Below are 131,858 nucleotides of genomic sequence, written 5' to 3'. Positions count from 1 at the left end.
TTGCAGTTGTCACACATGGAAATCAAATGTGATAAGCTGCAGGATTCAAACACAAGTGTAACTTATAAATACATGTTCATACTTTTATTCCACAATCAGAGAGAAAGAAACAGAGAGACAGAGTGCAGGACAGGCAGACAGGTGACAGTCTCAGGTGTATGCACTGCTACAAAACAGCACAAGAGAAGGAGGATTTAGTGTTTGTGTTATTACGAGTGCTAAACAAGAAGAGTTCCCAGATGGTCCAGTGGACACATGTGTGACGACTGTGATTAAAGCATCTTTCTTTCAGCTTAACGAGTGAACCGTCAGCTCGTTCAAACACACATTAAAGTCCGTTTGGCTCGACACCACCGAACAGAGGCAGCAATATAACATAGCTAACATTAACAGTGCAGTGAATCCTGCTTGTGCCGTCATATTCAGGACTGCAAACCGAGCAGCATCACTGACTTTCAGCTTGTTGTGTTTGTGGATATTTGACTGACTTTAATTATCCATAAAATCATCGCATTCTCTGTAAGATTAAGGTCAACTATATACATATTTAGAAGTAGAGGCTTTAAAACCAAGTTAACGCTGAAAGTACAAACATCACTAATGTCACATAACTTTCCCGACATGCGGCCAACAGTAATGTTTTAATGTTCTTCATTATTAAACATTCGCACATAAATAAGTGACATCATATTCAGTACTTACTTTTGACAGTTCACTCTTCGGCCGCTCCCTTCTGCCGTATTTTGCGGCAAAATTATCCACACCCACCGCCGCACTATGGATTGTGGGATATATGGGACCACGAAGCGTGCACCGGACTACGCTTGATATTTGGGGAAATCAACGGCACATTTGGAGTATGCATTTGAAGAACACTTCAAATTGGGACAGCCGTCGTCGCGTGGCGGTGACGTAATCGCACTCAAAATGCGTACTTCAAGCGTGCGGTCTCTTAATTGGGACCCAGCCACACATAGGCCGTTTATCAATGCCCAAATGCTGCAGATACGCACTCGCGTTCTCGGTGAGTACGTACTCGCAGAGAACGCACGGGAGTACGTACCGCCGAGAACGCGCAGCACGGACTCGCGATATGTACAATTGGAACACCTGCGTACGTGATGATGTCACAGGTCCGGAGGTTTTACTGCCATCCCCTCTTAATTTAACTGTGAGTAACATGTTATGAAGCTTAACTTTAATCACAGCCAAACCGGTTTACTCAGGAACAAATAAAACACTGAAATAAACCAAACATTAACATTTAGAAGTGATCTAAGTGACTTATATATCATTTTAACCTCAGTAGTGAAACCTCTAATAATAAAATAGTGTACATGTACATACGTGTACATACCTTAATAAAACAAGCAGGTGAGATGTTAGAACGCTTTTATTTCTATTCTAGTGGACACTCAATACTATAGACAGCTGCTGGGGTTTCTTTAACCTGAGTAGTGAGAAGTCCGCGAGCGGGGGAGGGGTGAAAACGATGTGCCGGGAGTCCGCTGTTGAGTTTTGGACGAAATGCATTCTGGGATATATAGCTGTCCCAAGTCCACACCGATGCATGCTCGATAAAACGGGCGGATCGAGAACACATCCGGGACTTTTTCGCGTTCTCGGCTTGATGCGTACTTCGAATTGGAACAGTACTTGGTCTCCGACTGATGACGTATCACGAGTACACGAGAACGCAAGTACGCACAAGTACGCATATTGATAAACGCCCATAATCTTGGTGCTATACTTTTTACATAGCTGCCTCGACTATATTTAAGATGTCACTTGTAGCTGCAGAATAGCATGCATGCTGCACAGGTCAAAGGTCACTCCTCTGGAGACACCCTGATTCATAAAAATTTAAAAAGTTTTAAAAATTATTTTTCTCTCTTGTTGAGTTTAACTTAAGGTGGTGATAGGTGTGTAGTGTTGACTCCAATGCTGAGCAAGTGTGCATTTGTCTTGTTAATCCCTGGGACGGGCACTTCAGGACAAGACTCGACAAGAGCAGCAGCGGCTCGAGGTGGAAATCTCACAGGCAGCCAGTGCCGCAACCACAGCAACAAGTCAAAGCGTGACCCTAATGCCTGTAGGTACTGCAGTGGCACAAGGTAAGAGCTAAGCAGATCCTCCTTTGCCCGTGCATTAATAGGCCATGACTACCTGTCTGCACATGAAGACCACCCAACATCCTTTTCCAAAGAATTACATCATATGGTGTAGGTGGCTGGCACAGCAACAGACAGTCAGGGCATTTGGTATAATGCCCTGACTGTCTTTCCAAGCTCCTTAGACTATAACCACACCAAAAAAAAGAAAAAGAAACCAGCACTTGCCTTAAAGACTTTTCCCTTTTTAGTGACTTAGTCATTCATCCTTTGAATCATTAAAGGCCAAATGTAATGAGTCAGGTTAGATGGAAAGATTGGTTTTATTATCCATTCTATCACACAGAGATGGCCAAGTAAAGAACAATAAAAGGTTTAACACAGACATACTTACATTAAGATTTGCAAATACAGAATAGTGCTAATGTAGTCAGTCACATCAAAGTAACTATTATAATAAATTAAATCTACTGAAAAAGTTAAATGATGAGGACTCCATCATGACTCTGACACTTAAACCCATGTGTTTACACAAAATAATTGTAAAGGGCTATTCCTAATAAAGCTATCTATCCACCCATTCATCCATCCATGTTTTTCTGTGGCGGTAACCACTGCACCACCATACCACCTGTCATCAAAATAACTTATATGTAAAAGGGCAACTTTCACAATACAACTTGTAAGTTTAAAAAGATTAGATTTACTGGTAAATCAACTGCATTTTACATGAACAGTGACCTGGGAGCATTACAAAATTCCTCTCTCTCACCGGTTCACAACACAACTTATGAATAAGCAAAGGCCTAACCATGGGAATCAGCAGGGTTTCTATGTCTTACTTAAAGATGAAGAAAAAATGTGGATGGTGTTCTGAAACACAGCTTGAATGCTGAAACATTTAGTTGAGACATCAATAGATCTCAGAAAATATTCAGAGACCAAAAAGAATTAAGAAACAAATACTGCTTTCTTTACTGGTTACTATGTAGCCAAGTAAATGTAAATGAAGTACACAGACCAGCCTTTTTGCTGAACTATAGTAGAGGTTGAGAACTCAAATAGTATAAAGTCCCCTTACAAAGTACCAGAGAAAGCCAATAAGTGGACTTTGTGCTCTCTCTCTCTCTCTCTTTTTGGAATAAGTCAAAATACATCTTCAATCCAAAAATTATTAAAAACCCTTAAAGTGCTCAGAACAACAGAAATTCACCAGGAAAGTGGATATCTTTGAAAATGCACCAATGCATTCAAACTCAGCTAATTTAAATGCTTCAGTAACTGTTTTGCACACTGCACAGATTTCCTCTACGTGACAGTACTGGTGTTAAGCTTCAAGATTTTAGCACTGATTTACTCAGAGAAGTTAACCTGACATTATCTAATCTTATATAACAATAATAACTAGACACATGACACACACTGCCTCGGGGTGCTGCTGACTGCCAGACTCCCTCCCCCTGTATCCGGGAGACCGAGACAAGTCTGGGCAAGTTTGCTGTCTGAGCCTCCCTGCTGCATTTCAGCATGGCTCAGCCTATTCTGAACAGGCCTGAAAAAACATCCAACTTGAGTCCTGCTGCCATTACGCCAAAACAAGCAGAACACACCTCAGTGCAGCTGGCCATTCACCTGGGGAGAAAATACAGAGGTGGGAAGGGAGGGGTGGATATGGATCAAAGTGAGAAAATTAAAGGATTCTTTGTGTGTAAGTATGGGTTAGGATACTGTAAGGTGGAGGGGAAAAGCCTAAAAAATAAACAAGACAGCCACTCAAAATAACTGAAGCTAAGAGTCAAAGCTCCACACTTAGAGATAAGTATTAGCTAGCAATATTGGTTGATACTAGCATGACAGGTACATGATACTTTTTTATGTTCTAAGCTCCACATGTAGCTCAACATAAAATTTTTCTGAGTTGCAGCTGTGTCACTAGCTGATTAGATATTTGCTAGAGGTAAATTAATTCTATCGCACTAGTATCGATGTCAGTATTGGATCGATAGTAGTGCAATAGGATCGATAAATTCTGTCCACTTTCAGCCCACTGAACTGTGTTAATTTTTTTAATGACAAAACATGCCTCAAACATGCATTATAAAAAATATCTGAACCTCTGAACATTGATATTCCAAGTATTTGCCTCATTACAGTTCAAATACTTTCTCTGTAAGTTGCAATCACTCACGGAGACACAATGACATTTTTTACAGGGTGTGAGCTACATGGCGTGGGAAATTTGACTTAAGTCAAACATATCTTTTACTTTAGGTGAGGTGTTGTGCTAAAAAAGTTTGTTCTTTCCAGTAGCTTATGTGAATAATGTATTTCCAGTACAGTTCCTGTAACTGAATTGGTATTAGCTTTGTTGTTCAAGTATGTGTACATATATGAGGAACTGAGTTCTATTTTTTCCTTTGCTTTGGATGTAATTTACAGAATAGAAAACCAAAAAATACAAAAAATGTGATCAAGACACGAGAGATATCTATACATAAATTTATGCATACAGCACACTTTGGTACAGCAGCAGATATGGTGGATGTTAAAGTAGAGACAAATTTTACTTATAGCTGGTTGAAGCTGTCTCCAAAAGAGAGTCATTTACCAAAGACTAGCATGTTAAAATGTACAACCTGTTAAAATAGCTGTCACTTTTACAGCCTGGAATAAAAATGCTATTACTTCCTTAATATCATCTGAATGGGCCCAAAGTATGTTTTTTTAATAATGTATAATGGAGGTTTAAATTTTTGCAGTTGTCAGGTTTAAAGTTGATATTTGTCCACTAGGCTTCATGTCTGCTAATTAAAGCACAGACTGCACAACCAGCAGCACAACCAGACCTCGCTAACCAATAGGTGATGTCACAGTGGCCATCTACAATCTACAGTCTATGGTCCTGCTACATTCTATGACCAGTACTAAGTATAATGACAGCAGGCGATGGTGCATGATTTCTACTTAGTGGCTGATGCTATTAAAAAAAATTGAAACTGTAAGATGTGTAAATAAAAAAACAAATACCTGACAATATTACAATGCTGGGTGTGTGTGTGTGTGTGTGTGTGTGTGTATACAGTATATAAAAATTTATATATATTTTTTTATGCACAACAGGATCACAGGTCCCAATGGCTACTAAAAGTGAGCAAAAACGTCTGTGTGGAACAATACGTTTGGCCAGAGCTCAGTTTACACTCCTCATTTGTCCCTGTAAACACATACACTGTTAGAAACTCACTCAAACATATTCCAAGGTACCGCCTCTGGAGTACTCACTGCTTGGAAAAAGAACACAAACACTCTCCCAAGACCTAATATGGACTATCACTCCTTCCGCCAACCCCACACATACAGTTAGACAACACAATGGTCCATCTTACTCCCACTCAGATATCCAGCTAACTCTGCTGAATGGAAACAATGCAAGGGAAGGAGATGACCCTTTGATCTTTATTCAGCTACCAATCAGCTCTCTCTGTAGCTCAGCTCCTGCCATCAGACGCTTCCTCCTTCAGGATGCAAAGTGGGGAAAAAGGGCTTTTCAAGATCTAACTAAGAGATGGTGGAAACATCGGCTCATATAGATCAATTGGATCAGTAGAGATAAAATGTTACAGAAAATGCCTGCCCCGTTACAGTTTTTTAAACAAGACACTGATTCCGCAATAGCTCCATGTGTGTGTACAAAAAGAGCAAATAATCTACAGTGAAAAAATTAATTATCAGGGCAGATTCAAACTTCAAATGGAAACATCTACATTGGTTTTCATGGTGACTTTAAGACATTATTTTTAATAGTACTGTACAGAATATTTTAGCTATAACAGCACAATTAGGCACTTTTTTAAATGGATATAATTATTATTACTGACAAGACATTCATATCACATTGAGGCACACTAAAAAAAACCTACAAATAGCTACAGGGAAACATTAAATCATAATGACATTCCAGCTGTGCAGATTAGGCGGATTCTTTTGGCTAAAACTGACGCATGGATATGCCAGGTATTCACCTCTTTACAGTTCAAAGACTTTCTTTGTAAGGTGACAGTAAACAGACTCTATTGCTGTCGCTCACATGATCTCACACTTAAGGAAGGTATTACAAGATATGAACTACATGACATGAGAAATTTGACTTGTATATTGTCATGTAGTGCTAAAAATGATGGGAATTGCATAAATTGAAACTATCCAGAACTAATTCAATGGGAAGAAATCTAAGTAATCTATAAGCTTTAGTATTTTCAAACTATTTTACTGGACTTACTTATGATGTTATAGAAAAAGTTAGAGATTCATTGTATGTTAGCAGTATTTAATAATCCTGCCTCTTGGACCACAAACAATTCAGTTACCCTCACTGGAGAGGGTAACTATCAATCCATGTGTTGTCTAGCTGAAGACTTCTACTTTGTCAAGTTGTACTCTCAGGCCTGAGCTCAGGGCTGAACACAGTTACTATCACAGATGTGATCCAAAGTTTTTGGTACCCCTCCCAAACACAAGGGAGCAAAGAAATCACAACACAGATTTTTGATTTGTGGTGTGACGCATAATTTTAAATATGCTGTAAAGTAACAAAATAAAGGGGCTCACAATGTAGATGTTCTTTGAAAGTTTCCTTTTTTCTGACTGAATACAAGGCTTTATATATTTAAAGACATCTTCACTGAAGACTTGTAGATAATCAACATACATTTAAAGGAAAATGTGTCTGATTTTTCTTATTCGTCTTTCAGAATCGAGGTCTTTGGAGCCTGCTTTGCTTAAGAAAGCAACAAATTGTGCAGCCAGACTTTTAATTGTTTTCTGCTTGCATTGCCTCCCTCCCAGTCATTTAATTTCTGTCCAGCATGTAAAAGATTTATCAGGCTGATAGCTCAGCCTAGTTACATAAAAGGGTGTTGCTTTGCAAATGTGATACCGTCCCAGTTAGAAATTTACTTACCTACATCAACATCGCCCTCTAGTGGGAGAATTGCAAAGAAAACTATTTTGCAGCAATCATATCACTGGATATGATTTTAAATATTAATGAGAGGCAGAAGCAGAGGCAGAGTTAAAACATTTTACTGTAGTGCTACAGTAATCAACAGGTATGAATGAAAACATCAGACAATCATCATGTTTTCATCACATTGCTCCATATGACAAAAAAATCTGGCGTGTAGAATCCCACAACATGGCAGCAGTGTAGAAAAGAGATAGTAATGAAAAGAAAAACAAATTAAGGTTTAAATAACAGCATTCAAAGAGTCGACTTCCTTCTTCTACTTGTCCATCATCTCCTGCTGTGCAGATCAGTACTGGTGATGAGGCTTAAATTCAAGGACTAATATACCAGTAAAAAATCAACATCGGAGACATGACTTTGTTTGTCTTGGCCATACAGGCGTCTTCGCTCGTGTGTGCTCACACACACATACATGCACTCACACAACATACATATACAAAATGACAAACCTACACAAGCCCCGGGAGATTGAATGTCACCCCTGGTCTCTGTACTTCAAGCTGATTTAGATTAGGAAAGTCAAAGTTAATCACACAATAAATACATTCTGAAATCTCTTTTTGAAATAGACGGCCTGACAAATATATCCCAGATAGCAAGGAGACATTGAACTGATGTTGATTTTTCATCTGATCCATCAGTATCGTCAGGCTGGAAATGTCTGTACATACAATAATTTTTAACCTTACAACTGTTTACAACTTGCATAGTTCCCATTTCTGTATAACTGTATATCTCATATTTCTGTAAAGTTATTTATTTCATATTCTGTATAGTTTTTCATATTTATATCCTGTTCATAGCCTGTACATAGCTTCTACTCACTACAGCCTGTACATACCTATAGTTATAGAATATTCACAACATACTTCATACCGTGTACATTATAACATACCACAATAGACCCATTTCTGTAATATACTTGCATATCTATATTATTGCTAATATATATTGTAATATATCTATATCACTAAAGCACTTCTGGATGGATGCAAACTGCATTTCGTTGCCCTGTACCTGTGCATGTGCAATGACAATAAAGTTGAATTCTATTCTATTCTATTCAATGCAAAATCAATGTTGAAACAACATTAAAATACTGATGAAACCTGACATTGAAATAACATTGATTCACTGTTGTTCTGTTATCGTTGATTGTTGATCTGAACACCAGAGACATGTTTGCAAGCTGGAGTTTTCCAGCTTTGTATCTCTGTTGTGGCCAGTGCTATCCTCTATGCTGTTGCATGCTGGGGCAGCACGTCACAGATGCCAACAGACTAAATTAACTGATCCACAAGGCCAGTAATGTTGTGGGGATGGAGCTGGACTCCGTTAGGGTGGTGTCTGGGAGGCAGATGTTGTCCAAGATAAAGACAATGTTGGATAACACCTCCCACCCACTCCATGACGTACTGGCTTGTCACAGAAGCACGTTCAGTGAGAGACTGAGATTACCAAAAAGCACCACTGAACGACACAGGAAACCATTCCTGCCCGTGGTCATCTCCCTGTACAACTCCTCTATCTAATACAGTGTAAACACTGCAGTAGTTACTAGGGATGGACTGATCCGATATTACGTATCGGTATCGGTCCAATAGCGACGTAACCCAGCTCATAACCTTAGCACGTCGGAGCAGTATGTGTCTCGTGATAGAGCAGCTGTGGCGTGCCAGACCTGTCTGCGGTCTGGTTGAGCATTTGGAGCCTTGCTACATGCTTCCAAACCAGCATTTCATCTCGGAGAAAGTTATCCCAGAGAAGTAAAGCAAGTGTGTAAGTTCATCTCTGAATGTTAGTAAAGCATTCCCACTTTAAGCTTAACAACCAATATATGGAGCGACTGCCTCTCATTCTCTCCCTCTCCTGTTGCTACTTCAATCATGAAACTGATCAATGATCAGCTGATCGGCTTTTCTGTCGCAAGTCTGTCCCTCTTGTTTGTTTATCACCCACTTTGCGCCAGAAAGAGGAAACCAGCGGCTAAACAACAGCAGCATGTTTAAGCTTGATAAGCTGTTGTTAGAATTTATTTAATATTACTTTGTACACCGGATCCTTTTCTACGTAGCTGACAGCTGGTAACTGTGCAGGGGCAGGTGTAGTATGGTTTTGCCAGGGGGGCAGGTAGGGCATTAACAGGGAAAAGGGGGCACAAAAACATACTTTTCTTTCTAATTGTCATGTCTAGCTTTTAATAAATAATTATCTGAATCTTACAACCAAAGTTTTCGTCTGATGTAAAATGTATAGAAATCCATTATTGTATATAGTAACTATTAAGTCAAATGTATAACCTAGAAAGCTACAGTACTTTTTCCTTTGCAATTCTGTTGAGGAAAGATGTTGAATCTATTTAACTATTGTAGAAAAATTATTGACTTCTGTGCCTTTTTTTTTTAACACGTGCTTTAAATTAAAGTCGATTATGTCAGTTAAGCATTATGAGGGTGGGGGTGGTTCCCTATTTTTTTTTTTTTTTTTTTTTGCTGGGAGTTGGCATTTATTATGCTGTTTATTAGTTAGTTTGTTTAATATTTCCACTAAGTACTCTTTAAAATACCAGAATAGGGAGGATGGAGTAGGTTTAAGGTTATTAGATTGATCAGTATTGCTGAACTATGAAATATTTTGGGTGCAGTGTACTTTTTGCATACAGGTTTAACAGAATAGCTTCAGTGGGTTTTAAAAAAAAAACTTGATTATGAACTTATACAAAATGCAGCAAGATATTAAAAAAAATATTTTATTGATTATGAAATACCCTATATCGGATTCATATTGGTATCGGCAGTTATCCAAATTTATGATATCGTATCGGACATAAAAAAGTGGTATCGTGCCATCTCTAGTAGTTACACAGTTTTTACATATGCTCTTTTCTACTCTGGAATATTCTTGTCAATTTTCTTGATATTTATTTATAATCCACGCTGTTAACCCTTGATATTTATAAATAAGTGATCCGTATATATTAGTGCTATTTCTTAAATGTGCAAAATCTGCAACATAATGTATTGTTTGGAGTTTAGTCTGTTACCATTACTATTTTTGCCATTTCTTCTTGGAGCAAATGTAACCCACATAATTTCCTTAGGGATTAATAAAGTATTCTGAATATGATTCTGATTGTTTCAGGATGACCTGCCATTATCCAATGACTCATCTGCTTACCTGTATCTTTTTCTCGTTTCTCCTCTTCTTCTTTTCTCTTTTTTCTAAACTGAGCACCTGATGGCTTTGATCTTTTCTTATCCATCTTCCATTGGTTTTGCACTCCAGTATGAACACACATCCCCCAACCCGAGGATCACCACAACATAACCTAAATAGACCTAGACCTTAGTTCACAGATTCACTTTGTCTAGGGTGAATTTCTGGGGTTTCACACAACCCAGGATTCAAATCATGATTAGATAATGGGCTTGGATTTAGAACATTATAAATGAAATGGGCTCTATTTGGAAGCAGCAGGCCCCCCTCTCCTTTCAGAATAGAATAGAATAGAATAGAAAACTTTATTTGTCAATTTCTTCAAATGTACTTGCCATACAAAGGAATTGAAATTACGTTTCACACTGTCCCATGCGTAGACATTGACAACAATAAAGGTTGTCAACGGGTTGTGTGAGACTTTAAATCCTGCCCTCTCCCCCTGTGCTTGCGGCACAGGGAGGAGACTAATTACTGATTACTTCCCCAAAAAAGTAATCCCGTTACTTTACTGATTACATATTTTTACTTTTTAAAAACATGATTTACAACCTGAATAGGTGATAAAGCGATAGATCTTTCAGCCCAATTCTACTTTTTCTGCATAATCCATCATACAAAATGTAATCAAATGGAAAAGTCTCTTTTTAAAACTTGTTTTATTAGTTTTAATCTTTTAACTTTATGCATCAAGCAAAAATTAAATTATATGCAACATTCTCTGACTGGAAGAAATTTGTTTAACATTTAAACCTATTTTCTGCACATTCCAGCACATAAAATAAAATATTTTTTTTGTGTTTACATTCACTCTTTCAAATAGATGCAAGTAAAACACAGCAGAAAATAAATAAAGTCAAAGACTAGCAGTCCTGTTGCTCTATTTTCACCTATAAAGCAGGACTGGGGTAGGCGGAGGTTTGCCCTGGTGCAGGTGAGCCGCAGCGGTCAGTTGAAGACTCCACGAGTTTCTGTGTGAATTTCCCATTACGTCGTAGCGCACTCGGTGCTTGCTTGGAAGTTTAGGGGGGTTTTTTCGCTGTAAAAAGAAGTTTTCTTCCCACGCACAATGGACACTAATGTTTTTGTCACTTTTTATGGAATCAAACTTAAAGTAAGGTCAGTACTTCCACGCTTTAAACGCTGCATGCTCATACTCTCTCTCGCACTCGATATATTATCCATTGTTGATCTGCACACAGCTGTTGTCACGAACGTCGCACTCGCTTACATCACTGTCATGAGACATTCTCACAAAAAACTCACGGTTAGTAACGCAGTAACGCAGCGTTCCTATGGGAAAGTAACGGTAATCTAATTACCGTTTTTGCAATAGTAATCCCTTACATTACTCGTTACTTGAAAAAAGTACTCGGATTACAGTAACGCATTACAAGTAACGCGTTACTGCCCATCTCTGCACATCACTACCCGTGAGATGGTAGACAGCGGTGGAGGAGAGTGCAAGTGCGGTGCAAAAAACGCGTAAATATGACTGACACCCATAAACGAAGCAGCATCTGGCTGCAGTTTAAAGATATTGGGAGTAGGAGAGCAGAGTGCCTTCACTGTAAAATAAAAATAACAGTAAGAGCAGGTTCCAACACAAACCTGCACAGACGCATCAGAACTGTCCATCCCACAGTGCAGTTGGAGGAGAGAGGGCAAGCTGGCTCAACCTCTACTGACCCTGGAGTGTCTGGTCCCAAACCAACAACAACTGCTGCAGCAGATACTAGTAGTGCAAGTATAACCCATCTTACTGCAACTCAAAGCAAAATAAGTCAGTTTATACCAAAGCAGATCACCCCAGCCAAATAGCACAGAACCAATGAGGAGTTGGCTAAAATGACTGCCACTGATTTCTAGCCCCTTTCCATTGTGGAGAACATAGTTTTTAAAAAGTTTCATGAACGCCTTAAATCCCACGTACACTCTACCTAGTAGAAAGACATTGTCCCTTACAACGATCCCGAAACTATATGACACAGAATGTGCAAACAGGGTGAAATAAACTCCATCAATTTGCCTCACAACTGACTGCTGGACATCTAGAACCACCTGCTCTTTCATGTCCGTCACTTGCCACTTTATTGAAAATTACAAGATAACCTCTTGCCTGCTGGACTTTATTGACTTCACTGACAGACACACAGCAGAAAACTTGGTAGCGGAGCCATTAAGAGTGGCAAATGAGTAGCAAGTACAGGACAAAGTGGTGTGCTGTTTGAGTGTTAATGTTCCTGCTTTCCAGAGGTCTCTCCAGTGAGTCACAACCCAACACCAGCTGACAGTAACTGTGCAGAAAGTAAAGGAATTGGTTGTGGCTCTTTGTTCAGCCATGGATCAAAACATTTTCCGTACGGAGTTCAACACTGTTCTCTCAGAAACTACAATACTGGATCCTAGGTTTAAAAAGCTTGCATTCGGTGACAACAGAGCTATTGATGAGGAAACTCAGAGAATAACTGCTGCAGCAGCAAAATGCACCCCCAGCAGCCACCCAGCTCTACTATTAGAGGGCCAAGTAGAATGCCACCTCTCCGGTGGGGAGGGAGCCTAAGATTGTTTAACTTAAGGTCTGTTCTATTGCAAATTTAGAAACAATGTTTTAAGTAAGCAAATAAGTTGGTGTTCTAAATAGTATGATTGTTTCCTTGTAGGAATCCAGGAGAGATGAGCCCTCTGTCACAGATGTTATGGTCAGTGTAGATGGTCCACCTGCAGGTTCAAGGTCATTGTATCTCCAACCCACATCCACTGCCACTGTACTTAAGGGAAGTTGCAACGATGTTAAAGACGTTCTTCTGCACTTACATTTGGATCACTTAAATCCATGACAGTCATTCAGGCAGTAATGGCACGACTGGAAACAAGCCATGCTTAAAATATTACAACATACCAATCTTCTGTGTTTGAATGCAAAGCAAATGTGTTGTTTGAGCTACAGACTGCACTTGTGGCTGAATAATAAATACATTTTATTTTGATTATATAAGTAATGTAACATGCAACACAAAGTCATGGGAAGCCTAAACTTCCCAACACTGAGCAAAAAGATCGAATCATCAGTGAGACATATACAGTATTAAGAAGCATTTATAAAACATCTTAGCAATACAAAAATATGCAACTATAGAAAAGTGTCCAAGACAGATAATCCATTATTGCAGCTCTATGTGCAGTTTCGTCCACTGTCAACATTCATAAATCCTAAAAAAAAATAATAATAATAATAATAAAAAAAAACTCAGTGTTTGAATCCAGGAAGCTAAATGACTGTTATCAAAAGCCTGAAAGGCATAAAAATTAATCTAGCAAAATGATATTCAGTTTTTGTGATTTCCCTCAAATTCCTCTGCAAAGCCATATTTGGAGTCTGCTCTCTGCTTCATGTAATAAGCCTCAAAGTCCTCAACACTCACAGCCACATTTCTGCTTGAACCAAATATTAGTGATAAGGTTTATTCAGAAAAACACTAACATGTCATGATGCTGTGTGGCAGGCAGAGAGAGGACCCAAATCCACGACTCCAGAGACTTAGGTGAGGACAACACGAGAGAAAAGAGAGCGACAGAAACTAATACACAAAAGGAACCTAACAACAGCAAACAAGAAACCATGGCCCAGAAACATAGATAAACTAAGAGTCACTAAAAGAACTAAACCAATCAAACCTTAAACCTAAATCCTCTTCTTAATGCAAAGGAAAGAAAAATGAATCCACTCACAACACTGGGTCACATACCCAGCACCGTGGCATCACATTACATTTGAAAGATATGCTCATGTTTTCTGATTTGAAGATTTCGTATTTACATCTTGTCTCTATTAAAAAAATAGAAAAAGAAGAAAAAGCAGCAATTAGAGAAACAATTTTTGTTTAAGTATATCATGCATACAGTACAACAAAATGACAAACACACAAATTTTACCTTAAAGATTGAATCTGGATGTCTGGTGATTCTTTTTTGGCTGGCCTACAGGAGTAGATAAAGTATGTAAACTGTAAATTCAGAATTTATTCATATACACGGAGATTTAACGATAATTTTTATATCACTGGTGATAGTGGCAAACCTTTCTCAGTAGATAATAAAGCCGATGAGGACACTGAAGAGAATGGGAAAAACTGGTACCGATACACCAACAGCAACACTAGTGATAGCTACAATGTTTGGAAAAATTGTAATGGGGAAATGAAGAAAGATGTCATTAGACATTTGTAAAATCAATTCATATGAAAACAAAAAAAACACACAATACTGTGGTCCATTAGAGTCGTTAAACATTGTGGAATCAATCTGCAGTGTGAAAATATTGTGTGACAGTGGAAGTATAGCACACTCCATGAGTTAGCTCAGTGACATTTACTTTAGTGTGAGTGACAGTCGTACTCGTTGTTGTTCACTGTCATAGCAGTGGCTGGAGAAAGTGACATGGCACAGATTTATCGATGCACAAGTACGATGAAAACTATTATTTTTGCTAACTGAGAGTGTTTTTCATGCCCTTTAAAAAAAACAAAAATACAATTTTATGTCTGATGAAACAAAGGGTGCACCAGTGATTATTACCAAATACACAAGTACACAAAGTATTATTTCAGCAAAGTCTTGTCACCTATAGAACAACATTTCACCCATTAGATGATTTCAGAAATATAGAGGATATCCTGATTTCACTGACAATAAGATTCCTGATTACGTCAGGCTCTGTGAGTAAAGTGTAAATACATGATAGTGAAAGAAAAGTCTGAAAAATGATCACTGGCTGTGTAAAATGTGTAACACTGAGGACAGCGTGGCTTTAGCTTAGGAGGTAGAACAGGTCGTACTGATTGGAAGGTTGGCGGTTTGATCCCTGGCTCCCCCCAGTCTTGGGCAAGATGTTAACCCTAAGCTGCTCTATCAGAGTGTGGAAGTTAGTTAATAAGCATTTAAAAATTATAGAAGGAGGCGGCACTCTGAAAAGCGCTATATAAGAATCAGTGCATTTACCATGATCAACTTGTTGATTAAAAAACAAATCACTTGAATATCAAAAGGTGTTTTAAATTTAAAGACTTTTACAAAAGGAGGAGACTGCCCAGACTTCAACAATACTTCTTTACAAAATGAAAGCCTTACTTGTGATGCGAACCGTCTCACTCTGAAATCCCAGTTCCCCCACAGTTGTCACAGAAATGTTGTAGGAAGTCCCAGAGGACAGGGGAGAGAAGTTCCATCTGGTATTTGTGGTAGTGATATTTTTGGATTGCTGGGATGATGTGTAAGTCAGCAGGTAGTAGAATTTTGCACCAGTCATCAGAGGCGCCTCTGTCCATTGAGTTTCAGTGGAACTTGTTGTTTTACTCAGGATCTTAATCGGCCCAGGAGGGTTAGGGACTGGAGGAAGGGGGATGCAACATGTTATCTTATGTAAGTGCTCACTGTTGTAATAATTTTGTTTCATAGTTTTTTAGTGTAGTGTCAAATTAAACTTTATCAGTAACAGCCCAATTCTCAAAACCTGCTGAAGTAAATAACAACATACATACATATTCACATAAATATGACTACACTCAAAACTGAAGAAATGTATTCTACTCACGAGTGGCGTTAGTAACGAGTTCAGACGATGCATTGAAGGGTCCACTTATTGTGGTTAACACGACGCTGTACGCCCGTCCAGCTGACAGGTTTGCAAACTGGTACGATGCAGTCAAAGAGTTCAGGGATTGAATAGTTGTATTAGGTGTTAGGTAAAGACTGTATCGCTCCACATTTCCTTTAGGTTTCGTCCATTTCACGGTGATGGAACTATTCGAATGACCTGAGATAGTGGGCTGTACTGTCTCGGGCTCTGTTGATGTGATGAGAGAACAAAGGATTAAAACATGTCAACAATGATAGTCTGACAAAGAAAACTTGAAATAGCAGCTGAGAGTCGTACTGGTGTACTGAGAGGTGCAGACTGTTTGTCCTTCAATGCCATTTGCTGCCATGACAGAAACACAGAAGGTACAGTTGGTCCCAGGGTTGAGGCCTGAGATCTGTATGGTTTTTTGTCTCAGAGTGTCATTTTTGTAGGCACAGCCTGATGTAGCAACTCGATATTTATAGTCATCCTTGTACTCAGCTGTCTTCATCCAATTCAGATTTATAGCAGTTGTGTTTATGGTTTCAGCCTTCAACTCAGTAATATTATATGGCCCTACAAACACAGGAGGAATTATCATTATTATTATAACAACAGCAGTATTATAGGAACATGAACAGCACTTTTCTTGTAACAGCTCTCTTTCACTGGAATAATGATAAACTACCCAAGCTCAGCTTTTGATGGTTGCTGACTTTGTTTTTACTGATTTAGTTTGAGTTTAGTATCGGGGATTTCCAGGAGAAGCAGAAATTCTGACAACATATACTGTACATACGTGTGAAGTAAGACACTGTCCCAGGATCTGCCTGAGTGCCATCTGCTGTCAGTGTAGTGACAGTGAAGTTGAAGTTGCTCCCAGAACGAAGATTTATGATTGTTGCGTTTGTTATTTTCACATTTAATTCGTTTACAATAACATTGGACTCGTTGGTGACCTGCACCCAATAAGAGTAGCTTAATTTGCTCTCCTGCTGTTTCCACACCAAGGTCACTGCATTTGTAGTTATTTCTGTCTGAGTCAGATTGGATACAGGAAATGGTCCTGAGAAAATGAGACAGACGAAAAACCTGTGATTGCTGCTACATGTTCCTCAAACTCAGAGGAAAAAGAAATACAATAAATAGTATTAACAATACTACTATTTTGGAAAAAGGACACCTGCATTACATCTATGTACTCAGCATGTCACTTGATGCTTCTGAATTAACTTAGTATTTGTAAAGAGTGTATAATATTTGTCTTTTCAAAATATTATCATGTTCGTAGACATGAACATGATAACAGTTGATTCCAAACATTTAAAAAATCTGTCTGAATGACCTTTTGTTGTCATTTCATCCAAGAAACAAAACAAAACAAAGAAAAACAAACAAAGGAAAGAAAAAATGTAAAGTATACCAGTCAAAATAAACTCTGTCAGAGTGAAAGAAAAATAAATAAATTCAATAAAAATAAAATAATAAAAAATCAGGAATCTCCACTGTAACAACTGCAATCTCATCAGCTGTATGTCTACTCACTGGTATAGTTTACTGTTGTCACTGATGTACTTTTATATCCCATTACACCCACAGTAACAACAGAGATATTGTAGGGGCTTCCAGACGGGAGGTTTCCCAGCAGGAACCAGTTGTCTTTTGTCACAAAGGTGTTGTTAGTGGTGGTGACACTAAAGTTGTATTGGTTGTGCCTCATGTTCTGTGGAAGGGCCCAGGTGAAGTTGATGGAATTAACCGTCTGAGATTTCACTGTGATGGAGCCAGGAGGGTTGGGAACTGAAGAAGGAGAAGGATTTGTTTATTTGATTGATTCAAACAATACATGCATTTTTAAAATAGGTGTTGATTAAAATGCTGAATATACAATTTGAGGTAGAAGTCAGATTGTCAATGAAACTCACAAGTTGCGTTGCAGACAAGTGAACTGTTACTCTCATAAGGTCCACTTTTGGTGATCAACTGCACACAGTAAATTACTCCTGGTGTCAAGCCCCCAAAGACTGTGTTTGTAGTTTGATTGTTTACCGTCCTGTTCACTAACTGTCCAGCACTATTTAGCACAACACTGTAACTGGAGACCTTCCCTGTCACCAGTGTCCAGCTCACTGAAAGGCTAGTTGTGGTTCCTACGGCTGTAATGTTTGAGACTGCTTCAGGTACTGGAAAAAAAAGAAGATTCAAATTAAATGAACATTAATATTGGACTAATAGGGGCTGAGTAGTAACACAAAGAAAATGTCAACCAAATTTACTTGTAATCTGACCCCAAAATTTTTTTAAAGATTTACTTTTAGAAGTTTGGCTTCAGTAAAACCCCCAAATCAGGTTATATTTTGGCTCAGGATTGAGACGTTTTAGAGAAAGGTTAGAAACTAAAAGCAAAAGTCTCAAGCTAACAGCTACTGACTGTTAAACAGGGAGGACAATTCTTTATGGAAATTGTAGGCTCCAGCTTTTCTGAAGCTAATATATCTGCCTACAGTGCCTGGAATTTGGCCATTTTTCTCTGTCTCTTTTCTCTTATCAATCCCCTAGTATGAAAAAAGCAATGGTATATATATAAAAAATACAATATCACATATTGCCAGGCTCTGACAGTCTGTTGGAGATCACTATAAATTGCAAGATGATTTAAGAATACTTAGGTTTGTATGTGGCCAAAGTCAAGTATATATATTAGTTCTTACTTGTGTAACTGAATGCCTTTTCCACCGTAGATTCACTTCCTTCTGCAGCTTTTGTTCTGACTGTGACACTGTAGTTAGTTCCTGGGTTTAGATTCGGTACAGTAGTGCTGTTATTGGTGATATTTGTTGAGTAAATAAGCCCTCCTGTGTCATTGTAAGTGTCAACTAAGTATCTGTAATACGATTTGACCCCCAGTGGGTTTAACCAGTTCACATTTAGTGAAGTAGTAGATTCAGGGCTGACTATTAGATTCCTCACAGGGTTTGGCACTAAAAAAGATGACAAATTAGGAAACAATGTTAAACAACGGAAGTTAAATAAGTTGCACTTGTTACATCAATATCCCTGATTTGATGGCAAACAAAGACCCCTGTTGCATGTCATACCAAACTCTTCACACCATGTTTCTGTCTGATATTATATGTTGATTAATACGAAGTGTTCTTGCTGGCCAATAAAATCATGCATTAAAAACAGACAGTTGATGGTTTTGGTGTTTTTTTTGTTTTACTTACAGGTAAAAGAAGAATTCTGAACAACCGTGCTGCTTAAATTTCCAGGTCCAATAGTTTTTACTGTTACAGTGTAGTTGGTTCCAGAGTCAAGGAGAGAAAGCAAAGTGTTATTTTGTGTGGAAGTTGTGTTTTGACTGGGACCACCCACAGCCTGATAGGCGATACTGTATATGATGTCTGGAGCTCTGCTCATCTCATCAGGTGTTGCCCACTGCAGCTGGAGTGAGGAGTTGCTCTGTCTACTGAAGATGATGGACCCAGGAGGTTTGGGAACTAAAGGGGACAAATAACACCATGTTGACATCTTAAAGTCATTTTGCTCTTTTAAAGAAGTACAAAACAGTTCAGTCCCATAAAAATATAATAAATTATAAATAATAAATTAATAAATCATTTCAATGTGATGTTTTTTTGTAGTTGTTGTTGTTTTTAACTGTTTAGGTGTTTCTGCATAACGCATTTGAAAAACAGCAAATTATGTTTGAATCATTCTAATGGTATCCAAAGTTGTTCGCAGGGTCTTAAAAAACATGGCGATAAAGAAAAGAGATTAGGTTGTTGGGCTTACCAGTGGCAAATGACACCTGGTCAGATGTACTCCAGAAGTTTCCAGCAAAAGCAGTCACTGTGATATTATAGAGTCTCCCGGGTTTTAAATAAGTAAAATTGGTTGTTGTGGCCACTGTTCGACTGGAGTTTGTAAACACTAAGTTTTCATTGGATATATTGACCTGATAATAACTAATGTTTCCTCGAGGCAAAATCCAGCTGATGCTTAAGGTGTTGGTTCCTTGTGTAACACTAATGTTCCCAGGCTTTTCAGGCCCTGTAGAATAAAGATGTAAATGGCATTTTAATAACACAACAAATGCATTATTAAAAACAAAAACATATTAAACATAATATTACAACTTTTAGTCTGCATATATAGTCACTATTTGATTTTCCCTCACTACTCGAAATTATGTACAGGGCATAATGTGTAGAGTCTGAGCTTTGATTTGAATAGGTTCACATTAACATTTAAAGAAATAGTTGATTGACTTTAGTTGTTTCATTATTTAGTTCAGTTTAAAAGTAACGACACAAACGTAAACAACGCAACTTAACTTTGCTGTTTAAGCTTCACCTTCGTTTAAGTCACACAAAATTAGATAAAGACAATCTGACTAAAAATCTGTACTTGTTGTCTAAGGAGCTTGGAAAGAAAAGCGTCTGGACTTCTTTAGGTTGCTTGAAGACATTTCACCTCTCATCCGAGAAGCTTCTTCAGTTCTAGGATCAAATATTAGAGAGTCCCAGATTTAAGCTCTGATTTAAGCCCACTGAGAGGGACAAAGGACCCCCTAATGATCCTCCACCTAATCACATGAGCCAAGGTGTGAAAATGGGTGTAGGTCACAATCAACCAAGGTTTTGGGTGGGCTCATTGTGAAACCTAGCCCCACCATATCATGTGATTTCATCAAGTCAGATGGCCGTTAAGGCGTCTGGGAAGGGATCTCAAAACTGGATTATATGGCAGATAGTTGGTGTCATAAACCACCGCCTCTGTTCAAAGATGGTCGCTCACAGTGGACATAAATGGCTTCTTTCACTCCTCTTTCAAAATGTGTCCTTTAGATGCAGATGGACCGCCGAGTGGACGTATACGTTGTGCCATACGTTACATATACGTTACGTATGGCACAACATAGAAGAGCCACCTCCACGGACAAGACTCGGCGGTCCATCTGCATCTAAAGGACAAAGGTCACTCTTTCGAGGATGCCAATGTGCACATTAAATCTGGGACTCTCCACCATTTGACCCTAGAACGGAAGAAGCTTCTCGGATAAGAGGTGAAACGTCTTCAAGCAACCTAAAGAAGTCCAGACGCTTTTCTTTCCAAGCTCCTTAGACTACGATGACCTGGATGACTGAGAACCTTCACAGACATATCTGTACTTGTATTATCTCTATTGAATACAATGACTGTTCATCTACAGGCTATGCTGAAAGAAATAACTAAAAACTGATTAATTTTCCAAATCCTAGTTGGAGCCAGTTGTTTCCTTTAAGGTCACGAGAAACACCATTATATGTGAACCATGCCTTGGTCGCAACGCTCAAAGGACCTTCTTGGATAAAAGCTTTACAGGGATGCAAAAAGCTGGAATGAGCTGGAAAATGTGATAAATTAAATTATTTAGTTTTCTGAAAACTGTATGTCTTCCTCTAGTTTTCTTGGCTCTGGCAATTATTTGTGTCTTTAGATATCATGACTAATTTTAATTTCGTTTAGGATGACTTCAGAAACAGCTTCTATAGCCCTTTAAGATGCTCTAGTATGATTTTCTGTACTTTTCAGTGGGAAGCTGACTACAATACAACTGTAAACACTGACACAAGGTGTAGGTCTCATCCTCTGTATAGTTCAGCCTTTTTTATTTTTTTATAAGCTATATTGCAACAAATGTCTATGTAAACGTTCTAATTAAATTCTGTATAGTTCTACAACTGTTTGCAACTGTTTATTAATACTCACAATTGTATATCTACAATCTGTATAGTTTCATTTTTCATATTTCTGTATAGTTTTTATATTTTTAACAATATTTATATCCTGTTCATAACCTGTACATACTAGTTAAAGCATATTCATAACATACCTTCATACTGTGTACATTGTAACATACCTATAATAGATCCATATTTTGTAATATATCTATATTTTTGCCAAAGCACATTCTGGATGGATGCAAACTGCATTTCGTTGCCTTGTACTTGTGGCATGTGCAATGACAATATAGTCAAATTCTATTCTATTCTATTCTATAAAACTATTAGCACAACACTATGTTTGAAAGAATAAACACTGCAAAGCTACACCAAAACCTCGGCTCATCTGTGTTGCTTTGTGGTGGATGTAGCCAAATTCATCCAACCTGAATCTTGGAAATATCTCACTAATACAATACACAACAAGAACCTACTGGTGAAGGTAGATATAGAGCTTTTATCTCCCTCATTTGACTGCTGTACAGCAGCAGCAGCCACTGAAATGTTGTACGGGGTGCCAGGGGTTAAGCCTGGAATAGTAAAGAAAGTTTCATTTGTGCGATTGGAGACCTGTTGTGTTCCATTCCACTGGATTATGTACCAGTCAACACCCCCATTTGGTTTAGTCCAATTTACAGACACAGATGTTGTTGTGAAACCAGTGAAAGTAAGGTTCTTGACCACAGCAGGTTCTGTAAATAGAATGAAAAAAGAGCACACATATAATTAGTCACTCTCTAAAATGACTTTTTTGATAATTTACATTTAACTTTGAAAATGGTGACTAAAGAAATCGTCCTTGAAGATTAACAAAGAAAAGAATTGTTAGGCCAACAAGGACAAGTCCTGACTGCGACACATAAGAATCAAGAGAACTGAATCAAGTGCAACGTGAGAGGACATGTGAGTAAAGGTAATAACAATCACAATCAGCCAGCTGATTTGACCACCTCTCCAAGTCTTTTCTAATATCATCCGTGATCGGAAAATAATTTGAAGTGTACAATGAAGCTGGGCATCTTGTTATGAAGACACTCAAATATTTGATTTTTTTAGTTTTCCAATTGATATTAAAGCCTTCTTTAATTTCTTTGCTCGGTGCATAATTGAAGTGAATCATTTGTGTTTTTGCGATGTTTAGTTTATATCCCGAGCATTCATGAAATTCTGCTATTACTTCCAGAAGCTTAGGAAGGGAGGTGTTCAAGTCCCTCAGATACAATATTACATCGTCCGCAAATAATCCTATTTTATGTTCCCTTTTTCCTATAAAGACCCCTTTTATATCCACCTCTTGTCGTATTGCTTGAGCCAGAGGTTCAATATATAATGCGAAAAGTATGGGACTTAACCCACATCCCTGCCTTGTTCCGCGATGCAGGCTGAATCTTGCTGATAGGGATCCATTTATTTTAAGTTTAGCTACAGGTTGGTGATACACTGCCCTTATCGATTTTATTGAGTCTTGAGTGAAACCAAATCTTTCTAAGGTCTGATACAAGAATCCCCACCCAACCCTGTCGAAAGCCTTTTCGGCGTCCAGACTAATAAGAGCTGCATCCCATTTATTACTATCAATTATGTGAAGTATGTGTAATGTCCTCCTGATATTGTCCTGTGTTTGCCTCCCTGGAATGAAACCACATTGGTCATCCTCAATTATATCGTTAATGAACAGCTCAATTCGTTTAGCTATAATTGAAGTATACAATTTGTAATCTACATTTAGGATAGATATCGGTCTATAATTTGCACAGTTATCTCTATCCTTCCCTACCTTGGGGATCAAAGACACGATAGCATCATTCCACGACGGGGGTATCTGGCCATTCTTTATTATCCAATTCAGAGTTCTTAGCAGGATAGGGTTAAGCTTCTCCCGAAATACCTTATACCATTCTGCGGGGAACCCATCACTGCCTGGGGTTTTGTTGGCTTTCAGTCTACTGATTGCCTTATTCAGTTCTTCTACTGTGATTTCCTTATTAAGTACTTCGTTTTGGTTTTTCCCGATGGTAGGTAGATCTAGTGAGTACAAAATTTTTTTAATTGATTGTACATGTACATTTCCTTCTTGCAGATAGAGATTTTGGTAGTAATTGTTGAAAATGTTTTCTATGTCTTCCGGTTTAGTTTCCAACTTTTGAGTTATAGGGTTTCTAATTTTGTGTATTGCTGTATCTATCTGCTGTTTTCGCAGTCTGCGAGCTAATAATTTGGCAGATTTAGGGCCTAGGTCATAATAATTTAGTTTCAAATATCTTGCCTTTCTCTCCGCTTCCTGATTCAATAAAGTTTCTATTTGTATTTTAACCTCTAAAATTTGTTTCTGTGTTATGGGGTCCTTTTTAGTCCTGAAGATTTGTTCCAGCTCTTTTAAATTTTTTGTCAGCTGATTATATTTTTCAATTCTTTTTTTTTAACAAAAGAAGCTTTTGCTATCAAGCTTCCCCGCAGAACAGCTTTCATTGAATCCCAAAGAATTAGAGGGTTCACTTCTCCGTTGTCATTCTCTTTAATGAATGTATCTATTTCTTGTTTAATATCATACGTAATAGATTCATTATTCAGGAGCCCTACATTAAGGCGCCAAACCGTGTTCCTTGGAAGTGAGTCCAACTGGATTGTCAAAAAAATCGCGTTATGATCTGAGACATCCGCTACCCCGATTCTACAGTCTAACACTCTGTGACATTCTTCCTTTTGCATTAGAAAATAATCAATCCGGGTGTGCACTGAGTGTGGAATTGAGTAATGTGTGTAGTCCCTTTGTGAAGGGTGCAGTAATCTCCAGACATCCACTAGTCCCATTTCCTCAAGTGTCAAGTTTAAGTGTCTGCTTGTATGTGTTTTGCATCTAGTTTGACTAGTTGTGTCCAAATTATAATTCAATATTACGTTGAAGTCCCCTGCACAAATACAAATTCCCTCTGCCTCCACTGAGATTAGGTCAAAAAGATCTTTAAAGAATGATTTGGGACTATTTGGTGGTGCATATATACAGACAAGAGTCAAGACACTATTTAAGGTTTTGCCCTTCACAATGATGTACCGTCCTTCTTTATCTTTTATTTCTTTAAAGAGTTCGAATGACAAATTGTTCGCCATAAGAATGGCCACCCCTCTTTTATGGCTGTTGATATGGGAGCTATAATATGTTTTTCTATATCCAAGTTTCTTTAACTTTTCGTTCTCTTGTGGTGACAAATGGGTTTCCTGCAGAAAGATTATATGCTTATTTTCTTTTTTAATTTTTGTTAATACTCTGGCTCTTTTAATTGGATTTCCCAGGCTGTTAACATTAAGCGACATCAATTCCAGACACTGGGACATAGTATACTGTTGTGAAAGTAAGGTGATCCTCCACCACTGACCTAGAAAACAAACAAAACCTAAACCAAAACACGGTAGGACAAATAGATGAACAATTAAAGAGAACTGTAGAATTCAAAACTCGAACAACATTGCAATATGACTCCCAATATGAGGTAAATGACACACCCCCACACAATGATGAGAGGGAGAGCCACACCGAAAGTGAGGGCCCTCTCTTAGAATCAGTGAGAACCCCGATCTCAGTCACACTCATCCTATCTTAAGTTGTTGGCTACCTCAAGGTAGAGTGATTATACACTAGTAGAACCATAAAGAACACATTCATTATTCAGGAAAGGCAGATACATATTTGAAATATTTACGTTATCTGCCCCCACACTGAAATAGTTTCTATAAAGTCAAACCCTTCTCTGAAGTCAAGTTGTTCTGCGCTGGAACTCTTGTAGTTTGTCGAGCACTCTCTGAACGGCTCCGCTGTTGCTTCTCCGGGTCACAGGTTGCCATGGTGACGCTTGCTCCAGTTGCTCTAGTAGAGATGTAGGGTCAAATCCTCCTCTTTCGCGTGGCTCCTCCACCGTAAATCCCCTCCACTGCATCTCTCATACCGCTTCCGCCGGACTGTGGTACACCTGAGGGCCCGTGTCCCAGTGGATCCGGAGTTTTGTGAACGGAGATTGGAATCGTATGCCCTTTTGTTTAAGTGCGCTTTTCACTTTTCTATATGCACGGCGCTGTTGTACTACCGTAGCAGTGTAATCATGGTCAAAACCGATGGGTTTGTCTTTGACGAGGATCTTCTTCTGCCATGCGTTTCTGAGGACGGTTTCCTTTGTTTTGAACTGAAGAAAACAGACGACAATGGAACGGGGAGCGGCATCAGCACCTGGCTAAGGACCGAGGGATCGGTGAGCCCGTTGTATTTGTGGGTCAGTGCCATCAGGTATTAGCCTCTCACATTTTCAACAAAGCTCATTACCGAGCTGCCCTCTTCTCCTTCGGGGACTCCATAGATTCGCAGGTTATTTCTTCTCGATCTAGACTGAAGGTCTTCTAGCCTTTCGGCTAGTTTCCTCTGCTCCATTAGCGATTGTCTCAGCGCGTCATAGGCCACCGCTGACCAGCTTTCAAGCCCCGCCACTCGTGTTTCGGTTTCCTAGAGTTTCTCACCGTATTCTTGGACCGCTAGCTTGTTAGCCGAGAGCTGTTGGTTTGTGTCTTCTTTGAATTTCTTTAGGTCGTCTTTCAACTCACGCCTGAAGTCTTCTTTGAATGCGTTGAAGTCGGCTTTCATCTCCGTCCGGAGGTCAAAGATTTGTTGGCTGATATTTTTAATGCCCTCTTGCAAAGATTCGAGATTGGCCCCCTCGCCATTTTCTTCATCTGAGTTAGCCATATCAGCGTGCGTGTCCTCTCGTTCTTCTTGAAAATACTGTTCAGTTGGTTCATGTATCTTCTTATTCTTTTTCTTTGTCTTTATTTCCCCCGGCATTGTTTTAAACATAGAAGCAGTCAGAAAACTTTAAATTAAGGGGGAATTCACTCGACCTCGAGGAGCTCAGGAATTACGCAGCCATTCTGCTCGCTGCCAACCGGAAGTCCATCTGTTACCTTTTTGGGCTATAGTTTGGCAAGAGAGCAGGTGAAGACAGGCGGTGCCTAGATCCAAACAGTCACTAGAATTAATTACTTTAATTCTCCAAATTAAAGCAATTATTCACTTCTGCTCCAATCCTGGTCCACAGCAATACTACTAAACCCTTTATTGTGGAAGTGGATGCATTGGACTCTGGTGTGCCCACGCCCATTATCAGCACTACGCGCCTCCATCTGCCCCTGCCCCTTTCTCTTATCCTTAGCCACCCCTGACAGACCTTTTGTTGTCATTTTATTGCTCTAGACAAATTACCTTAAGCTCCAGAGACTGCTAAACTTGTATTCAATCGTGTTTTTCAACTGGCATACAGGTAGAAAATGTTTCAGATCATGGCCCTCAGTTTATCTTGGAGGTTTGGAAATCTTTCAGTTTGCCACTCAGAGTTTGAGTCAGTCTCAGTTATGTTTCTCACCCCCAGACCCATAGCCAGATGGAACGTATTAATAAGGAACTAGAATCCACTTTCCACTGTATCGCCCTCACAACCCACAACCTGGTCATCACATCTCACATGGACATATTGTGTTCACAATTCACTCACTGTCTCCACTACTGGTCTCTTGCCTTTTGAAGCATCTCTAAGATAACAACCACCCCTGTTTCCGGAGATGGCATTAGAACTGGCAGTTCCTTTGGTTCAACACCGCTTGCAGCAATGCCAGCATGTGGTAGGACTTGACTTAAGCGGCCAAAGAAGTGCAGGAGACAGATGCTTTCTGTCATGGTCTGGGTGTGTGGCTGTAAAATTCCACTGAAGGTCTGGACCTCCCTGGTGTCCACCCATGGGCAGGGCCTACAGCCTCCCTCACCTGGAGCTGATTGAGGCAATTAGGTTGGAAATTTAAGCTGCTTGCTGACACTGCTTCCTCGCCAGTTTGTCAACAATCCTATGTTGGTAACCAGGCCTCATGCTTCATGTCTATGATTCTCAAGTGCTTTACTGACCTTGCATTCTTGTTGCTCTTGGGAATTTCATCACATTGAATAACTTATCCTGGAAATCTGGTTAACCCGCCTGATTTCAGAATCATCTCCTTGCCTCACCTGCCGGCCCTCACACTACCGCGGGACCGTCACCACTCAGGACAGCTGACACACACCACCAAACCCACCCGGACCGCACCACCTCTCCCTCAACGTTTCCATCTCCCACCTGCACAGTAAGACGAAGATTTCCATAGCTTTCACCATCTCCAGAACTCCTCATTGGCTACCGCTTTAACACTGCTTTCCTCTCTTCCAGTTTGTACCTAATCACCAGCCAGCTGCCGTTGCATTCTTGGACCTGTCCCCTTGCTTTATCCCTCTCTCCTAACCAAGACCCCCACGCCCCATGTGTCAAGCCTTAAGTCAAGTGCCATTGTAAACATCATCCTTGTGCAAGTTAATAAAACTTTCTTAAATCCTTTCCTCAGCCTCCGCTTTGGGTTCTCTACACGTAGGTTTGATTTTAGTACTAGGCCTCCGGCCGTTTTGTGACACCTTCCAGTGTAGCAAGTGATTTATTCGCCATTTCGTGACCAACCAATATTTACAAAAATAAATAAGAAAATCAACTCCATAATTAACTCAGTTGAAATAAACATAACTAAACTTAAATCAACAGAAATTAATGTCAAACTGCACACAGCTACACTGACCTGGTCCTTTCCTCCTGAACACCTGTGTTCATCTGCTTAAATAGTCCATTCACCCCTGGACTATTCCATTACGGTAGGTAAGGCAAACATTTCTATACTCCAACCTGTGCTGCTACTCTTCCTAGCAATAAAACTCTACAGTGTACTCAATACATATTACACCAATAAATCCATATCTGTATAAACACAGTCTAAAATTAACTTTATTAAATTACCAAGATTCTCCCCCTTATTCACCTGGTCTCTTCCTGTGACCTCAGATTAACCAGGAAGCTATAAATACAGGAAGTAAAACTATACTTCCTCCTTTTGTTCCTGGAACACAGGTAGGTAAGGTGAGTTTAAACAATACAAATTAACAGTTAAAATAAATAACATGTTAACTTAACAAACTTGTAGGAATTGATTTAAACCAAGATGTTATGTTACATAATCTGTAAAAGTGCAAAACATAAACAAAACCGGGATAGTAGATGTTTGCCTATTGCAGACTACATATGGTTAAATCAAAACAAGAATGTATCAGATGGGGCAAAAGCTATAACTCGCAGGACATTCCGCTCAAGTCACTCTCACACAAACTCGGCTCACGTTACATTGGGTGTTATGAAGGGGACTCTGACTGCCGTTGGGCTGATCACAAACTAAAGCTACTGGCCTACTTACGCATTCACCCAACATTCCATATTTCATAGATTAAACTGGTACACTCCAGTCCACTCTAGAAAAACTGCCCACTGACTGTGGCAAATAAGAAAGGATAGGACTGAATAAAGTGGGACACGAGGAAATCTCAGCAAATTCAAAAACAACCAGAATCACATCACTTGACTATTAAAGTCTTTTTCTTTAAAACTCTTTAAAAAAAAAAACTCTATTGTTGCTTCACTGATTACATGAAAAAGAAATTGATGGTTAAATTTTTAAAAATGAGAAAAGAAAATATATTAAGTAGGGTATTTTCTTCTTGCCAGCAAAAAAATATTCTTTGCTATGTCACTTTCTCTTCTGTTATCTCTAGCCACTCCTACGGCAGTGAAAGTGTAGCACACTGCAGGAGTCAGCTCAGTGATATCACTGCTCTCAATTTTGACAGCCCTATTAAAGATTAATATAAGTTTGTACATGCTCCAAATAGCTTTTCTTCAATTTATTTAATTCTCACTCACTTTTGCAACTTTACTTTTGTGTTACTCGCAGCAACCGCTCCACCTCATTGCTAGTCCATTTAAAAAACTCTGTACTTTTTCTCGACCTTTTGCTGTGACGTTTCAAAGAGCTAGAAAGTAAATAAACAGCTGACAGAAATGAGGCAGGCCAAATCTTCTTGTGCTTCACGCATGCGCAGTACTGGAACGTAAGTGTTTTCGGCCGTTTCAATGTGGACGCACAACTCTGTGAAAACAACTGAAAACGCTAGTCTGGACGTGAAGCGTATTCAGACGAAAATGGTGCTTTCAAATCTATTCGGGCTAGTGTGGACATAGTCTTAAAGACCTGTGTTACATACAACAGTAATGGAGACAGATTGATCACTTTTAAGTTCACAAAAAATAGACGATGTTGTGGTATTGGCAGCAGACAGACTCATGACTACTTCAGGTTCTGAGTGGAGTGGAGAGTACATGAGGATGAAAAAGAAAACAAAAGAACTGTTGAGCCAAGAAAAATAAGCTGTGACTGCAACAGGTACCCACATAGCAAAATTGGTATGGCCTGGATCTGGCCAACACAATGTGCTTACACATGGCCCACATACCGCAAAGAATGATGTCCCTTTGGTGGCCCAGATCTGGTTTGCCAGATGTGGCCCATACATGGGCCTTGTGCTGGCCCAGAACAGTTCAGCTCTGGCCCCAGATGTCAGCCTAATGCGTACCTTAATCAAGCCATGTAATAACTACATGTGCAAGAACATGCAAACTCTGTTTAGAGAGTGAATGGACTGATTTGTATATAGTGCTTGTCTAGTCGCCTGGATTACTCAAAGTACTCTATACAACATGCCACATTCTCCCAATCACACACTTTCTCTAAACTGAGTGTTTCCTAACTATATTCACACTCTTGACATGCAGACCATGGATCGAACCACTAACCTTCCGATCAGTAAGTGACCTGCCCTACCTCCTGAGCTATAGCCACCCACTGGCAATGATGAGTAAACCGTCACTAGGTTTTGGATAAAGTGTACACTCACTAACCTGTCAAATCTGCATTTGAAATGTTGGCTACCATAGCAGTATCGTATTGCAACATGGCATTTGGATCTTCTAACTAAAATAGGAAAATAGGAACATAAATAGTGCCATCTATGCCAGGCCTGGCCCATATCTGGTTGACATGACCCTGCCATGACACTGGTTAGTCAGAAGTGCCAGCTTGATGCCGGATCCAGGGAAGACCTGTTTTCTGTGAGCCTGGGCCACATAACCAAAACCACAATCGAGTCAGATATGGCATGTCATCACATAAACAGTGCCATCTATGCCATGCCTGGCTCATATCTGGATGACATACAACTTACCATGCCAGAAGTGAGCCAGCATTGCCGGCTTGATACCAGATCCGGGCCAGACCTCTCTGCTATGTGTAAGAATCAAAAGGACTGAATTAAGTAGAACCTGAGAGGATATGTGAGTAAATCAAAAAATGTTTTTTGACAAAAAAAACCCCACTTCACACATGGATAAAAAATGTTTTTAGATTTGAAGACTTCCTGTAAAAAGGATTTCCATAATTTTTGAAGTGAATGCTTCACTAGAAAAAAATTAACCCAGAAAAGTTGACAGACTAAGAAACAGAAAAATGAAACAGTGACACAGTACAGAGCATGAGCCCCCTGATCTGAAAATCTCATACTCTTCATCTTACTTGTGTATTGAGAAAGTGTTGCTACGTCACTTTCTGTTCTGTTGTCTCCAGCCACTGCTGTGACAGTGAAAGTGTAGCACACTCCAGGAGTCAGCTCAGTGACATTTACTTTAGCTTCAGTCACAGTCTTATTCATGTTTATTACTCCATCTGTCCACTCTACTCTATAGAATGACCTTTGACCCAATGGTTGAATCCAATTCAGAAATATAAAGGATGTCCTGATTTCACTGACAGTAAGATTCCTGATGACTTCAGGCTCTGTGAGTAAAGTGTAAATACATGAGGATAAATAAAAAAGTCTGAAAAATGATCACTGGCTGTGGCAAATAAGAAAAAGAAGTCTAAATAACTCTTTATTTAGGGTATGAAAGGACATGTCAGTAAAATGTGGAACACAAAATATCAGCCTGTTGAGTAAAAATAAATCTCTTCTATTTTCACAGGTGATCTTACTTTACAGAACTGAAAAAAGATAGAAAGACTGAAAGAAAAAAATCTTCATTTAATTATATTATTCATCTTACTTGTGCATTGAGACAATTTTGCTACGTCACTTTCTGTTCTGTCATCTCCAGCCACTGCTGTGACAGTGAAAGTGTAGCACACTCCAGGAGTCAGCTCAGTGACATTTACTTTAGTTTCAGTCACAGTCTTATTCATTTTTGTTGTTCCAACTGTCCACTCTACTCTATAGAATGACCTTTGACCCAATGGTTGAATCCAATTCAGAAATATAGAGGATGTTCTGATTTCACTGACAGTAAGATTCCTGATTACTTCAGGCTCTGTGAGTCGAGAGCAAATACATGAGGATGAGCATGAAAGGTATGAAAAGTGACCACTGACTGTGGAAACTAAGATATAAGAGGACTGAATGAAGTGTGACATCAGATGACACACCGCTAACATCAGTCTGATTCAAAAATCAAACATCGCCTGAATATCAAAAACATTTTCAGCTTCATAACTGTGAGGAAAATGCCACATTATTCTAAGTAATTGTTTCACCTCCAGCAATGAAAAAAAAAACGAAAGAAAGACGAAATAAATAGATTCAAAGATAAAGCTGTTAAAAAGGGGGCCAGAAAAACATTCTCGGTAAGCAAAAATAATAGTTTTCATCTTACTTGTGCATTGATAAATGTGTGCCATGTCACTTTCTGTTCTGTTGTCTCCAGCCACTGCTATGACAGTGAAAGTGTAGCATACTCCAGGAGTCAGCTCAGTGACATTTACTTTAGCTTCAGTCACAGTCTTATTCATGTTTATTACTCCATCTGTCCACTCTACTCTATAGAATGACCTTTGACCCAATGGTTGAATCCAATTCAGAAATATAGAGGATGTCCTGATTTCACTGACAGTAAGATTCCTGATGACTTCAGGCTCTGTGAGTAAAGTTTAAATACATGAGGATAAGTAAAAAAGTCTGAAAAATGATCACTGGCTGTGGCAAATAAGAAAAAGAAGTCTAAATAAAGAGGGGTATGAAAGGACATGTCAGTAAAATGTGGAAAATCAAAGATCAGCCTGTTGATTAAATATAAATCTCTTCTATATTGACAGGCGATCCAACTTTACAGAACTGAAAAAAGATAGAAAGACTGAAAGAAAAAATCTTCATTTAATTATATTATTCATCTTACTTGTGCATTGAGACAATGTTGCTACGTCACTTTCTGTTCTGTCATCTCCAGCCACTGCTGTGACAGTGAAAGTGTAGCACACTCCAGGAGTCAGCTCAGTGACATTTACTTTAGTTTCAGTCACAGTCTTATTCATTTTTGTTGTTCCAACTGTCCACTCTACTCTATAGAATGACCTTTGACCCAATGGTCGAATCCAATTGAGAAATATAGAGGATGTTCTGATTTCACTGACAGTAAGATTCCTGATTACTTCAGGCTCTGTGAGTCGAGAGCAAATACATGAGGATGAACATGAAAGTTATGAAAAGTGACCACTGACTGTGGAAACTAAGATATAAGAGGACTGAATGAAGTGTGACATCAGATGACACACCGCTAACATCAGTCTGATTCAAAAATCAAACATCGCCTGAATATCAAAAACATTTTCAGCTTCATAACTGTGAGGAAAATGCCACATTATTCTAAGTAATTGTTTCACCTCCAGCAATGAAAAAAAAAACGAAAGAAAGACGAAATAAATAGATTCAAAGATAAAGCTGTTAAAAGGGGGGCCAGAAAAACATTCTCGGTAAGCAAAAATAATAGTTTTCATCTTACTTGTGCATTGATAAATCTGTGCCATGTCACTTTCTGTTCTGTTGTCTCCAGCCACTGCTATGACAGTGAAAGTGTAGCATACTCCAGGAGTCAGCTCAGTGACATTTACTTTAGCTTCAGTCACAGTCTTATTCATGTTTATTACTCCATCTGTCCACTCTACTCTATAGAATGACCTTTGACCCAATGGTTGAATCCAATTCAGAAATATAAAGGATGTCCTGATTTCACTGACAGTAAGATTCCTGATGACTTCAGGCTCTGTGAGTAAAGTTTAAATACATGAGGATAAGTAAAAAAGTCTGAAAAATGATCACTGGCTGTGGCAAATAAGAAAAAGAAGTCTAAATAAAGAGGGGTATGAAAGGACATGTCAGTAAAATGTGGAAAATCAAAGATCAGCCTGTTGATTAAATATAAATCTCTTCTATATTGACAGGCGATCCAACTTTACAGAACTGAAAAAAGATAGAAAGACTGAAAGAAAAATCTTCATTTAATTATATTATTCATCTTACTTGTGCATTGAGACAATGTTGCTACGTCACTTTCTGTTCTGTCATCTCCAGCCACTGCTGTGACAGTGAAAGTGTAGCACACTCCAGGAGTCAGCTCAGTGACATTTACTTTAGTTTCAGTCACAGTCTTATTCATTTTTGTTGTTCCAACTGTCCACTCTACTCTATAGAATGACCTTTGACCCAATGGTTGAATCCAATTCAGAAATATAGAGGATGTCCTGATTTCACTGACAGTAAGATTCCTGATTACTTCAGGCTCTGTGAGTAAAGATGAACATGAAAATACATGACCGATAAATAAAGATAAAAAGTCTGAAAAATGATCACTGGCTGAATGGCAAATCAGCTTCATAACTGTGAGGAAAATGCCACAAGTCTAAATAACTCAATTTAAATTTAGGGTATGAAAGGACATGTCAGTAAAATGTGGAACATTGAAAATATCAGCCTGTTGAGTAAAAATAAATCTCTTCTATTTTCACAGGTGATCTTACTTTACAGAACTCTATAAAAAGATACCCAAAGACTGAATGTCCTGAAAAATCTTCATTTAATTATATTATTCATCTTACTTATGCATTGAGACAATGTTGCATTTAATTATATTATTCATCTTACTTGTGCATTGAGACACACTACTCACTTTCTGTTCTGTCATCTCCAGCCACTGCTGTGACAGTGAAAGTGTAGCACACTCCAGGAGTCAGCTCAGTGACATTTACTTTAGTTTCAGTCACAGTCTTATTCATTTTTGTTGTTCCAACTGTCCACTCTACTCTATAGAATGACCTTTGACCCAATGGTTGAATCCAATTCAGAAATATAGAGGATGTCCTGATTTCACTGACAGTAAGATTCCTGATTACTTCAGGCTCTGTGAGTCGAGAGCAAATACATGAGGATGAGCATGAAAGGTATGAAAAGTGACCACTGACTGTGGAAACTAAGATATAAGAGGACTGAATGAAGTGTGACATCAGATGACACACCGCTAACATCAGTCTGATTCAAAAATCAAACATCGCCTGAATATCAAAAACATTTTCAGCTTCATAACTGTGAGGAAAATGCCACATTATTCTAAGTAATTGTTTCACCTCCAGCAATGAAAAAAAAACGAAAGAAAGATGAAATAAATAGATTCAAAGATAAAGCTGTTAAAAGGGGCCAGAAAAACATTTCTCATAAGCAAAAATAATAGTTTTCATCTTACTTGTGCATTGATAAATCTGTGCCATGTCACTTTCTGTTCTGTTGTCTCCAGCCACTGCTATGACAGTGAAAGTGTAGCACACTCCAGGAGTCAGCTCAGTGACATTTACTTTAGTTTCAGTCACAGTCTTATTCATGTTTATTACTCCATCTGTCCACTCTACTCTATAGAATGACCTTTGACCCAATGGTTGAATCCAATTCAGAAATATAGAGGATGTCCTGATTTCACTGACAGTAAGATTCCTGATGACTTCAGGCTCTGTGAGTAAAGTTTAAATACATGAGGATAAGTAAAAAGTCTGAAAAATGATCACTGGCTGTGGCAAATAAGAAAAAGAAGTCTAAATAAAGAGGGGTATGAAAGGACATGTCAGTAAAATGTGGAAAATCAAAGATCAGCCTGTTGATTAAATATAAATCTCTTCGGTGATCGATCCAACTTTACAGAACTGAAAAAAAGATAGAAAGACTGAAAGAAAAAATCTTCATTTAATTATATTATTCATCTTACTTGTGCATTGAGACAATGTTGCCACGTCACTTTCTGTTCTGTCATCTCCAGCCACTGCTGTGACAGTGAAAGTGTAGCACACTCCAGGAGTCAGCTCAGTGACATTTACTTTAGTTTCAGTCACAGTCTTATTCATTTTGTTGTTCCAACTGTCCACTCTACTCTATAGAATGACCTTTGACCCAATGGTTGAATCCAATTCAGAAATATAGAGGATGTCCTGATTTCACTGACAGTAAGATTCCTGATTACTTCAGGCTCTGTGAGTCGAAAGCAAATACATGAGGATGAGCATGAAAGGTATGAAAAGTGACCACTGACTGTGGAAACTAAGATATAAGTCAGGACTGAATGAAGTGTGACATCAGATGACACACCGCTAACATCAGTCTGATTCAAAAATCAAACATCGCCTGAATATCAACATTTTCTTAGCTTCATAACTGTGAGGACAGTGAAAATGCACCACATTATTCTTATTCAGTTGTTCCATTGTTCTATAGAATCACCTTGAATCCAGCAATCAAAAAAAATTCCTGATGACTTCAAAGAAGAAAGATTTAAAATAAATAGATTCAAAGATAAAGCTAAATCTCTTCTAAAAGGGGCCAGAAAAACATTTCTGAAATAAAAGATTCAAAGAAAGCAAAAATAATAGTTTTCATCTTACTTGTGCATTGATGTGCAATCTGTGCCATGTCACTTTCTGTTCTGTTGTCTCCAGCCACTGCTATGACAGTGAAAGTGTAGCACACTCCAGGAGTCAGCTCAGTGACATTTACTTTAGTTTCAGTCACAGTCTTATTCATGTTTATTACTCCATCTGTCCACTCTACTCTATAGAATGACCTTTGACCCAATGGTTGAATCCAATTCAGAAATATAGAGGATGTCCTGATTTCACTGACAGTAAGATTCCTGATGACTTCAGGCTCTGTGAGTAAAGTTTAAATACATGAGGATAAGTAAAAAGTCTGAAAAATGATCACTGGCTGTGGCAAATAAGAAAAAGAAGTCTAAATAACTCTTTATTTAGGAAAGGACACATGTCAGTAAAATGTGGAAAATCAAAGATCAGCCTGTTGATTAAATATAAATCTCTTCTATATTGACAGGTGATCCAACTTTACAGAACTGAAAAAAAGATAGAAAGACTGAAAGAAAAAATCTTCATTTAATTATGTTATTCATCTTAATTGAGACAATGTTCGTCACTTTCTGTTATATCTCCAGCCACTGCTGTGACAGTGAAAGTGTAGCACACTCCAGGAGTCAGCTCAGTGACATTTACTTTAGTTTCAGTCACAGTCTTATTCATTTTTATTGTTCCAACTGTCCACTCTACTCTATAGAATGACCTTTGACCCAATGGTTGAATCAATTCAGAAATATAGAGGATGTTCTGATTTCACTGACAGTAAGACTGATGACTTCAGGCTCTGTGAGTAAATAAATACATGAGGATAAATAAAAAGTCTGAAAAATGATCACTGGCTGTGGCAAATAAGAAAAAGAAGTCGAGGGGTATGAAAGGACATGTCAGTAAAATGTGGAAAATCAAAGATCAGCCTGTTGATTAAATATAAATCTCTTCTGACCATCCAACTTTACAGAACTGAAAAAGAGGAAAACTGAAAGGTGAAGTGTCTTGCCCATTGAGACACACACACGTCACTTTCGAGATCTCCAGCCACCTGTGACCAACTCCAGGAGTCAGCTCAGTGACATTTACTGGCTTCAGTCACAGTCTTATTCATGTTTATTACCCTCGAACCGGCAACCTTGACCTTTGACCCAATGGTTGAATCCAATTCAGAAATATAAAGGAACTCCCAACTCTTGATAAAGCCTGAAAATGATCACGATCGCAACTCCCAAGTCAAATAAGCCACGATCGCCAAGTCAGTAAAAAAAAGATAGAAAGACTGAAAGAAAAAATCTTCATTTAATTATATTATTCATCTTACTTGTGCATTGAGACAATGTTGCTACGTCACTGTTAAAGTGAATTGTTAAAGGTTTTCATTTTTATGCTGTACCATCTATTACATTATTTTAACTCTGTGATGAGAGGATGTCCTGATTTTTTTGTCCCCCTCCCAGATTCTATGAGACTCTGGGTGGGGCTGAATAGAGATTTTTATCACAGGCAACATCCTTGTGAAGGTCTGTTTGATGTTTGGTAAACTTCCTGCCTTTTGTATGGCTTCACTGTGTTATCTAGGGTGAACCATTCATTGGTCTCCAGTGTGACAGTGAAAGGAGACTACGCTGACTTTATGACACTAGGATGTTGTTCCTGCTTTATGACCCTTTTGGTCAATTCAGGAGGAACACACAGTAAGACACACACACACACACACACATATACATATAGTGCCTTGTCTTTGTAACCAAGGGGGTTACGAGGGACATGAGGTACGTGTTGTAAACTATTGTTTATTGTTTGAACGACTTTTCATTTAAAAATTCAAAGGCAGCGAGAGGAGGCCATCGTCGGGGTCATTAAGTAATGAGATTCAAGGTGCGTTTCTGAGATACCGACTCTACTCGAGGCCTGACCCTTGCAAGTAAATGGATCGATCGCTGTTGCCTTGTTTTTCTTTCAAGTGGAATAAGTCCTGGGGTCAGCGGGGTCTGAGTTTAGACCCAACATTTTTGGTCCTTCGAGCCGGATCCCAAGAATTTCGCCGCACACTGAGGAGAGAGAGGACACGCAGAGACTGTCGACAGCCAGGACGTTGGGGACGCCTGACAAAAGCCCTGGAGTGTTAAATTCGCGACCAGGCCGGTGAGATAGCATCTGAACTCCCTCGTGGACGGCGTTAAAGTGGACGGGATTCTGGGACTCTCCTGTGAACGAAACGCAACACAACGGTAAGCAAACCGAGAGCGTCTCTATAACCGTGTGAATGAATGTGGGATCCTAGATAGAAACTTGCGTCACTGTGACTGCGGTTTCTGAGATACGTGTACTGCTTTATATGACCCTTACATAACACCTTGCGTGAGTCCGGGGACTGATGGTTAGACCCAACATTTTTGGCGGTTACACACGAACCTAAAACAATAGAGAGCTGCTACGTGACCGTGCAGTTTCTGGGAGGAAATACGGTAAGCAAAGTGCGCCAGCCGTGTGAATGAATGTGCTAGGGAAGGTGAGTCCGGGGACGCAGGCTACTAAACAAAAAAGCGGCTCCGTAGGCGGGAAGCGCAGGCGGTTTCGCGAGCACGCGAGCACGGAGTGCGTTGTTGCGCGGATCCACGCGAACCCCAGAGGAAGCGGCTCTGTGACTGTGCGGATAGGACGCAGGCCCAGGAGCACGCTAGCTGTGCGTGCAGACGCAAGCTTTGATTTTTATTTTATCTTATTTTTACTTTAGTGTATTTTTCTCCAACAGAATAGAGCTCTCGTTGATGTCTCCGCGTTAAGGGAGATTATAGGTGTGGCAGGATGAATGGTATCCCTCGGTCCAACCCACTTTCAGCCTGGCGCATTAGGGGGCGCTAGTATAAATAGTGGCCATTTGAGTGTCCCTGGATCGCTTACCTGTGATCTCCCCTTTGGTCACCTGACTTCCCTTTGGTGTTGCAGAGATTATTTGCGGGTTACTCTTCTGAAGCCTCCATCGCAGCTGGTCGTAGCTGTAGAAGCCTCCTCCAAGCCATTCTGCTCACGTTTTATGACACGGCTTACTTGGAAGTGTGGGCCTTAGTTTTGCGCCAAGCTACGCGAACTGAAGTACTGCTGCTTTGCTTTGCTGCTTTTACCGTTTGTTCCCGTTGCGAGATTTCTTTTCCTGCTGCTGCCAGCTTTTACAGTGGACGTCGGCGTGGACAGCGGCCATATGCATGCCGGTTATGGGAGTCAGCTGGCATGCATATTGATTGACCGTTAACTTGTAGTCGCAGCAGGCGGCAAGTTGGAGCAATCTGGGCGATTCCGTTTGCTCCAGATTTTAGAGTTTTATCCAGATTGTATGTTGTTTTACTGTTGTTTGATTTGTAGTTTGGATTTTTGTTACGCCACTGGTGGGAGGCCCTTTTTCTAGCTGTAGATCACCAGTGTGGTCCTGCAGTTGGGTTATCCCCCAGCGCTACACATTAGTTTGTTGTAATATATTAAAATTTTCTTTGTTTCTTTTATTCAGATGCAGAGCGCCGACGTGGAGGAGACTAGGGTGCCTTGGTGGTGGGATCCTTTGCGTGTACACACCTGCCCTGTTTAGTTTATTAGTGTGAGTGTGTGATAGTGTGCTGCACTTGTGTCTTGGTGTGTTTTTTTCTTTTTTAGTTTGTGTGTGGCATCCCTGCCCCTCCACTGGTAAGCCTCAGCTCTGAATACCTTTTTAAGCATATTTGTACATGAATATTTATGATTGTGTTTTTATATGGTGTTTTAAATAATTATTAATAAATTGTCAATTTGTTTATCATTGAACCTCGTCTCTGTACTGAGTATAGCGAACCTAAGTGCCTTTTTGGTGATTTAGTGTTACTTCCAGTATTCTCTGGGTGAAATTCCCAGGGTGGCGTTGTCTTTTTAAAACTGTGAAGAGTATTTACTTTATTTCCACCTCGTGCTGCCACATAGGCCTAAAAAGAGTGTGAATGAGCGTATGTGTGTGTGAGTGCCAGTAAAGTGAACGCAGCAACACAGAAGGAAACCTAAGCGGTGTTAACGGAATTCTGTGACCTGTTGTGTAAACGTAGCCTGGGTTTTGGGGTAAGGCGTTGCCTGCCGCAAACTGAGAGAATTGTCATAATGGGGAATAAAATGTGTAAGTCTGCCTTAGAAGGGGATGTAAAATTTATGGAGAAATTGTCACCGGGCAGCACGCAGTATGTAGGTTGTTGGCGTAAGAAATATAGATTTGAAGGGACATTAGTGGAAGTTCAGTGTAAAATGCTTGTAGAAAGAATAACTGTAAGTGCAGCAGGTAAAACAGGAAAAGATAAGCAGAGGAAGGAATTGCAGTTAGCAGTTGCTAAGTTGTGGCTGGAGCAGGCCCAAAAGAGAAGAGAAGCACAGAATGTTAAAAGAGCAATATTACAAGCAGTAGTTGTGAAACCTGAGGATGAAACCACAGCTCAATCCACTGCAACTACTCTAGAACAACACCGTAGTAAAGCATTAGAAAGAGCAACAATGTTAGCAGAAAGAAGAGCCAGAGAAGAGCGTGAGAGAGCAGAGGTGGAGGAGAGACTAAAGGCTGAGTATGGAGAGGCATTAGGAACAGCATTGAGTCCAAAACAGACTAGGCAGGAGAGGAAACAGAAAGCAAAGAAAGTGAACATAAACGTTGCAACCACATATCCATCCCTGACACAACAGAAAAAAACATATGGTGTTTCAGCCCCAGAGTGTGAAGATGAAGAAAGTTTTTCTCTTGACCCATTCCATGAGGTGAGCACTTACCCTATGGTAGAGGTTGCTAACCCACATTTTGGAGTGGACGGAGATAACAGCCGCACTATTCATGTTTACCGTCCATGGACCGAGTCTGAATGTGCTGAAGCTTGTAAAAGTCTTGGAGACCCATTGACTAATGTTGATGAGTTCATAGCTCGACACAGACTTCTTTGTTCCTCGTACCGTTTAAATGGACAGGAAACTGAGACTACCTTTAGGAGATGTCTCACTTATAACTGGACCCGTGTCAGAAGAGAGTACACGGGCAAAGGGCCAGGTGATAACACCCTGCCCTATGGAGACGCAGATCTCATTGTCCAAATTAATGGAGTGTACGATCGTCTCAGAGATACTTTTAGAACAACTGCAGACTACACCAAAATTTCACAATGCATACAGAAGGAAGGAGATGATGTTCATGAGTATCGAGGTAGATTAGAGGAAGTGTTTAAGAAGCATAGTGGACTTGAGGAGAATGCAAACGCAGCAGGCCCCTATCAACAGCAGCTGAAACATGCCTTAATGAGTGGGTTTCATCCATCCATTGCAGATTTTATCAGAAAGCAAAATGTAAATCACTCCACAGATGGAGTGACTCAGTGTATGAACTGGGCAAGGCATGCACAGGATGTAATTAAAAGAAAAAAGAAAAAAAATGCAAAATACATTAAATGCTGCCACATTTTATGTTGATGAAGAATCTCAGATATTTTTTCAGGGGCAGGCTAGGCGTGGTAGAGACAGAGGAGGAGTCAGAGGAGGTAGAGGTAATTGGAGGCCCAGAGCAGGTCAAAAGAGAAAGGATGAAAGGTGTTACAACTGTGGGAAAATAGGTCACTTCAGTAGAGACTGCCTTGAGGACCTACGTGAAGAGTATAGACGATCAGGTCCACATAACCCCTCATATAATAAATGACTAGTATCTGCTGCCACTGCCAATACACATGCATGTTTAAACACCCCATCAGACTGCCACAAACAACAACCAGTGCCCCAAACCACAGATTTGACTGAGGTTTTGTTGAATTTATCAGGGAAAGAAGTAAAACCCTTTCGCACATTAACGGTGCAGGGGAAAACTATACAGTTTTTATGTGACTCAGGAGCAGATAAAACCGTCCTGAGGGACCATGTGTCAGGAATAGACCCCTCGAACGGCGTCATTTATGTAAAATCTGCAAATGGACAGTTAAATCAACACAGAATCTCTAAGCCAGTATGGATCAGAGATCCATCCACTGGAGAGGCAGCTCAGGGTTCAGTAGTAATGTGTCCGACATGTCCTGTGAACCTTTTGGGTAGAGATATGATGGTAAAACTTGGAATCTCAATCATTCCCACGGCTGTTGGAATGATAACTGCAGGAAAAGGAGAAACTGCAGAAACATTGGTTCACCAGGGCAGTGGCGATGTACATTACTACTGGACGCTTGACCTGTCAACCTCTAGGCCAGATCAGATAAACTGTAAAATGTTGACCACAGCTGAGGAGAGATTAGCTGAGGGCTATGATAGACAGGAACCAGATGAGATGCACATCACACTTAGGTTTAAAACGACACCAGGACCTGATGATGCTTACACTGACAAAGTAATGAAACTGGGTCCTCAAAGAATTACTGTGAAAGCTGTATATACTGATGGTAAACAAATGGCAGGATGCAGTGTGATAATTTCTGAAGCAGCTCAACAACTTTTCAAGGGAAAGGTGCCACATGTTTCACTAAGTGTAGCACAGCTGAGTGGGAAGATTTAGCATTTCTAGTGGAGCAGGGAGAGCACACTAATGAATGGCAGCAATGTGGAGGGGGATGGGAGACAAACATGCATAGCAGTATCTTCCGTAAGAAGCTGGGGTGGGTGACACATACAACACCTCAGATACACTTAAAGGGAAGTGAGAATGAAACAGCAGAATGACATATGGTAGATCTAAATGATCATCCTGAGCTTAAACAGATTCCAGACATCTTGTGGTCAAAAGGAAAGACCGATGTAGGGTTAATGATAACAGCAAACCCAGTAGTGATAAAGCCTAAAACCTCATATAGACCTAGAGTGAAACAGTATCCCCTCAAACCAGATGCAGAAGTAGGGATCAAGCCTGTAATAGAAAACATTATTGAAGCAGGAATACTGGTAGAAGCTCCAAATGCAGCATGTAATACGCCCATTTTTCCAGTGAAAAAAGCAGATTCTCAATCATGGCGCATGGTTCAAGACTTGAGGGCTGTAAATCAAGCTGTAGAAAGTATTGCACCATGTGTCCCAGACCCTCATACCTTGTTAAATCAGATAAGACCAGGTATGACATATTTCACAGTGGTAGATCTGAGTAATGCTTTCTTTTCCATACCAGTGCATGAGAACTCACAAGGTTGGTTTGGATTTACATGCCAAGGTAAAAAATATACCTACACTAGATTACCACAAGGTTTTTGTGACAGTCCGACCCTTTTTATGCAGGCTAACTAATTGTTTGTCTGATTTCATAATACCATCCCATTCACAGATCTTAGTTTATGTGGATGATATTTTGATAGCGTCCGACTCAGAACAAAATTGTACGACTATGTCTATAGCACTGTTGACACATTTAGCAAAAACAGGGAATAAAGGGTCACTTTCAAAGTTACAGTGGGTACAGAAGGAGGTGAAATTCTTAGGTCACCAGCTCAGTTCAGCAGGGAAAAGCATACACCCAGAAAGGAAAGCAGCTATTTTAGCAGCTCCTAGGCCAGTGACAAAGAAACACATGATGTAATTTCTAGGACTGACCAATTATTGTCGTTCATGGGTACCAAATTTTGCTGAAGTAAGTCAACCACTGTTAGACATGATGTACAGTGAGTCCTTAGCTATGTCAGATAGTCTAAGCTGGACTCCAGAGGGAGAACAGGCATTCTGCACGTTGAAACAACTGTTGACAAGCTCGACTGTGTTAGGATTGCCTGATTATAATAAGCCATTTGTCCAAACAGTTGACTGCAAAGGACATTTCATGACTTCAATGTTAGCACAAGACAGCGGGGGAAGAATGAAGCCAGTAGCTTACTATTCTAAAAGATTAGATCCAGTTGCTTGTGCTTTGCCTCCGTGTGTGAGATCAGTGTGTGCAGCAGCTCAAGCTGTACAATGTTCTGGAGAAATAGTTCTATTTCACCCTTTGACACTGTTAGTTCCACACGAGGTGGATGTTTTATTACTGCAGACTAAAATGACATTTCTGTCACCTGCAAGACATTTGTCTTTAATGTCACTCTTACTCTCACAACCACACATTACCATAAAGCGGTGTACAATTCTGAATCCGTCAACCCTTTTGCCGACGGAGGAAGAGGGCACTCCTCATGAGTGTAGAGAGCACGTGGAGAAGGAGTGTAAGCCAAGGGATGACTTAACAGATGTGCCACTTGGTGAGGGAAAGGTTTGGTTTGTTGATGGCTCGAGTTTTAAAACAGCAGAGGGACAGACTAAAACAGGTTTTGCTGTAGTAGATAGTGAGAAAATTATCTGTGCAGGACAACTAGCATGTTCCATGTCTGCTCAAGCAGCAGAGATAGTAGCTTTAACGGAAGTGTGTAAAGCTGCAGAGAAACAAGATATGACAATATACACTGATAGCCAGTATGCATTTGCTACATTACATTTCTTTGCAGCACAGTGGCCGAGACAGGGTATGACAACCTCGACAGGGAAACCTCTAGAACATGCAAAACTCTTGCAAAATCTGCTGGAGGCAGTGCTATTACCCAGTAGTACTGCCATTTGTAAATGTGCAGCACACACCCGAGGGAAAGATCCAGTTGCATTAGGGAATGCTTTTTCAGAAAAGATCGCAAAAGAGGCAGCTTTAGGAGAACATAGTGTTCATATTCTAGCAGTGCAACACCAGCAGACGTTGCCTATTACACGAGATGTATTAGCAGACATGCAGGCACACTCACCTACAGCAGAAAAACAGTTGTGGCTCACAAAGGGAGCAAGCTTGCAGGATGGTGTTTATTATCTGTGTAATAAACCAATACTGCCTAAGAATTTGTATAAGACTGCTGCTATTTGGAGCCATGGGCTATGCCATGTCTCCACAGGAGGGATGATGGCAGCAGTGGAGCAACATTTTGGATTTAATAACTTTTCAAAAAATTTTTGCAGGTCATGTATGGTATGTTGCAAGCACAATTCTCAGGGTAATTTGAGACCTAAGAGAGGGAAATTCCCTAGACCCAGTCACCCATTTCAAGTTATTCACATGGACTTTATAGAGCTGTCCAACTGTAATAACTATAAGTACTGTCTAGTGATAGTGTGCCCTTTTTCAAAGTGGGTAGAGATCGTCCCAACTAGGAAAGCAGATGCCATTTCGGTTGCCAAAGCAATATGTAAGAATATCATCCTGGAACATGGGATTCCAGAGACCATTTATAGAGATAATGGTCCACACTTTGTAAATGAAGTGATTGGATTAATGGCACAACATCTAGGGATAACACTAAAACATCATTGTTCATATCACCCACAAAGTGCAGGGTTGGTAGAGAGAACTAATGGAACAGTAAAGCTAAGACTTAGGAAGTCAGTGGAAGAGACAGGCAGGACATGGTTAGACTGTATACAATTAGTTAAGATGTACATGAGGATTACTCCAACAGAGAATGGTCTGACACCCTTTGAGATTATATATGGCAGACCATATATAAAGCAGAAGAGGAGAACACATTAGCAGATTGGATGCTTGAAATGTTTAAAAGTAAAGAAGTCATGAGAGCAAATGATCTGCCAGATGATTCTGTTTCTCCACAGGAACAGAGCCTGAAGCCTGGAGATTGGGTGCTGATAAAGGCCTTAAAGAGGAAGTGCTGGTACAGTCCACGGTTGGAAGGTCCCTATCAGGTGCTGCTGACGACACCCACAGTAGTGAAGATTGCTGAAAGAAACACTTGGATACATCAAGCGCACTGCAAGAAGGTAACACACTTCCTGGCCGACTCTGGGTGGTGGTGAAAAGGCCAGCGGTACAAAGGGGGGAGTATATCTCTAGGATCTCTCGTCTCAATCCTGGTGAAGAAACCAACGGATCCAGAACCCAACTTAGAATGGCTGGGAATGTGCTGTTCGCCTTCTTGAGCCTGTGGACCCAGATTGGGATGACAGGAGCGCATTGGGACAGAGCAAACCATACCCAGTACCCGCATGGGTTTTCAACCAACTACTGGTGGCAGTTTATGACCACAACCACTCACATAAACAACAAGACCAATTGTTATGCTTGTGCACACATGCCACTGTCTACACATTCTTCTGGACTGTGGCCATATAGCATCACTCAGAGCGAGACAGTTTGTTTGCTTGCTTTAGCAACACATCCAGGAGTAAAACGTACTTGGAACACTGCCAACTTTTCAACTCCCCTGAACCTGAATGGGAAGATTGATTCACCAGTAGCTGGGAAGGTGAACTGCTCTGGTAAGACAGATCTGCTGGCTTGGCCCCAAGTACCTGATCCACTGCCAGACATCATACTGTTAAACAAACTGGAAGCAGGCCAGTTACCTATGTGTTTCAAGGGCAATGGGTCAGCCCAAGTTGAGGATTTGCCATGGCATCTATGCAACGTCACTTATTCTTTTTGCCCTCGTTTAAACAGAATTATGTGCCTGACGTGTTTGATGAATGCCAGGTGTGCGAGTGATGAAATTCAACGAGCAGCAGACTGTGCATTTGACTCTTCGTACCAAATGACACTTACTGAGGGAGGACAGAATGTGACCAAATGCTGAACAATCGCACCAACACCTAAAGGTACGAGGGTGTTAGCAGATTGGTATTTCTTATGTGGACATAAGGCTTACCCATCTTTACCAGCAAAATGGGGAGGTCTATGTGCACTTGTGAAATTGTCTGATCATGTTTTCTTCATGGAGAGAATTGAACATCATCCAGGATCAAAGACAAAGAGAGACGTACAGAGTGCAAGCACAGGGCTCATGGATTTAAGTGAGGTCCCCTGGGAGTTTCAAATCTGGGGACCTGGAGCCAAGTTCTTACAAGGATTGTTCCCATGGATCGGGGTCTACTCATGTAGAAATTAACAGATATGCACTACTGAGACACATAAATTGGACCCAGACCCTTGGAACAGCCCTAGCAGAGGAGCAAAAGGCCATAAGGACAATGGTATTGCAAAACAGACTGACTTTGGACTTGATAACTGCATCGCAAGGAGGAGTATGCAAATTGATAGGAGAAACATGTTGTACGTTCATACCAGATGGATATACAAGTGGAGGAGACATTTATGAAGCACTGCAGAATTTAACCACATTGCAGAAATACATGATGAATCACACACCAGGAGTAGATGCACCACAAGGCTGGATAGCTTGGTTAATGTCTGGTCCTTGGTGGCATCTTCTTTTGAAAATATTAACTCCTGTTTTTGGACTGTTGATGTTGATTTGCTTATGTACAGGATGCATTTTACCTTGTATAAGATCAATGCTAACTAAAATGATTTCTAATACATTTGTTAATTATGTACTTTTACAACAATATGAAATGACTGAAATGAATGACATGACAGACGCCTGTGTATGAATGACGCCTGCACTGAAAATGTTAAGCAAGAGGTGCATGGCTGAGAATATACTACACAGGAATAATTTGGAGCATAAAAATAACAAAACAGGAGGGAAATGTTAAAGTGAATTGTTAAAGGTTGTCATTTTTATGCTTACCATCTTTACATTATTTTAACTCTGTGATGAAAGGAATTTCTTTTTGTCCCCCTCCCCAGATTCTCGAGACTCTGGGTGGGGGCTGTAGAGTTTTTATCACAGGCAACATCCTTGTGAAGGTCTGTTTGATGTTTGGTAAACTTCCTGCCTTTTGTATGGCTTCACTGTGTTATCTAGGGTGAACCATACATTGGGTGTGGGGAGACTACGCTCTTTATGACCTAGGATGTTGTTCCTGCTTTATGACCCTTCTGGTCAGCAGGAACACACACACACACACACACACACACACACACACACACACACACACACACACATATATAGTGCCTTGTCTTTGTAACCAAGGGGGGTTACGAGGGGGAGGTACGTGTTGTAAACTATTGTTTATTGTTTGAACGTTTTAAATAAAAGGCAGCGAGAGGAGGCCATCGTCGGGGTCATTCGTAATGAGATTCGAAGTGCGTTTCTGAGATACCGACGAGGCCTCCCTTGCAAGTAAATGGATCGATCGCTGTTGCCTTGTTTTTCTTTTACGGGAATAAGTCCTGGGGTCAGCGGGGTCTGAGTTTAGACCCAACAGTCACTTTCTGTTCTGTTATCTCCAGCCACTGCTGTGACAGTGAAAGTGTAGCACACTCCAGGACTCAGCTCAGTGACATTTACTTTAGCTTCAGTCACAGTCTTATTCATTTTTGTTGTTCCAACTGTCCACTCTACTCTATAGAATGACCTTTGACCCAATGGTTGAATCCAATTCAGAAATATAGAGGATGTTCTGATTTCACTGACAGTAAGATTCCTGATTACTTCAGGCTCTGTGAGTCGAGAGCAAATACATGAGGATGAACATGAAAGTTATGAAAAGTGACCACTGACTGTGGAAACTAAGATGTAAGAGGACTGAATGAAGTGTGACATCAGATGACACACCGCTAACATCAGTCTGATTCAAAAATCAAACATCGCCTGAATATCAAAAACATTTTCAGCTTCATAACTGTGAGGAAAATGCCACATTATTCTAAGTAATTGTTTCACCTCCAGCAACGAAATAAAACGAAGGAAAGACGAAATAAATAGATTCAAAGATAAAGCTGTTAAAAAGGGGGCCAGAAAAACATTCTCTGTAAGCAAAAATAATAGTTTTCATCTTACTTGTGCATTGATAAATCTGTGCCATGTCACTTTCTGTTCTGTTGTCTCCAGCCACTGCTATGACAGTGAAAGTGTAGCACAGTCCAGGAGTCCAAGTAATCTTAGATGAGTAGTTTTATGGACAAAAACCAGCAGGTCATTCAGTGTTCCCTTAGTGCTAATGTATAAGAGATGTTGGTGTACTACAACTGAAGTAATGTTGTTAAGTCCTTAAAGTCATATTCTTTTATTGTCATGACTGTATTTGAAACTATTTTTAACAAATTAATGCTTCTTAATTCAGATAAAACTGAGGTTATTGTACTCGGCCCTGAAAATCTTAGAAATATGGTATCTAACCAGATTCTTACTCTGGATGGCATTACCTTGGCCTCCAGTAACACTGTGAGGAACCTTGGAGTCATTTTTGACCAGGACATGTCCTTTAACGCACATATTAAACAAATATGTAAGACTGCTTTCTTCCATTTGCGCAACATCTCTAAAATTAGAAATATCCTGTCTCAGAGTGACGCTGAAAAACTAGTTCATGCCTTCATTACTTCCAGGCTGGACTACTGTAATTCTTTATTATCAGGATGTCCTAAAATCTCCCTGAAAAGCCTTCAGCTGATCCAAAATGCTGCAGCAAGAGTCCTGACAGGGACTAGAAAGAGGGAGCAGATTTCTCCTGTTTTGGCTTCCTTCATTGGCTTCCTGTTAAATCCAGAATTGAATTCAAAATCCTGCTCCTCACATACAAGGTCTTAAATAATCAGGCCCCATCTTATCTTAATGACCTTGTAGTACCATATCACCCTATTAGAGCACTTCGCCTCGCTCTGCAGGCTTACTTGTTGTTCCTAGAGTATTTAAAAGTAGAATGGGAGGCAGAGCCTTCAGTTTTCAGGCCCCTCTTCTGTGGAACCAGCTTCCAGTTTGGATTCGGGAGACAGACACTATCTCTACTTTCAAGATTAGGCTTCAAACTTTCCTTTTGCTAAAGCATATAGTTAGGGCTGGACCAGGTGACCCTGAATCCTCCCTTAGTTATGCTGCAACAGACGTAGGCTGCCGGGGATTCCCATGATGCATTGAGTTTTTCCTTTCCAGCCACTCACTATGTGTTAATAGACCTCTCTGCATCGAATCATATCTGTTATTAATCTCTGTCTCTCTTCCACAGCATGTCTTTCATCCTGTTTTCCTTCTTCACCCCAACCGGTCGCCGCAGATGGCGCGCCTCCCTGAGCCTGGTTCTGCCGGAGGTTTCTTCCTGTTAAAAGGGAGTTTTTCCTTCCCACTGTCGCCAAAGTGCTTGCTCATAGGGGTCATATGATATGATTGTTGGGGTTTTCTCTGTATTTATTATTGTGCGATCTATTGTATAATATAAAGCGCCTTGAGGCGACTTTTGTTGTGATTTGGCGCTATATATATAAAATTGAATTGAATTGAATTTTTATTTTTGTATGATACCTGATTTATATGGAATATGGCTGAAGTAAACTAGTCTAAAATACTACATTTGTTTAATAGTAATTTAACATTATATAATTCACATATAAAACTATGAATTGTGATTTTAAATGGTTTAAAAGCATGTAGAATAGCATATGTAGGCAAGTATATTTCTCCTCTTTTTATCAAGAAGCAAAGACAAAAAGGAAAAAAAAAAGAAACAGGTCAGGGTTCGGTGGTTGAATCATCCGTCCCCCCACCAATGCCAAAACCAAATCTACGCCCTTGATTGAGACAATGTTGCTACGTCACTTTCTGTATTATCTCCAGCCACTGCTGTGACAGTGAAAGTGTAGCACACTCCAGGAGTCAGCTCAGTGACATTTACTTTGAATCCAATTCAGAAATATAGAGGATGTCCTGATTTCACTGACAGTAAGATTCCTGATTACTTTAGGCTCTGTGAGTGGAGAGCAAATACATGAGGATGAACATGAAAGTTATGAAAAGTGACCACTGACTTTGGCAAATAAGAAAAAAAGAATTTTAAATGAAGATGAGAATGGAAGGACAAGTAAAATGTGTAACAGGGACAACAGTGTGGCTTTAGCTCAGGAGGTAGAGCAGGTCATCTACTGATTGGAAGGTTGGTGGTTTGATCCTTGATTCCCTCTTGTCTTGGGAAAGTTCTTGACCTTAAGTGTCTCTATTGGAGTGTGAATGCTACTTGGTAAGCAGCTAAAAATCTTCAAAAATTAAGTGAATGTGACATGTTGTATTAAGTGGTACACTGGGAGAGTAGAAAAGCACTATTAAAGAATCAGTTCATTTACCATGATCAACTTGTTGATGTAAAAAAAAAAAAAAAAAAATCACTTGAATATCAAAAGTTGTTTTAAATTTAAAGACTTAAAAAAAAGGAGAAGACTGTACAGACGTCTATAATACTTCTTTACAGAAATGAAAGCCTTACTTGTTGTGACCATGTAGATGTGAACCGTCTCACTCTGAAATCCCAATTCTCCCACAGTTGTCACAGAAATGTTGTAGGAAGTCCCAGAAGACAGGGAAGAGAAGTTCCAACTGGTGTTTGTGGTATTGATATTGTTGGATTGCTGGGATGATGTGTAAGTCAGCAGGTAGTAGAATTTTGCACCAGTCATCAGAGGCGCCTCTGTCCATTGAGTTTCAATGGAACTTGTTGTTTTACTCAGGATCTCAATCGGCCCAGGAGGGTTAGGGACTGGAGGAAGGGGGATGCAACATGTTATCTTATGTAAGTGCTCACTGTTGTAATAATTTTGTTTGATAGTTTGTTAGTGTAGTGTCAAATTAAACTTTATCAGTAACAGCTCAATTCTCAAAACTTGTAAATAACAACATACATACATATTCACATAAATATGACTACACTCAAAACTGAAGAAATGTATTCTACTCACTAGTGGCGTAAGTAACGAGTTCAGATGATGCATTGAAGGGTCCACTTATTGTGGTTAACATGACGCTGTACGCCCGTCCAGCTGACAGGTTTGCAAACTGGTACGATGCAGTCAAAGAGTTCAGGGATTGAATAGTTGTATTAGGTGTTAGGTAAAGACTGTAACTCTCCACATTTCCTTTAGGTTTCGTCCATGTCACGGTGATGGAACTATTCGAATGACCTGAGATAGTGGGCTGTACTGTCTCGGGCTCTGTTGATGTGATGAGAGAACAAAGGAACGAAGATTTATGATTGTTGCATTTGTTATGTTCACACTTGATCTGTTTACAATAACATTGGACTCGTTGGTGACCTGCACCCGATAAGAGTAGCTTAATTTGCTCTCCTGCTGTGTCCACACCAAGGTCACTGCATTTGTAGTTATTTCTGTCTGAGTCAGATTGGATACAGGAAATGGTCCTGAGAAAATGAGTCAGATGAAAACCCTGTGATTGCTGCTACATGTTCCTCAAACTCAGAGCAAATACAATAAATAGTATTAACAATATTACTATTTTAGAAAAAGGACACCTGCATTACATCTATGTACTCAGCATGTCACTTGATGCTTCTAAATGGACTTTTTTACGTCTTTTCAAAATATTATCATGTTCATACACAGACAGTTGATTCCAGACATTTTAAAATATGTCTGGGTGACATTTTGTTGTCACTACATCCAAAAAGCAAAACAAAACAAAGAAAAACCAAAAACCAAAAGTAAAGTATACCAGTAAAAATAAATTCTGTCAGAGTGAAAGAAAAAGGATAAACTCAATAAAAATAAAATAAATAAATAAAATAAAATAAAATAAAAAAAAATCAGGAAAATCCACCATAACAATTGCAATCTCATCAGCTGTATGTCTACTCACTGGTATAGTTTACTGTTGTCACTGATGTACTTTTATATCCCATTACACCCACAGTAACAACAGAGATATTGTAGGGGCTTCCAGATGTGAGGTTTCCCAGCAGGAACCAGTTGTCTTTTGTCACAAAGGTGTTGTTAGTGGTGGTGATACTAAAGTTGTATTGCTTTTGGCTCATGTTCTGTGGAAGGGCCCAGGTGAAGTTGATGGAATTAACTGTCTGAGATTGCACTGTGATGGAGCCAGGAGGGTTGGGAACTGAAGAAGGAGAAGGATTTGTTTGATTGATTAATTTGATTAATTCAAACAATACATCCATTTTTAAAATAGGTGTTGATTAAAATGCTGAATATACAATTTGAGGTAGAAGTCAGATTGTCAATGAAACTCACAAGTTGCGTTGCAGACAAGTGAACTGTAATTCTCATAAGGTCCACTTTTGGTGATCAACTGCACACAGTAAATTACTCCTGGTGTCAAGCCCCCAAAGACTGTGTTTGTAGTTTGATTGTTTACATCCGTGCTGTTCACTAACTGTCCAGCACTATTTAGCACAACACTGTAACTGGAGACCTTCCCTGTCACCAGTGTCCAGCTCACTGAAAGGCTAGTTGTGGTTCCTACGGCTGTAATGTTTGAGACTGCTTCAGGTACTGGAAAAAAAAGAAGATTCAAATTAAATGAACATTAATATTGGACTAATAGGGGCTGAGTAGTAACACAAAGAAAATGTCAACCAAATTTACCAAAAAAGTGTTTAAAGATTTACTTTTAGAGGTTTGGCATCATTGAAAACCCTGAATCAGGATTATATTTTGGCTCAGGGTTGAGATGTTTTAGAGAAAGCTTGACACCTTTGCTCTTAAGTTTGTAACCTAACAGCTAATGACTGTTAAACAGGGCAGACAATTCTTTATGGAAATTATAGGCTCCAGCTTTTCTGAAGCTAATATATCAGGGATCAAATCATTTCAATGTGATGTTTTTTTGTAGTTGTTGTTGTTTTTAACTGTTTAGGTGTTTCTGCATAACATATTTAAAAACAGCAATTCATGTTTGAAGCATTCTAATGGTATCCACAGTTGTTCTCATGGTCTTAAAAATACAGTGGCTTTTGTTGTTGATGTTGTAATGTGATTTGCACTTCCCAGCCACCGTATAAAAAACATGGCGATAAAGAAAAGAGATTAGGTTGTTGGGCTTACCAGTGGCAAATGACACCTGGTCAGATGTATTCCAGAAGTTTCCAGCAAAAGCAGTCACTGTGATATTATAGAACCTCCCGGGTTTTAAATAAGTAAAATTGGTTGTTGTGGCCACTGTTTGACTGGAGTTTGTAAACACTAAGTTTTCATTGGATATATTGACCTGATAATAACTAATGTTTCCTCGAGGCAAAATCCAGCTGATGCTTAAGGTGTTGGTTCCTTGTGTAACACTAATGGTCCCAGGCTTTTCAGGCCCTGTAGAATAAAGATGTAAATGGCATTTTAATAACAAAAACATATTAAACACAATATCACAAGTTTTAGTCTCCATATACAGTCACAATTAGACATTTTTGAACAGCTATACTGTAAATATATTTTGATTTTCCTTCAATACTCAAAATTATGGACCAGGCATAAAGTGTATAGCTTTACTTTGAATAAGTTCACATTAACATTTAAAGTAGTTGATTGATTTTAGTTGTTTCATTATTTAGTGCAGTTTAATTGACTAGAATAAAGATGTAAATCACATTTTAATAACACAACAAATGCATTATTAAAAACAAAAACATATTAAACATAATATTACAACTTTTAGTCTGCATATATAGTCACTATTTGATTTTCCCTCACTACTCGAAATTATGTACAGGGCATAATGTGTAGAGTCTGAGCTTTGATTTGAATAGGTTCACATTAACATTTAAAGAAATACTTGATTGACTTTAGTTGTTTCATTATTTAGTGCAGTTTAAAAGTAACGACACAAGCGGCAACTTAACTTCCTGTTAAAGCTTCACCTTCATTTAAGTCACAAAATTAAATAAAGACAATCTGACTAAATATGTACTTGTTGTCTAAGGAGCTTGGAAAGAAAAGCGTCTGGACTTCTTTAAGTTGCTTGAAGATGTTTCATGTCTCATCCAAGAAGCTTCTTCAGTTCTAGAGTCAAATGGTGGAGAGTCCCAGATTTAAGCTCTGTGGGAGTATCTCACAGAGAGGGACAAAGGACCCCCTGATGATCCTCTACCTAATCACATGAGCCAAGGTGTGAAAACGGGTGTAGGTCACAGTCAGCCAAGGTTTCGGGTGAGCTCATTGTGAAACCTGGCCCCACCCTATCATGTGATTTCCTGAGGTCAGATGGCCCAGGATGTGAGTGGGCGTTAAGGCGTCTGGGGAGGGATCCCAAAACTGGATTATAGATGGCAGACAGTTGGTGTCGTAAACCACCGCCTCTGTTCAAAGATGGTCGCTCACAGTGGACGTAAATGGCTTCTTTCACTCCTCTTTCAAACCATCTGTCCTCTCTGTCCAAAATGTGAACAGACCAAAAATGTGAACAGACCAAAAATGTGTCCTTTAGATGCAGATGGACCACCGAGTGGAGGTGGCTCTTATGTTGTGCCATACGTAACGTATACGTAACGGGACAGGACTCGGTGGTCCATCTGCATCTAAAGGACAAAGGTCACTCTTTCGAGGATGCCAATGTACACATTAAATCTGGGACTCTCCACCATTTGACCCTAGAACGGAAGAAGCTTCTCAGATGAGAGATGAAATGTCTTAAAGCAACTTTAAACTCAACTTTCCAAGCTCCTTAGACTACGATGACCTGGATGACTGAGAACCTTCACAGACATATCTGTACTTGTATTATCTCTATTGAATACAATGACTGTTCATCTACAGGCTATGCTGAAAAAAATAACTAAAAACTGATTAATTTTCCAAATCCTAATTGGAGCCAGTTGTTTCCTTTAAGGTCACGAGAAACACCATTATATGTGAACCATGCCTTGGTCGCAACACTCAAAGGACCTTCTTGGACAAAAGCTTTACAGGTATGCAAAAAGCTGGAATGAGCTGGAAAATGTGATAAATTAAATTATTTAGTTTTCTGAAAACTGTATGTCTTCCTCTAGTTTTCTTGGCTCTGGCGATTATTTCTGTCTTTAGCTATCATGGCTAATTTTAATTTTGTTTAGGATGATTGGACTTCAGAAACAGCTTCTATAGCCCTTTAAGATGCTCTAGTAGGATTTTCTGTACTTTCCACTGTGAAGCTGACTACAATACAACTACATACAAAGTAAACACTGACACAAGGTGTAGGTCTCATCCTGTGCATAGTTCAGTCTTTTTTATTTTTTTATAAGCTATATTGCAACAAATGTCTATGTAAACGTTCTAATTAAATTCTGACTATCATTCTATACAATACAATAATTATAGTTCTACAACTGTTTATTAATACTCACAATTTCGTATCAACAATCTGTATAGTTTAATTTTTCTTCGTATCAACAATCTGTATAGTTTAATTTTTCATATTTCTATATAGCTTTTATATTTTTAACCATATTTATATCCTGTTGATAGCCTGTACATACTTACAGTTAAAGAATATTCATAACATGCCTTCATACTGTGTACATTGTAACATACCTATAATAGATCCATATTTTGTAATACATCTATATTATTGCCAAAGCAATTTCTGGATGGATGCAAACTGCATTTCGTTGCCTTTTACTTGTGACATGTGCAAAGACAATATTAGCACAACACTATGTTTGAAAGAATAAACGCACTGCAAAGCTACACCAAAACCTCGGCTCATCTGTGTTGCTTTGTGGTTGATGTGGCCAAATTCATCCAACTTGAATCCTGTAAATATCTCACTAATACAATACACAACAAGGACCTACTTGTGAAGGTAGATATAGAGCTGTTATCTCCCACATTTGACTGCTGTACAGCAGCAGCAGCCACTGTAATGCTGTACGGGGTGCCAGGGGTTAAACCTGGAATAGTAAAGAAAGTTTCATTTGTGCGATTGGAGACCTGTTGTGTCCCATTCCACTGGATTATGTACCAGTCAACACCCCCATCAGGTTTAGTCCAATTTATAGACACAGATGTTGTTGTGAAACCAGTGAAAATAAGGTTCTTGACCACAGCAGGTTCTGTAAATAGAATGAAAAAAGAGCATACGTATAACTAGTCACTCTCTAAAATGACTTTTTTGATAATTTACATTTGACTTAGAAAATGGTGACTAAAGAAATCATCCTTGTAGATTAACAAAGTAAAAGGTTGTTAGACCAACAAAGACAAGTCCTGACTGCAACACATAAGAATCAAGAGAACTGATTGAAGTGCAAACATGAGAGGATACGTGAGTAAAGGTAATAACAATCACAATCAGCCAGTTGATTTAATAAAAACGATGACTTGTAGAACCAAAGATTTTGGCATCTTTATAATCGTTATTCTTTTTTGAGAAGAAGGGAATTTTTAAAAAAAAAAGTAGTCAAACTAAGAAAAATAATTATTTAAAAAAAACAAAAAAACAAAACATGAAGCAGTAATATGAATCCGAGGACACTATGCAAAGCAACAGCAAAAGCAGAGACACAGCATACACACAACAAACCCACACGAAGGAGTGCGGTTAGAACACATATCAAATATAAGACGGTAGCTCAAAAGGCGAGTCAGCTTAACAAAACTGCACATAAGGACACACAGCTGACATATATGTGACCCTTGTCAGATCTGGACATGCAACAATACAGTTTCATTTCATGATATTTGCCATCATGGAAGTCTTTTAGCTACACAGTGTCCTCACAGAACTGACTGACTGTATGAATAACATGTCATGGTCCGAGTGAGCAGCTGGTGTTTCTCGTCTGCCTGCTGTCTTTATCCTGGATCCGCCCTGGGGTGGATTCCTGGCCATTTCCACTCACCTGTCTCCCATCAGTGGTAATCAGCCAGGCTGCATTTAAACCCAGCGGGGCCATCTCTACATCACTAGTCTGTCAGCTATTTGGACATTCATTGTCTACCCTGCTTGTCCTCCTGTCCACTGTCTCTTCTAGAGCTAACCACAACCTCAGGTTGTAGACAGTAGAAACTAACACTTATCATAATACCGCTCACTCGGCTTGCTTCCCCTGTGCCTGAAACTACCTCACCTGCAAATAAACGCTCACCCCAGTCCTTCTCAGAGTAACGCAGAGACTGTTACTGCCTACATCAATAAGTGTATTGAGGATGTAACAGTCACGAAAACCATAACTGTCCGGGCAAATCAAAAACCATGGATGACAGGAGAGGTCTACAGGCTGCTGAAAGCTCGGAATGCTGCCTTCAGAGATGGAGACGAGGCGAGCCTGAGGACAGCTAGGGCCAACCTTTCCCGTGGTATCAGAGAGGCTAAGAGACAGTACTCCAGGAAAATATCTCATCACTTCAAAGACAGCAGAGACTCACGGAGCCTGTGGCGGGGCATTCAGACCATCACAGATTACAAGACCCCACCACAGACCTGTGATAGCACTATCCCCCTGCTGAACGAGCTGAACACTTTCTTTGCTCGCTTTGAAGCCCAAAACAGCACCACTGCACAGAAGACCCCACCCCTCCTGGCGACCAGGTGATGACTCTGTCCCCGGACAGCGTGAGGAGATCCTCAGCAGGATCAATGCACGTAAAGCTCCGGGTCCTGACAACATTCCTGGTCGTGTACTGAGAGACTGTGCAGTAGAACTCACTGATGTCTTCACAGACATCTTCAATATATCACTTATCCAGGCTGTCGTCCCCACATGTTTTAAAGCCACCACAATCATTCCGGTTCCAAAAAAGTCATCTCCCTCCTGCTTTAATGACTACCGTCCTGTTGCACTTACTCCCATCCTGATGAAGTGCTTGAACGACTAGTCATGCAACACATCAAGACTGTCCTGCCCCTCCCTGGATCCCTTCCAGTTTGCGTATCGGCCCAACCGCTCAACCGATGATGCTATCTCCACTGCACTCCACTCAGCACTCACACACCTGGACAAAAAGACTCATATGTTCGAATGCTGTTCATAGATTTCAGTTCAGCATTCAACACTATAATCCCCCAACAGCTCACTCAAAAACTGGTCCAGTTGGGGCTTAACACCTCTCTGTGCAACTGGCTGTTGGATTTCCTCACCGGAAGACCTCAAGTAGTACGGGTCGGCAGTAATACATCCAGCACCATCATTTTAAACACGGGGCCCCCGCAGGGATGTGTGCTGAGCCCCTCCTCTTCACGCTGCTGACCCATGACTGCACTCCATCATACAGCTCCAACCTCTTCATCAAGTTTGCGGATCGACACAACGGTGGTGGGTCTCATTAGCAACAGGGATGAGACCAACTACAGAAGTGAGGTGAGACGCCTGGCCACGTGGTGTGTTGACAACAATCTCTCTGAATGTGGAGAAGACGAAGGAGATTGTTGTGGACTTCAGGAGAATGCACACCCAACATGCTCCTCTGACCATTGACGGAGCGTCTGTGGAGAGAGTGAGCAGCACTAAGTTCTTGGGTGTGCACATCACAGAGGATCTCTCCTGGACGTACAACACCACAGCACTGGCCAAGAAATCACAGCAGCGTCTCTTCTTTCTCCGCAAAACTAAGAAGAGCAGGAGCACCAGCCCCATCATGTACACTTTCTACAGAGGCACCATCGAGAGCATCCTGTCGAGCTGCATCACTGTGTGGTTTGGAGCCTGCAATGCGTCCTGTCATAGAACCCTCCAACGCATAGTGAGAGCTGCAGAGAGGATCATTGGTGTCTCTCCCTCCCTCCAGGACATTTACAGCACCCGTCTCACTAAAAAGCCCTCTGCATAGCGGCTGATCCCACGCACCCAATGCAAAGCTTCTTCAAGCTGCTGCCGTCAGGAGGAGACTGCGGAGTCTCCAGGCCAGGACCAGCAGACTGAAGGACAGCTTCATCCATCAGGCTGTCAGGAAGCTTAACTCCCTCCCGATTCTGCCCCCTCTCCCCTCTCTCCTCCACGGTCTCACTGAACTCTGTCACACACACACACACACACACACTCTCTGACTCACTCACTGGCCTGCACCAGTTATTAGTCACCTTGTGGAGCATTGGACTGCCACTACCTCATAAGACTTTGTTGTTACACTATCTCCTACCGTACATTACCAAATCTCCATTGCACTATTTGCCTATTTGCACTACCTTGCCTGGTTTACACTCAATGTCATTTACCGTTACCTGAATATTGTATATGGTATATTGTATAGCTTTTTTGGTATATGTAAAATTGTACTGTATTTATTCAAATTTTACTTTTTTAAATTATTTTAATTATTTTACTTGGATTTTTAATCACTCTCTTATATTTAAATGTTCATCTAGGGTTTGAGAGTAACGAAATTTCTATTCTCTGTATGTCCTGTACATATGGCAGAATTGACAAATAAAGTTGACTTTGACTTTGACTTTGACTTCTCACACGTTCCTATGCTCAGTTCCCTTTTTCTCTATGCTGATTTTCTCAAAAACCTGTATTGCAGTGAATATCAATATAAAAAGCTCTAAAATATTGTTCTTTTAGAGTTAAAACTATTAGCACAACACTATGTGTGAAAGAATAAATGCACTGCAAAGCTACACCAAAACCTCATCTCATCTGTGCTGCTTTGTGGACGATGTTGCCAACTTTGACTGCTTTGTTGCATCAGGTTCTGGTTGGATAAAAACTGTTAAAAAGGAACAATGCGATCTTACCTGGATGAAGAAATTTGATTTGACAGGAGAATAGCATTTGGATTCTATGTATGTATCAGATACTCCTTAAAACTTCATACATGTGTAAACAGTTTGGACCATGAAGGACAAAACGTATATAATCATCCAACCTGAATCTTGGAAATATCTCACTAATACAATACACAACAAGGACCTACTTGTGAAGGTAGATATAGGGCTGTTATCTCCCACATTTGACTGCTGTACAGCAGCAGCAGCCACTGTAATGATGTACGGGGTGCCAGGGGTTAAGCCTGGAATAGTAAAAGTTTCATTTGTGCGGCTGGAGACCTGTTGTGTTCCATTCCACTGGATTATGTACCAGTCAACACCCCCATCAGGTTTAGTCCAATTTATAGACACAGATGTTGTTGTGAAACCAGTGAAAATAAGGTTCTTGACCACAGCAGGTTCTGTAAATAGAATGAAAAAGAGCATACGATAACTAGTCAAAATCTGAAATGACATTTTTGATAATTTACATTTGACTTAGAAAATGGTGAATAAAGAAATCATCCTTGTAGATTAACAAAGTAAAAGGTTGTTAGACCAACAAAGACAAGTCCTGACTGCAACACATAAGAATCAAGAGAACTGATTGAAGTGCAAACGTGAGAGGATATGTGAGTAAAGGTAATAACAATCACAATCAGCCAGTTGATTTAATAAAAACGATGACTTGTAGAACCAAAGATTTTGGCATCTTTATAATCGTTATTCTTTTTTGAGAAGAAGGGAATTTAAAAAAAAAAAAAAAATAGTCAAACTAAGAAAAATAATTATTTTAAAAAAAACAAAAAAACAAAACATGAAGCAGTAATATGAATCCGAGGACACTATGCAAAGCAACAGCAAAAGCAGAGACACAGCATACACACAACAAACCCACACGAAGGAGTGCGGTTAGAACACATATCAAGTATAAGACGGTAGCTCAAAAGGCGAGTCAGCTTAACAAAACTGCACATAAGGACACACAGCTGACATATATGTGACCCTTGTCAGATCTGGACATGCAACAATACAGTTTCATTTCATGATATTTGCCATCATGGAAGTCTTTTAGCTACACAGTGTCCTCACAGAACTGACTGACTGTATGAATAACATGTCATGGTCCGAGTGAGCAGCTGGTGTTTCTCGTCTGCCTGCTGTCTTTATCCTGGATCCGCCCTGGGGTGGATTCCTGGCCATTTCCACTCACCTGTCTCCCATCAGTGGTAATCAGCCAGGCTGCATTTAAACCCAACGGGGCCATCTCTACGTCACTAGTCTGTCAGCTATTTGGACATTCATTGTCTACCCTGCTTGTCCTCCTGTCCACTGTCTCTTCTAGAGCTAACCACAACCTCAGGTTGTAGACAGTAGAAACTAACACTTATCATAATACCGCTCACTCGGCTTGCTTCCCCTGTGCCTGAAACTACCTCACCTGCAAATAAACGCTCACCCCAGTCCTTCTCACACGTTCCTATGCTCAGTTCCCTTTTTCTCTATGCTGATTTTCTCAAAAACCTGTATTGCAGTGAATATCAATATAAAAAGCTCTAAAATATTGTTCTTTTAGAGTTAAAACTATTAGCACAACACTATGTGTGAAAGAATAAAGGCACTGCAAAGCTACACCAAAACCTCAGCTCATCTGTGCTGCTTTGTGGACGATGTTGCCAACTTTGACTGCTTTGTTGCATCAGGTTCTGGTTGGATAAAAACTGTTAAAAAGGAACAATGCGATCTTACCTGGATGAAGAAATTTGACTTGACAGGAGAATAGCATTTGGATTCTATGTATGTATCAGATACTCCTTAAAACTTCATACATGTATAAACAGTTTGGACCATGAAGGACAAAACGTATATAATCATCCAACCTGAATCTTGGAAATATCTCACTAATACAATACACAACAAGGACCTACTTGTGAAGGTAGATATAGAGCTGTTATCTCCCGCATTTGACTGCTGTACAGCAGCAGCAGCCACTGAAATGTTGTACGGGGTGCCAGGGGTTAAGCCTTGAATAGTAAAAGTTTCATTTGTGCGATTGGAGACCTGTTGTGTTCCATTCCACTGGATTATGTACCAGTCAACACCCCCATCAGGTTTAGTCCAATTTACAGACACAGATGTTGTTGTGAAACCAGTGAAAATAAGGTTCTTGACCACAGCAGGTTCTGTAAATAGAATGAAAAAAGAGCATACGTATAACTAGTCAAAATCTGAAATGACATTTTTTGATAATTTACATTTGACTTAGAAAATGGTGAATAAAGAAATCATCCTTATAGATTAACAAAGTAAATCAATTGTTAGGCCAACAAGGACAAGTCCTGACTGTGACACATAAGAATCAAGAGAACTGATTCAAGTGCAACGTGAGAGGATCGTGAGTAAAGGTAATAACAATCACAATCAGCCAGTTGATTCAAGAATATGATCACTTGTAGAACCAAAGATTTTGGCATCTTTAGGGCACCATGCAAAGCAACAGTAAAACCAGCCAAAGCCCAAAACACAGGTGGTTTTAAATAGTCCACTTCTGACCATTTTCTGACTCTCCACCCACGAAACTGATACAACAAAACAGATGTATGTTGTGGAATAAGGAATATTTTACTGCTACTTATACTTATTATTGGCATTATCATTGTATTAATTAACATTGCATTAAACCACATAACAAGCATTTGTAATAATACATATAATCAAGAAGCAGGCTTGAGTGAAGGCCTGAATGGATTCAGCTTCTTGTTGCATTTGAGTTTGCCTAGCAACAGGTGACATAAAGAGGAGGACAAGTCCATGGGGACCTCAAAGGCCTGAGATCATCACCATATTTGGATGGATGCCAGAAAGGGGAACTTCTGTGTCTGCATTTATCTCTTAAAATTGCTCATTGTCTGTAAAATATGCAAATTATGTGCTTGTAAACGCATTAGGGGGCGTCATAATACCCTGATGTTATAAAAGCAATCTGAAGTGTATTTTTGGGTGGGGATTTACAACTGATGGTTTCCAGTGTACGTCTCCCCACGCTGCGTGTATTCATTAAAATCAATTGTTTGATCGACCTCTTTTGGACCATCATTGTTTTACTCTCGTCCTCAATTTCGGACCCGTAACAATGTACACAGCAAACCCACAGAGGACTGGAGTTAGAACACAGTCCAAATTCAAGACTGTAGCTCATGTCCAAAAGGCAAACCAGCCTAACTGTCACGGTCCTGGGTCGGTGACCCAGTGTTTTGTATTTTGGCTTATTATACAGTCTTTGATTTCATTGCTATTTAGTTTCCAATCTCTTGGTTTCTGTTCTGTGCTCTGTGTTCCATGTTCCCTGTGTCTCCTCAGTCACTGTCTAGTCTGTGTCTTGGTGATTTCAGGTTCTTAGGTTTTGCTTTGTATCTTGGTTTTGTCATCTGTCTACCCTGTCAGCTGTGTCCCCTTTTGAAGTCTGCGTTGTCCGCACCTGTCCTGTGTTTCCTGTTTTATTTTTGACAGTCCTTGTCCTGTGTGCAGCATATCGTACGGTTATGGTGTAACCTTGGTTCTCTTAGTGAGAGACTATCTCTCCACACCGTTACATATTTCATATGTACGGGGTAGAGATGGACCGATTCGATATTACGTATCGGTCCGATACTGACCTAAATTACTGGATCAGATATCGACGAGAGAAAAAAAAGTAATCTGATCCATTAAATATCACAAAAGCACCTCAGAAAACTTGCGACATAGCGTAACTCAGCTCACAACCATAGCACGTCGGAGCAGTATGCGTCACCTGATAGAGCGGCTGTGGCGTGCGAGACCTGTCGGCGGTCTGGTTGAGCATTTGGAGCCTTGCTACCAAACCGGCATTTCATCTCTGAGAAAGTTATCCCAGAGAGAAGTAAAGCAAGTTTGTAAGTTCATCTCTGAATGTTTGTAAAGCGTTCCCACGTTAGGCTTAACAACCGATATATGGAGCGACTGCCTCTTCTCTCTCTCCCTCCCTCTCCTGCTGCTACTTCAATCATAAAACTGATCAATGATCAGCTGATCGGCTTTTCTGTCGCGACTCCGTCTCTCTTGTTTGTTTATTGCCCACTTTGCACCAGAAAGAGGAAACCAGCGGCTGAACAACAGCAGCACGTTTAAGCTTGATAAGCTGCTGTTAGAATTTATTTAATATTACTTTTTACACCAGGCTTTTAGCAAGGTTTAACCTATTGTTTTTAATTTATTGTTTTATCTGTGAGGCATTTTATGTACCTGTGTTTTATAGTATTTTATATTTGTATTTTATTGTACAGCACTTTGGTCAGCCTCGGTTGTTTTTAAATGTGCTTTATAAATAAACTTGACTTGACTTGACCAGGATCCTTTTCTACGTAGCTGACGGCTGGTAACTGTGCAGGGGCGGATCTAGCAAAGTTTAGCCAGGGGGGCCGATAGGGCATTAACAGGGAAAAGGGGGCACAAAGACATACTTTTCTTTCTTATTCTCATTTAAAACATCTAGCTTTTAATGAATAATTATCTGAATCTTACAACCAAAGTTTTAATCTGATGTAAAATGTATAGAAGTCCATTACTGTATATAGTAACTATTAAGTTTAATATACCCTAGTAAGCTATAGTACTTTTGGGAAGATACAATCAGTGCAGTCTGCAATTCTGTTGAAGAAAGATGTTGAATCTATTCAATTATTGTAGAAAAATAATTGATTTCTGTGCAATTTGTTTTTTTGTTGTTGTTTTTTTTTTACATGTGCATTAAATTAAAGTTGATTACGTCGATTAAGCATCACGAGGCGGAGGCGCAGGATAGCTTTGGTGTTTTGTTCTTTTTAAACTTGACTATGAACTTCTACACAATGCAGCAAGATATTAAAAAAAACAGTTTTATTAATTAAAAATTACACTATATCAGATTCATATCGGTATCGGCAGATATTGAAATTTATGATATCGTATCGTATCGGACATAAAAAAGTGGTATCGTGCCATCTCTAGTATGGGGTACAACCTCCTTGGTCGTGGCATGTGGATATTTCTTTAAGACACTCCGGCACGCCCTGCTACGCCCCATAGCTCACGTATAAAACAGCTGTGCAGATGTGACACCGGTGATAGTTTCATCAGAACGCGTCTGCGAGCGGCCTGATGGTGGAGAGATAGTCTCTCACTAAGAGAACCAAGGTTACACCGTAACCGTATGTTCTCTAGCATATCAAGACTATCTCGCCACACCGTTACATATTCCATATGTACGGGGTAACTCTGTTAGACACCCTGAGAGGAGACAGTGCAACTGAACCGCTGAGAGTGAAGGTGCCGGGAGTCAGTGACAACGCACCATTAAGCATACCACCCTGCTCAGGGCTTCGCAGATGCAAAGGCCGAGCCAGGGGGTGGAGGCTGCAGTCTGCAGACGCCAGACTGGCCTGAACTGGTCGTGCAGGACTGCAAGTGATTGGCCACTCAAGGTCAGCCCGGGGCCGCGAGGCAGATCGCCAGAGAGTGCAGCACACCGAGCTGCCAAGTAGCATCCCGCTGGTCGCACAGGCCTACGACATGCGGGCAATGCCCGACAAAATCAGCGCTACAGGCTAGAGAACTCTCACTCGCCACAGCAAGGCCCGACTGGCGTGTAAATCGGCAAAGCAGGCAACACGCCAGGGGAACACATCCAGCACCCGCAGGTGAAGCTTGGGCTGTGACCCGTCCATCCTCAAAGCCGATGCTGCCCCGAGCTGTAGAAAGGCAGGGGGGGGGGGGGGGCCTGGCAGCCTAACCTGCGTAAGTGGAGGGCTGAGCAAGGCGATGACCCGAAGGTCTACCCCAGCACCGTCACCACGTGCTTGTCCGCAGACAGAGCAGCCTCAAGAGTGAACTCGCGACTAGGGATGGGTATTGAGAGGAATAGAAATATTTTCCTGCTATTAGTTGCTGCTATTTTTATAATCATCATTAACATTTCAGTATTAATAGTGATGTTGCATTTAGATGCATTCAGATGTTCAAATATATGGTTATAGCCTTTATTACAGGTCCAAAGAAGAACCATTTTAAATGGTTGAGTTGAATCTATAATTTAAATGTTATTAATGCTTTTATGATCTCTGTGTAGAGGGCAGAGACAGGAAAATACACTTTGTGCCAAAATGAGACAGGAAGTTATGTCTTTGAAGTTGCAGCTTTTGCAGAAGTGAAACCGAAAGCAGAGTGAGCGTAAGCTGAAAGAGTAGGGTGTTTATTCAGTAGATTACATATATAGTTCCAGTTAGGTTATTATATGTAAAGGGAGCCTCTGGTCACGTGAAGGTCAGAAGTGTAACGGGTGAGATGTGAGAGCATTTAAGGGCGAGACATATACATACAGACACCAATAGTGAGAGGTCATGACACGTCGCAGTACACAGCATGCAGCGCCCTACCGCGCCGCGTGCACGCACAGACACACATACACACACACACTGTTGGGGTGTAGGTGAAAGTTGACTGATGAAGCAGTAGATGCACGATGCGAGAGCTGAGCTGGCTTACGAGGAAACCACCGGGAGAAGATGGAAGCCAGTGTACTTTTAATTGTGCCTTAAGTTGTCAAATAGAACATTTGTGGTTTTGAAGCTGATGTATGTGATGACGCAATGAGGGGCGTCACTAAATATACTCTGATGCATATAAAACTGTATTTTGATGTTAGGAGGATGAGATTGTGGGGCTGTCTGCTTACGGAGTCCGCTCATTCTCCCACGCGTGTCATTTCATTAAAATCATCGTCTTTACCCTTTGGACCAGTGTGGTTACTTGCATTCCTCCTGTGTTTCCTTCCCTATATTTTTGAACCTTAACATTATCGTTTAGGTTTTATCCGATACCAGTACCAAACCGGTACTTTTGAAACGGTGCCGGTGCTTAAACGGTGCTCGAACCGGTGCTTAAAGAATGGAGAACAAAAATTGGTCCAAAACCTCTCATGTTCAGCTGTTTTTTGTAAAAGATAACAATGTTAGCCTTTTCTGCAGCTATAGGGGATTTATGGCATCACTCTTGGCTGGAAGCAAACTTAAACAATGGAAAAAACCCAAACTGTCCAAAAACCTCTCATGTTTAGCCGTTTTCCACTTTTTCTTTGGTCATTTTAGCCTTTTTGGCCAGGGTGAAGGGAGTATCTGCCATCAAACAAGAAGACAGCCGCATGTAACTACGACGGTGTTTGCTAGTTCACCTTACATGCCTTAATTTAATAACGTGGTTAGCCTACTCAACGTAAATTACACATGAACAACATTAAGCTACTCACACAGAGGAGAACGTCTGCTGCTGCCATCATCATCTGTCATCATTTCTGCTACGCTGACAGGGCTAGGGGCCAGGACTCTACTCTTCGGCTTTTTGGGGGACGTTGCTAACTCCGGGTCCGATAACAGGCAACCCAATCGCAGTAGATGTGCACGGTGTGAGGTCTCGCAGCAAGCTATCAAATATGGCGCATTTCTTGGCTTTTAACAAAATGCTATACGTCGCCAGGTATTTCATCAGATTCGAGGAGTTACCTCCTTTGCACAGTATCATCTTAAAGCACTTGTTGCAGGCTGCTGAGTTTGCATCTTTTGCTGTGAAGTACAGCCAGACTTTGACCGCTTCGCCTTGGGCATTTTTAATCTGTAGCTCTGCTCTAAAAGAACGTACGTACCTGGGCCCGCCTACTACGCTTGCAAAGGTAAAATGATTGGCTAGAATCCAAAGTGTATGACATTTCAGGAAAAAAAAGCACTGAAATAAAGCACCGAAATGTGCGCTGCTTTTCGGTCTGGTTACTACCGTTTATGTCAGAACGGCACCGGATACCGGTACCCATCCCTACTTGTGACGAGACACTTGAGGTCTAATTTTCTCAAAAACCTGTATTGCAGTGAATATCTATATAAAAAGCTCTAAAATATTGTCCTTTTAGAGTTAAAACTATTAGCACAACACTATGTGTGAAAGAATAAATGCACTGCAAAGCTACACCAAAACCTCATCTCATCTGTGCTGCTTTGTGGACGATGTTGCCAACTTTGACTGCTTTGTTGCATCAGGTTCTGGTTGGATAAAAACTGTTAAAAAGGAACAATGCGATCTTAACTGGATGAAGAAATTTGATTTGACAGGAGAATAGCATTTGGATTCTATGTATGTATCAGATACTCCTTAAAACTTCATACATGTGTAAACAGTTTGGACCATGAAGGACAAAACGTATATAATCATCCAACCTGAATCTTGGAAATATCTCACTAATACAATACACAAAAAGGACCTACTTGTGAAGGTAGATATAGAGCTGTTATCTCCCACATTTGACTGGTTTACAGCAGCAGCCACTGAAATGATGTATTGGGTGCCAGGGGTTAAGCCTGGAATAGTAAAGAAAGTTTCATTTGTGCGATTGGAGACCTGTTGTGTTCCATTCCACTGGATTATGTACCAGTCAACACCCCCATCAGGTTTAGTCCAATTTACAGACACAGATGTTGTTGTGAAACCAGTGAAAGTAAGGTTCTTGACCACAGCAGGTTCTGTAAATAGAATGAAAAAAGAGCATACGTATAACTAGTCAAAATCTGAAATGACATTTTTTGATAATTTACATTTGACTTAGAAAATGGTGAATAAAGAAATCATCCTTGTAGATTAACAAAGTAAAAGAATTGTTAGACCAACAAAGACAAGTCCTGACTGTGACACATAAGAATCAAGAGAACTGATTGAAGTGCAAACATGAGAGGATGCGTGAGTAAAGGTAATAACAATCACAATCAGCCAGTTGATTTAATAAAAACGATGACTTGTAGAACCAAAGATTTTGGCATCTTTATAATCGTTATTCTTTTTTGAGACAGAAAAGGGAATTTTTTTTAAAAAATAGTCAAACTAAGAGAAATTTTTTTAAATGACGGGCAGGATGAGATCTCACCTGATCTCATCCTGCCCGTATGAGGAGTTTCTTGGGAAATTGAAAAGACTGTCATTTACCCTGTCTCCGAGGGCAACGCAGCTAAGAAATTGCTAAATCTGAGTCAATGAAAGTACAGTGTTGCACAATATGTAATAGATTTTTGCATTGCAGCCGGCGAATCCACTGATCTGATCATGCTCTCCAGCGAGTTTTTCTCCAAGCTTTAAATGACCAAAGATCGATTGGCCTGCACAATGAGCCCTCCTCTTTTGAGGATCTGGTCTTTCTCTCCCTAAGGATAGACGACCACCTGAGAGAGAGAGGCCGAAAAAACTACAAGTCCCATCGCACATTCTTACGCTCTTCTTTGATTTCCTATTCCACCTCGTCGCTTCCGACATCCATTTCCACGCTGTTTCCCTCTTCCTCCGCGACAGAACCACCATCTTAACTGATGTAAACTGGTTGCTCTTGTTTGTTTCACAAGGAGAAGGAGAGATGTTTTCACTGTTGGGAATACCTTTATTGTGGAGCGTCCAACCATTTTATCGCCTTTTGAGCGGTATGGCCAAAAGGATCCACTCGTCAGTTAGTTCAGGAATATGGGTGGGCGAATCCATAACCTCTTCCAAACCCCAGCTGTTGCTTAAAGTAACCCTCTGTATAGATTTCCAAGGTTTGAATGAAGTCACCATTAAAAGTAAGTACCCTCTGCTACTCATCAATTCAGCTTTTGAACCCATCCATAGAGACACTGTATTCACTAAACTCGACTCAGGTAATGCATATCATCTAGTCCGCATTCAAGACGGGGATGAGTGGAAAACCACTTTCAACACCCCATTAGGTCACGTTGAGTATTTAGTTATGCTATTCGGCCTCACTAACACCCCCGCAGTCTTAAGCTCTAGTGAACGATGTATTAAAGGATGTTATTGGCATTTAAGTCCAGGGAGGAACATAGAATACATGTCTGATCTGTCCTGCAACGTCTACACGCGAGTCGCCTGTATGTCAAGGCCAGAAAATGCTAGCTTCACTCCTCATCTGTTACCTTTTTGGGCTATAGTTTAGCAAGAGGGCAGGTAAAGGTCAAACTACACACAGCTACACTGACCTGGTCCTTTCCTCCTGAACGCCTGCGATCATCTGCTTAAATAGTCCATTCACCCCTGGACTATTCCATTACGGTAGGTAAGGCAAACATTTCTATACTCCAACCTGTGCTGCTACTCTTCCCAGCAATAAAACTCTACAGTGTACTCAATACATATTACACCAATAAATCCATATCTGTATAAACACAGCCTAAAATCAACTTTATTAAATTACCAAGATTCTCCCCCTTATTCACCTGGTCTCTTCCTGTGACCTCAGATTAACCAGGAAGCTATAAATACAGGAAGTAAAACTATACTTCCTCCTTTTGTTCCTGGAACACAGGTAGGTAAGGTGAGTTTAAACAATACAAGTTAACAGTTAAAATAAATAACATGTTAACTTAACAAAGTTGTAGGAATTGATTTAAACCAAGATGTTATGTTACATAATCTGTAAAAGTGCAAAACATAAACAAACCTGGGATACTAGATGTTTGCCTATTGCAGACTACATATGGTTAAATCAAAACAAGAATGTAAACTATGACTATGGACAAATGGTGTTCTCACCCACTTTGTCACACAGCGTATCTGGGCACTGGCCAGATGGTTACCTCTTAGGTCAGTCAAATGCCGGAGCTGCTATGCAGACTGCCGCAGGACACCTGCTCCCAGGTATCAGACGGGGCAAAAGCTATAACTCGCAGGACATTCCGCTCAAGTCACTCTCACACAAACTCGGCCCACGTTACATTGGGTGTTATGAAGGGGACTCTGACTGCAGTTGGGCTGATCACAGACTAAAGCTACTGGCCTACTTACGCATTCACCCAACATTCCATGTTTCATAGATTAAACTGGTACACTCCAGTCCACTCTAGAAAAACTGCCCACTGACTGTGGCAAATAAGAAAGGATAGGACTGAATGAACTGGGACACAACAGGAAATCTCAGCAAATTAAAGAACAACCAGAATCACATCACTTGACTGTTAAAGTATTTTTCTTTAAAACTCTTTTAAAAAACTGTTATTGCTTGGAAAAAACTGCTTCACTGATTACATGAAAAAGAAATTGATAGTTACATTTTTAAAAATGAGAAAAGAAAATATATTAAGTAGGGTATATTCTTCTTGCCAGCAAAAAAATATTCTTTGCTATGTCACTTTCTCTTCTGTGATATCACTGCTCTCAATTTTGACAGCCCTATTAAGGATTAATATCAGTTTGTACATGCTCCAGATAGCTTTTCTTCAAATTATTTAATTCTCACTCACTTTTGCAACTTTGGACTTTTGTGTTACTCGCAGCAACAGCTCCACTTCATTGTTAGTCCATTTAAAAAACTCTGTGCTTTCTCACAACTTTTTGGCGTGACCTTTCAACGAGCCAGAAAGTAAATAAACGGCTGACAGAAATGAGTGGATAAGAACTTTTTTTAGATTTGAAGACTTCCTGTAAAAATGATTACCTTAATTTTTGAAGTAACTGCTTCACTAGAAAAAACTATCCTAAAAAGGTGACAGACCAAGAAACAAAAAACTAAAAGATAGAAAATGAAACAGTGACATAGTACAGAGCACGAGCCCCCACGTCAGAAAATCTCATACTCTTCATCTTACTTGTGTATTGAGAAAGTGTTGCTACGTCACTTTGTGTATTGTTATCTCCAGCCACTGCTGTGACAGTGAAAGTGTAGTTCACTCCAGGAGTCAGCTCAGTGACATTTACTTTAGTTTCAATCACAGTCTTATTCATTTTTATTGTTCCACCTGTCCACTCTACTCTATAGAAAGACCTTTGACCCTGTGGCTCAGTCCAGTTCAAAAATACAGAGGATGTCCTGATTTCAGTGACATTAAGATCATTCACTTTTTCGGGTTCTGTGAGTTACAGAGAGGTAGATGCAGAAACAACAAGATTGAGAGAAAAACACTAACGGACAGCATTTGAAAAACATTGATTACAAATTCATTCACTTGTTGAATTCTTGCATATCCTGTGTGTATACAGTGAAATTAACTCTGCAGCTCCCATAGTTTGCTCATCACCAGCCACTGCAGTGTACACAGCAGTTAGTGCACTGATGGTTATATATGTGTTATTCATGCTGTGATTCTCATTTAAATGTCTATCTGTCCACTCTACAAGATAGAAGCAGCTGTTTCCCGCTGGTTCAGTCCACTTCAGTGATACAGAGGACGTTGTGAAAGCACTAACACAGAGTCACCTGACTACTTCAGGCTCTGTAACGGAGAAGTCATTACATGGGTAAGAATTAAACAATCGGCTAAAGTCTTCTCTGTCTCAAAGTTACAGTAAAAACACACGAGCAGCAACATGCTGACCCTGTAACATTTCATGCAGCTGGAAGTTCAGAGGAAGATCTAAACTAGACCTACAAAAGAAATGCAAACCATTATTGGAGCTGTTACTCAAACACAGAGTGAGCACAACTACAGCTGTTATATGAGGACACATCGGTGAGAGATCCAACCTTCTCACTTCAAAGGGCTTCTTCTTCTACATCTGGATTTCTACTTCTACTTTCCTTTGAATTGATCTTATCTTATGATGATAGAAGACTCCTTATTTTACCAGGTATCCTCAGCAGACAGTCACTAATTCACAGTATGAAAAACATTTAAATGCTCACTTACTTGTGTACTTGGTGACAGTAGCATTCTGTCCTTCAGTATAATTATCATCTGCCACTGCAGTGACAGTTATTTCATACTGGACACCAGCAGTCAGGTTAGTAATGTTATAAAACATCTCACTGACATTTACAGAGAAACTTGTTCCTGTCCACTGTACTTTATAGAAGGAGCTGTTTCCCACTGGTTTAGTCCAGCTCACAAAAATTGACGATGTTGTGACGTTAACAGCAGAGAGACTCATGACTACTTCAGACTCTATGAGTGGAGAGTACATGAGGAGGAACAAGAAAACAAAAGAACTGCTGAGCCAAGAAAAATAAGTCGGGACTGCAACAGGTAAGAATCAAGAGGACTGAATTAAGTAAGACCTGAGAGGATATGTGAATAAATCAAAAAATGCTTTTTAACAAAAAACCCATGTCACACATGAATGAAAAGTGTTTTTAGATTTGAAGTCTTCAAGTAAAAATTATTTCCTTAATTTTTGAAGTAACTGCTTCACTGGAAAACTATCCTAAAAAGCTGACAAACAGAGAAATAATAAACTACAAGATAAAAAAATGAAACAGTGACATAGTACAGAGCACGAGCCCCCACATCAGAAAATCTCATACTCTTCATCTTACTTGTGTATTGAGAAAGTGTTACTACGTCACTTTGTGTATTATCTCCAGCCACTGCTGTGACAGTGAAAGTGTAGTTCACTCCAGGAGTCAGCTCAGTGACATTTACTTTAGTTTCAGTCACAGTCTTATTCATGTTTATTGTTCCATCTGTCCACTCTACTCTATAGAAAAACCCTTGACCCTGTGGCTCAGTCCAGTTCAGAAATAGAGAGGATGTCCTGATTTCAGTGACATTAAGATCATTCACTTTTTCGGGTTCTGTGAGTTACAGAGAGGTAGATGCAAAAACAACAAGATTGAGAGAAAAACACTAACGGACAGCATTTGAAAAACATTGATTACAAATTCATTCACTTGTTGAATTCTTGCATATCCTGTTTGTATACAGTGAAATTAACTCTGCAGCTCCCATAGTTTGCTCATCACCAGCCACTGCAGTGTACACAGCAGTTAGTGCACTGATGGTTATATATGTGTTATTCATGCTGTGATTCTCATTTAAATGTCTATCTGTCCACTCTACAAGATAGAAGCAGCTGTTTCCCGCTGGTTCAGTCCACTTCAGTGATACAGAGGACGTTGTGAAAGCACTAACACTGAGTCACCTGACTACTTCAGGCTCTGTAAGGGAGAAGTCATTACATGGGTAAGAATTAAACAATCGGCTAAAGTCTTCTCTGTCTCAAAGTTACAGTAAAAACACACGAGCAGCAACATGCTGACCCTGTAACATTTCATGCAGCTGGAAGTTCAGAGGAAGATCTAAACTAGACGTACAAAAGAAATGCAAACCATTGTTGGAGCTGTTACTCAAACACAGAGTGAGCACAACTACAGCTGTTAAATGAGGACACATCGGTGAGAGATCCCACCTTCTCACTTCAAAGGGCTTCTTCTTCTACATCTGGATTTCTACTTCTACTTTCCTTTGAAATTCACTTATTTTATGATGATAGAAGACTCCTTATTTTACCAGATATCCTCAGCAGACAGTCACTAATTTACGGTATGAAAAACATTTAAATGCTCACTTACTTGTGTACTTGGTGACAGTAGCACTCTGTCCTTCAGTATAATTATCACCAGCCACTGCAGTGACAGTTATTTCATACTGGCCACCAGCAGTCAGGTTAGTAATGTTATAAAACATCTCACTGACATTTACAGAGAAACTTGTTCCTTTCCACTGTACTTTATAGAAGGAGCTGTTTCCCACTGGTTTAGTCCAGCTCACAAACATAGACGATGTTGTGATATTAGTGACTGTTAAACTGACAGTTTCTGGCTCTGTGAATTAGAGATACGGCAACAGGACAAGAATAATTTCATCATATTCTCATTATAGGCTATAAAAGAATATTAACATCACTGTCATCACACTCACAGAATCATTGGTGTATATATTTAATAAAAATAAAATGACTTACTTGTTGTGATTTGTGACACATTGCTGCAGTCTGAACAGTTTAAGACAATTTGATAGACAGCTCCAGGAGTCAGACCAGTTATTAAACCATTTCCAGAGGTAATATTCCCAATTGTTAAGTTGCAGTTTGGGTCAAGTTGAAAGGTGACATTTGTCGTTGTTGTGGTGGTTGTTATATTTAATGTTGCACAATTTGCTAAAAAGAAGAACAAGAAAAACAAGAAATTCAAGACAACAGTGACAAATTCAGTTTTGAGCTATACAAAGTCAAAATTTCAGGCAGAGAGCACATGAATAAATGAGGAACCAGTACTTACTGATATTTTGTGCTCGGGTGCTCTGCAGAGATTAACACAGAAAAAAAAACAAGGTAAATCATTTTTGCACCAGCAGAGGTCAGCATTTAGTTTTGAACAGATTCAAAGCATCAAAACCAACCAAAGATTGTATTTTGGCGAGGCAATTTTCTTTTCTCATGTATTAATCACATATTTAATCATATCACATTACTTATAGTATTATCACTTTCTCACGTATGCAGGTGGAATAATTACAGTGAGGCCATTATAATGGGAGACGTTAAACAGAAAGTGAGACTCCTTCTCCTTATTAGGGATGTAAATCCTTAGGTGATGGCCAACCAGAAAACAAGGTCATAACTCTCTGTGAGGGCGGAGGTATAGCCTCCCATGAGAGGGGCCAACACGTAAGAGTTTGCGGAATGTTCTTTGTCTGTGTCTCTGTATGTGTGATTTAAGGGCGGTGGCCACAATTCAGAGATGGACCTAGTGTTTCACTGGGATGGTCTCTCCACATAACAATGTGTTTATTAAACCCACTTCAAATCAAATGGGTGTGTTGCAGGTTATTCTTAAATTTTCCAGAAAAATTTGATGATGTCGAGCAGGATTCCTCAGGTGAGTTTCGCTGAATAACAGGCATGCGGTGACTGGCTATCCTGAGGTAAAATTGCCTCAGTCCCACCGTTCCTTTGTTTTTAAAAAGGGGGAACCACGGGGTGTGCTTCAGCGACTCATGCATGCAGGAATTTTTAAAAGAACCAAGAGAGGCACTGCAAAGGATCTGCAACGGTGAGCTGTTTTGATTTGGGAAGATTTTCATTCGGGAAACAGGGAAAGCCTCGCTTCCTTACTGCTGCAATTATTGGGTGCAGGTTCCTAGAAACTCAGTTTGGGTATTCTAGTGGGTATTCTTGTTGCAGCAGTAAGTGCAGGATCTTAGAAGCTCAACACGTTGAGCATTCTAGTGTATGTTTGTTTTTAGCAATTTTGCAGCAGCGAAAAAACGCAGAATGGCCAGACAGCGGACGCACTTGTTTGTACAACGGAAGCTGGACCCAGCAAATGGGGGCGTCCCAACAGGTGGTCCGGGTGAAAACCCAATTTTTATTTTTTAATTTTATTTTATTTTAATTATTTGGCCATAGAGTTTGGTCTGGTTAAAAACCAAATGTGTGGAAGATGGTTATGTGAAAGAAAGATGTCGACAGAGAAAAGGGTTTTTGGTTTTTTTTGGGACGGACCATTTGGAGGAATACAACGCCTGATTTCAGGACTATCGTGGGAAGCGCTCCATCCTTATTTTACGATGTTTAGCACTTTTGCACCAGAAGGAAAAGGCCGGACGGTGAACGCGCTTGTCCGCAAAGCTGAGCTCAGTGATACCATAGGAGATACCATAGGAGGCATCCCTCTGGGTGGTCCGGGCAAATCCCAGTTTTGATTGTATGATTTTTTTTTTCCTTCCAGAAATATGGGAAAGAATACACAGAGTATGAAGTGTGTAGAAACTGAGGAATGCAGTAAAGAAAACTGTGCGTGTGCATGTAAGAAGTGCTGTGGGTGTGTATAACAAGAAAGAGGTGTTAAAATGCGGATAGAGGAATAAGAGAGGGAAAGTGTTATTGAGCAGTGATGAAAATGATATTAAATAAGTGTCTCAGTGTGTTAGTACAGGTGACTACGGACCTGGATCAACCTCCTCCACGAGCACAGCAGCGGGAGCAAAATGATAGATTAACATTATTGGAACCACACCCACGCCGTGTTTTGGCTGAAAATTTCACAGCTTCACCTTCATGTACATCTTAACCTGAAGAACAAGCTTCGAGGACAATCAATCTCTCCCTGAAGACAAAATGCAGTTCAAGAGCAACGGCGTTGACTTCAAGAATCAACAAGGTAAACAGACAGCAGCACTGCCCTAAACCTTAAACCTTAAAGGTAGGGCTGGGCGATATGGCCTAAAATCCATATCACCGTATAATTTGAAGCATGTGCGGTAACGATATATATCGCGATATATTCTTTTCTTCTGTATACCGTATTTTACACACTTTTAAAGCACACTTAAAATCCTTTAATTTTCTCAAAAATCGACAGTGTGCCTTATGTATGAATTCTGGCTGTGCTTACTGACCTCGAACCGATTTTATGTGGTACACGGCATGCAGAAATCTGTCAAAAAATGTTTTAGTACGACTTTAGTAAGCTATGAAGGCGCACCGCTTGATGGATCGTCAGAGCATTATGGCTACCGTAGTCAGGAGCCTCACGGAGTAATCTGGGTCCAAAACTCCTCTTCAGGTCCGAAAGTCAAACAGACACTGCGGCATCACTTAAAGTTAAAAACTGTCTAAATTCTTTCCTTTTTAATAAAATAATCAGCGTTGCTGCTTTACCAGGTGTAACAATTAAGTTTAACATTCAGGCATCCATGAAAACAGAATTTATTACATTCAACGGAGTGTGAGATTATTATATTATCATATGTTACCTTATATCTGTAATCGAAGTAGTTGAATTCTGATATTGCTGTAGGTCATATTAGATCCCTTAGCACTAGAATTACTGAGCCTTTTTTCCCTGGTGCAAGTCCCTACTACTAGATTTACTGGCCTGCGCAGATTTGCGTAAATTCCCCGACCTTAACACCTCTTGGCACCCCGCTGAGATTTTCACAGGTCGTCAGCTCCATTGTTCTCCTGCTTTTGTTGTGCAAACACACCCTCCCCAACCCCTAACCATGAGAGATTCAAGTTTTTCCTTCCCTGCAAGGCTGCTTTCGTTCCTTACCTGCCTGCATGCCTGTCCATAAACATATATACACAGAGTTGTACATATATTTATATATTTATATAGCCACACCTTATATAATATGCATAAAGTCTAGTTATACACACAGACACATCTATATCATATATACACACACACATATATATATATATGTATGTATATATATATATATATATATATATATATATATATATATATATATATGTGTGTATAACTATGTGTATAAACACCCAGCACGCCCCTCACGGGCGGTTTATCCTTCAAGCTCGGGTCCTCTACCAGAGGCCTGGGAGCTTGAGGGTCCTGCACAGTATCTTAGCTGTTCCCAGGACTGCGCTCTTCTGGACAGAGATCTCCGATGTTGTTCCCGGGATCTGCTGGAGCCACTCGCCTAGCTTGGGAGTCACCGCACCTAGTGCTCCGATTACCATGGGGACCACCGTTACCTTCACCCTCCACATCCTCTCGAGCTCTTCTCTGAGCCCTTGGTATTTCTCCAGCTTCTCGTGTTCCTTCTTCCTGATATTGCTGTCATTCGGAACCGCTACATCGATCACTACGGCCGTCTTCTTCTGTTTGTCTACCACCACTATGTCTGGTTGGTTAGCCACCACCATTTTGTCCGTCTGCATCTGGAAGTCCCACAGGATCTTAGCTCGGTCATTCTCCATCACCCTTGGGGGCATCTCCCATTTTGACCTTGGGACTTCCAGGTTATACTCGGCACAGATGTTCCTGTACACTATGCGGCCACTTGGTTATGGCGCCCATGTATGCCTTGCCTGCTAGCATCTTGCACCCTGCTGTTATGTGCTGGATTGTCTCTGGGGCATCTTTACACAGCCTGCACCTGGGGTCTTGCCTGGTGTGATAGACCCCAGCCTCTATGGATCTTGTACTCAGAGCTTGTTCTTGTGCTGCCATGATTAGTGCCTCTGTGCTGTCTTTCAGTCCAGCTTTGTCCAGCCACTGGTAGGATTTCTGGATATCAGCCACCTCCTCTATCTGCCGGTGGTACATACCGTGCAGGGGCCTGTCCTTCCATGATGGTTCCTCGCCTTCCTCCTCTTTCTTGGGTTTCTGCTGCCTGAGGTATTCACTGAGCATATATATATATATATATATATATATATATGTGTGTGTGTGTATGTATATATACACACACACACACACACGTAGATAGATAGATATGATGTGTGTGTGTGTGTGTGTGTGTGTGTGTGTGTATACATACACCAATATTTTTGAATACACGTGTCCATATTTATGTTTCCAGATTGTTTGTATAGTGCACTTTCTATACTGTGCTCTGTCCACTTTTTTGCAATGACAATGCAGATTTTCCACTTGTGGGACAAATAAATGCAGATTTGCTGTGTGTGTGTGTGTGTGTGTGTGTGTGTGTGTGTGTGTGTGTGTGTTTGTGCAACATTGGCATTTGTTTACTTAGATCCAAGGCAGGCCAAACCTCTGTGTTACAACCTACATACAAAAGACAGACATTCACAATATATGGGTACACAAGTCTGTTTTATTTCAAAGTCTTTAAAACTTTGAAGCGAACCTTGGTAGGGAACAGCTGTTCCCTACCAAGCATTTCTTGCAGCTGGCAACAACGGTCGTGCATTCAGTATAGTTGTGACTTCCGCAAAAAATGTGGTCAAAATCTCATGAGTAAGTTGAAGCATTTCTATCAGGCATTTCTGAAAGTTGTAACACAGAGGTTTGGCCTGCCTTGGATCTGAGCAACTCTGAGTGAGCAAATGCAAATGTGCCAGGCCTCAAGGACAATGGGTGGTTTGCACAACAAAAGCTGTAGGAGAAACAAGCTGACGACCTGTGAAAATCTCAGCAGGGGTGCTTAACACCTCGGGACTTGCACCAGAAAATAAAAAGCCAGTAATTCTAGGGGTATTGGGTTTAGGGAAGTTACGCAAATTTGCGCAGGATAGTAAACCTAGTGTTAGTCTAGATTGTGTGATGTGTATGTAGTTTAGTTTCCATTATACTTCTGAGTTAAAAGAGTGTGATAATCATTAGATTTGTTAGATAAGCGTGTATTATCCTGTACCATTGATCTGCTGTGAATGTGTTACACTGTTTCTTGACATCTTATACTGCTGAACCATGAAGAGAATGTTGGGTGCGGAGGGCCTTGTGCTGATAATAGAAGAGACAGACCACATTCCATACCCCCACCTTTACAGAGAGCAGAAAGACAAGGAGCCAAGGCCATAAGTCAGGTTCGCTAGGAATTAGAAAACATGTGAAGGTTTAGATTTTTACGACTAGGTGGGGGCCACTAGAGGCTATAAGAGGCTGAGTAACCCTCCACCATTTTGAGATTTGCTGTGACCCTCTTCATGCATGTCTCCCCATCCGGATGGTTTGTGCTCTCTAAGTGTTGAGTTGTATGGAATAAAGGATTGTTGATTGAGCATTTATACACCGAGTATTGTCCTTCCTTCAGCCCAAAGGTCGAAAGAATTAGGAGGATTTAACAGGAGTTAGAAGTTAGCAGGAAGTTAGCTCGCTAGTTTCCACCTAAACATGATGTAGCATGTTCTGACTGAGAGATCTCTGAAAAAATTAAAACGTACAGCTCTGCTGTCACTTCCAACATAAATGAAGAGAGTAAACTAAACAGCAGTGACGTTTGTAGGGTTACTGAAGTTGGACTAGCTGGTATATAATGATGTCCTACGTGATTGCTAGCAAAACAGATACATTAGCATAACATTAGCACAGTGAAGCTAAATGATGAACGCTAACTTTTTTCCATTCGATAAAAGTTAACGTGAGGGTTTCTGGTGGTTAGGGACAAATGCAATTGCATGGCAGGATGCTGTAAACGGACCAAACTTCAGTCAGGAGAACAACTGAGATCATTCATCCACAATACGAACTCAGTCATTAATATACTGCAACATCATGGGAATAGAGCAGCTACGAGAGAATTCAGCATTAACGAATCAATGGTACGGAAGTGGAGGAAGTGCACTTTTTGGTTTTCCCCATATTCCAAAAGTGCTTCGTCTCTTTGCTATTACTGTCGCCCGGCATAATTTGCAGATGATATTGTTTGCAGCCGCTGCAATGCTTTCGACCAAAACAGGCGCAGCTTGATGACACCATCAACAGTCAAAATCTCTACCGTTGGCCAAATTTATATCGTTTCTACCGTATACCGTTTATACCGCCCAGAGCTCGCAAAATCGCTAGCCCGACGGGCGGGGCTGAGATAGATTTTGGTCGCCCGACTGGAGATATTGCCCCGGGACATCGGACTAGCGATTTTGCGAGCCCTGCCGCCCAACCCTACTTAAAGGGTTCAGCAGCATGTACAAATACCATCGTGGATGGAAGCAGTCGCTCCCAGTTACAAGCTGAGAGGTTCACCAGCGACATCAATGTGTGTAAATAGACTTGAGAAGACTGTCTGAGTTTCACATACTGGGAGTTGAAATGGCAAAGGAAGAGACTGAAAAGAGTGAAAGACATAAGGCAAAGCCGAAGAAGAATGGCCCACTGGGCCCCTGACACACCACAACCATGAACTGCTGCAGATGCAGGAGAGAGACAGGAGCTGTAAGAAGTGGGAAGAGAGCATGGAGGAAAAGGGATCTGTTGTTGTTAATGTCAGAGCACATAAAAATTGGGTTGGAAAACAGTGGCCGGCTGTCTTGTGGAGGTTGAGAAAGACTCCGTAGGATCACAACAAGGGTAAAAATAAAACGCACACACACATAAACAGAGAAATGTGAAGGAAAGGCAGCTTTAAGGACATGCCCTGCAGAATCTGCAGCTCCACTGCACACACATCCAGTAAACCTGCCTACTAACACACACATGCAATGAAGATCAGCTTGTTATCTCTCACCAGTGTTAAAATAGTGTAAATTTAACAGACACTTGTTATCAAATGCTGAGTGTATCCACTGCTGACAATTAACTCTCCAGGTTGAAGGACAACAGTTTAACTTTTGTTAAAGGGGAAAAAAGAGAGATTCTGGTAGGACAAACCAGTGATCAGATAATAAATTTGATTGTTAATATAGTAAAATTGTGAGATGCTTTCTGCTTGATTGGTGCAGCACAAGCAATTTACTGTATGAACCAAATTCTCTTTTGTGATAATATTTTGAACATGCATTTCTGTTGTCCTGTCAACTTAGTGGGTTATGAGCTGATATGCAAATTAGTTGATTGCTACTAGATCAGGGAAAGATGACTGGATTATAAAACAAGTGAATAAGATGTAGCAGAGGGTTGAAATGAGTTTCCTGTTTCTGATGTATGGGTGAAGCTTGCGCCCAGATACACACCTCTGAATACACAAGAACAAACTTCTTTTGTGAAATACATGACAACATGTCACATGTTTTATGTTGGGGGGAAAAAAAAGAAAAGTCAAATAAAATGATTGGGTCTGTGAAAATGAAAAATGAATGAAAAATAATAATAATAACAATAATAGATTGCATTTATATAGCGCTTTTCTAGGCACCTAAAGCACTTTACACACAGCACAGACCTGGGGAAGAAATTCACATTCCAGTGATGAAACACTGCCATGAATTGTTTAGGAAGCGTTTAATGGTGAACATTAGTGTTGTGTGAACTGTGCAGCTGCTTATAAAAAAGGGGGGGAATTTCTCTGTGTATTTAGCAGGTGGAACTAGGTCAGTTGACCCCAGACTTTCCAGAATTGTGTGATATTCTGGAGCACTTGTGGGCAACCAGTGAATATGATGTGGGGAAAATGAAAAGAGGTAGTGACTCTTAAGTCTGATTTCAGACCATGTAAGCATCAGTGATCAATTAAAGCCAGAAGCAGTGACTGCAGCACTGTATGGCAGATTCTATTCCCTACAGCATGTTGTTTCACCAGAAAACAAAACTTTTCCTGTGATTTTTCTGGCAGATTTGGGGGTTTTGTTTTAGTGCAAGGCTGATTCTGCCAGTTAGGTTAGGGTTGTTTTCTTTTTCTAAGAGAAAAACCGTTTTGTTTTTTTTTATACTTAGACATGTCCGCTACTGGGTCTAATATTTTCAGTAACAGTGCACTTAGGGACAACCTGTCAGGTTTTGTCCTTCCGGTGGTGATATTTTGTGTGTTGATGGTTTAATAATCAGCTCACTTTTAAGCAGGTCTGCAAGATTCATATTAAAAGCGCTGTAAAACATTTCATTTCAGAACAAATATAAGGTGAGCTTCTCTAGATAACAATGGGCTTTGGAGGAAATTCACCTACCTAGGATGCTGACCATATTAGATGGTAAGTCCTGTGTTTAAAAGGATTGTAGGGATTCAATCCATTTCAAAAGCAAGAAAAATTGTTTTTATTTTTGTAATGACATCGTATTGCTGTCAGTGGATACTTAACCCTTTAAGACCTACCATAGAACCAAGTCCGCCAGAGCTTATATTATATTTTTACATGCTGTAGAACCATTTTTGGGAGCATTTCAAGTTGCTATACATCAATACAACCATTATAGCCCAAATTTTAATAATACGTATGCATTAAGTGCATAGTAATTACATAAATTGCAAAAAAAGTGCAATAAACGGCAAAAAAATTGAAAACTAGTGCACCGTTTTCCACTGTCAACAATTATTGGTATGAATGCATGTCACTGAACTATGGCTGGACTGATGATGTGGACTAAGTGTGACTGACTTGAAATTGAGAAGACGGTAACTATTGTAGGATTAGTCACTTCTAATGCCTGATCCACACAAACAGTAAAAAAGGGTGGATGTATGTGTTTTGTTTTGTTTTGTTTTGTTTTTGTTTGCTTGTTTTTGCAGGGCAGGAGGATGACAGAGACCAGAAGAAGGCAGGCTGTAGGTTCACATGAGTGTGTGCAGGCCTTGCAGACTTGACCCTTTAGCTGCTTTTCTGTGTTACTGATTTTGTGTGAAGGAAACTGTTTTTACTGGCTGCTTGTTGGTTATAGTATCACACTGTATTATTGGAAAATGTCAAATGTTACAGTGGGAAAATGTGTATTCAATGTGAAACACATACTGTGTTAAAATCAGTATCACCCCTTTCACAGAAAAGGAGGGTTGACCACATGATTTACAGCAACTACCCTTTTTCTTTTTGTTATTCTCCTAGTTCTGATGAGTTGACTCATGGGAGAGACCATGTGTCAAAAGGAGGGATTCCACATTTAACATCAAACAATGCTTTATATGTTTTCCATGAATTTTTTGATGATGAATTTTTCCATGGCTTTTTTACTGTGATTTGTGGAATTAACAGTTCGTGAACAGGTATTAAACCTCTACATGGGGTAGGGAAGGGAAGTGTGCCAACATGGTGCCAGTGTGCATGGCAAGCCGTCTCCGCTTCCCCGAGTTCTATCTGTTGTTGGCTATTTTATTTTCTATATGTTTCCTGGATGTTACCACACTAATCGTTTATGATTGTCAAACGCTGTTCGATCTCCGACCTCTGAAACATCAATCAGCAAACCCGTACTGGAAACCGGGAAACTACATCCCGTTTCCCACAGACACGACTGCGTACGTACGCCGCTTGCCTTTCTTCCTCCCCACCAAGAAACGCCCTAGACGACGGGGAAAACGGAGCGGCGTCCGGACGCGCATCAAAGCCTACTTAAAATTACATGGAGTAATCAACTACCATGCCATTCCGGATATCTTCCAACCCCTATTTTCTTCTCACGACCAGCACACCATCAGACTATTCCGTCATCGATGGACCCGCCAAGTCGGACAACTTGCTCACTTGGAGTTACCGGCCGATCATCTACCTACTAGAAGCTGGATGCGGGCTCGTGGAGGTGGCGTGAATCACAGCAACTTACGCCTGCTGAGGCGTGCTCCGAACAACAATGAGATGACTACGATCCAGATGGCTGTGCTTAATACCAGATCGCTGGCGAACAAGTCCTTCGTCCTGAATGATTTTTTTCTCTCATCCAAGCGGGACTTCCTATTCCTGACAGAAACCTGGATTCGCCCCGGCGAGTCCGTCTCTCTATCGGAATTTCTTCCACCGGAATGTACATTTTTTAGCACCCCTAGGACCTCGGGCAGAGGTGGAGGGTTAGTCACGGTTTTTAAAAATAAATTCTGTGTACGACAGCTTCCCCCTGCCATATTCTCTAGCTTTGAGGTGCAACTACTTGAGCTGGTCTGCTCCTCCCCGATTCTCTGTGTGGTGGTGTATCGTCCACCGAAACTCAATAAGGATTTTATCTGCGAGTTCGCTGACTTTCTAGGAAACCTCTTTGCAAGTTATGACTGTATTTTCATCACTGGTGATTTTAATATCCATGTTTGCTGTGAGTTGGACCTGCTGGTCAAGGACTTTCTTGCCCTTATAGACTCCTTTAACCTTACTCAGTGGGTCAGCAAACCAACTCATATCAAGGGCCACACACTTGACTTGGTACTGTCCTACGGCCTGGACATTTGCATCACAGACATTTACAACCCTGGGATTTCTGACCATTTCCCAGTTTTGTTCAATGTCAAAACGTGTAATATGGAGGTGAAATGTGAGGGTCCTGTGCATAACGTGCGTATGATCAATTCGGAGACTATTGCCCAGTTCTCTACGGCCCTGACTAACTCCGCCTTCTACGATGCTAACTGTAATACAGCTACACCGGTTAACGAACTCGTTAACTCTTTTATCACCACTTGTAAGGCAAGGCAAGGCAAGGCAAATTTATTTATATAGCACAATTCAACAACAAGGTGATTCAAAGTGCTTTACAGAGACATTAAAAACAAAATAGATAAAAAGCATGATTTAAAATTGATTAAGACAAGCAAACAAACAAACAAACAAACAAAACAGTATATAAAATCAAAAATCAAAACAGTAGATAAAATCAGTAGTTAAAATGTAAGTTTTGGAATTTAAGCTTAAAAGTGTGGATTTGGTGCTTTATTCAAAAGCAGCAGAGAACAGGTGAGTCTTCAACCTGGATTTAAATAAACTGAGTGTTCCAGCTGATCTGAGGCTTTCTGGGAGTTTGTTCCAGATATAAGGAGCATAAAAGCTGAATGCAGCTTCTCCGTGTCTGGTTCTGACTCTGGGAACTGATAACAGACCGGATCCAGATGACCTGAGAGATCTGGAAGGTTCATACTGGGTCAGGAGGTCACTGATGTATTTTGGTCCTAAACCATTCAGAGCTTTATAGACTAGCATCAGAACTTTAAAGTCTATCCTCTGACAGACAGGCAGCCAGTGTAAAGACCTCAGAGCTGGACTGATGTGGTCCACTTTTTTGGTCTTAGTGAGGACTCGAGCAGCAGAGTTCTGAATGAGCTGTAGTTGTCTGACTGATTTTTTAGGTAGACCTGTAAAGATGCTGTTACAGTAATCAAGCCTACTGAAGATGAATGCATGGACTAGTTTTTCCAGGTCCTGTTGAGACATCAGATCTTTTATCCTTGAAATATTCTTGAGGTGATAGTAAGCTGATTTTGTTATTGTCTTAATGTGTTTTTCTAAGTTTAGGTCTGCATCCATCACTACACCCAAATTTCTCGCCTGGTTTGTGGTTTTAGGTGTATAGATTGAAGTTCTCTGGTGACCTGTAATCGTTTTTCTTTGGCACCAAAGACTATTACTTCAGTTTTGTTTTGTTTAGCTGGAGAAAATTGTGGCACAGCCAGTCATTAATTTCCTCAATGCATTTACCAAGAGCCTGTACAGGGCCTCGGTCTCCTGGTGACATTGTGATATATATCTGTGTGTCATCTGCATAGCTGTGATAGTTTATTTTGTTGTTCTTTATAATCTGTGCCAGTGGGAGCATGTAAATGTTAAACAGAAGGGGTCCCAGGATGGAACCTTGGGGAACTCCGCATGTGATACTTGTCTGCTCAGATGTGAAGTTACCTATTGATACAAAGTATTTCCTGTTTTCTAAGTATGTTTTGAACCAGTTTAGTACAGTTCCTGAAAGACCTGCCCAGTTCTCCAGTCGTTTGAGTAATATGTTGTGGTCAACTGTGTCAAATGCTGCACTGAGATCCAGTAAAACTAAGACTGACATTTTTCCACTGTCTGTATTCAGACATATGTCATTAAACACTTTGGTCAGAGCGGTTTCAGTGCTGTGGTTCTGTCTAAAACCTGACTGGAAGGCATCATAGCAGTTATTCTGTGTTAAGAAGTAATTGAGCTGTTGAGAAACTGCTTTTTCAATGATCTTACTTAAAAATGGGAGATTTGAGATCGGCCTGTAGTTATTCATTTGTGTCTTGTCAAGATTGTCCTTTTCAGTATAGGTTTAATTACAGCAGTTTTTAGTGGTTCTGGAAACACACCTGATATTAAAGAAAAGTTTACGATCTGTAACAGGTCTGACTCCAAAGTCTTTGAGACCTTTTTGAAAAAACTTGTTGGCAGGACATCTAAACAGCAAGAGGAGTTGTTCAGTTGACCTAAGATGTCCTCCAGGTCTTTGCTGTTAATAGGGTGAAACTGGTTCATGGTATTTAAACAGTTTTTCGGTGGACACAGTACATATCCTGGATCTGCTGTTGATGTACCAATTGCTTGTCTAATCTTTTGGATTTTTTCTGTGAAGAATTTGGCAAAGTCATTGCAGGCCATGGTCGAATGAAGTTCAGCTGCCACTGACACAGGAGGGTTTGTTAGCCTGTCAACTGTAGAAAATAAGACCCGAGCATTATGACTGTTTTTGGTGATGATGTCAGAGAAGTAGGACCTCCTTGCACTCCTCAGTTGTAAATTATAATTGTGAAGTTTCTCTTTATAGATGTCATAATGAACCTGGAGGTTTGTTTTTCTCCATCTGCGCTCAGCTTTCCTACACTCTCTTTTTCATTTTTCACCAGTGTGGAGTTTCTCCATGGAGACTTCTTCCTTCCAGAGATAACCTTCACCTTAATGGGAGCAATAGTATCCATTACATTTAACATTTTAAATTGTTAAATGTAATGGACACTTCATTTTAGCATTGAAGCTAGTGACGAGCTCATTGACTGAACCTCTGAACCTTGTACTTCTATCTTAGACACTGTGGCCCCCTTAAAGACTAAACGCCTTAAACCGTCCCGTCAACCATGGCTGAATGACTGCACCCGTACTCTCAGACGTGAATGTCGCCAAGCTGAGAGGAGATGGAAGAAAGACAAACTTCAGATCTCCTTGGACATTCTCCATAATTGCCTGAAGAAATATCAGAAGGCTGTTAAAACCGCAAAAGCCTCTTTTCTATCGGAGATCATTGCAACTAATAGTCATAAGCCACAGGTTCTATTTAGGATTTTTAACTCGCTGATAAGTCCACTCTCCATCATCCAGACTGAGACCTCTCAAGCCCTATGTGAAAAATTCCTTAACTATTTTTTAGATAAAATCACAGCACTAAGATCCTCATATTTACCCATTGTAGACAAATCTTCAACTTCTGAACCCTTAACGGTCCTAGAACAGTTTGAACCTGTATCTTTTCTGACCCTTAAGGAAATAATGGGCCAATCGAAAAGCTCGAACTCTCGTCACGATGTGCTTCCCTCTCGCATTATCAAAAATGCCCTGAACACTATAGGACCCTGCACCTCACTTCTAATAAATTCATCACTCTTATCAGACTGCGTCCCTGCTGCTTTCAAACATGCAGTCGTTCAACCTGTTATCAAGAAAAGTAATCTTGATCCTAATGTCCTTTCAAACTATAGACCGGTTTCTAAACTTCCTTTTATGGCTAAAATCTTAGAGAAAATAGTTCTTAAGCAATTACAATCCTTCTTAGAGGCAAATGGAATCAATGAAAAATTCCAGTCTGGTTTTAAACCTCACCACAGCATCGAGACAGCCCTACTGAGAGTTTTTAATGACCTCCTTGTAACTGTTGATGCAGGGCGTCCTGTGGTTTTAGTTCTTTTAGACTTGTCCTCTGCCTTCGATACGGTTGATCACGACATCCTCCTTTCAAGGCTTGAACATGTAGTTGGTCTTAAAGGCAAAGTACTTTCATGGTTCAAATCATACTTAGCTGAGAGGACCTTCTCTGTCTCTATGGGGAATTATTCTTCCTCTTACACACCCCTCTGCTGTGGTGTTCCCCAGGGGCAGGGGTGCTCACACTTTTTCCGCATGTGAGCTACTATAAAATGACCAAGTCAAAATGATCTACCCACTACAAAAATCCAAAACATATACTTATTTATAAATATATTGAGGATTCTTTATATCTACAATGTATATACATGCATAACCGCATGATCCAATATTTCACAACACAATTAACTATGTAAATTTTTTGTCATTACCTGAGTTTACTCTGATGACTTGCACTGAATTGAATCAGCCAGGGATGCATAGTCCGGACAGTAGCTGCTGACGGCCAGCCTCAAACACACTTCCAAATGTTCATCAGTCATGGTGGAACGGTACTTGGACTTAATGATCTTCATGTGGGAAAATGATGACTCACATAAATAAGTGGAGCCGAATAATGCAGTCAAAGAGGCAGCACATTTCCTCATGTTGGGGTACTTTACTTCTGTGAGTAAGTTCCAGAACTGTCCATGATCTCTGGACTTCAGCTCAATGTCGGCTTGTAGTGTCAAAAACTCATCTTCCACTCCAGAAGAGTTCAGGTGAAATAGTTTTGCAATTTTTGATGCGAGTGAATCGACCTCAGCATCTTCCCGAAAAGGATAGCACATAAATGTAGCGACTGGCTCGAGCAAAGAAAAGTCTTGAAAGCGTTTGTCAAACTCTGACAGACAATTGTCAATCTGCTCTGTGTAGCGTGCACTGTCAAGTTGCAAACAGGCCATCCCTTGCATCTCCAGCTCTGACACCAGGTTTTGAAAGTTTATCAAATCATGGCGCTGCAGCTTTAAAGAGAGATGTTGCATCTTTCGTTTGAAAGCATTAACTGAGCTGATCATGTTGATCACTGTTTTGTCTTTTCCTTGCAGCTCTAGATTAAGGTCATTCAACATGTTTGTCAGATCGGTTAAAAATGCCAAGTCTAACAGCCACTGACCGTCATTAAGTTGCATGTATTCTGCTTGTCCAGCTACACGGAAAAACTCCTTAATCTCCGGACAGAGCTCTCGAAATCTTTGCAGGAATTTCCCTCGACTAAGCCACCTCACGTCAGTGTGTAGCAACAACTCAGAGTGGTCGCAGTCAGCCTTCTCCAGATGTGCACGAAATAACCGTCTTTGAAGAGATCTGGCGCGAATACAACAGGCGATCTTCGTTGCAACATTCATGATCTCCTTCATGTTGAGCATTTTAGCGCATAACGCTTGTTGGTGGATTATGCAATGGTAATTTAGGAAGTCCGGGAAAGCATCGTCCTGCCTGCACTTGGCAATAAATCCATTCAAGCGGCCAACCATTGCGGGTGCTCCATCTGTGGTAATAGACACCAATTTGTACACTGGGAGCTGGGTTTTCTCGATAAAGTTTTTGAACGACTGAAATATGTCCTCTCCTCGCGTCTGTTCTTTCATGGGCAGGACTGTTAATAGCTCTTCTTTTGCAGTGATATCAGTAAACACCATACGAATGAAAATGCACACCTGGGGTGTGTCACTCACGTCCGTAGATTCGTCCAACTGCAGTGAGAAACACTGGCAATCTCCGATGTCCTTCCAAAGTTGCTGGGTTAAATCCTCCGCCATGGCTTCACAGCGCCGTGTAACTGTACTTCTTGACAGCTGGAGAGCTTTGATCGAAGATGTTATTTCTGCCTTATTTTTAAAGTCTCAGAACAATGAGTCAGCTGCTTCAACGAATGCCTCTTTTACCATCTCTCCATCTTGAAAAGACTTCTTGTTTTAACGATGATGTGACTCACCCGAACGATGCTTCGTGGCGGCTTTCGCTTTTGAAGTTTGTTGTGTGAAAAATGACTGCTGTCCGGACAACTGGGATTTTAGTTCCTTCACCTTTTTCTTTCTTAGCTCGCATTTCGGCGGGAATGTAGTGTCGTATTTTCCATGAACAGTTCGAAAATGCGCCACATTTCCTTCTTTGGCATTGCGATGGTAGCCTGGCAGATGAGGCAAACACACTTGAAAATGACATCGTGAAAAAAAGTCCTCCTCCCATTCCGTATGAAAGTGATACGTTTTTGTCTTCTTACTTGGTCCAGCTCCCTCACTCATTTTTAACCCTTTCTTAGGTTTAAGAGAAAAAACCGAGAGCTAAAAATTGGAGTTAACTCGCTGACTAGCTTGTCAGTTTTACTACACTTCGCGCCGCTGTTTGCGCATGCGCAGCGACCTAAGCGTCAGAAAAAATCTGATGTCATCTGACTGGCTTCCCTGTATATCAATCAAGTGACGGGATGGATGATAGGCTGGCATCTATTTTTTTAATGCCATGCGATCTACCAATTCTACCTTTGCGATCGACTGGTCGATCGCGATCGACGTATTGAGCACCGCTGCCCAGGGGTCTGTGTTAAGTCCTACGCTGTTCTCTTTGTATCTGCTACCCCTGGGACAAATTTTCAGAAATCATAATATTTCTTTCCACTGTTATGCGGATGATATCCAAATCTATATTCCTCTGGATTTGGATCTCCAGTCCCCGCTATTGCCGTTGTTCAACTGCCTGCATGATATTAGAGACTGGCTACTGCACAACTCTCTCAACCTTAATGAAAACAAAACAGAAGTTATCATCTTTGACAGTCACATGCCCTTGAAACAGCTATCGGATACTTTGGGACCCTATGCCAGTCATCTTTCGTTTACTGTCAGAAACCTTGGAGTAGTGCTGGATAGTTCTCTCAAGTTAGATAAGCAAGTGGCTGCAGTGATGAAAACCAGCTTCTACCAACTACGCCAAATTTCTAAGGCAATGCCCTACTTACGACATAATGACCTTGAAAAGCTCATTCATGCTCTTGTTACTTCGAGATTGGACTACTGTAATTCTCTTTATTTAGGCCTCCAACTTTCCCTCATCCAACGCCTGCAACTAGTCCAGAATGCCACAGCACGCCTTTTAAGCGGCACCAGAAGACATGACCATATCACACCCATCCTCGCCAACCTTCATTGGCTCCCCGTCAAATACCGTATCGTTTTTAAAATCCTCTTATACACTTTTAAAATTTTAAATAACCTGGCACCCAGCTACGTAATTGACCTCCTCGACCTATACATCCCCACGAGAGCACTCAGATCCTCTAAGCAGGGGCTCTTAATGTAACCAATGTCTCGACGGAAGAATAGGGGGGATCGAGCTTTTGCTTTTGCCGCACCAAAACTCTGGAATAGCTTGCCAATTGATGTCCGTGCGTCGGAATCCATCCAATCCTTTAAATCATGTTTAAAACAGAAAATATATTGCTGCGATTATTGTAATTTCACACAGACCCACACAGTGGCGGTCCTAGCCTGTTTGGCGCCCTGGGCGAACACTCCCCCCCCCCACACACACACACACAAACACACACAAAACATATTAAGGATTGTACATTAACCTAAAACTGTTGTCGGAACCATACTGAATTTCACCAGAGAAACATACACACACACATATGAAGAGAGAGAGAGTATGCATAGTATGCAAACGGCTACCAAACAGCCATCATAATTCGTCATACAAATCAACAATTGACAATGACTAATTAATATTAAACTCTTTAACATAATGTATTGTTTGGAGTTTAGTCTGTTACTCTTGCTATTTTTACCATTTCTTCTTGGAGCAACTGTAACCCACATTATTTCCTTAGGGATTAATAAAGTATTCTGATTCTGATTCTGACTGTTTCAGGATGACCTGCCGTTATCCAATGACACATCTGCTTACCTGTAACTTTTGCTCGTTTCTCCTCCTCTTCTTTTCTCTTTTTTCTAAACTGAGCCCTGATGGTTTTGAACTTTTCTTGTCCATCTTCCATTGGTTTTAATTTTGCACTCCAGTATGAACACACATCCCTCAACCCGAGGATCACCACAACATAACCAAATAGACCTACACCTTAGTTCACAGATTCGCTTTGTCTAGGGTTTATTTCTGGGATTTCGCACAACCCAGGATTCATGAATCATGAATACATAATGGGCTTGGATTTACAACATTATAAATGAAATGTGCTCTATTTGGAAGCAGCCAGGGCTCCTCCCCTTTCAACGGGTTGTGTGTGCGACTTTAAATAATCAAACTGTAAATTTTAAATTGTTATTGATCCCTTTAGCCCGAGTCCTAAAGTGTAGATTTATTTTCTTACTCTTCTTATATATATTGTTTGTTTACTTGCACTGCTGTAACTGCAGCCTCGTCCTCTCGTCTCTCTATATACTGGACTGTATGTAGCGGAGATGACAATAAAGTTTACTTTGACTTCAGCAGCAAGCAGGCGTACCGAGGGCTCTCGCGCTCACTTTTCGCGTATAGAATTTCGAAAAAACATCGGTGCAAATTATAAGTCTGTATCATAATGTCTGGTGTTTTCGTGTTTGTTGGTTTGTTTTTATTTTGCGGGTTGGTTATTAGATGCTGCTCCAGCCGGTCAGAGAATCCCCCGCTGCCCCGCCCTCTCCTCCCTGTGTAGCAAGCAGCAGGTGCACCTCGCAAACGGAGGGCGCCCTTACTCCCAGCAAATGGGCGGCAGAAAACCGATCGGTGCCTATGCCATTCCCAGTATGTGCTGGCGTGACGTCGGGGCAGCATGAGTACGAGCAATTTTTATTTTTATTTTTTGCCGATGCCCGTGATGCCGCCCCCCACCACGATGCCGCCCCGGGCAACCGCCCGTGTCGCCCGTATCAAAAACCGCTACTGGACCCACACAGTTCCCTCAGTCTGTTTAAGCTTGCCTTCCAAACAACTTAGTTTTTATCTTTTCCCCGGTTCATGCTTGTTGCCGCGTCACCATCTTATAACTGTATTTTCTTTTGCTGATAATTGTATTTTCCTGCTCCTTTACTGCTGTAACCCCGCAAATGCGGCTCACGTGTGAAGCACTGTGATGTACCTGGGTCTTTTAAATGTGCTATAGAAATAAAATTGAAACTGAAACTGAAACTAAATCCCTGTTCCGATAAGGTTTTGATGACCTATAAGTAAACTTCACTGAACTGAAAGGAACATGTGGTTTGATGATGGTTTACATGTTTTCCAAATGGTGAGAAGTTTTTCATTCTAGTGAGGTTTAAGTTAAGGAGGTCGTTGTTGTGACATTTCTAATCATTTTACAAATGATATCCATTTACATGACTCTCCGAACATCACAAACTCTTTTAGAGTCCTGAGTATGAGTAACAAGTAACTGGAGTAATTATAGCATGTGCATTTCACAGTTATTTGACTAATAATTACTTGTGTACATTTTGCATGGTAGCGAGACTGTTTTCCTAGCATCTAAGTTCCTGATGTGTAAGTGCATTAGGTCCTCATTGTCTGAGGAAACATAACAATAACAGCAGTTGTGATTTCTTTTGACATGTGTATGGAAGTTTGGGTTTTGGGTTTATCAGATTTCATTGAGGGATTTTGATAGGCCTCAAACATGGTGGAAGCATCTAAAGAATGAGGTTGTTCTTCCAGAGTTAAATGTGGGTGTTTTGGTTTCCCCAATCACTGATGTGGGGATAGTAAAGATAATTGTAAATGCCTTTGAGAGGGTTTACACTGTTTAAATGGGTTGATTGCCCTACAGTAGTAAAGAGTACAATACACTGCATAGATAGAGAGGGAAGCTCTGTCACTCTGTTGTAAAATTTAGCTCAGAAGTGTTTGATATATGTTGGCTGTGTGGAAATACATGGCTACTTCTGGGTTTTACTCTAGACCTTGAGAAGCACTAACATCAGTGTTAGTATATGTCTGTGGTTAAACTGTCAGCAAGGAATTTGCATTTGCACTGTTAAATTTTTATATAACTTTAATGCACATAAAAAACAGCTGCTTGTTTAAGTGAAAATACATTGATGGTTTTTTTTTTTTTTTTGCACTAATAAAGTTGTGGAGTTGTAAAGTATTTTGTCTAGTGTCAATTACATCGTCAGTTATACCGTTATTGCAAATTTTCAAATGTATATCGTGATAAATATTTTTGGTGATATCGCCCTGCTCTAGTTGCACCTGCAAATTTTTTTACGTGCACTCAGAATAGTGGCACAAAAATAACGCCATAAGGATTAAGTATTTTTACCTTGAAGAAGGCGCTGAAGACCAGAAGAGTCCACAGAGGGACGCTGAAGCGCAGTAACAGCTTCATGATGCCGCACGCTGGGAGAACGGATTCTAGTGCTTTTTCTACTCGCGTAGCACTTTCATGTCCAAACTTCCCTTTCGCTTGCAAAAAAACAAACAAAAAAACAAACAGACAACCAGTGGACTATCTTCTAACAACTGAGTCAAACCGTTGCTACATCAGGTTAAAAGTGAGAGGAGGAAACTTTTCCTCACTGGGAGGAGCAGTGCAGAGAGGTGTGTCAAAGAAAGTAGTCCATCTCGCTGCAGCTTTTCCTCACTTCAGCTTTAACTGCTTCCTCATCAACTATCAGCCTGCCGCAACACAACAGAATATTAGGCTAAAGACAATGAGGACTACAATGAGAAGGATATTTTATGCCTAAAGACTTAAGACAAAAGAACAGCTTAGTTTAAAGAATTGAAAAAGAAAAGAAAAAAACTGCAGTGCAGAACAGGTGCAGTCAGTATTTTGCCACTGTGTGTAACACTATTGTTTCTCACAGTGTCTCCTGTCTCTTATCTGTTGAGTTGACACTTAGCAGACAGCTAGATTGCAAGTACACACTCACCTGTCACCTAAGGCAGCCAAACCTATATAACACATAATATTAGGAAAAAACATAACCAAGGCACTTTCAGTCCCTCCATTCCTTTATTACAGTTTAAACAAAGAAATTATTATTTTTTTTTTTTTTACAAAAACCCATTTCAGATGTCACAGAAGGATTACTTTGTGCGCAATGAAAATAACTTTTGTGATACACCGTTGTTAAAGGATTTTTATATGTATTCTGCTTTATTGTAGTTAAAAAATCCCTAGTTGTTTAGCTTCATTTAAAACTCCTATTTCACTGTGTTTCATGACAAAGCTTGCATGAGGAAATACCACAGGTGCCTCCACCTTTGCTGAGTTTGCTGAGATAAGCTTGACCGGTTACTATTTTTAACAGTTTAAATATGTTTCATGCTTATCACCTTGTAAGGAGTTGTTTTACACACAAGGGGCACCGACCCGACATATTTTAGGAAGGAGCAGTGTATAAATAAAGAGGGAATTGATGTCTCAGTGTGAGTCTCCACTGAGATCACCCATGTATATACATGTTTGAGTTGTGTCTTTCTTTGCTTGCTGAAACGATTCTTTGACAACCGTAAACATCTTTATTTCAGCTGTAAAACTGTGGGTATCAAAAATCAATTTTGTCTCCAAATAATTCAGCCTGAGCTGACCCTCTGATAACCTGATCACTCCTAATGTAAATCTGAACATCCTCAACCCTATCCCGTCCAATTCGCCCTCATGTCTTTTTGGCTACGTTCACACTGCAGGTCTTAATGCTCAATTCCGATTTTTTGATCAAATCCGATTTTTTTGTCTGCTTGTTCACACTACAAATAAAATGTGACAGCAAACGCGCTCTAGGGTGAACCCTCAAAGCAGCCCGCATGCGCAAAAGAAGACGTCACACACAACGCGCTCTGTTTAGACCCAGACCAAACAGTACTGTTTGACTGATGGCCTTAATATAAAGAGTTGTTTCGGAGTTTATGTTTCCCAATTTTGCTTATATTGGGAATTTTGCTTATATTTAAGTTTTAAAGTTATTTTGTTATTTACATATGGCCTAATAATTATCCTTATTGCTGTTTTAGAGAGGAGCGGTGCTTCAAAGGATAGTTGCAGATTTCTGTCAGAATCTGCAGATTATACAGTACAAATAAAATGTTCACGTTTCTCCAACGTTGTCTTCCCAACAGTTTCACTATCTACATGGGATGGCCAGGAAGTGTTCACAATGTCTTATCAGGCGCTTCTCCGGCGCTGATAATTGGCGTCTGTCTTGTGTCAGTAACGTAAAAGATGGATTTAATGTGACATGACCGTTCAAACAACAGTCGCTTTCTAAAACATCAAATGTGTATTGGATTCAGTACCACATACAAAAGTGACCCAAATCGGATTTGTGCCGTTCACACTGTCATACCATAATCGGATGTGGGTTGCATAGGGTCAAAAAAGTCGGATTTGATGCGCTTTCGCCTGCAGTGTGAATGTAGCATTTGTCAGCGCCACCATCTCCAAATCATACATTACATCCAAGTCTCACTACCATCTTTTAACAACCGTGCTTCAATTCTCACTGTGGCTGCGATTCCTTTGTTTGTTCAACCAATATCCAACAATTATGTTGCAATATTTTGTATGCAGGAAAAAGAAGTCCAATATCCCAAACTTGAAAGTTAAGTTTTATGGTTTATTTATCTAGTTTGAAAAGCAATTAACAAAGATCCATTGTTGTTGCTTCCTGCTGCTTCTCCTGCTCTGGTAAAAAACCCACACCAGTCCCCTTACTTTTCGTAGCCCAAGCCTGCTTTAAATTTCTCAATAACTTTATCCCTGACCTGTTCTTTGGACTTCATGGTATTGTTGCTCCCAATATTCTCTTAGACAACCTCTGAGGCCGTCACAGAGCAGCTGTATTTGTACGGACATGAGATTACACACAGGTGCACTCTATTTAGTCATTAGCACCCATCAGGCAATGTCTATGGGCAACTGACTGCACTCAGACCAAAGGGGGCTGAATAATTATGCACACCCCACTTTGCAGTTAGATAAGATAAGATACCTTTATTAGTCCCACAAGGGGAAATTTCATGTTAAGGCTGCCGACCTATTGCACGCAATGGCGGCGCCATCTTACCCTCTGACCATACAAACATTACATAAAAACATCACATGGGGAAGACAGGTCAGAGAGGTATAACAATGGAAAACTGCACAACATGAGGAAAGAGAAGGAGAAAAAAAATAACTCCCCCCCAGACTGAGCTCCAACAGGGAGATCAGTTTGAGAACAGAAAAAAAACACCTCTGCTCTGCACATAGCACATGAAAAAACTCTTAATACACCAAAGAAACACATGACAAGCGACAGGGGTGGGTAAAGGATGAGAGACAGCCAGTGTAGACAGTACATCCCGGCCTGCAGCATAAGCGCTGGTCTCCTTGATCCACCGTCAGCATCGGAGGGGAATAAGCGTCGAAGGCGTTTGGAGGGGGAGGGGGGATGAGTGTACATCTGCATGTGTATATATGTCTGTGTGCGTGTGTGTGTATGTGTCCAGAGTTCAGCTGAGACAGTGTCCTTCGCCCTGCCAGGCTAAGTAAACAGTCTTCCAGCCAACCCAGGTGGCCTTGCATAGAATGGGAAGAACAGTCTAAACCAGGGGTGGGCAATCCCAGTCCACGAGGGCCGGTGTCCCTGCAGGTTTTAGATGTGTCCTCGAACCAACACAGCTGATTTAAATGGCTAAATTAGCTCCTCAACATGTCCTGAAGTTCTCCAGAGGCCTGGTAACAAACTAATCATGTGATTCAGGTGTGTTGACCCAAGGTGAGATCTAAAACCTGCAGGGACACCGGCCCTCGTGGACTGGGATTGCCCACCCCTGGTCTAAACACAGTCATTATCAGGGTGTTGTTGTTCAGCTCCAGCCTTGAGACCGCAGCTGGAGCCGAAGGGATAGCCGCATTATGATGATGGTTTTTACTTTAGTGCGAACAACTCATATGAATTTCAAAGTTGTTCTAACAGTCCAACACTGGTCTCTCAATCTCCCGTTGGAGAGCCGTGAGCTTCTCCATGATGGTATCAACCTTACGCTCCGTGATGTTGTCATTCTTGTGCTCAAAGAGCCGATTCTGAGAACTCACGACCGCAGTGAGCTTCTCCAAGATGTGATCCAATTTGCACTCAGAGGTGTTATTCCGAGCGAGCCCCTCCCAGATGTAATCCAGTTTGCACTCAGAGATCTTATTCTGAGTATTTACGGCAGCCGTAAGCTTCTCCAAGATCTTATCCATGCTGCACTCAATGAGCCCATTTTGAGAAACGCACGCCTCGTCCCATCACTTCAATCCCAGCGGGCAGCTTGTGGGGGTTTGAACAGCCGGTTCCGCTTCCTTAATTCTTCGATAAGCCAGGGCCAAGCCAGCTCCGATCAGCAAGAACCATGTTATCATGGTTCCGAATAGGTAGATATCTTCAGCACTCAGGCTCACCCGAGCCCAGACTTCTCGTTGAGAAAAGGGTGTCAACTGCATTCAGGGACCAGTTGATCAAATCCATAATTCCTCATTTAGGTTTTAGAGAACAGACTGTGAGAGAGTGTTCCAGGGGAAAGTAATACAAAAAAACACGCGACTAGACAAGGACACAAGAGGCTAAGCAGGGAAGCTAAGGGAGAGGAGGAGGAGGAGAAAAGTGCGACCACCTTCGTCAAGAGCAGAAAAAAAAAATATTTATTTGTAAAAATGTTTGGAATCACGTATGATTTTCGTTCCACTTCTCACGTGTACACCACTTTGTATTGGTCTTTCACGTGGAATTCCAGTAAAATTGATTCATGTTTGTGGCTGTAATGTGACAAAATGTAGAAAAGTTCAAGGGGGCCGAATACTTTTGCAAGCCACTGTATATATAAAAAATGGTCCTACAGTTCTTCCTGGCTGACTTAACAAGATAAACAACAAAACAAAACAAAAACAATCAAGGAAGTATTAACCTACAAATAAAACTCATAAATAACCCCCCAAAAATTTAAGAAACCCCACAACAAATGTTAACAAATTTCAAAATAATAAAAGTGAAGAATAAATAGCCCCAACACTCCGTCCCCTAATTGTGCATTCAATCACAGTTACTTTAAAGTTGTTGTTTTTTGTTTTGTTTTAAGGAGCTATTCCCTCAGGCAGGTGCTTATTTCTTGTTATTTCTTTGAGATGATGCTTCCAGTAGCAAAAGAAGTTTTGCCACTGGCCTTTCTAAAACACTGGTCTTTGTTTGTAGTCTCACAGAATGCACCAAGCCTTTTGCATTCTTTACACTTAAGACTTTTGCCATCATCCACGATCCTCTTGGAGCTGTAGCGTCTGCAATCAAGACAATATTTCCAGGCATAAGACATCTTTTAGTCTTCGTCTATTTTTGTCTTTGTTGCATCAGAGGTTTGAAAGTTTGAAAGCCATCAACTTAGAAAGCCATCTTTCCCAGAACAACTTCGTCATGTACTGTTTCGACCTTTTCCTGACATGAAGATGACTTTGAACAAACAGTCCACACACATCTTCAGGATGTGGTGCTTGTTTTTTTTCTATTTCAAAAATAAATCAAGGCTCAGCTGTTCACAGTTTCATTTTTGCTCAGGATAAAAAAAGCAGTGTTCTTTTCACTGTGTCCTTCTAACAGCTTTCCTTATCTGCTTTGTTTCCAAATCACAATATAATTTTACTTCCTTTCTCAGTAATCATCTGTTCTTATCGCTGAAGCTGTAAGAGTTTACCGTCTATTTCTTTTTCTCCTCATCTCTCTAGCCTTTGTCTTTTACAAGTAACTAAGGATCATTCTAAGAGCTCTGAAACAATACTTTCAACAGTTTATAGATTGAAAGTCTGTTGCTCCAAGGCTTTGGGCTAGTCACTTATTACAATTACATTTAGATGATTCTGTGGACTTTGAAACTTGGTTTTCAGTTAATACTTTTACTGATTTTAATTATTATGCATCTTTTTATGGCTTTTAATTTTCTTATTTATTTTACTTTATTCCTGTATTTTGTGACCACTTGTCTATGAAAGGCACTTTAGAAACACTTTGATAACCTTTATAAATGTTACTTAGTTACTTACTGTCTGTGTCCTTTGCCCCGTCGCTGCTGGTTTAGAGCAACAGCAATGTTTGATTGAACTTCTGGAAAAAAATTGCTTTGATGTTGAGACTGCTGGCACTACTCCATAACTGTTCTGAGCTCTATTCCCACACCTTGTCGTCCATCATTCTTAATTGGGTCCCTTTGTCAAGTGAGTCTGAAAGTCTGCAAATTGGCAGTTAACTGTTAATCGGTTTGACAATTTTGCATCCTCCGTGGGCCAGATTTGGTTACCATATAGGGCTTTGGAGCGTGATGTCACGGGAGGGGGATCACGCCCCCTCCCGCCATGACAGTAGGCCAAACGAAGCACACGGAAGCGTCAGCTATGGTTCGTACGTACTGTGTTGTTGGTTGCAACGTTAGATCACACGATAGGGAAGGCAAGAAGCTGGAAAATGGGCTCTCTTTTCATCGTTTCCCCTCCTGGAGGCAACGGGAGGGATCTCATGTATCCGATATTATTAAACGAAGACGTCAGGCTTGGATTGCAGCGGTCAGACTCGGACTGGCACGCAAGGCAAGTGCAACGAAAGCGAAAAAGAGCGCCCATTGGAGGTAACCCCCGCCCCAAAAACATACAAAATTGCGCTCATTGTACGCTAATCTGCACATAACTTTCAGATGAATCACACACCTGGAATACTGGTGTACATTTACCTTATGTGTATGCACTAATTTTATCATACATGCTTTCATTATGCAGCTGCAGAGTATGAAGGTGTGCCCCGTGCAGAAGTAATAAATGAAGATCTGACAGAAGACCAACAACAAAATCACCATGTCATGGAGGCTGTGGACAGGAGTTACTCAAATCATGTGAGGGTGAAGACACAACACTGCTTGATAAGAATGTTAAGGTGTGCTGTGTTTTGGTGAATATGTGCCCTAGTGTGGTTGTCAAACCAGGGCCAAATGAAACTTGCTCTTGTTGAATATTCATAAAACTGCTGTGTTGCATGTACAGTTCATTGTAAATAATTGTACTTTCTGTAAAGTGGTTTCAATAAAACAGAAATGAAAAGTATGTTGTTGTTTTTTTTTTATTCAAGATCTGTTCACATGTACTTAGCAAGTACATGTGCAGGTACACATGAAATGCAAACTATTTACATGGGAACGCACAGCTGGCATCAATCGTGAATTGTTCATCTAGAGCAATTTTGGGGGCAGCTGCTGAGGAGAAGTCAATGTTATGTGCAACCTCTGGCTGTATCTTGGTCATATGGTCAACGTACTCACAACGTGGAGGCTTAAAAATGGCCAAATCTTGTACCTAATCGTTTGTGAATTAGATGTGCGCCTCCAGGAATTTATAATTCCGAAAATGATTCGCCATGTATGCGCTGACTCCACAGACAAGGTACGCGAAAATATCGGGATAGGACAACGGCGGTAGGCTGTCTGGGTTTCCGCTCCACTGCCTTATTTCATACGGGTCCACATTACTGATGCACGCTATTTTTTCCAAGTACCGTCTCTTGGCGTCTGGGCGCAATCGGTTGCGATACAGCCTTTTGTCTTTTGCGCTGATTTTAAGCATGGTTCTGACAGTCCAGGGGCCCGTTCTTCGTACCTCGCTTACTACATCCAAGATCAAATGACACATCCAAGATCAAATCATCGCGCTAACTTTGAGCTCGCTAATCCGGTTCTCCGAACACACCTGTTGTTGACGATTAGTATAGCTGGATGAAGTAATCTGAGATCACTGGGTGGCTTAAAAGGGGCTACGCATCAATAGTAGAAACATTGATCGGCAACCCTGTGATTGGTCGGCGAAGATGTCGAAGGAGCGCTCAGTATTTTACGGCAGCAGAGCAAGAACTCTTGATTGAGGGATATCAGGAGTTTCAGAGTTTAATTAAAACGCAGGGGAACACTGCAAAGGCTGCAAAAGCAAGAGAGAGGGCTGGCAGAAAGTTGCTGACAAATTAAACTCGTAAGTGATCCATGATATTACATTATATCATGTGATATTATATTATACCACATTATATTATATTACATCATATCCTCTTTCACATTAGAGCCACAACAGGACCCACTAGAACATGGGAAAAAGTAAAGGGAAATATAAGAATATTCCACAGAATGGTAATATTTATCACTTATATTGCTTTTAGTCTATGACAAGAGACCCTGGAATAATCTGTTTGTTTGTTTATAACAGCAACCAAGAAAAGGGCAGAGCAAATAAAGACAGGTGGTGGTCCTGCACCCCGTCGTCACACCCCTTTTTGTACTGTGACATTTATTGGCATTGTGGGTTTTTTGTGTGTAGTTTGACATAACACTCCATCACTTTTACCTGTTCCCATGCAAGGGGTGACTGAAGCATGCACAGTAAGTCGGGAGTAAGTATATACAGTACAGTAAGTATATATATATATATATATATATATATAGAGAGAGAGAGAGAGAGAGAGAGGAAGAAAGTAAATAATCGATATCTCTCTATGAGCACACCGTCGCGCTGAGCTAAAGGATCCTGTCTATCCCGCAATATACGCTAAATTCTGTAAACTCTCCTTATCAATCTTGCACCTTCCTTGCTCGCGTACAAACGGACAGGACATGGCTGTGACAGACTTCCCAAATCCACCTTCGCTTTTATAGCCGTGGTCTCTCATCTTGATTGCACGTAGTATGAATTAATCAGGATCAAACAGAGGACGAGTCAAATCTGTGAAATAGATTGAAACAGATTTAAATATGAATTACATCTGACATGATCTACTACATGTAATAGAATGATTAATAGTACATTTCCCTTTTTTTCGGAAATGACCTGTATGTATCTGTATGAAATCAATAAAAGAATCAAATGCTGCATTATCTTTAGTTACATTGATAATATTTATTTATGGTAAAACAGTGGCGAAATATCGCTCTTGCTTTCATATAACTGCAGCGGACATACCTGAGTGGCCGCGATCTAATCCTGTTTACATAAAGTAAACCTGCACCCGAGCAGGTTTACGCTTACGGATCTGTTGCTATGACAGCAAGTCCCAGATGAGCTTCGGAGAACCGAACGATCCAAGATCACGCGAAATCGTCAACATTCAAATCCGGCTAACTTACTTAGCGAGGTACGAAGAACGGGCCCCTGCTTTCAACACAGTGTGTTTGTTTTGATTTGTGGCCTTCTGTCATGGCGCCGCGATCCCACAATGCACTGCGGCGTGACGTCAACTCCAAAGCCCAATAAGCTAGGAAAGGGCTGGACACAACACGCGGCAATGAAGATGAGTGCAGAGAAGAGATAAGATAAGATAAACCTTTATTAGTCCTACACGTGGGAAATTTCTGGTCATGGCAGAGGTGGCAGAGAGATGCAGAGACCATGTTGTAGAGCCTGACTGTAGGAGGTAGAAAAGTCCTGCAAAATATCTCCGTCCCACATCATGGGTGCCGCAGCCTGCCTTTGAAGAAGCTGCTCAGTGTTGTCAGAGTCTCCTGCATGGGGTGGGAGATGTTGTCCAAAATATATTGATACACAAGTCTGTTTTATTTTAAAGTGTTTCAAACTTTACAGTGTTTGCAGACCCAGTATCCATCATCCCTGCATTTGTCTGTGAAGATTCTCAGTCATCCAGGTCATCGTAGTCAAAGGAGTTTGCAAAGAAAAGCGTCTGGACTTCTTTAACCTGGCCAGGTGAGGCCAGGTTTCACAATGAGCTCACCCGAAACCCTGGCTGATTAGGTCCCACACCCACTTTCACACCTTGGCGCATGTGATTAGAGGATCACCAGGGGGGTCCTTTGTCCCTCCTTGGGGGGATACTCCCACTGGGTTTAAATCTGGGACTCTCGGCCATTTGACCTTAGAACTGAAGAAGCTTCTCGGATGAGAGGTGAAACGTCTTCAAGCAACTTAAAGAAGTCCAGACGCTTTTCTTTGCAAACTCCTTTGATCCCTGCATTTGGCACAGGCAAATTTCTAAAAACCTGCTGCGATTCCTGTTGCAGCTGTCTGGCACCTGGCACAGCCTGGCACGAGACACCCCCACTTCTAAGCACTGAAGTGGAGAATACCTCTCACTGTGCAGTGTCTTTTGCAAGTTGAGGACGTTCTCGCCGGACTTTATTCACCGTGTCCAGTAACGTTGTTTTGTGCTGCAGGAGTCTGTGTGACAGTGACAGTGAAGTAAAGAAATTGTCCCTTGTGACATTTCTCCCATCATTCAAAAACGGCATCAGTTTCATGACCACGTTCTCTGCCAGCCTCTCACCCCAAGGGGTCCTTTCCCAAGTAAGATGCATTGGAGACAATATTTTGCCTCCAAATCCGTGGCCATCCAGAACTTGATCCCAAATTTGTCTGGATTGGTTGTGATATACTGTGTGAATGGACAACGAACCTTGGTAGGGAACAGCTGTTCATCTATGGTCATGTGTTCTCCTGGAGTGAAAATCTTAGCACAGTTCTAGTTGAAGCATGTCCAGATGTCAGAGATCGCCACAAATTTGTATGTTTTCACCCGTTCTGCCCGCATTTCCTTGTCATCAAATCAAAGGTGTTGCATAATTGAAATGAATCTATCTCGGGACGTTGTTTGTTTGATTACTGGCACCAGAAATCCTTCTGACCAGCAATCCAGAATGGCACCAACGGGACACAAGATGGCTTTTAAAAACAGAATTGAAATGAATGCCATCAGTTAATTAATTGACAAATTCCAGTCCTGCTCTTTTCTGCCCGCTTGATGGACCGTACACTCCCTGATGGGGAGTAAATAAATAAATAGAGAATGGTAAATTAACATGAAACTCACTCTAAATAGGTTTATATAAATATCACATGTACTATGGCAATTAAAAACATTAGCAGACTCAGTGGGTCCAGCTTGCGCAGTGCAGCACGAGCGATTTACTACTGCACTGAGTATTCCAATATCCTCCTCTACCCATACAGTGCCGCCTTTGACGTGTGGCAAAAGAACGGAACTGAGGGACAGAATTTATTTTTTATGTTTTTTAAATTTTGCTATTTTTACATGAACAGGCAGAGGAGAGAACATGCAAAGCTGGAGAGATCACACATGTCACTCATGTCATTGTATTAGCAACTTTTCATTCTGTTTTCACACATTTTTTTAATAAATAAAACAGATTTGCGTTTCCATATATTGAGAATGTGTGTATCTATTTGCAGGTCAGTCAATGTGTGGGATATACGGCAGGCATTTTTGAGGGTTGTAACACAGATTTTTCTCCTGCCTTGGATCTGAGCTACTCTGAGTGAACAAATGCAAATGTGCCCGGCCTCAAAGATAATGGGTAGTTTGCACAACAAAAGCAGGAGGAGAATCAAGCTGACGACCTGTGAAAATCTCAGCAGGGGTGAATAACACCTTGGGACTTGCGCCAGAAAATAAAAAAGTCAGTAATTCTAGGTGGTTTTAGGTCCAGGGGATTTACGCAAATTCGCGCAGGGTTAGTAAATCTATTGTTGAACCATTTATGTCGACATAAGATGAGTTCACGAGAAGCATGAGCTCATGGAGGATGTAATGAACACTTTAGGGAAATTTGTGAGAACAATGGCTCATTGATTTTTTATTTTGTTTTTGTACCTCATTTACACGTGGTATTTTCATGCAGTAATCTGTTTGTTGTGTCGGTACACAAACAGTTTGCTCGGATCAGAATTTGCCCAGATTGTAGTGTCTAATTTCAGGCTTCAAATTCTCAGTTTTACGTTGTGTGTGTCTGGGTGCAGCTACCTAGACAGGCTAGATCGAATGGTGTGTCGGACTATTAGCCCACATAGCAAGACAGGACAGTCTCGGTCGTTGTGTCCTTGAGCAAGACTCTTCATCCATTGCCTACTGGTGGTGGTCAGAGGGCCCGGTGGCACCAGTGTCCGGCAGCCTCGCCTCTGTCAGTGCGCCCCAGGGTGGCTGTAGCTACAATTTTAGCTTGCCATCAAGCTAAAATTGATGGCAAGCTGTGTGAATGGATGGATGACTGGATGTGTAAAGTGCTTTGGGGTCCTTAGGGACTAGTAAAGCGCTATACAAATACAGGCCATTTACCATTCTCAAATTGATTTATGCTTTAAAAGTAGCTTCAAATTGAATCACATTCTAATTTGACTTGACTGAATTTAATTTATCATTTATGTTCTATACAAATGTAATAATTTCCTATTTAAGCTATATGTCATGAAACGCTGTGTGGCAGGCCGGAGTAGGACCCAAGGTGCAGACACTCAGACTCGAAGGATGAACTCAAAACTCAGCTTTATTTGCTGGCAGGGGAAAGCATACAAAACTAAACTGGGAAGTATAAACTTACACTTGACGGGGAGGCACACGAGGAAACACACAGCTTGAGGGACGACACGACACTGACTCAGAGAAACACAGGGTTTAAATACACTGGGAAGTAACGAGGGGAATGAGACACAGAAGGAGGGCACAGCTGGGAGAAATCAGGACTGACGAGACAAGGGAGCAAAGCAGGACACATTCACATAAGACACTGACCTTCAATATAAACAGGAAACACACACACACGCAAGGACACAGACTCCGAGACGCGGGCTTAACACAGGGACCTGACCACACTAGAGGGGATACGCAGGCAGGGATGACGGAAAACAGAGGGAGCACAGAATGAACACTTGGGAAACCAAAACAAACTGTCATAATTCATAATATCAAAAATAAGAGTACAAAATCAAAAACACTGGGTCACCGACCCAGAACCATAACACTATATTTGTGTTAAAAAATCCGATCTTGTTTTCCCGTGTTTGTCTTTTTTAATTTATTTTTAATTTAAACTTTATTTAACCAGGAAGATCCCATTGAGATTAAAAACCTCTTTTTCAAGGGAGACCTGGCCAAGATGGGCAGCAGTAAGTGTATCACGGTTACAAAAATTACTCAATTAAACACAGGCAGCAACAACACATGGAAAAATAAATAATAAATAAAATAAAGATAGAATTCAAATAAAATTTAGTTAAAGTGACAAACAATCTAATTGAAACAGCATGTTATGAACTTGGCCTCAAGGATTCTTAGTTTAGATTTAAAAGAACTTAATGAAATGAATTCAGTCATTTTCCAGTCGTTCTGCAGTTCATTCCAAGCCAAGGGTGCTAAATGGACAAAATCTCTTTTGCCAAATTCAGTTTGGGCGTCTAGATTGTTGCAAAAAACACAGCTGGTGAAAAGCAACTTCTGTTACCTCTGCACCAGTGCCACAGGGATTTCACTATGCAGCACATGCAGGACATGATTATATACCAGCTAGCCCAGGGGTGTCCAAAGTCCGGCCCGCGGGCCATTTTTAATTGGCCCTCAAGTAATTTTATAAATAGAATAGAATATGGCTCGCACTTCAACTTTTGCTTGAGTGTATTGCACTTCTTAGTTTTAGCACCAGGGGGAGCTACTGTTGATCAAGGCAGTTGCTCCACCAAAAAGGGCAATCACAGAAGAAATTTACCCCCAAGTTACCAACCATGGCAGAACCAAAGAAGCGAAAGGTCGAAAGTGAATGCAGAAAATTTCAGACATGGTGGGAGAGTGAATATTTCTTCAAAGAATTCAAGGGGACGTGTGTCTGTTTGATCTGCACTGAAACTGTGGCAGTTATGAAAGAGTATAATGTACAACGTCATTATGAAACCAAACATCAGGCCTATGCATCCTACACTGGTGCTGAGCGAGAGACGAAATTAAAGCAAAGGGTAGCTATCCTGCGGGGTCAGCAACAGTATTTTTTTCGTGCTCAAATTGTCCAGGAAAAGGCTCCAATAGCAGCTATGAGGTCGCCCAACTCATCGCAAGACATGGCGAGCCTTTTTCAGATGGAGACCTCATAAAACGCTGCCTCGTTAAAGTCACCGAAATAATGTGCCCGGAAAAAGTGCAGGACTTCAACAACGTCAGCATGTCCAGAAATCCAGTTGTGCCACGCATTGAAGACTCGTCAGCCAACATTAAACTGCAGCTGTCTGATAAAGCTGTGCTTTTGATTTTTACTCCATCGCATGCGATGAGAGCACCGATGTCACAGAGACCGCACAGCTGCTAATTTTTTTTGCAGCGAGTGGACGACAGCACGAGGGCTTTAGGTGAGTAAAAAATATATTCCACAGTACCCGTGTGTTAATGTGCAGGTACACATGCTTCAAATATCAATAATGCGCATCAATTCTGTCACTACCCTGCTTTTGCGCACCACTTTCTTATATGCGTTTTTCTTGTTAACACACAGAGTACACACCGCTGTGCACAGCACACGCACACGCAAAGTCAGCTGATCTCATCTGATGCAGATCTCCTCCTTGATCAAGTGACATTTGTCCGGATTTTTGGCACGAGTGGCGTACGATCAGCACCGTGGCTGGATGGCCCGATTTACATACCCAGCGCAGCTGATACTCACCAGAATAATTTACTAAAATTATATGGACTCATGTTATTAAGTCCAGTTCAGTCTGTTAATGTTGATAACCGTTTCAAACGAACGTTAATAGGTGTGTTGCTAAGCCTAAGAACTTAAATAACAAGCTTGAAATGTACCCGTCCCATTTTCCCCTTTATTGTTTTTTCTCTGTGCTGTAAATCTTCTGTCCAAGAAGAAATCTGCTGCTGTTCTGAGAATGAGCTCCCAAAGCTTTTTCTGAATAAATCAATAAAGATCCATCTATGGAAAGCTGTGATGAAGGCAGTTTTGTCTTTAATTATATTCAACAATATAACACATTTGACCACTTTTAAATGATTTTTCTAACTTTAATATGCTACAGTTAAGGTTATATACCTAATTTCTAGTAAGTGGCCCAGCCCCTCCTATATTTGTATGTATGTGGCCCTCAGTGAAAAAAGTTTGGACACCCCTGAGCTAGCCCAACTTCAGTAACCCTACAAACGCTAATTTTGACTTAACATAAGCAGCGACACCACCACCTTTTTTAAGCCTATCGCTAGCCTAAAGTTATTTGGTTACATTTATGACGAGTATTGTGGTGGATTTTTGTGTGATATGTATAACTATGTAACTATATACACTATATATCTATGCGCACTGAACATATATATTTTAACTTTCATGTAGAGTCTTAAGCACAAGACATTTTTGCTTCACCGAGGTTTATTAAGTTGGTACTGTAACAGGGCAGTTAATGTAGGGGGAGAGTTCTCTTGAATAATTTACTTAATAATTAATTAATTTAACATCTTTAATGCAGCACAACCAAAACAGTAACATTGTAACAGAGATCCTGAACACATAACGATAAAATATCATACAAAGTACACACACACACACACACACACACACACACGTTGAACCCAAACTGAAGTGTTTTTAAGCATGTAACCTATGTATTATATGTTATAAGATTGTGCCACTTGCTGAATAAGATTTAATAATTAGGATTAATGTCTGACCTTTGACCGTGTCATGACCTATTGTGATAAGCCAGAGCAGGGGTACTCAAGAGTCCTGACTGGCCTTTGGCCAAGACCTTGGCCGCTATCTGACCCCAGCAGCTGTGCGGGGCGTGTGGGAAAGTTACCCAGCAGCAGGGGGCAGCGATACTGGTCCCTATATTAGGGGACCAGAGGATGCCCCCAGAGCTCTTTTTCCTCCTGCTGCTGCTACCTGTCCGTCTCTGTGTTGCTCTGCTGTCTGTGCTTAAGGCTGTACACCCCGGGGTTTTGCTTTGCTTGCTTTCTGCTTTGTAATTTTCTTGCTAAATGTCTGTATGTATTTTTCCTGCTGTTCATATGATTCAGTGTATTAAACTCTGTTCCAAGAATTCTACTCTTTTACAGGGCATCTTTTTGAGTGTCTTGGTTTTAATTGGATTTGGATCTCCACATCGTTGGTGGAAGAAGGTTATCAGGATGGCTTCAAAATTTGCGACCACAGTATCCCTAACGCGCGTGCTGTAATGGTTATATTGTGTAACCTAAAACAAATAAGCTGATTTTAATGCACACCAGGAAGTCAAAATGTATTCAGGTGCTCATCTGTTTATGCAGATTTCATCAAGCTTCCCTCTGAGCTGGGAGCACGAGAACACTGGTGCTTGAGTAGAGAAAATATCCATCATAAAACATGCTCACAAATAGCTTCGACCTATGCTTGCCGCTTTTCTCTGTGCATTGAAAATGTGTTGTTTTTGTGCCTCCATATAAATAGTAGAGATGGCACGATACCACTTTTTTATGTCCGATACCGATATCATAAATTTGGATATCTGACGATACTGATATGAATCCAATATAGTGTGTTTTTTAATCAATAACACTGTTTTTTTAATATCTTGCTGCATTTTGTATAAGTTCATACTCCATCCATCCATCCATCCATCCAGCTATTCAGAATAGCTATAACAGCTATTCTGTTATACCTGTATGTAAAAAATACATTGCACCCAAAATATTTCATAGTTCAGCAACACTGATCAATCTAATAAACTTAAACCTCCTCCATCCTCCCTATTCTGGTATTTTAAAGAGTACTTAGCAGAAATATTAAGCAACCTAACTAATAGGGTTGCAAACTCCCAGCAAAAAAAAAAAAAATAAAAAAAATACGGAACCACCCCACCCTCCACCTCATGATGCTTAATCGATGTAATCAACTTTAATTTGATGCAGTGTGAAAAAAAAATGCACAGAAATAAATTATTTTCAAGAATAATTAAATAGATTCAACATCTTTCTTCAACAGAATTGCAGAATTCACAGATGGTACCTTCCCAAAGGAAAAAGTACTATAGCTTACTAGGGTATATTAGACTTAACAGTTACTATATACAGTAATGGACTTCTATACATTTTACATCAGATTAAAACTTTGGGTGTAAGATTTAGATAATTATTTATTAAAAGCTACATATTTTAAATGAGAATAAGAAAGAAAAGTATGTCTTTGTGCCCCCTTTTCCCTGTTCATGCCCTATCGGCCCCCCTGGCTAAACTTTGCTAGATCCGCCCCTGCACAGTTACCAGCCGTCAAATCAAATCAAATCACTTTTATTGTCACGTCACATGTGCAGGTACACTGGTACAGTACATGCGAGTGAAATTCTTGTGTGCGAGCTTCACAAGCAACAGAGTTGTGCAAAAATACAATAACATAAAACAAGCAAAATATAAAAATGGCTAATCTAAAAAGTAATAAATATATGTACAATATATAAAGGTATATACATTACTGAATGTGTATACTAAATATGTTTTTCTACATGTGTGTGTGTGTGAGTGTGTATATAGTGTGTATATACATGTTTTACAAATGAAATAAAGTAAACAATAAAATAAGATATATAAAATATACAGAGGTTGGTATGTGCAAAACAGTGGTATTTATATACAGTATGGAGTGCATAATGTTGAAGTTCCAGTAGTGAGGGTGAGGTGTCTATGACGTGTTCAGCAGTCTGATGGCCTGGTGGAAAAAGCTGTCTCTCAGTCTGCTGGTACGGGACCGGATGCTGCAGAACCTCCTTCCTGATGGAAGTAGTCTGAACAGTTTGTGGCTGGGGTGACTGGAGTCCTTGATGATCCTCCCCGCTTTCCTCAGGCACCGCTTCCTGTAGATGTCTTGGAGGGAGGGAAGCTCACCTCCAACTAGAAAAATTTGCATTTCCTGCGAAAATGCTGTGTGGATGCCGGAACGCTGAAGCTGTCTGCTGCAAAAATTGTATGGCAGTAAAGAAACTGAAAAATTATGTTGAAAACAAGTGAAAAAACAGAAACTTTTGCTGAAAAGAGGTGAAAAGGCAAAGATTCTGCTTCAAAGGGGTACAGAAGTTCAAATTTCTACTGAAAAGAGGAGAGGTGAAAGGTTTCCTCTGAAATGAGCAGAAGATACTGAGATTTGTATTGATAAGAGGTGAAAGGCTGAAAATTCTGCTTAAAATAGGTGAATCAGCAGAATTTCTACTGAAAAGAGGTAAAGAAGTAGAACGTTGCACTGAAAACAGGTGAATCAGCAGAATGTCTGCTAAAAAGAGATTTCTGTTGAAAACACCTGAAAAAGCTGGGATTTGTGCTGAAAAGGGTGAAAACACTCACAATTCTGCTGAAACGGGTGAAGAAGAGGTGTTGGGCTGTTGAGAAGAGTTAAATAAGTTGAACTGATATGTTTGGGTACAAATACAATGATTTGGCAATAATACTGCGTTTTAGCACAACTCCTGAGATTTGATTGAAATACTATGATTTAGAAGAAATATTATGACTTTGTACAAATACAATATTTTGGCACAAATACTATGATTTGGTTCGAATGCTATGATTTGAAACAAATAATATGATCTAGCAGAAATACTATTATTTAGTAGAAATACTATGATTTACCAAGTACTATGTTTCTGCAAAAATACTATGATTTTGCAGAAATACTATGCCTTAGTAGTAATACTATAACATCACAGATATATGATGATTTTGCAGACATTCTGGTTTTACACAAATACTATAATGTGGCAGTATACTATGTTTCAGCACAAATACTATGATTTGGCACATATACTATATTCAGCAGATATACTATAACAAAACAGAAAGTCTACGACTTAGTAGTAATACTATAACATAATAGACAGACTCTGCAAAATCATAGTATATGTTTTTGCACAACAATGAAACAATAGATGCCACATGATAACATGTGTACTTTTTCCTCACCAAATGTATTATTACAAGATCTTTGACACTGGAGTTGGTCTGGGTTTCAGAGAAACTAACTGGCAAGCTAGGATTGATATTATTAGTGTCTTGTGTTTATTCATTTCTTCACCAGGGTCTTTGACATTTCGCTGCTGTACTGTTCACTTCAGCTTTACGTTTGATTTCTGACATTGTATATTGTAATGGCAGAGATATTAGGATATTTAAGGGGCTGCAGTGGCGGCTACAGCTGTGGGGGGCAATACTTTGGTGAAATGTCCTGGACCCTGGAAAAGAGACTGTGTAGACTGGGTAAGCAATTAAAGGTTACTGGCCCAGAGTCATTGGGCAGCTGGGTAAAGGTGGATGTTGATATTCAGTGCCAATTATGCAACCTGTTCAGCCATGTCTATATGCTCTTTTTTCATGCTGTTAATAGAGGGGGAAAATAAACTTTCAAATCAATAAACTGATTAAAGAAGCATTGTCTATGGAGCCATAATCTGATCCTGTAGTGTAGCTGCAGTTTGCACATTTCATGTATTCTCAGCCAGATTTGGTTTAGAGCACAGCCAATATTTAGCATAAGTAGATTTAAATTCACACACTGGTGATGGCGAGCTACATTGTAGCCACAGCCGCCCTGGGGCGCACTGACAGAGGCGAGGCTGCCGGACACTGGCACCACTGGGCCCTCTGACCACCACCAGTAGGCAACAGGTGAAGTGTCTTGCCCAAGGACACAACGACTGAAACTGTCGGAGCCGGGGCTCGAACCGCAACCTTCCGATTATAAGACGAACTGTCAACTCTTGAGTCACGATTCAGTCATCCACCCATGTGTGTGAATGACTGAATGTGTAAAGCGCTTTGGAGTCCTTAGGGGACTAGTAAAGTGCTATACAAATACAGGCCATTTACCATTTAAATTGAAAATTTTGTTTGAATTCTGCAATTGAAGACATGCTCAGTTATTTATGAACATGGTCTTTGTTTAAAGCAAGAAATGGATTTGTAACATGGGGGTGCATATCTCATTCTGAAAAACTTTAACAACTAATAAGTGTTACCCAAAGCCAATCACCATCATCCAAAGCATCAGTATGGCTCTTCTTTGGAAAGACATGAATTATTAAGCACAAGGGATATTGTGTAATTGTAATTGTGTAATTTATTTTTTTTTGTCTTTGAACCCTTTTATAGCCGACAGGTATTGAAGACACGTTTTCTAAGAGGATGAAAGTTGGCATTGCGATGGTGAAAGAAGAAGACATCATCGATGTGTTGGTTGTCCTTGAGGCGGCAGTAATCCTGTCTAATCTGAGGAATGTCTCAAGTGCCATTTCCATGCTGATGGGCCTTCTTTTTGCCCTCAACATAGACTATCCAAAGGAACTTAAGGACATCTTTGAAGTCATTCAGAACATCCTAATGAACATTGATGGAAGGCAGTGCATCTCACTAGTGCATGGTCTAAGAAACAGACTCTTGCAGAAAGCCATGCAGAACTGTAATTGTATGCTCACAGCATACAATTGCCTTAGTGTTAAGGACAGTTTTATTTTACTGTTTGTTTTTTTATTCTTGCAAGTTCTCATTCTCACTTTTGTATGTCACTAAATGATTACACTTTACATTCCAGATTAGACAATTTGTTCATGGTTTAAGAAGCTTATGTGAACAACAATATAATGGTGGACTTTGCAGATGCTTATCTCATGCAAGTCAGTAGTTTTTCCTTTGTTTTGCAATTGAGCAGACTCAAACTGATGTTTCTGAAATATCCATCTTATCAAATGTTTCAGAAGCATGCGCTCATTTTCAGAGATATTGGTTCTGTGGAATTTGTTGCAATTGTAAACGAAGACACATACAAGAGTTTGATGTCTTAGTTGTTATAAACTGATCTTTACTGTCACTTATCAAAAGTTTTGTACTATTTTAATATTTCAAGTTTTATGCTAACAGGTGTGACTGAGCACAATGAAGTTTAAAAATTTTGCAAATGTAAAGAATAACTTTTCTAAAATAGCAAGTGTCCCGTTGATACATTACATTAATGCAGACTTTATGTTGTTACTTCACAAGAATCACTACTGCTCCTAGAGTATTGGTCAGAATTTAATCTTCACCCAAACTGGGCTCAAGACCAAGTTCAAATTTATTGTTTCACAGGAGCAGCCTTTGAGTTTTGATGGATTGTGAGCCTGATGAGCTACGTCACTGATTTTTCTGTTTCTCAGATGACTAAGATGGCACAATAAATGGTGAATGTTGGGTGCTCATGAGTAATTGTCTTGTCATGTTCTTAAAACAAACTTTCTGTATGAAATGATCAGATAGACTTTAATGGAATCTGTGGGTTTTTTTTTTTTTCTGTAAACAACAGAAAATTAATTTAAAGGAATGTAGATATTTAAACCTGAGATCTAAGATAAACCTAACAGGTAGTTTTGCTGAAATGGATGTTAGAAAGCTAAAAAAAAAAAAAAAAAAAACTTAAGATGTTCAATACACATTTTCTTTACATCCAGTCAATCAACTCTGATAATTAAAATGAAACTGATTTACAAGTTCACTCAGCTACCTTAAGGAGATCAGTTAATTAATAAACTTAAATCAACTTAGCTAACAGATTATGTTAGTTAAGCTAAAATAGATTCCTAAGTTAAAAGAACTACTAAAGTATTTGAATTAACTAAAAACCCAAGTCAACTGAACTAGGACAAGAGTTTAAACAATAGATTATTTTAATTTAGCTGAAAGGGTTTTCCCAAGTAAAAATGACAATTAAAGGAGTTGAACTGACTAACAAATCTCAGTCAACTAAACTAAGACGAAAGTTTAGACAACATGTGATTTTTCATTAAGATAACAATTGGTTGTGTTATAAGAACAAACTCTATTTCTTGACTTAACTTAAAATTTTAAGGCAGCCCTTTACCTCATATTTTTAAGTTGAAACAACAAGTTATATTTTACAGTGTATGATTTAGAAGAAATACTATGACTTCGTACAAATACAATGTTTTGGTTCAAATAATATGATTTGCAAAAAATACTATGATTTGACACAAGTACCATGATTTAGTACAAATACTACGATTTCGCTCAAATACTATGAAATTGCAGTAATACTATGATTTTGAAGGAATACTATGATTTGGTAGAAATACTATGCCTTAGTAGTAATACTATAACATAGCAGATACACTGTGATTTTGCAGACATAGTATGTTTTTGCACAAATACTACGATTTTGCTCAAATACTATGAAACTGCAGTAATACTATGATTTTGAAGGAATACTATGATTTGGTAGAAATACTATGCCTTAGTAGTAATACTACAACATAACAGATATACTGTGATTTTGCAGACATTCTATGTTTTGCACAAATACTACAATTTGGCAGAAATACTATGTTTTAGCACAAATACTATGGTTTGCTATAAATACTATGGTTTGGCACATATACTGTATTCAGCAGATATAATTTAACAAAATAGAGAGTCTACGACTTAGTAGTAATACTATAACATAATAGATATACTATGATTTTGCAGACAGTCTATGTTTTGCACAACTAGCACAATGTGGCAGAAATACTATGAATTGGCACAAGTACTATGATTTAGTAGAAATACTCTTATTGGCACAAATACTATGTTTCAGTACAAATACTATGATTTGGCAATAATACTGCGTTTCAGCACAACTACTGAGATTTGAGTGAAATACTATGATTTAGAAGAAATACTATTACTTAGTACAAATACTACTATGTTTTGGTTCGAATACTATGATTTGCAAAAAATACTATGATTTGGCACAAGTACCATGATTTAGTACAAATACTACGAATTGGCAGAAATACTGTGACTTAGTACTAATACTTTAACATAACAGATATACTGTGATTTAGCAGACATAGTATGTTTTTGCACAGATACTACGATTTCACTCAAATACTATGAAATTGCAGTAATACTATGATTTTGAAGGAATACTTTGATTTGGTAGAAATACTATGCCTTAGTAGTAATACTATAACATAACAGATATACTATGATTTTGCAGACATAGTATGTTTTTGCACAAATACTACAATTTGGCAAGAAATACTATGTTTGAGCACAAATACTATGATTTGCTATAAATACTATGATTTGGCACATATACTATAATCAGCAGATATACTATAACATAACAGAAATTCTACGACTTAGTAGTAATACTATAACATAACAGAAATTTTAATTGGGCAGAAATAACATGATTTGGCAAAAAAAATACCATGATTTGGCGCAAATTACAAATACTATGATTTGGCACAAATACTATGATTTAGCAGAAATAGTATGTTTTAACATAAATAATATCTTTTGACAGAAATTTCTGCTAAAGGTACTATTTCTGCTTTTTAGCAGAAATACTGTAATTTTGCATAAATACTATGATTTGGGATAAATACTATGATTTCCCAGAATTACTATGATTGAGCAGAAGTACTAAGATGTAGTAGAAGTACTTTGATTTAGCAGAAATACTATTATGGAGGAGTAATACTTTAACATGGGAGAAATACTGATACACACACACATACACAGGCGCAAAGGGAACAGTGGATGTTAAGAGTCTGGGCTTGGTATATCTAGGTCAGCTAAATTAGCTGCACCTGCTGTAATCAACACTTACACACACAGACACAGAGAGAGCTCTGAGTTTTCTTTAGTGTATTTCTCACATTCAGGATTCCCCTCGAACAAATGGCCATAATTTCCTAACCGTAGGGGCTAGAGCTCATTCTGACACCGTTTTGTTCAGAAGAGATGGGGAAATCTCCAGGTCTTCATAATTCAGAGATAAAATATAAATTATTAAAGCTATATGACTTGTAACACACTGCAACTGAGAAGAGGCGAAGCAAAACTGCCTTGACTTGCCCTCAAACAACGTTGTGTAACTCTAGATCTCTATGGAGCCTCAAAATCATTCTTTCACCGTAAGAAACAGCAGGCTTTGGTGAACAGTCATGGAAATTTTCAGGGCTCTGTTGAAATCCATCAAAAGATATGACGAGAGAGAAAAAAGTGCCTCATTTCCACAGTTTGAAATCTGAAGAGATCTGAGTGAGAGACAAATTTCCTATCCTCAAACAAATGTAATTCATGGCCAAACGGTAATAGGTGAGGAAAATACTCTTGAATTGTGAGCATCAGGAGAGTCTGAAGATATATTGGCACAAGCGTCATGTCTCAACTTTGTTTCGTTAAGGAGATATAACGATTTGAAAATGCCTCTCATTAGAAAAATTCAGCGGTGATTTTGAACAAGCTCTCCATTGACTTTCTATGGAGAGTTTTAAGACCTTGTGTTGCTCTGAGGAGATTTGCAAAAATCTGTAAATCCCACAAGAACGATAGTGACATTTTCTGAAAGCCAGCAAAAATACCTACGTTTTGATGTATAATTTGTGGGGTTGAGTGGAAATTGAGCGAGTAGCAAGAAGTTGTTCAGACATGAAGAGAAAATTCGAACAGACCAGCCCTCACTCTGAGTTAATTGCATAGCAACCATAGCAACGCATGTATTTTCTGAAAAATCACAATTTTGCAACTGAAAACTTAAAGAGGCATAAAATTAAAATGGTAGAAGATCTGAAACAGCTGAATCACACAGAAATAGCCCAATAATCTGAGAACATTTTAAAGTTTGAATGGAGTTTCTAGGTGAAAGTATGACAAAGTAGTTAAGTTTCAAAAACAAGCACGTTTTAGCAGAATTGTGGAAGTTTCCCATTCATTTCAATGGGACAAATTAAAGGAAAAAAGCTTAATATTTTAAAAAGTATAATAGCATAAAATACCAAAAGTCATAGCCATCATTAGCAGAAATAGCAGAATAGTTTAAAATTTGAGCGGTGAAAATCGGCTGAAAATTGTTAAAGTAGTTAAGTGCCAAAAACGTAAAAAAGTGGCAACTAGAATAATAAAGTATAAAGAATAAAGAGAAACAGGAACTCAATAGTGTGGATGCATAAAGCATCCACACAACTAGAAAGCGAAAATTTCAGAAGAAATTTTATGTGTGCCTATGCCGCTGCTAATCACTGTAGTTTGCCATTCATACGGCTACAGAGAGCAAAACTCAGAAGAGCAGCCATTCTCCACCATGAACTATGGTAAAACAAACACCGCTCATGCTTCACAGATGACAGCTTACAGTTTTGTGTAAAGATGAAGTTACTTTGTACAGCGCCGATTTGCAGGCGCTGTGCACACAGGTTCATGAGCAGAAGTCCCATTGTACCACGGCAGACCCGACAATGTTTGCATGAACACACTTTGAAGCATTACATTATAGACCACTTTTCACACATGCATTCACTTTTTGTTTTTGTTATTTTTACACAGTGTTCTGAATTATGAACAATGGTCTACAGCCAATCCTGTGTATTATTATTATACAAACTTTGGTTGTGAGATTCAGATAACTATTTAATAAAAGCTAAATATTTTATATGAGAGTAAGAAAGAAAAGTATATCTTTGTGTCCACCTTTCTCTGTTAATGCCCTAGCTCCCCCAAAAGCTTTGCTAGATCCGCCCCTGCACAGTTACCAGCTGTCAGCTACACAAAAAGGAGCTTTGTCTTTGTCTCTCAGAAACAACTCATAACTTCCTTCAACTCATTCATGTCACCTAAAGTGTAAACCTGTTTCTCCATCACCAGTTCAGCTCTGATGATTCAGTAAGGACATCTCCTGATTTCATCTTCATGCTCCAGCAAACATCAGCTGATACTAGAAATTAAAATCAAAAGAATTCTAACAACAGCTGATCAAGCTTAAAGCGTGCTGCTGTTGTTTAGCGCGATAAATAAGAGCGAACAGCCGATCATTGATCAGTTTCATGATTGACGTTTCAACACGCGAGAGAATGACGGGGAGGCTTCTAACGACAGAATAAATCATAATGTTTTCTCTGAATGTGGGAGGATTCCGTTTATACGGCAGGGCAACTCTATGAACTAACCCTAATGAATAAAATAAAGTCCAACGTCAGTAACTTAGTGCGCACACAGCTGTATATAAACTCCCGTGGCATTACGATTGTAAAGGTCAACGAAAATAAATTACACCTAAACTCGGTTTATATCTGACCCAAATAGAGTGCAGTTCATAACTTCTTACCTGAAATTCAGTTCACCTCACGCTCCTGCCTTCGGTTTCCAGCATCATCTGCCCATATAAAGCGAAAAATAAGTCCAGCTAAAACACATACTGTCGGCGGCGACCGGGTGCTGACACGAGTTTCACCCGCCTCAATATAAGCCAAGCCTGGGTGCTTTTTCACGAAGGGTCGCTAGCGGCGCGAGCTAACTATGCTAGCGGCGCTAGCTAGCTAGCTAACCGGCTATCAGCAACACATAAGAGAACTGCTGCTAAATAAACTACACCTAAACTTGGTTTATATCTGACCCAAATAGAGTGCAGGTCATAACTTCTTACCTGAAATTCAGTTCACCTCACGCTCCTGCCTTCGCTTTCCCAGATCCACGATTGACCTCCGCGTTAGCAAACACTGGTCGATCAGCGGTCGTGGCATGTCCTTTCTGTCACACCGGTGGATAGCTGCCCACTGTTGTAGCTCCGCATTATAGCACCACCAAACAACTCAGTTATTTTTTCCACATCCAGCTGTAACTCCGATTCTGTGCGAGCATTTGCGAGACCGGGAGGTGAAAGGAGAGAGAGTCCCTCGCTGTCCATTTGCAGCCAAGTGCGGCAGCTAGCTAGGTAGCCGGCTAGCTGTCAGGCAGGACCGAGGTCGTCAGAGCATTGTCGCTAATATGGGATGTCTTGATAAAACAAGCAGATATTTGAAGTTTACACACCTACATTCTCGCCTGAAAATATCTTAAAAGTTTATTTTGTGACCTAGAAACACTAATAAAAGACATATAAAGCGAAGTGGTGGCCGCCATTGTTTAACTTCGGCAGAGGTGTGCTATGAATTGTGGGATATGGAGTTTTCCACCAAGCATAGAAGCCATTGTGTTTACCGTAACTATTCAATGGTTCGCGCAACCTTAAAACCTCAATGGTTCCTGAAAGCAGCGAGGCTGTGTGGCGCCATTGATATTGTCGTCATTCACGGTATCCAAATAAGGGTAGACAGGCTGTACCACTCCCGGCATACCACTAGAGAGCCAACACACCACAAATGAAGTTTGAAATTTGTTTCAATGGGACCAAAAGATGGCGCCAACACACCACAAATGAAGTCTGTTTATTTGGCGCCAAAAGATGAATTGGCCTAAATTTGCACTAAAATATTAATATTTAAAAACTATAAAAGTCATAAACACCAAAAGTCATGACATAATAGTCCAGCTCCAGCCGCACAAAATGATCTAACATATGTAACCCTAATGTCAAAACTGTTCGGCAGAGGAGCGGGAAAATTTTCACTAAAATATTAATATTTAAAAACTATAAAATTCATAAACACCAAAAGTCATAGCACACCATTCCAGATCCGCCGCACAAAATGAGGTAACATATATGAAGCTTTTCTCAAAACTGCGGGCGTGATACGTGCCAAAATTTAGGCGGAAGATGGAGAATAATAATAATAATAATAATAAGAAGAAGAATAATAAATCCGACGAATAGTAATATGTGTGCCTCTTGGCATAGGCACACATAATAAGAATAATAAATCCGACGAATAGTAATATGTGTGCCTCTTGGCATAGGCACACATAATAATAAGAATAATAAATCCGACGAATAGTAATACGTGTGCCTCTTGGCATAGGCACACATAATAATAATAATAACTAGAAAAATTTGCATTTCCTGCGAAAATGCAGTGTGGTTGCTGTAACACTGAAGCTGTCTGCTAAAATTAGCTGAAAAAGCTGAAAAGCTGCAGAAATTGTAAAAACTTTGCAGAAGCAAAGGAACTTTGCTAACATGTAGTAACTTAGCAGAACAGTAATATCTTAGAGGAAACATAATACTTGGCAGAAATACAAGAGCATAGCAGAACTTAGCAGAAATATTGTAACTTAACAGAAACACGATAACTTCTCAAAAATACAAGAATTTAGGAGAAATAGTATAAGATAACAGAAAGAATATATTTAGCCAAACATTCTTAAACATTACAGAAATACTATGATTTAGAAAAACAGTACAACATAGCAGAAATGCTGTGATTTAAGAGACACTGTAATATACTATGAATATTGTAATTTTAAATAAATACTATGTATTAGCAAAAATACTCCAGTTTAGCACAAATATTATAACATAGCAGAAATACTATTCTATAGCAGAAATGCTATATTTAGAAAGAAAAATATAATATAGTAGAAATACTATGATTTAGCAGAAATCCTACAATATAGCTTAATATGGAACAGATACTATGATTGAGCAGAATAGTAATAACTTAAGTGAAAATATTGGAAAGGTAAAATGATAAGCTGAATAAAAAGGAACATGGTTAAGTTCGCTGAAAACCAATTGTTGTTCACCTGTGAAAAATAAAATAAAAATACATTTAGAAAAAAAAAAAAACAAATAAGAAAAGCCAACAGATACACACAAAATCAAATATGGATACACAAATCAACAAATACACAAGAAATCAAATATGGATACACAAATGTACAGAGAGAGACACACACAGACAGAGTCTATGCCAGTCAACCAGTCTGAATATATATTTTTATCCAACAATGAGATGCTGCCCTAAAAAGGGTCTTTGTGTGTGTCTTTCTTTCTCTCTCTCTCTCTCTTACACACACACACACACACACACACACACACACACACACACACACAGCAGCAGCATCAGCAAGTGAACAGGGGCTGTTAAATCAACAAATACACAAGAAATTAAATATGGATACACAAATGTACAGAGAGAGAGAGAGACACACAGACAGAGTCTATGCCAGTCAACCAGTCTGAATATATAATATTTTTATCCAACAATGAGATGCTGCCCTAAAAGGGTCTTTGTGTGTGTCTTTTTCTCTCTCTCTCTCTACACACACACACACACACACACACACACACACACACACACACACACACACAGCAGCATCAGCAAGTGAACAGGGGCTGTTAACAGCATGTTTCTAGGTCAGTCAAACAGCTGTGAGCTTCTCAATTTGAATCCACCAATCCGAGAGGCTGTGTGCTTTTTCCGCCAAAACTGGTGCACCAAGTGCAGGCTTTTACACATGCAGCACAGAGAGAGACAGGATTTTTGCAGTCTATTTCTCATAGTCAGGACTCCCCTCAAACAAACAGCCATAAATTCCTAACCGTAGGGGCTAAAACGGTCATTCTTAGACCGTTTTGTTCAGACGACATGGGGGAATCTTGAAATGTTGACCATTTAAAATAAAAATATGAAATATTATAGCTATATGACATAGATGATTGGTTGCCTGGGAAGCCATGAAGGCCCCAATATGCAAATTTGAATGTGCCAGCCCTCAGATATGATTGGCTGGCTGGGAAGCCATGAAGGCAACAATATGCAAATTTTAATGTGCCAGCCCTCAGACATGATTGGTTATTTTAGAAGCCATGAATGCCCCAATATGCAAATTTGAATGTGTAAGGTCTCAGATATGATTGGCTGGCTGGGAAGCCATGAGGGCAACAATATGCAAATTTGAATGTGCAAGCCCTCAGATATGATTGGTTGTCTTAGAAGCCATATAAAAAGCAATAAAATTGTACTATGATTTGGTAGAAAAACTATAATTAATCAAAAATACTATATTTGGCAGAAATACAATTTTTGGCAGAAACACTATAATTAGCACAAATCTTATGAAATAGCAGAAATAGTATGATTTAGCAGAAATGCTGTATTTAGCACAAATACTGAAAAGCAGCAGAAATGCTATGACTTAGCACAATAGTAATAACTTACATAGAAAAATTGGAAAAGCAAAATGAACAGCTGAAAAAATGCTGAACATGCTAAGGGTCCCTCAAATGTGATTGTTAAATGAAAAAAAAAAATCAGCAAAAAAAAGTATAACAGTCACGCAATCACAAATATGGACACATATGGAAACACACAAGCACAGAGAGACACACAGGATCAAATTCAGTCAACCAGTCTAAATATATTGAATTTAAATCATACAATAAGATGCTCCCATAAAAACTCTCTCGCCTCCCTTTCTCTCTCTCTCTCACACACACACACACACACACACACACACACACACACACACACACACACACACACACACACACACACACACACAGGAGAGACAAGCAAGTTTCTAGGTCAGTCAAGCAGCATGGGAGCTGCTAAATTTGAATCCACCAATCAGACAGGCTGTGTAGTTTTTCCCGCCAAAACAGGTGCACCTCTTTTTACACACATGCAGCACAGAGACAGGATTTGTGCTGTCTATTTTTCATAGTCAGGACTCCCCTCAAACAAATGGCTATAATTTCCTAACCGTAGGGGCTAGAACAGTCATTCTCACACCGTTTTGTTCAGAAGAGATGGGGAATCTTAAAGTGTTGACAATTTATCATTAAAATGTGAATTATTGAAGATATTTGACTTCTAATGCACCATAACTGAGTAGAGGCAAAGCGAAAACTGCCTTGACTTGCCCTCAAACAATGCTTTCTAACTCTAAATCTATTTGGAGTATCGATATCATTATTTCACCGTAAGAGACAGCAGGCTTTGGTGAACAGTCATGGAAATTTTCAGGTCTCTGTGGAAATCCATCAAAAAGATATGACGAGAGAAAAAAGTGCCTCATTTCCAGAGTTTGAAATCTGAAGAAATCTGAGCGAGGGATGAATTTCCTACCCTCAAACAAACCCAATTCATGGCCAAATGGTAATAGGTGAGAAAGAAATTCTTGAATTGTGAGCGTCAGGAGTGTCTGAAAATATATTGGCACAAGCCTCATGTCTTAACTTTGCTGCGTTAAGGAGATATGACGATTTGAAAATGCCTCTCATTAGAGAAATCCAGCGGTGATTTTGAACAAGCTCTCCATTGACTTTCTATGCAGTTTTCAGACTTTGTGTTGGTGTGAGGAGATTTGCCAAAATTCTATTATACAGAAATACTGTAATCAGCACATATACTGTAACATTTTAGAAATTTCTCCACTTAGTAGTAATACTATAACATAACACAAATGTTATGATGAGTTGAGCTGGCTGGTACTCTGGTGCAGTCAGCACAATCTGGAGCTGAACACTCTTAAAACTGTAGAGATGACAGTGGACTTCAGGAGACATCCCTCAACTCTGCCCCCTCATCATATCAGACAGCCCTGTGTCGACTGTGGAGATCTTCAAGTTGCTGGGTACCACCATCTCCCAGGACCTGAAGTGGGAGACCAACATCAACTCCATCCTCAAAAAGACCCAGCAGAGGATGTACTTCCTGAGACAACTGGGGAAGTACAGTCTTCCACAGGAGCTGCTGATCCAGTTCTACACTGCAGTCATTGAGTCTGTCCTGTGCTCCTCCATCACAGTCTGGTATGGTGCAGCCACTAAACAGGACAGGTGCAGACTGCAGCGGACTGTACGGGCAGCAGAAAGGATCATCGGCGCCCCCCTGCCCTCCATCCAGGATCTGTACCTCTCAAGAACCAGGAAACGGGCAGGGAAAATCATCACTGAACCCCTCACACCCTGGACACAGACTTTTGATCTGCTGCCCTCTGGCAGACGGTACAGAAGCCTGCAGACCAGGACCACCCGACACAGGAACAGTTTCTTTCCCTCGCCATCTCCCTTCTAAACAGTTGAACTGTCACACTGCTCCCACTGCCAGACTGCAACTGCACCTTATGTACATTCTGTAGTATTCATTCCACCTCATTTCATTTCTGTATTTTATGTATATACGTTTAGATTAGTTATTTATAGTTGGTTTACACAGCTTTGTGTATGTATGTGTATGCATGTGTAATGTATATATAGATACGTGTGTGTGTGTGTGTGTGTGTGTGTGTGTGTGTGAGATTTACATTGCTGTGATCGAGAGCCACCATCTACGGAACCAAATTCCTTGTATTTGTATGCACATATACTTGGCCAATAAACACGATTCTGATGATTTGGCACAAAAACCATGATTTGGCAAAAATACTATGATTTAGCAGAAATACTATGATTGAGCAGAAGTACTAAGATGTAGTAAAAGTACTTTGATTTAACAGAAATACAATTATGGAGGAGTAATACTTTAAAATGGGAGAAATATTGATACACACACACATTCACAGAGCCTAAAGGGAAGAGTATTTGTGCCATGGAGTGTTAAGAAGAATCTGAGGTCCATATTAGAAAAGCTGGTAAAAAGTTTTCAGAATTGTAATAAATGATGAATATGAATTAGTGGTCTGTGATAGTGTATTAATTTGTAGGGCAAAAAACATGTTGTTCAAGGTGGAGTTGAACCCACAACCTTTGGTAGCAGCCCTGTGTCATTACCAGCTGCGCCACTGGGAAAGACAGTGAGCTCTTGGGAAACAGGGTGATGAGCAGTCAGAATTAGATCGTGGTGAGAGGCAAAGAGCGCCGTTTTTGGAGTTACAAAACGTCATGTAACTCAAAAACTAGGTGGACTAGAAGCATAATTCTTGTACTGGGTGAATCAGCGGACTTTGGTGTACTTTTGACTGCGATTTTCATTGCTCTTTCTACATCCGTCGCTGAGATATGACGAGAGAAAGCGGCAGACCTCAGATATGATTGGCTGGCTGGGAAGCTGGCAGAAATATATAGTAATAGTGTGATTAAGCATAAATACTACATTTAGCAGAAATACTGTATTAAGCACAAATCCTATAAAAGCAGAAATACTATATTAAGCACAAATGCTATAAAAAGCAGAAATACTATATTAAGCAATATAAATATCCTATAAAATCCTATAAAAGCAAAAATACTGTACTATGATTTGGTAGAAAAACTATAATTAATCAGAAATACTATATTGGGCAGAAATACTATATTTAGCACAAATCTTATAAAATAGCAGAAATAGTATGATTCAGCACAATAGTAATAACTTAAACAGAAAAATTGGAAAAGCAAAATGGACAGCTGAAAAAATGCTGAACATGCTAAGGGTCCTTCAAATGTACTTGTTAAATGAAAAAAAACTCAGCAAAAAAGTGTAACAGTCACACAATCACAAATATGGAAACATATGGAAACACACATGCACAGAGAGAGACACACAGGATCAAATTCAGTCAACCAGTCTAAATATATTGAATTTAAATCTTACAATAAGATGCTCCCATAAAAACTCTGTCTCGCCTCTCTCTCTCTCTCTCTGTCACACACACACACACACACACACACACACACACACACACACACACACACACACACACACAGGGGAGAGGAGCAACTTGCTAGGTCATTCAAGCAGCCTGGGAGCTGCTAAATTTGAATCCACCAATCAGAGAGGCTGTGTACTTTTTCCCGCCAAAACAGGTGCAGCCGTTTTACACACACAGAGCACAGAGACAGGATTTCTGCAGTGAATTTCTCATAGTGAGGATTCCTCTCAAACAAATGGCCATAATTTCCTAACCGTAGGGGCTAGAACGGTCATTCTTACACCGTTTTGTTCAGAAGAGATGGGGAATCTTACAGTGTTGACAATTTATCATTAAAATATGAATTATTGAAGATATTTGACTTGTAATGCACCATAACTGAGTAGAGGCGCAGCAAAAACTGCCTTGACTTCCCCTCAAACAACGCTTTCTAACTCTAAATCTATTTGAGTATCGATATCATTCTTTCACCGTAAGAGACAGCAGGCTTTGGTGAACAGTCATGGAAATTTTCAGGTCTCTGTGGAAATCCATTAAAAAGATATGACGAGAGAAAAAAGTGGTTCATTTCCAGAGTTTGAAATCTGAAGAAATCTGAGCAAACGACGAATTTCCTACCCTCAAACAAGTCTAACTCATTTCAGAACGGTAATAGGTGAGAAAGAAATTCTTGAATTGTGAGCGTCAGGAGTGTCTGAAGATATACTGGGACAAGCCTTATGTCTTAACTTTGCTTCGTTAAGGAGATATGACGATTCGAATATGCCTCTCATTACAGAAATCAAGCGGTGATTTTGAACAAGCTCTCCATTGACTTTCTATGGAGAGTTTTGAGACTTTGTGTTGGTCTGAGGAGATTTGCCAAAATTCTATAAATCTCACAACCATGATAGTGACATTTTCGGAAAGCCAGCAAAAATACCTACGTTTTGATGTATAATTTGTGGAAGTTGAGTGAAAATTGAGCAAGTAGCAAGAAGTTGTTCGGACATGAAGAGAAGACTGCAAAACCTTCAGTGGCACACTGGAAGCCAAGTGCATAGCAACCATAACAACGCATGTATTTTGTGAAAAATCACAATTTTGCAACTCAAAACTTTAAGAGGCATAAAAGTAAAACGGTGAAAGATTTGAAAAAGCTGATTTATTCCTGAATAGCCCAATAATTTGTGAACATTTTAAAGTTTGAATGGTTGTTCTACGTGAAAGTAGGAAAAAGTAGTTAAGTTTCAAAAACAAGCAAATTTTAGCAGAATTGCGGAAGTTTCCCATTCATTTCAATGGGACAAATTAAAGGAAAAAAGCGTAATATTTTAAAAAGTATAACAGCAAAAAATACCAAAAGTCATAGCGCACATTAGCAGAAATAGCAGAATAGTTTAAAATTTGAACGGTGAAAATCGGCTGAAAATTGTGGAAGTAGAAAAGTGCCAAAAAAAGTGCAAAAATTGGCAACTAGAACTAGAAAAATTTGCATTTCCTGCGAAAATGCTGTGTGGATGCCTTAATGCTGAAGCTGTCTGCTGAAAAGCTGAAAAGATGAAAAGTTGCAAAAAGTTGTATGGTGGTGAAAAAAAATGTTGCCTTGAGCAGGATTTGAACCTGGCCCTCTTAGTCTTAAGGGGCTACTCATCTCACTAAGCCAAAGTCACTCTCAATTAAGCAAACTCATTCTCATAAAGAAGAGATGGAGAGACTGACAATTTTGCTGAAATGAGCAGAAGCTGCTGAGAATTGTGCTGGTAAGAGGAGAAAAGGCTGAAAATTTTGCAGAAAAGAGGTGAATCAGCAGAATTTCTGCTGAAAAGAGGTAAAGAAGCAAAAACTTGCGCTGAAAAGAGATGAATCAGCAGAATTTCTGCTCAAAAGAGTTTTCCTGAAAACAGCTGAGATTTGTGCTAATAAGAGGTGAAAAGGCTGAAAATTTTGCAGAAGAGGTGAACAAGCAGAATTTGGGCTGAAAAGAGGTGAAAATTCTGCTGAAAAGAGTTCAATCAGCAGAATTTCTGCTGAAAAGTGTTCTGCAGAACTCTTTTCAGAATTCTGCTGAAAAGATGTTTTTGCTGAAAATAGCTGAAAAAGCTGGGAAACTGAAAATTTTGCTGAAAAGGGGTGAAAAAGCTGAAATTGAGTTAAAAAGTTTCTCTCGTAAAACAGGTTTCTGCTTAAAACAGCTAAAAAGTTGAGATTTGTGCTGAAAACAGGTGTTCAAATCCCATGACCAGGATTTGAACCTGGCCCTTTTGGTCTCAAGGAAGCTACTCATCTCACTGAACTAAACTTGTTCCGACAAACACAAGGGATGGAGAAACTGACAATTTTGGTAAATGAGCAGAGGCTGCTGAGTTTTGTGCTTAGAAGTTGTGAAAAGCTGAAAAATTTGCAGAAAAGATGTGAATCAGCAGAATTTCTGCTGAAAAGATGGAAAGAAGAAGAACATTGCGCTGAAAAGAGGTAAATCAGCAGAATTTCTGCTGAAAAGACAGAAAGAAGCAATCACAGTAGCTGCTCATGTCACTGAGCCAAAGCAGTTCTTGTCCCACCAAGAGATATGATGAGAAAAAAATGTGCAGGGGGGCGAAGAAGCTGAATTGTTGTGAAAAGAGGTGAAAAAGCTGAAATTCTTCTGAAAGAGCAGAACAGGCTGAAAATTTTCAGCTACTCATTGAGCCAAACTGGTTCTCACATAACTGAAAAAAGGTGAAAAAGCTGAAAATTCTGATAAAAACATCAGAAGTGGCTGACATTTGTGCTGATAAGAGGTGAAAAGCATAAACTTTCTGCTGAAAAGAGGCAGAACAACCTGGTTCTGCTCAATTTCACCAATCAGAGGTACTGCTTCTGTCTGCTTCATCAGGCTGTGTACTTGTATGTATTTCTGCCATGCAGCGTTAACAAGAATCTGAGGTCCATATTAGAAAAGCTGCTAAAATCATAAAACTTTGCAGAATTGTAATAAATTAGCAATATAAATTACAGGTCCGTGATAGTGTATAAATTTGAAGTGAAAAAAAAAATATTGACCAAGGTGGATTTGAACCCACGACCTTTGGGCTGCAGACCCGTGTCATTACCAATTGCGCCACCTGGAAAGGGGCGGGGACCAAAACCAGATTGATAACCAGTCAGAAATAGATCGCGGTGAGAGGTGAAAAACGCCGTTTTGGAGTTACAAAACGTCTTGTAACTCAAAAACTAGGTGGACTAGAAGCATAATTCTTGTACTGGGTGAATCAGCGTGCTTTGGTGTACTTTGACTGCGATTTTCATTGCTCTTTCTACCTCCATCGCGGAGATATGACGAGAGTAGAAAAGGCTTCATTTTCGAGTTTGAAAACTGAGAGGAGGACAGATTTCCACCCCTCAAACAAACGTAATTTATGGCTCA

General features: G+C 40.0%; 1 protein-coding gene and 1 long non-coding RNA gene across 2 annotated transcripts; one reads left to right on the top strand and one right to left on the bottom strand.

Annotated features, from left to right (window-relative positions):
* Positions 1–13,317: 13,317 nt before the first annotated feature.
* On the bottom strand, positions 13,318–75,585 carry LOC116327157 (receptor-type tyrosine-protein phosphatase beta-like). The gene is made up of 24 exons (XM_039615307.1): positions 75,417–75,585; positions 75,025–75,276; positions 68,969–69,223; positions 62,591–62,845; positions 60,830–61,084; positions 56,770–57,027; positions 54,050–54,307; positions 53,237–53,497; positions 52,848–53,102; positions 51,932–52,183; positions 51,463–51,732; positions 22,176–22,433; positions 19,769–20,026; positions 19,201–19,473; positions 18,685–18,954; positions 17,899–18,156; positions 17,519–17,773; positions 16,773–17,039; positions 16,289–16,549; positions 15,947–16,198; positions 15,484–15,741; positions 14,435–14,522; positions 14,290–14,334; positions 13,318–14,182 (listed from the first exon to the last, which is right to left on the bottom strand). The coding sequence occupies exons 2-22, from the start codon at positions 75,227–75,229 to the stop codon at positions 14,440–14,442; spliced, it is 5,217 nt and encodes a 1,738-aa protein (XP_039471241.1). The 5' UTR covers positions 75,230–75,276; positions 75,417–75,585; the 3' UTR covers positions 13,318–14,182; positions 14,290–14,334; positions 14,435–14,439.
* On the top strand, positions 72,783–75,038 carry LOC120441188. Its single transcript, XR_005613863.1, has 5 exons — positions 72,783–72,974; positions 73,071–73,304; positions 73,528–73,699; positions 74,516–74,635; positions 74,732–75,038. It is a non-coding gene; the product is annotated as an uncharacterized LOC120441188 (long non-coding RNA).
* Positions 75,586–131,858: the final 56,273 nt, after the last annotated feature.

This window comes from Oreochromis aureus, linkage group 7 (assembly GCF_013358895.1).
Source record: "Oreochromis aureus strain Israel breed Guangdong linkage group 7, ZZ_aureus, whole genome shotgun sequence".
In the NCBI taxonomy this organism is placed as follows: domain Eukaryota; kingdom Metazoa; phylum Chordata; class Actinopteri; order Cichliformes; family Cichlidae; genus Oreochromis; species Oreochromis aureus.
Note: the sequence above shows the minus strand (reverse complement) of the source record. Positions and strands in the feature narration are given on the sequence as shown.

Coding starts and splice junctions, on each gene's coding strand:
- LOC116327157 (XM_039615307.1), bottom strand. CDS start 75,229: ATGTTTGTGAGCTGGACTAAACCAGTGGGAAACAGCTCCTTCTATAAA. Junction 54,308..56,769: donor CTCTATATCTACCTTCACAA/GTAGGTCCTTGT, acceptor TTTATTCTACAG/GGCCTGAAAAGCCTGGGACC. Junction 53,103..53,236: donor ACTTGTCTGCAACGCAACTT/GTGAGTTTCATT, acceptor CTCCTTCTTCAG/TTCCCAACCCTCCTGGCTCC.